Below are 144179 nucleotides of genomic sequence, written 5' to 3' on the forward strand. Positions count from 1 at the left end.
AAGCACACCACTGGACGTGGACCTGCCAACCAGAAATACAATATCCAGCCTCATCGACCAGAACACAGGCACTAGTCCCCTCCACCAGGAAGCCTACAAAACCCACTGAACCAAAGTAGCCACTGGGGACAGACACCAAAAACAACGGGAACTACGAACCTGCAGCCTGCAAAAAGGAGACCTCAAACACAGTAAGCTAAGCAAAACGAGAAGTCAGAGAAATCAACAGCAGATGAAGGAGCAAGGCAAAAACCCACCAGACCTAACAAATGAAGAGGAAATAGGCAGTCTACCTGAAAAAGAATTCAGAGTAATGATAGTAAAGATGAACCAAAATCTTGGAACTAGAATAGACAAAATGCAAGAAACATTTAACAAGGACCTAGAAGAACTAAAGAGGAAACAAGCAACGATGAACAACACAATAAATGAAATTAAAAATACTCTACAAGGGATCAATAGCAGAATAACTGAGGCAGAAGAACGCATAAGTGACCTGGAAGATAAAATAGTGGAAATAACTACTGCAGAGCAGAATAAAGAAAAAAGAATGGGCTTCCCTAGTGGCACAGTGGTTGAGAATCTGCCTGCCAATGCAGGGCACACGGGTTCAAGCCCTGGTCTGGGAAGATCCCACATGCCGCAGAGCAACTAGGCCCGTGAGCCACAACTACTGAGCCTGTGCGTCTGGAGCTTGTGCTCTGCAACAAGAAAGGCCATGATAGTGAGAGGTCCCCGCTTGCCGCAACTAGAGAAAGCCCTCGCACAGAAACGAAGACCCAACACAGCCAAAAATAAATAAATAAATAAATAAATAATTTTTAAAAAAAGAAAAAGAATGAAAAGAACTGAGGACAGTCTCAGAGACCTCTGGGACAACATTAAACGCACCAACATTCAAATTATAGGGGTCCCAGAAGAAGAAGAGAAAAGGAAAGGGACTGAGAAAATATTTGAAGAGATTATAGTTGAAAACTTCCCTAATATGGGAAAGGAAATAGTTAATCAAGTCCTGGAAGCACAGAGAGTCCCATACAAGATAAATCCAAGGAGAAACACACCAAGACAAATATTAATCAAACTATCAAAAATGAAATATAAAGAAAACATATTAAAAGCAGCAAGGGAAAAACAACAAATAACACACAAGGGAATCCCCATAAGGTTAACAACTGATCTTTCAGCAGAAACTCTGCAAGCCAGAAGGGAGTGGCAGGACATATTTAAAGTCATGAAGGAGAAAAACCTACAACCAAGATTACTCTACCCAGCAAGGATCTCATTCAGATTTGAAGGAGAAATTAAAACCTTTACAGACAAGCAAGAGCTGAGAGAGTTCAGCACCACCAAACCAGCTTTACAACAAATGCTAAAGGAACTTCTCTAGGCAAGAAACACAAGAGAAGGAAAACACCTACAATAACAAACCCAAAACATTTAAGAAAATGGGAATAGGAACATACATATCGATAATTGCCTTAAATGTAAATGGATTAAATGCTCCCACCAAAAGACACAGACTGGCTGAATGGATACAAAAACAAGACATGTCTATATGCTGTCTACAAGAGACCCACTTCAGACCTAGGGACACATATAGACTGACAGTGAGGGGATGGAAAAAGATATTCCATGCAAATGGAAATCAAAAGAAAGCTGGAGTAGCAATTCTCATATCAGAAAAAATAGACTTTAAAATAAAGACTATTACAGGAGACAAAGAAGGACACTACATAATGATCAAGGGATCAATCCAAGAAGAAGATATAGCAATTGTAAATATTTATGCACCCAACAGAGGAGCACCTCAATACATAAGGCAAATACTAACAGCCGTAAAAGGGGAAATCGACAATAACACAATCATAGTAGGGGACTTTAACACCCCACTTTCACCAATAGACAGATCATCCAAAATGAAAATAAATAAGGAAACACAAGCTTTAAATGATACATTAAACAAGATGGACTTAATTGATATTTATAGGACATTCCACCCAAAAACAACAGAATACACATTTTTCTCAAGTTCTCACGGAACATTCTCCAGGATAGACCATATCTTGGGTCACAAATCAAGCCATGGTAAATTTAAGAAAATTGAAATCATATCAAGTATCTTTTCCAACCACAATGCTATGAGACTAGATATCAATTACAGGAAAAGATCTGTAAAAAATACAAACACATGGAGGCTAAACAATACACTATTTAATAACCAAGTGATCACTGAAGAAATCAAAGGGGAAATCAAAAAACACCTAGAAACAAATGACAATGGAGACACGACTACCCAAAACCTATGGGATGCAGCAAAAGCAGTTCTAAGAGGGAAGTTTATAGCAATACAATCCTACCTTAAGAAACAGGAAACATCTCAAATAAAAAACGTAACCTTGCACCTAAAGCAATTAGAGAAAGAAGAACAAAAAAACCCCAAAGTTAGCAGAAGGAAAGAAATCATAAAGATCAGATCAGAAATAAATGAAAAAGAAATGGAGGAAATGATAGCAAAGATCAATAAAACTAAAAGCTGGTTCTTTGAGAAGAGAAACAAAATTGATAAACCATTAGCCAGACTCATCAAGAAAAAATGGGAGAAGACTCAAATCAATAGAATTAGAAATGAAAAAGAAGAAGTAACAACAGACACTGCAGAAATACAAACGATAATGAGAGATTACTACAAGCAACTCTATGCCAATAAAATGCACAACCTGGAAGAAATGGACAAATTCTTAGAAATGTACAACCTGCCGAGGCTGAACCAGGATGAAATAGAAAATATGAACTGACTAATCACAAGCACTGAAATTGAAACTGTGATTAAAAATCTTCCAACAAACAAAAGCCCAGGACTAGATGGCTTCAGAAGTGAACTCTACCAAACATGTAGGGAAGAGCTAACACCTATCCTTCTCAAACTCTTCCAAAAAATTGCAGAGGAAGGAACACTCCCAAACTCCTTCTACGAGGCCACCATCACCCTGATACCAAAACCAGACAAAGATGTCACAAAGAAAGAAAGCTACAGGCCAATATCACTGATGAACATAGATGCAAAAATCCTCAACAAAATGCTAGCAAACAGAATCCAACAGCACATTAAAAGGATCATACACCATGATCAAGTGGGGTTTATTCCCGGAATGCAAGCATTCTTCAATATACACGAATCAATCAACGTGATACACCATATTAACAAATTGAAGGAGAAAAACCATATGATCATCTCAATACATGCAGAGAAAGCTTTCAACAAAATTCAACACCCATTTATGATTAAAGCCCTGCAGAAAGTAGGCGTAGAGGGAACTTCCCTCAACATAATAAAGACCATATATGACAAACTCACAGCCAACATCGTCCTCACTGGTGAAAAACTGAAACCATTTCCACTAAGATCAGGAACAAGACAAGGTTGCCAACTCTCACAACTGTTATTCAACATAGTCTTGGAAGTTTTAGCCACAGCAATCAGAGAAGAAAAAGAAATAAAAAGGAATCCAAATAGGAAAAGAAGAAGTAAAGCTGTCACTGTTTGCAGATGACATGATACTATACATAGAGAATCCTAAAGATGCTACCAGAAAACTACTAGAGCAAATCAATGAATTTGGTAAAGTAGCAGGATACAAAATGAATGCACAGAAATCTCTTGCATTCCTATACACTAATGATGAAAAATCTGAAAGTGAAATTAAGAAGACACTCCCATTTACCATTGCAACAAAAAGAATAAAATATCTAGGAATAAACCTACCTAAGGAGACAAAAGACCTTTATGCAGAAAATTATAAGACACTGATGAAAGAAATTAAAGATGATACAAATAGATGGAGAGATATACCATGTTCTTGGATTGGAAGAATCAACATTGTGAAAATGACTCTACTACCCAAAGCAATCTACAGATTCAATGTAATGCCTATCAAATAATCACTGGCATTTTTCACAGAACTAGAACAAAAAATTTCACAATTTGTATGGAAACACAATACACCCCGAATAGCCAAAGCAATCTTGAGAAAGAAAAATGGAGCTGGAGGAATCAGGCTCCCTGACTTCAGACTATACTACAAAGCTACAGTAATCAAGACAGTATGGTACTGGCACAAAAACAGAAATATAGATCAATGGAACAGGATAGAAAGCCCAGAGATAAACCCACGCACATATGGTCACCTTATATTTGATAAAGGAGGCAAGCATATACAGTGGAGAAAAGACAGCCTCTTCAATAAGTGGTCCTGGGAAAACTGGACAGCTAAATGTAAAAGAATGAAATTAGAACACTCCCTAACACCATACACAAAAATAAACTCAAAATGGATTAAAGGCCTAAATGTAAGTCCAGACACTATCAAACTCTTAGAGGAAAACATAGGCAGAACACTCTATGACATAAATCACAACAAGATCCTTTTTGACCCAGCTCCTAGAGAAATGGTAATAAAAACACTAATAAACAAATGGGACCTAATGAAACTTAAAAGCTTTTGCACAGCAAAGGAAACCATAAACAAGACGAAAAGACAACCCTCAGAATGGGAGAAAATATTTGCAAATGAAGCACCTGACGAAGGATTAATCTCCAAAATTTACAAGCAGCTCATGCAGCTCAATAACAAAAAAACAAACAACCCAATCCAAAAATGGGCAGAAGATCTAAATAGACATTTCTCCAAAGAAGATATACACATTGCCAACAGACACATGAAAGAATGCTCAACATCATTAATCATTAGAGAAATGCAAATCAAAACTACAATGAGATATCATCTCACACCGTTCAGAATGGCCATCATCAAAAAATCTAGAAACAATAAATGCTGGAGAGGATGTGGAGAAAAGGGAACCCTCTTGCACTGTTGGTGGGAACGTACATTGATACAGCCACTATGGAGAACAGTATGGAGGTTCCTTAATAAACTAAAAATAGAACTCCCATACGACCCAGCAATACCACTACTGGGCATATACCCTGAGAAAACCATAATTCAAAAAGCGTCATGTACCAAAATGTTCATTGCAGCTCTATTTACAATAGCCAGGACATGGAAGCAACCTAAGTGTCCGTCATCGGATGAATGGATTAAGAAGATGTGGCACATATATACAATGGAATATTACTCAGCCATAAAAAGAAACAAAATTGAGTTATTTGTAGTGAGGTGGATGGAGTTAGAGTCTGTCATACAGAGTGAAGTAAGTCAGAAAGAGAAAAACAAATACAGTATGCTAACACATATATATGGAATCTAAGGGGAAAAAAAAGTGCATGAAGATCCTAGGGGCAGTATGGGAATAAAGACGCAGAGCTACTAGAGAATGGACTTGAGGATATGGGGAGGGGGAATGGTAAGCTGTGCCAAAGTGAGAGAGTGGCATGAGAGAGTGTATACATATATACACTACCAAACGTAAAATAGATAGCTAGCGGGAAGCAACCGCATAGCACAGGGAGATCAGCTCGGTGCTTTGTGACCACCTAGAGGGGTGGGATAGGGAGGGTGAGAGGGAGGGAGATGCAAGAGGGAAGAGATATGGGGACATATGTATATGTATAACGGATTCACTTTGTTATAAAGTAGAAACTAACACACCATTGTAAAGCAATTATACTCCAATAAAGATGTTTTAAAAAAAAACAAATGGAACCGAAAAAAAAAAAAGGATAACCAACAAGGACCTACTGTATAGCACAGGGAGCTCTGCTCAATATTCTGTAACAATCTAATTGGGAAAAGAATTTTAAAAAGAATAGATGCATGTATATGTATAACCGAATCATTTTGTTGTACACCTGAAACTAACACAACATTGTTAATCAACTATACTCCAATATAAAATAAAAAGTTAAAAAATAAAAAAAAAAAATTTAAAAAGATAAACATATAGAACAGTGGGATAGAAGAGAGAGTCCAGGAGCAGATTACACATACCTGGACAACTGATACTTTACAAAGGTGCCAAGGCAATTCTGTGGAGAAAGGTTAGTCTTTTCTACAAATGAGGCTGGAGCAATTGAATATCACATTTTTTTAAAAAATGAACTGGATCTAAAACTCACACTAGGTACAAAAATTGACTTAAAATAGATCATAGAACTAAACTTGAAACCTAAAACTATAAAAAATTTAAAGGAAAACATAGAAGAAAACTTTTGTGACCTTCAGTTAGACAAAGATTACTTAGATATGACATCAAAGTACAATCCATATGAGAAAAAATTGACAAATCAGACTTCATCAAAAATTTTAAATTATGGTCTTTGAAAGACATTACTCTAAGAGAACAAAAAGACAAGTCAGACTGTGAGAAAATATTTGAAAAGAAGATATCCCACAAAGGACTTCCATCCAGAATATATAAAGAGCTCTGAAAAACAAACAATCCAATTAGAAAAGAAAAACAGGCAAAGATTTGAATCAACACTTCACCAAGGAAGGTTTACAGATGGCAAATAAGCATATGAAGGATGCTGAATATCATTAGTAGTTAAGGAAGAATAAATCAAAACCACTGAACATGTAATAGAGTGGCTGAAAAAACGTGTATACCAAATGTTGCTGAAGATGTGAAGGACTGAACTCTCATACACTTCAGATGGGATAGTAAAATGGTACAATCACTTTGGAAAACAGTTTGACAGTTTCCTAAAATGTTAAAATACACCTACCATATAATCTAGCCATTTCACTCCTAAGTATCTACCAAAAAGAAAAAACTAGCATGTGTCCATACAGACTTGTGCAGGAATAGCAGCTTTATTTTTAATAGCCAAAAACTGGAAACAATCCAAATACCTATTAATAGATGAAAAAATAAACAAATTGTTGTACATCCATTCAATGGAATACTAATCAGCAATAAAAATAACAGTAATAAAAAGGAATAAAGTGTTGATACATACAACAAGGATAAATCTCAAAATAATTATTCTGAGTAAAAGACATAAAAAAGATTGCTACTGTATAAGTGCATGTACATAAAATTCTAGAATAAAGCAAACAAACAAGTTTATAGTGACAGAAAGCAGCTCAGTGGCTGACTGCGGACTGAGTGGGAAAGGGGCAGAACAAAGCAGTGCAGGGAAATTTGGGGGGTTGATAGATATATTAATTATATTGATTGTAGTGATAATTTCATTGGTGCATACATACATCAAAACATTAATTATAAAAATTTATATATATGCAGTTTATTATATGTCAGTTATACCTCAATAAAGTTGTATAATAAAAAGCAGGTTATGAAACACTAAGTAAGAGGATCTATACACTAGATACTACAATATGTAATTGCTGAAAAGAATGAGTTGGTATATGTAGTAATATGGAAACATATCATGTTACGTTTAAAAAAAAGTAAGATGCAGAATTGCATGTATTCCATGGCCTCATTTTTAAAGTAATAGAATACATGCGTGTGCATAATATGTAAAAAATCTGGAAATATATGGCAGTAATTAACAGAGTATATCTGGGTAGGCAGGCAGGAGGTGGGGGTGGTAGAGATACAGGACCATATCAACTTCTATATTATACAATTCTGTACTGTTCACATTTTCTTTAAAAACATGCATTATATTTGTTATCAGAAAAATGATATAACATTTTTAAAACATAGGGACTATCTTGTTAAAATTATCTTTTAAATGATGAAAAAATATTTTTGGTATGAAAGTGTTCAAGTATTTTGTCGAATACAATAATCCTAATTTCAAATAGCATTCACAGGCATATGTGTGAAAATTTATGAAAGATAAAACTACAGACATTAACAGTGAGTACCTCTGGTGTGTTATACTAGACAGTATATATATATATATACCTTCTTGTATTTCTGTATTTTTGTATTTTCTATAAGCATGTGTAATTATTTTACAGAAAAATACTGGCAATAGACACTATATTCCTACTGTACCTATTGTACCTTTCCCATCCTTCCATATTATTGGTGATAAAAACCCATTGACTACTTTCCCCAGATCCCATTTCCAGCTTGGTGTCTATTAGGTTCTGTCAATGGGAGGCACTATCAGGAGATTAGAAAGTGGGAGAAAGAGAGAAGCCATTTTTCTTTTTTGTTCTTTTCTTTCTTTCCTTCTTTTCTTTTTCTTTTCTTCTCTTCATTTTTCTTCTCTTTCTTCTCTTTCCTTCCCTTCCCTTTATTCTCTTCACTTTTCTTCTCTTTCTTTTCTTTCCTTCCCTTCCCTTTCTTCCCCTTCCCCTATCTTTCCTTGATTCCTCCTCAGGCAGAAAGGGCCCAGTTGTGCAGGTAAGTCACAGATGCTCTGGCAGCCTAGGCAGCAGTGTGCTCCAGGCTCTGGCTCTAACTGTAGCAGTGGGAGTTCCAGAAGCCTTGTTGACATAGCACTTGTCTGCTCTGATCCGCATAGCTTCAGGGCACTCATGTGCTTTGGCTCTGATGATGAAAGTAGCAGGTGACTTCAAGCATGCAGATTTCTGTAACATCAGTGTTGCTCTCTCTCACACACATGAATACAGACACACATACTTACACCTTAAAATAAAATAACAATGAGAATATGTTGGTCTTGGGGTATTATGATAGTACTCTTATAGTTCTTTTCTTTCAAGTAGATTCCATGCATGAGGCCTCCTCTGTATGATCCCCATTTTTTTCTCTTCATTCTTATATCTCTACTGCATTCTCATTGACAAGATTCCTTCTTTGACATAAGACATTCCTTTGCTGATTTTTCTTCTCTGCCCTGTCCTTAATCCAGTATGTTCAAATATTGCCCATTCAAAACAAGTTTTCAAGCCCCCTTGGAGTTTTAGGAGGAAAAGACAAGGGCCCCAAAGGTGAGAACAATTAGTAATCCTAAAACAAAAGAGTCTGATTAAAACCACTGCTTCAGAAGAGAATCAGGAATTAAACACAGACCAATGCCCCAAGGATTTTTCCAGAGCATAGAGAATCCATGCTATATTTCTCATCCATATTCACCTACATTAATGGACCATGTGTACCTTCAGATACTTTGTGGTTCATTTGGGCTTCTTTTTTCCTTACTCCTATTCTTGCTATGCCTTCTTTAACCTCTTGATACACACCTACATAGGTTAGTACTAAACATTTTTAAACATTATTACTTTGTTTATATGGCTTCATATACCGTGTTGTTAGTCTTCCATACTTAAACTTCTTTTTCACAAGTTTCCTGGAAATTCTCAGATATTTTCATTTCAATTGCACTACAGTATTCTTTTGATTACTTCTATCAACTCTAGAGATAGTTATTAAGATTTCTCTAATTTTATACTTATGCACTCAAAAAACTGAGGTATATAGACATTAAATAATTTACATAAGATCACATGACTAATAAGTGGCAATATGGGGAATAAATTCATATCTATCAGATTGCCTGTCATATTGAGAATATCAAATATATAAAAATCCTGGCATGCACTTCCCTGACAATTTATACAGACTAAACAGTGGACCTTGTGAACAACTATCTATCTATCTATCTATCTACCTATCATTTCTCACTAGAAAATGAGGATAACCTCTATTCAAAGTAAATACAGGAATAATTCTGGTCCAGCCTAATCCTTCTTTTATGGGCCCCCTAGAGAGTAAGATGGCTCCTTCTTGCTTTAGAGTTCTCAAGAAAGACCAGAAAGGGACCTGCTTTATGGTGTTAATCCCAAGAAGAGTTGTGTCACACTGCAACTGTAACCTGTGATCTCAGAGTGTGGCAAGAGCTGGTGTTATTTTTTTAATTACCTGTGTAATGTGATAATGTAGTTGTCAATTCTTCATCACCCTTACTTAATTTTCTTTTAATTTACTGTAGTATCACCCTAAGTGGTCTAACTCATAGTATCATTAGCCATTGGCAGTGTCTAAGTTTTAGTATTGACTCAGGAACACAAAATCTCCAAATGGAGCAAACTCAAATTTGTATTCCAAGAGGTCATAGGTCAGAGGATTCTCTGTGGGACTTCATTTCTCTGCACTGGAAGCACTTTTTCCCTCACTGCCATATTCACACACATTTCACCAGAGATTTCTCAGCCCCCTTTGGCGATGGCAGTGACTTACTGATTAGCTTGCCTTTCTCTGTGTGTGAGCGCTCAACTCCAGTAAATTCTTTTCTCCTGCTCTTGCACTTAAGATGAGCTGACATTTAGCCCGTATGCGTGCTTATGATCATGCTGTTTGTTCATAGCCAGTCTTGTATATTGGTCAAGGCCAATGACTTAGGGATTGTTAACATGCTTTGTATATCATCTGAGAAAAAATCTGCTTTAGATAAATTTATCTCTAAAGTGTCAAAATTTATTAACTCACTAATAAGGGAAGCAGCAAGATAACAAAAACATTTAGAAGAGAATGTGCCAGTTCTGAAAGGACATTGAAATGGAATGGTTACAAAATTGGAGACTATGAATACATACATAAATACAAGTAGTTTTTTATAGTAATTCAAGTTTCCTTTCACAAAGTCTTAAACACATAATGTCCTTGCCAGTTGTTACAAAGCAAGCTTGTAGCAATATGGTACATGCTGACTATCAGTCAGAAGATAAAAAAAAAAGAGCATTTATGCAGCAAATGTTCTGAATATATCTGCCTAAGATTGGGATTAAGTTTTCATCCTCCAGCAATAGTGAGTAATAGGGACATCTATCAGGAAAGCATGAAACAAATTCAACAGAGATTGGAAACAGCATACCAAAAAATAAGTTAGTGCCAGTGGGTTTTTTCTCAAGCTGAAATGAAGATACAGAATATAAAGTTTGCCCATTTCTTAGTTTGGGGATAATTGTTTTTTCTGTGACTATCACTACTTTTGGTTTCCTCCTCCAAAAAGCAATACTCATTCTCATTTTAACTTACTGTTAGATTAATCATTTTTTACAATTTTTGAATTTAGCAAAAATTGAACACAGGTTTACTTTATACACTATTATTACAATCATGATCATCAGTAAGATTTGTACTTACATTGATATTATTGCTTTAATTCAACTTCAACATCTAGGAAGAATTTCCATATAATTCCAAAGTAAATCAATCTTAATGGTAAAAAATTACTTTTTTCTATGAATCTGGGCTTTTAGAGTGTGTTCTTTTTCTATATAACCTGGTATATTTACATAAGTGCACCAAGAATGTTACTGAAACTGAGTCCCCCTAAAGCTGAGTTTATGATTAACGTCTCTATCCAAAACTTTATTTCCTTTCTTCTCCAGAGCCTGTTCCCCTCAAGATTGAGGAGTATCAAAGAAAAGGGGGTATTGAAACAATATACAAGCCCCAGTGTCCCTGTCTTCTGAAGCAAAAGACTTTGGCTTTAGTCTCCCAGGCCTCCCCTGAGTCTGGAAAGGCTGGCTCAAGAGTTAATGATTAGGAAATGTGAAGATGTAGAAACAAAGAATAGCTTTTTGGTTGGGAAACTGGTAACAATTTAGACTATAAATCCACCACATAGCAGAATCACTGAACTCCCAGTTCCCTGAAAGATATAGATACAGGCCTGACACACATTCCTACATTGTTTTTACAAGAAGCAGACCCCCACCAGATGAAAACTGCTGACCACAAGCACATAGACCCCAGACAGGTTGAAAACAGAAGATTGGTGATGCCTGAAACTTAACCTTTATGCCAACCAATCTGAGAATTATGCATGAGCTGATCAAGCACCCTGTAGCCCCCTCCTTAACACTGCCTTTAAACACCCTTCCCTGAATGGCATTGAGGAGTTTGGGTCTTTTGAGTATGAGATGCGCGTTTTCTTTTCTTGGTGCCCTGCAATAAATGCTGTACTTTCCTTAACCACAACCTGGTGTCAGTAGATTGGCTTTACTGTGCCCAGGCAAATGGACCCAAGTCTGGTTTGGTAACATTACTAAACATACACATGCCTCCTAGTTATATAGCTAACAACTTTTATGGAGAGGAACTACCAAGGCCTGATAACTTTTGTTGGAAGATTATGAAAGGAATTCAAAGCTCTGTTTTAAATAGTTCCTATTACTTCAGAAATGCCCTTTCCCATTTTCATGAACTTACGCAAAGTTAGTGAACAAGGACCAAGAAATTCACCTATATTTGTTTGCATACTTATTACTGTGCAGCAACCCCACATTTCCAGAGATCGACCCAAATTTCTAAGGTTGCTGACCTGACAGAAAAGCGATATTATTTACTACCTGTGAGGCAGGGACTCTTTGAGCAACAGAGCAAGTACCAGACAGTTCCCTGGGAGGTCTTTTTAGGCATTGTTATCAAGTATAATCCTTGTTTCTTGGTAGTAGTTTTGTCAATTCTGATTAGGTGATTTTACCTTCAAATGTAATATTTCCAGTGTGGTTACAGTTACAAATTTGATTTGATTTCTGTTGAACTACAGTATTGTTTCAATTAATTTTGTCAACTCTAAAAATAGATATTAAGATTATACACATTTTATAGATAAAGAAATTGAGGCACACAGAAGTTAAGGAATTTATTTAAGATTACACAACTAATAAGTGGCAGAGCTGAGAAATAAATTAATGTCTGTCAGACTGCCATCATATTGAAAATATCAAACATGTAACCATTTTGCCATATGCCTCCCTGGCAATATACAAATGCTAAAGAGCGGGATTTTGAACAGTCTTCTAGGTATCTAGAGTTATCATCTCTAAGTTTTTTTATTCCCCTGAATATTCATATTTACAGTCTGCTTTCACATTAAAATGTCATAATATAAACACATACGAAATTTTATGTGTTTCTGAATTCTAATGGGCTATGCTCTATCCTGTAATATTCTGAAGAAATTAATCTGTTGCATCCTAAAATTTGATGACATGAACTACACCATAATATATTCTCTGTGGATTTTGTTGGCGGGGGGCAGGGGGAATCACTTGAATTGCATGCCACTTGAAGGGTGAGATATTTCTGTTACCCTATGATTTGGGGAGGTAGAATTTAAAAGGAGGAGGAGGAAGAAAAGAAAAAAGAGAAGAAAGAGAAGAAAGAGAGGGACTTCCCTGGTGGTGCAGTGGTTAAGAATCTGCCTGCCAATGTAGGGGACAAGGGTTCAAGCCCTGGTCCAGGAAGATCCCACATGCTGCAGAGCAACTAATCCCATGTGCCACAACTACTGAACCTGTGCTCTAGAGCCCGCGAGCCACAACTACTGAAGCCCACGAGCCTAGAGCCTGTGCTCTGCAACAAGAGAAGCCACCACAATGAGAAGCCCGCACACCGCAACGAAGAGTAACCCCCCGCTCATCGCAACTAGAGAAACCCCATTAGTTAATGTTAAAAAAGAAGAAAGAGAAAAACTTGATGGTATAAAGACTGAATAGAGAATATCAAGCACAATACCTAAAACATCTCAATGCTAACAATCACAAATTTTTCTCATTCATTTCACTTAGTCTTCCCTTAGTCACATATAACTAATTCTTGTTCCATTCATCTTCAATCAGCAGTTTATTGCTTGAAGCCCTTGCATCTGGACTAACATAGTACCAGAAAATTTGAATCTCCAGTCCTTTATACAATCCATTCATTGTGGATCTAAGGCTAACTTTCATGGAACTCTCTTCCATTATACCCAAACATTGACCTGTAGCTTGTGACAGGGACCCTTAAGTTTACATGTGTGTGGAAGGGAGATACAATACTGACAGGCTTTGTTAATTTAGTAGAGCAGTTGAATATATCAGGATAGGAGCATGGATTAACTTACTGGGTAAGATACACAAATGTATGGACCTACCATGACCTTTCCTTAGAGATTTAGGCAATATTTGTCAAAAGTAAGTGTAAGAACATTTTATGGATGGTGATTGACAAATCTCAAGGTCTTGAAAAATCTTCCCATAGCAGACAGCAGGAGCAAGAAGAACTACAATCCTGCAGCTTGTGGGGAAAAACACCACATTCACAGAAAGATAGACAAGATGAAAAGGCAGAGGGCTATGTACCAGATGAAGGAACAAGATAAAACCCCAGGAAAAAAACTAAGTGAAGTGGAGATAGGCAACCTTCCAGAAAAAGAATTCAGAACAATGATAATGAAGATGATCTAGGACCTCGGAAAAAGAATGGAGGCAAAGATTGAGAAGATGCAAGAAATGTTTAACAAAGATCTAGAAGAATTAAAGAACAAACACCTAGAAGAATTAAAGAACAAACAAACAGAGATGAACAATACAATAACTGAAATGAAAAACACACTAGAAGGAATCAATAGCAGAATAACTGAGGCAGAAGAACGGATAAGTGACCTGGAAGACAGAATGGTGGAATTCACTGCTGTGAAACAGAAAAAAGAAGAAAGAAAGAAAATAAATGAAGACAGCCTAAGAGACTTCTGGGACAACATTAAACGCAACAACATTCGCATTATAGGGGTCCCAGAAGGAGAAGAGAGAGAGAAAGGACCAAAGAAAATATTTGAAGAGATTATAGTGGAAAACTTCCCTAACATGGGAAAAGAAATAGCCACCCAAGTCCAGGAAGTGCAGCGAGTCCCATACAGGATAAAGCCAAGGAGAAACATGCTGAGACACATAGTAATCAAATTGGCAAAAATTAAAAACAAAGAAAAATTATTGAAAGCAGCAAGAGAAAATGACAAATAACATACAAGGGAACTCCCATAAGGTTAACAGCTGATTTCTCAGCAGAAACTCTACAAGCCAGAATGGAGTGGCATGACATATTTAAAGTTATGAAAGGGAAGAACCTACAACCAAGATTACTCTACCTGGCAAGGATCTCATTCAGATTTGATAGAGAAATCAAATGTTTTACAGACAAGCAAAAGCTAAGAGAATTCAGCACCACCAAACCAGCTGTACAACAAATGCTAAAGGAACTTCTCTAGGCAGGAAACACAACAGAAGGAAAACACCTACAATAACAACCCCAAAACAATTAAGAAAATGGTCATAGGAACATACATATTGATAATTACCTTAAACATGACTGGATTAAATGCTCCAACCAAAAGACACAGGCTCACTGAATGGACACAAAAATAAGACCCATATGTATGCTGTCTACAAGAGACCCACTTTAGAAGTAGAGACACAAACAGACTGAGAGTGAGGGGATGGAAAAAGATATTCCATGAAAATGGAAATCAAAAGAAAGCTGGAGTAGCAATACTCATATCAGATAAAATAGACTTTAAAATAAAGAATGTTACAAGAGACAAGGAAGGACACTACATAATGATCAAGGGATCAAACGAAGAAGAATATATAACAATTATAAATATATATGCACCCAACATAGGAGCACCTCAATACATAAGGCACCTGCTAACAGCTATAAAACAGGAAATCGACACTAACACAGTAATAGTGGGGGACTTTAACACCTCACTTACACCAATGGACAGATCATCCAAAATGAAAATAAATAAGGAAAGAGAAGCTTTAAATGACACAGTAGACCATATAGATTTAATTGATATTTATAGGACATTCCATCCAAAAACAGCAGATTACACTTTCTTCTCAAGTGCACACAGAACATTCTCCAGGATAGATCACATCTTGGGTCACAAATCAAGCCTCAGTAAATTTAAGAAAATTGATATCATATCAAGCATCTTTTCTGACCACAACGCTATGAGATTAGAAATGAATTACAGGGGAAAAAACGTAAAAAACACAAACACATGCAGGCTAAACAATACGTTACTAAATAACCAAGAGGTCAATGAAGAAATCAAAGAGGAAATCAAACAATACTTAGAGACAAATGACAATGAAATCACGACGATCCAAAACCTATGGGATGCAGCAAAAGCAGTTCTAAGAGGGAAGTTTATAGCTATACAAGCCTACCTCAAGAAACAAGAAAAATCTCAAATAAACAATCTAACCTTACACCTAAAGGAACTAGAAAGAAGAACAAAAAAACCCCAAAGTTAGCAGAAGGAAAGAAATCATAAAGATCAGATGAGAAATAAATGAAAAAGAAATGAAGGAAATGATAGCAAAGATCAATAAAACTAAAAGCTGGTTCTTTGAGAAGATAAACCAAATTGGTAACCCATAAGCCAGACTCATCAAGAAAAAGAGGGAGAGGGCTCAAATCAATAAAATTAGAAATGAAAAAGGAGAAGTTACAACAGACACCGCAGAAATACAAAGCATCCTAAGAGACTACTACAAGCAACTTTATGCCAATAAAATGGACAACCTGGAAGAAATGGACAAATTCTTAGAAAGGTATACCCTTCCAAGACTGAACCAGGATGAAATAGAAAATATGAACAGACCAACTACAAGTAATGAAATTGAAACTGTGATTAAATATCTTCCAACAAACAAAAGTCCAGGACCAGATGGCTTCACAGGTGAATTCTATCAAACATTTAGAGAAGAGCTAACACCCATCCTTTTCAAATTCTTCCAAAAAATTGCAGAGGAAGGAACACTCCCAAACTCATTCTATGAGGCCAGCATCGCCCTGATACCAAAACCAGACAAAGATATTACAAAAAAAGAAAATTACAGACCAATATCACTCATGAATATACATGCAAAAATCCTCAACAAAATACTAGCAAACAGAATCCAACAACACATTAAGAGGATCATACACCATGATCAAGTGGGATTTATCCCAGGGGTGCAAGGATTCTTCAATATATGCAAATCAATCAAGGTGATACACCATGTTAATAAATTGAATAATAAAAACCATATGGTTTTTATTATTTATAAAAACCATATGATCATCTCAATAGATGCAGAAAAAGCTTTTGACAAAATTCAACGCCCATTTATGATAAAAACTCTCCAGAAAGTGGGCATAGAGGGAACCTACCTCAACATAATAAAGGCCATATATGACAAACCCACAGCAAACATCATTCTCAATGGTGAAAAACTGAAAGCATTTCCTCTAAGATCAGGAACAAGACAAGGATGTCCACTCTCACCATTATTATTCAACATAGTTTTGGAAGTCCTAGCCACGGCAATCAGAGAAGAAAAAGAAATAAAAGGAATACAAATTGGAAAAGAAGAAGCAAAACTGTCACTGTTTGCAGATGACATGATACTATACATAGAGAATCCTAAAGATGCCACCAGAAATCTACTAGAGCTAATCAATGAATTTGGTAAAGTTGCAGGATATAAAATTAATGCACAAAAATCTCTTGCATTCCTATACACTAAGGATGAAAAATCTGAAAGAGAAATTAAGGAAACACTCCCATTTACCATTGCAACAAAAAGAATAAAATATCTAGGAATAAACCTACCTAAGGAGACAAAAGACCTGTATGCAGAAAACTATAAGACACTGATGAAAGAAATTAAAGATGATACAAGCAGATGGAGAGATACACCATGTTCTTGGATTGGAAGAATCAATATTGTGAAAATGGCTATACTACCCAAAGCAATCAACAGATTCAATGCAATCCCTATCAAATTACCAATGACATTTTTTACAGAACTAGAACAAAAAGATCTCAAAATTTGTATGGAGACACAAAAGACCCCGAATAGCCAAAGCAGTCTTGAGGGGGAAAAAACGGAGCTGGAGGAATCAGACTCCCTGACTTCAGACTATACTACAAAGCTACAGGAATCAAGACAATATGGTACTGGCACAAAAACAGAAACATAGATCAATGGAACAAGATAGAAAGCCCAGCGATAAACCCACGCACCTATGGTCAACTAATCTATGACAAAGGAGGCAAGGATATACAATGGAGAATAGACAGTCTCTTCAATAAGTGGTGCTGGGAAAACTGGACAGCTACCTGTAAAAGAATGAAATTAGAACACTCCCTAACACCATACACAAAAATAAACTCAAAATGGATTAGACATCTAAATGTAAGACTGGACACTATAAAACTCTTAGAGGAAAACATAGGAAGAACACTCTTTGACATAAATCACAGCAAGATCTTTTTTGATCCACCTTCTAGAGTCATGGAAATAAAAACAAAAATAAACAAATGGGACCTAATGAAACTTCAAAGCTTTTGCACAGCAAAGGAAACCATAAACAAGATGAAAAGACAACCCTCAGAATGGAAGAAAATCTTTGCAAACGAATCAATGGACAAAGGATTAATTTCCAAAATATATAAACAGCTCATGCAGCTCAATATTAAAGAAACAAACAACCCAATCCAAAAATGGGCAGAAGACCTAAATAGACATTTCTCCAAAGAAGACATACAGATGGCCAAGAAGCACATGAAAAGCTGCTCAACATCACCAATTATTAGAGAATTGCAAATCAAAACGACAATGAGGTATCACCTCACACCAGTTAGAATGGGCATCATCAGAAAATCTACAAACAACAAATGCTGGAGAGGGTGTGGAGAAAAGGGAACCCTCTTTCACTGTTGGTGGGAATGTAAATTGATACAGGCACTATGGAGAACAGTATGGAGGTTCCTCAAAAAACTAAAAATAGAATTACCATATGATCCAGCAATCCCACTACTGGGCATGTACCCAGAGAAAACCATATTTCAAAAAGACATGAACCCCAATGTTCATTGCAGCACTATTTACAATAGCCAGGTCATGGAAGCATCCTAAATGCCCATCGACAGACGAATGGATAAAGAAGGTATGGTACATGTATACAACGGAATATTACTCAGCCATAAAAAGGAACGAAATTGGGTCATTTGTTGAGACTTGGATGGATCTAGAGACTGTCATACAGAGTGAAGTAAGTCAGGAAGAGAAAAACAAATATCATATATTAATGCATATATGTGGAACCTAGAAAAATGGTACAGATGAACCGGTTTGCAGGGCAGAAATTGAGACACAGATGTAGAGAACAAATGTATGGACACCAAGGGGGGAATGCCGTGGGGGGATGGGGGTGGTGGTCTGATGAATTGGGCGATTGGTATTGACATGTATACATTGATGTGTATAAAATTGATGACTAATAAGAACCTGCTGTATAAAAAAATAAATTAAATTAAATTTAAAAAAATTTTTTTAAAAAAGGAATCATATTAGACACTACAAGACCAAATACGTAGACTTTAATCTGGGAGAAATCAAAATGCTTTGTATGCTAAAAGAGCCTCAAGAAAAGCTGGCCACACTTTCTCTCACTTCTGTTAGAACTAAACAAAACTATCTTTTTTTTTTTACATCTTTATTGGAGTATAATTGCTTTACAATGTTGTGTTAGTTTCTGCTGTATAACAAAGTGAATCAGCTATACATATACATATATCCCCATATCTCCTCCCTCTTGCGTCTCCCTCCCACCCTCCCTATCCCACCCCTCTAGGTGGTCACAAAGCACCGAGCTGATATCCCTGTTCTATGTGGCTGCTTCCCACTAGCTATCTCTTTTACGTTTGGTAGTGTATATATGTCCATGCCACTCTCTCACTTCGTCCCAGCTTACCCTTCCCCCTCCCGGTGTCCTCAAGTCCATTCTCTACATCTGTGTCTTTATTCCTGCCCTGCCAGTAGGTTCATCAGTACCATTTTTCTAGATTTCATATATATGCGTTAGCATATGGTATTTTAAACAAAATTTTCTTGCTTGCTAAGTGATGTATTTCTATACATTTTTTTTCAGTATTAAACATTTTGAGGTTACTTAGTGGGTACAAAACTTTACAACTGTCATATCTTGAAAATAATGAACAAATTGCAATAAAACAAATGGAATAGCAGATGAAAACAAAATGTCAGCTTTATTAAGAGGGGGAAATAAATTGCAGGATATTGCTCATTATGAGAATAAAATGAGAGTAACAGAAACCCAGATTTAAGCAAACTGTCCATCACCTAGAGGCCTTTCCGGTCTAGAAGAAGCAGAGAGAGCTTACAAGTTGCACTGCTTGAACTTTTGTTATAGGGAAGTAAATATCACAAGTAGGAAAGAACATTGTGAATTGTCTGCTAGTGCCCTTTGTCTGATTCTACTATGTTGTGCATTTCTTTCTTATTGAAATATAACAGCTAGTTTAGGGATATTTTTGTTTACCCAATCATATACATTGAAAAGCATTTCTAAGTTTGTGGTTGATTTTCGACTGTGGCTTATTGTGATATTACGATTGATTTTTTTTTTTCAATTTCGGTTTGGTCAGATTTTGTTGGGGGATTTTTCTCTAGAAATAATCTAAGGAAGGAAGTATTAGGAGACCTGAATGAAAGAAGAGACATACTGTATTGTGTTCCAGGTTCAGATTCAAAACTGTAAAGAATTAATTCTCCCTAAAATAAAGTTATTAATCCACTACAATCGCAATCAAGGCACTTAGCATACATTTTAGTGAAGCTTGACTAACAGGTCTTAAATTTACCAGAGATAAAGTATGAGAGATAGCCTGAAAAAAATATGTAAGGATTATTTTACCTGCATCTTTATTATATGAAAAAGAGATTTGCTACCTCCTTTTCTTCTTTCAGGAAATCACAGACCCTAGGGGTTTAAAAGAAAATTGAACGGACATATGTTTCCATTACACGTTAAAGTTCTTTAAAATGAACATTTCTTTCCTTTAACTGTATTTCGGTTCAACTTGGAGGTTCTCCTCCTTCTAAACGAGGGAAGGACCTCCTGCTTTCCCCATCACAGGGAGGGGGCGGAGCATCCCCTAGAAGCTTGGAAGTGAGCCGGCCCTGGCCAGTCTTGGGGGAGGAGCCGCATTACATACAGACTTCGGAAGCCTCCGCCGAAGAGAGAAGAGAAGAAGCTTGGAGGTAATGGCTGTCGTAAAAAGCTAGTTATTTTCGGAGATTTCTGGGGACTTGGCAGTTAAGGTGAGAAAAGAAGGGACTGCTGCTTTGGAGTCGTGGGAAAGGAGTGTCGTTTTGTGAGAGTCGTTGTTTCTGTGAGGGAATTATATCTGGATTTTGTATTCCTTCCAGATATTTTAAAAGTACACACTTTAAAAGTGGGGGAGGTGATCAGATTACACCTGTGGAAAAAATGCTTCATGAGGTTGCAAAAGCTGACTTTCGAATAGGGCATTTTATCTTTCAGTCAAAAAGCAATGGTAACAGAGATAAATGATGAAACAAAACTTGAAAATTAATCTTCCTTACTTTGACAAAAAAAAGATTGTGATAATGCCAAATGAAAAATGAAGTTATTAGTTTGGAGTGTTGGCTTTTTATATTACTTTGGTTGTTGATTGTGTTTCCAACAAATCTTACTGTTTTGGTGGAGTTTGTGTAGTAATAATCTGAAGTAATGTATAACTGCAAATTTAAGTACTTCTGGCAATAAGAAGTTTAGTTTATTGTCAGGGAATACTCAATGTCTTAAGAGGATCGCTTTTTTATGGATGTGCAAAGGACGATCACTGTCTACATCTCTACCTAGCTATCAAAAGAATGATATAGTCCTATTTGTACTGTAATATGAAAAATATTTGTAAGATCATAAACTGAAGAATAATAGACTTATATTGATGTAATAAAACACAGCAATATATCTAGTAATAAATGTCTAAGGAAAAAAGAGAGGAGATTTTCCACTTCTTTTCCCACATTTCACTTAGCATGAGTAGCTATGTCAGCATAAAAAAAAAACTGAGATGAGAATTTAAAAACATGGGGGAAAAAAACTACCTGCCAAAAAAAAATGTGTAAACATATAGAAACATGGAAACGTGTTCAAATATGTTGGTGAATAAATGTAATTTAAAATAGTGTATTCTAATATGTACATATATATGAATACATTATTTGAAATTACATATATACACACACACATATATATATGATGAGGGAAAAATCAAGGGGATTAGACTCAAATGTAAGCAGTAAACAACTCAGGGGTTGGAGAAAGAATGATGAGTATTTTCTTCTTTAGATTTTATGTACCTTTAGATTTTTTTTGGAAACACATAATGGAGCTGAAAGGGAAAAATCCATTTTGTTACAGACATTTAAATAGATACCCGCACACACTCCATTGTCTTTAGCTGAAGGTGGGTTTTTCTGTGAATCTGAGAAGGCTGGTTATCTGGTTGCTTGTGCGTTTCTTGCAGTTCAAATATTTAGACTATTGTACAGACTTTGGTTCAAGCAGAAGATGCTTATTTATATTTTTATGTACTTTGAGAAATAATTCAAAAAATGTTTAAAGCATATTATGGAATAGTCATGTAGGATAGTACATCCATAATTTTGAATACTATGCAGCTGTAAAAAGAATAAGCTAATGCAATGAGCTAAATGCAAAAATAAGAAAAGATGTAGAAGGTATACTCTAAAAATAAGCATATTGCAGAATGGCCTGTAATAATATTAGTACATTATATGTAAGAAAATTTTAGAGATATACATGCTACTTTATTAATTGGGGATATATAAGTGTAGTTGGAAACAGAACATTTCAAACTTTTATATATTGCATTTCTCCATTTTTAAATCTTATTTTTAAAATAGTAAGCTTGAATAATTTTCATTGTGAGAAAATGAGAAAAAATTTTAGAAATGTAGAATAATCTTGAAAAGTTATTCACAAAAAGATGATGTAGAAAATATTTATTGATGTGGAAAGTTGTTAAAATATATTCTTAGGAGGGATAAAGGTCTGATTTCAAAAAATATGCACATTTATTAATATGTATAAGAAAAATCTGTTAATATATAGAGCAAACCATTATATTTTGAACATTATTGTGGGGATTTGCTTTTTTTCTTGAAACATTGAAAGATGGAGAAAGATATACAATATGCATGAAAGATATTATAATAACAAACGTTAAAATGAGGAAATATGATCCCATTTTTCTATAACACGCACACAACTCTTAAGTTAATGAAAAAGTCTAGAAGCCTGAGAAGGCTACTGTCTAGATGGCTCTAGTTCCCATCCTTCCTGACCAAGGACCTGAGTGTCTGCAGTTCTGGTTCTAGTCACAAGATGGCGCTTGCCAGGTGTTCTAAATTCAGGCAACCATTTTCATGAAGTGGACAAAGCAATGAAACGTATTTTCTATCATGAGACAGATTATGAGACAGTATGTAGAGTGTGACTGAGGTTCGTTGAAAAATTGCACATGTATAAAATAAAAAAACACACAAAGACTGATGTGAGAGTTCAAACAGAAAGCATTAAAAAAAGTAGCTACACAGATTTGGCCTGTAGAAAGGCACAAGGCAATTGTTATTTCCCTTCTTTCCTGTCCCCAAAGCATACTTTTCCCTAGAGGGATGATTTTAGCATGAACCTAATAACATAACTGTGTCACAAAGAACATTTCAAATAACAAAAACAAGAAGGAAAATAAACAAGGCATCTACATCACACATGAGATTTCATCTCATTCCTGTGTTTCAGAATGACATGCCTGCTGAAGTTTTGGTAGGGAAGCTTCTTTACACCTTTTCCATTTAATTGGTTTGATCCCCTTGGACAGCTTAGGTTAATATCAGAGATGCACATGACCTGGGGAATCTGCACGTGATGCCAGTTGAGCCTCAGAAAGTAAGCGCGACCACAAAAGTGCCGAGCAGGGAGAAGGCTCTGCTGGACAAGCAGTTGGAGTGAGAATAAAAACAACCGGATCACAGGGCCAGACCCTGCACGATCCATGTGACATTGGGTAAGGCTCTTCCCATCTCATGAAATATTTCACATTAAAGACATGCTGAGAACTTGGGGTATAATTTATTTGGCTTCCTGCTTTGCAGCCATAGCATTTTAAAAGTCACGTTTCATAGTACAATCATGTTAGGTTGAGAATTTGAGCTACAATTCATTTCGCTCCTGGTTTTGCAGCCGTAACGTTTTGTAATTAAAAGTCATAGCTTCTAGTTTTGGGGTAAATATCTCATGTATTAAAACCACTATGAAGAAATAGTGCAAGAGGCTACTCAGGTGTCTACCAGAGGTTCCAGCCAATGACCTGACTCTACAATCCTTGACACCTTTGCTAGGTTGTCATCACCACATGCTAGATAGCATAGTTACAAGTATTTCTTAAGACCTGCTTAAGGTCTCACAGCCTTCCTTGAATAGACTTCTGCATACTCTCTTGAATAAGGTTGTTGATGCTGAACCTCACTATCTGTGTCCATGAGATCTTCGGTTGCTTTGGACAGACAGGGCAGCACTAGCAGCTTTGGAAACATTAAAGCCCAGCATTCCCTCGTGATAACCCAGTGGGATTTAAAAGGCCCAAATTATCCAGGAACACAAATAATTTTCCTGCCACTTCCAAAGCCCCTCCCACATGCATTCCGTTCTTACAGTACAACAGAAATAAGAAAGATGTGATATTGGGTTTGTGTTATCGTAATTCTTCTCTGTTTTCCTTCCCCTCCCCCAAAAGATGTCCATGTCTCCAACCTCCTCTGTATGATATGCACTACTTATTTTTCTGATTCGTATCTTGCCTCCATCCTCATTGTCCACGTTCTTTCTGCTTAAGAGGGTAAACTTCTTATCTGATCCCTTTTCTTTTTTGCCATATTTCAGTCTAATCCAGTTATCGCCCATTGAAAACACTTTAGTCAAGCTACTTTGTGAAGTTTCAGAGGTTAAGAAGAGGCTTCAGCAGGTGAGAGCCGTTTACTAACCCTAATGCAATAAAGTTAAGGGCTCTTCAAAAACACTGATTTTCTAGAAAACCAGGCAGCTAGAACCAGACCAGGGTCCTGAGGAATGTTCCAGCACAGTGTGTGTCTGTTGATTGAGTTCTTGTCCATATCCCAGTGCACTAACTGAACATGTGCAAATTCAGTTTCTCTGTGGTTAAATTAGGACTTCTTTTCCCCCTTTTCCCTCCTTCTTGTCTCCTCGGTCTCTCACTACACACTTAGACAGCTACTAAACTCTTTTTTTTTTATCATTGTACCATTAAATGTGGTTTAATATTTAGACACCCTAGGTTAATGTCAGAGATGCTTGTGAGTCATGCATGTTTCTTAACTGTGCTATCTAGTATGGGGACATGACAAGTTAGCATAGTTATCAAGGATTTGAAAATTTTCTCTCCACTGAGCTAGTAAAGGTCTCAAACCCACAGCTGTCTGCCTGCCTGCCTGCCTGTTTGAACACGTCAAAAACGTAACTCTGTCATAATGCCTCTGTGACAAAACCCAAGGCTAGACATTGGGTTCTACAGACAGAAATCCATATCGCCTCACCAAAGAAACTTCGATGTCCTTTACTCAGATTGGTTAACGGAATAATTTTGATCCAGCCTGACCCTTCTGTTATATGTGTCTGGAAGAATGATGACTTCTTTCTTTAGAGCCCCTGATGCAGACAGTTTTCTTTCTCTCTGTTTGTTAATCACAGGAAGAGCTGTGTCATACTGCAGCTCTGTTTCTCTAACCTGAATTAGTCAGAGGTGGCAAGAGACAGGAGTTGTGTTTACTTGTTCTCTGTGATGATGGATGGGGTTGTGAGGGCCTCACCAACTTTACCTACACTTTATAATTTTTTGTGTTTGAATTAGCATAACATTATCTTAAGAGAACTAACCCTCAGAATGATCCACTGGCAGTATGTAGGTTTTGGCACTTCCTGGGAAACAACACCCCTAGGTTAAAGGCAATAAAAATCTAAATTTAACTCTTAATTTCTTGAATATTTTGTGAACAAAAAAGCTCAATAAAAGAGGATATTGAATTCGAAATTGCAAACAACAAAAGTACAAGAACAAGAAGTTGCCAATTGTAAATGAGGATAAGATGAAATGGGCATTTCCCTGCATAACAAATGATTTTCAGTCGTTGTACTGCTAGGACCCTGCAACACAAAAGAGACAGATCGTAACTACTCCATGGCTAAGTGAAACTATAATGCAGATATGGTCAGTGCAAGAGCACAGTGCAGAAATATATATATATATATTTTTAAACTTTTTGGGTTTTATTTATTTATTTATTTATTTATTTATTTATGGCTGTGTTGGGTCTTCGTTTCTGTGCGAGGGCTTTCTCCAGTTGCGACAAGTGGGGGCCACTCTTCATCGTGGTGCGCGGGCCTCTCACTGTCCCAGCCTCTCTTGTTGCGGAGCACAGGCTCCAGACACGCAGGCTCAGTAGTTGTGGCTCACGGGCCTAGTTGCTCCGCGGCATGTGGAATCTTCCCAGACCAGGGCTCGAACCCGTGTCGCCTGCATTGGCAGGCAGATTCTCAACCACTGCGCCACCAGGGAAGCCCAGAAATATATTTTTTAATTTGTGTGAGAGGTGGAGAGTTATAGATAAGTACGGTAATTATTGAAAATTGTTGTGGTTCACCAGTGTGTTCACCAGGAAGGACACAGATTGACACTCACTGGAGGTTACATTCACTAATTCCCCTACAATCTGAAGGTGAATGACATCATCCTTGGTTCTACTCAAGAGACAGGATTCCAAGCCCAGGAGGCAGTGAGTACTGGTGGAGAGAGAACACATCTTTCTGTTTGGGATTCTGATAAGACTTTGGCTTTGATTTTGTTTTGCCCTCTTCCCAGCTTTGTGACCTTGCAGATACGTGAGCAAGAGTGCCCATTTCCTCACTCTCTTGTCAACTCTCCATTGTATCATTTTTTGGCCTTATTATAAGTCAAATTAGGTAGAAAAGTGAAATCTCATTGCTGTCTATGTTTGCATCTCTTTATTAGGGGAGGTGAGTATCTTTATGGATTGTTTAGTTTTAATTTTTATTTTGGATGTTTGGGTTTTGAGGAGCCCCACTGAATAGCATCTCCCTTTCTCCACTGAACAAATTGAACAAACTGATATAAAACAAATGAAGTTGCAGATGGAAGCCTAAACGTCAGCTTTAGTACAAGGTGAAGGTAAGTTGCAGGGCATTGATTATTGTGAGTCAAGCGGGCTTTAAAACAACAAATTTAAACAATTTTACCAGACAGCCTGGAGGTTTGCAACTGTACAAGGACAGAGATACCCGTGCAGAGATGTAGTTGCACTGCATGAGCTTGCTCACAGGAAAGTAAATGTTGGGAGTGGGTAAGAATTTTTCCCTCAGAATATTGTGAATTGTCTATTTATGTCCCTTGCTCATTTTTTTACCTCACTTTTTTTCCTTATTGATTTGTAAGAGCTACTTTAGAGCTATTTTTTCAATGGAAAACAGCTTGTCAAGTTTATTCTCACGTTTTCAACTTTGCTTTATAGTGTTTTTTTACCATAAGTAGTTTTTTTTCAGTTTTAGTATATTCAGATACATATCTCTCTTCATTAAGGATTTTGGTTGATGTTTTGTGTTTTAAAAAATGACTTTACTTGAAAAAAACTGAAACTTTCTGAAGGATGAAGGAGACAAACTGAGTAAAAAAGAGACATATCATGTCCCAGGGCCAGAAGAATTAAAATTGTAGAGATTTAATTCTCCACAAAATAATGTATTAATTCACTACAATCACAAACAAGGACTTTTGTGTGGTCTTTTAGTGGACCTTGACCAGCTGAGTCTTAAAATAATTTGTAGAAATGTTACCAGAAAAGGCAAGAAAAATATGTAAGAGATATTTTCAACTGGGTCTTTACTATATGATGAAGGGATTTGCTATTTCTCTTCAGGAAATCATCTACCCCTGTGGTTTGAATGGAAATGAAAGAGACACATGTTGCCATTTCTCTTTCAAGTCCTTTAAAAATGAACGTTTTTCCCCTTTAAGTGAATTTCAGTTAAGTTGGCGATTCTCCTCCCTCTAATTGAGGGAAAGGCCCCCTGCTTTCCCCATCACAGGGAGGGGGGCGGAGCATCCTCTGAGAAGCTTGGATGTGAGCTGTGCCTGGCCACTCTTGGGGGAGGGGCTACATTTCACGAGGCTGCAGCTGACAAGAAGCTTCAAGGTAATGGCTGTCTTAAAGCTAGTTTTTTTCTGGGAATTTCTTCGGGCTTTAGTGTTACGGTGAAAAAAATAGAGACTGTTGCCTGGGAGAGGTGGGAATAGAATATAGTTTGGGGGAAATTCCTGTTACTGTGACAGAATCAGTCCCCTGGAAAATTCAGTTTCTCCCGATATTTTTTGAAGTCCACAGTGTGGGAATGGGCGATCAGATTACAGCATCTAAATTAAGACTTAAGTGAGGCATGCTGTTCATGTTAATTTTTTACATGGCATTCCATGTTTCTATCTTCGTTACAGATTTTATTATGTTTAAACATTTATTATTCTACAAAAAAATAACTGATAGAAAAATGTAACCATAAAAAGTGCTTGGCACATACAACCACAAATATAAATGTACAACGAACGTGGAAGGGGTTCAGATATGCTGTTGAGTGATAACATTTGTAAAAAAATATGTGCATTTTTCTTACAGAGGGAACTAGATTCCCATGTTAATAGTCAGCATCTCTGGAGTGTTCAGATTTCTGGGGATTTCAAAATATATTTTAACCAGTTTCAGCATTTTTAGAACTGTTTTATTCCATGATAATTTTTATAATTAGTAGAGCAAAATGAAGCTGAAACAAATTGTACCCATTTGGTTTTAGACACATAAGCATTCACAGACAAACACAGACATTCAGACATACACACCCCCCCACCCCCGCCAGTCTTTTGCCGATAGTGGAAATTTTCCTGGACCTGATCAAGCGCGTAGCCTGTTTGCTGTGTTGGCTACACCCTGCCTGTGTCCTCCTTGCAACTCATTCTTTCAGACCACAGGTATGGCCATGGTCAGCAATAACCATTTTTCTATATCTTTTAAGTTTAACAGTGAGACAGAGAGAGGATTTGGTTTATTTCTACTAGCAGTTTTAAAAGTATTATGTGACGTGGTGCATCCATACAACTACAATTGAACGTTAAATAGCTGACAAAAGTATGAAAATGTAGCGATCTGAAAAGATGTCTGAGAAGTAGTACTAGCTGAATAATGCAAATTGCAGAATGGCAAACACCATATTAGGTCATTTAAAGCTAGAGGACTGTGTTAATACAATATGTGTAACAACATCAGAAAAAATAGAAGGGTACCTACACTAAATGGGATTATTTGTATAGTGTGAGAGACAGGACAGTCCTTACTTTCTCTATTTTAAAATAATTCTTAACGCATATTTAGTCATTTCTTAACAATATCAGAAAAAAAGTTTGAGGTAAAATGTTACAAATTAGGGGGAAAATTACATTTGAAGTGATTGAAACAAAGTTACATTGAAAATACTTATTAATATGGAAAAACTTTCAAACTGTGCGCTTGAGCACGGTAAAAAGCTGGTTTGAAATTATATATATTCATGTATATATGTAAAGAAAAATATTGAAAGATACTCTGCAAATAATAATATTGATCATTTTTCCAGAATTATACTTTCTTTTTAAAAATCTTATCTTTTCAATTTTCAGTAAGCATGCAAATTTCTGTCAGACCATTGCAACTAAAGACATTAGCATTCCATTTTTTGTGTGATGCATAAAAAAACTCTAAATTTGAGTATGGTATATTCTAGAAGCCTGAGAAAATTGCTGGCTTGCCAGGATGTAAGTTCCCACCCTTCTCCCTTAAGAACGATCTAGTATTAACAGGATGCAGCTCTGGTACTGGTCACAAGATGGCGCTTGTAGGGTTTTCCATGTTTTCTCTAGGCAACTATTTTTATGAAGTAAGGAAACAATGCCATGAAATGTCTTTTATGTTAGCAGACTATCAGACAACATGTAGAATGTGATTGTAGTTCCATTGAAAAAATTGTACATGCCTAGAAGAAAAAGCCCTACACGAGGACTGATGTGGGAACCCAAACAGAAACATTTTGAAAACAAAGCTACACAGATTTGGCCTATAGGAGAAACAAGTCAATTGTTATTTCCCTTCTTTCCTGTCCCCAAAGCATACTTTTCCCTAGAGGGATGATTTTAGCATGAACCTAGTAACATAACTGTGTCACAAAGAACATTTCAAATAACAAGAACAAGAAGGAAAATAAGGCATCTACATCACACATGAGATTTCATCTCATTCCTGTGTTTCAGAATGACATGCCTGCTAAAGTTTTGGTAGGGAAGCTTCTTTACGTCTTTTCCATTTAATCGGTTTGATTCCCTGTCTCCTTTTGGACAGCTTAGGTTAATATCAGAGATGTACACGACCTGGGGAATCTGCATGTGATGCCAGTTGAGCCTCAGAAAGTCAGCGCGACCACAAAAGTGCCGAGCAGGGAGAAGGCTCTGCTGGACAAGCAGTTGGAGTGAGAATAAAAACAACCGGATCACAGGGCCAGACCCTCCACAATCCACGTGACATTGGGTAAGGCTCTTCTCATCTCATGTTAAAACATGGTTAAATTGAGAATATGGAGTGCAATTTGTTTCTTTTTTTTTTTTGAAAAGATGAATTTATTTTTATTTTTTTATTTATTTAACATCTTTATTGGAGTATAATTGCTTTACAATGGTGTGTTAGTTTCTGCTTTATAACAAAGTGAATCAGCTATACATATACATATATCCCCATATCTCCTCCCTCTTGGGAGGGAGATGCAATTTGTTTCGATTCTGGTCCAGTGACCATACTTTTTAAATGAAAACCACGGATTCTAAGCAGGAAATAATTAAATGTGTTAAGCTCCTATGAAGAAATAATACAGAAGACACAGGACGCAGCCCCAGTCCAGGTTGCACTGCCCTTCTGTGCCCCAAGGTCCGCACTGGCCATCTAAGGAGAGCCACTGGCTGTGATCGCTACTAGGTAGTATATTTCTGTGCTTTGAAGATAAAGCAGAAATCTTCTTTAAAAAGAAAAAGAAGTTATGCAAATGAGTATGATGATGTCTACTTATGGAAGACTTGCAGGTCCCAGCCAACTGCCTGACTCTCAATAAATCCTTGAAAACTACCCTATCCAATAAGTAGCCATGACAGCCATTCCAAATATCTGACTCCTAAGCTCATCCTCTTAATGAGGTCATTGTGTTGTTGTCTGAATCCAAGAGACACAAACCCCAGTATCTGTATCTTGCTGCCTAGATAGGGCAGCACTGATAACTTTAAAAGTTTAAAAGATCACCCTAGAATTAACCTCAGGAGGCCCCAAAATACCAAAACACCCAATAACAGCAATGGTGTCCCTGATGCATTTCATTCCTCAACACTCCCCTTTCTGAAGCTCCCACCATACACACACTCATTCGTTCCTTATATTTAATAGCTATAATAGGCCTACATACAGGGACATTATAGAACTATTTCTCTTTTCTTGTATTTTTAAATATATTTCCCCAACCACAGTATGTTTCTTTGGTGCCCAGTATTTATTCATCTTTTTGTCTGTCTTCACCATTTTTATTTTCCACCTTCCTTCTTTGACAGAGAGATCCCTTTGCTTATTCTCTTTTTTCTTTCCTGTTTCTTTGAGTATTGCTCATTCAGAATTGTTTATTCAAGCTTCCTTGCAAGTTTTCAGGAGGATATGTATAAGCACAGAAGGGGGAAACTACTTAGTAGCCCTAAGGCAATAGATGCCTGTAAGATCACTGTGTTTGTGGTTAACCAGTCAGTCATATACAGACCAATGACCTAAGGATTTTTCTAGATGATTTGGAGTTCACTGGTTGATTCCCAGTCTATATCTTGATGTACCAGTCAATCACATGCACATTTATATCTTCAATGGCTCATTTTGAAATCTTTCCTTCTTTTCCCCTTCCTTCTTATGTTCATATCTACTCCTTGCTACACGCTTAGACTGTTATTGAACTTTTAAAAATTATTTTAACCTTGTAGTATATTTTGATATCTGGTAGTTCCAGTGGTCCCTTTAGTGAGCTATTAAAGTTAGAACTCAGTCCGAAACCCATGTCTGAATATCTGTTTGAGAACTTCTAACACATAACAAGCTTGGCGTAAAGCTTGTCTGAGAAATTCTGAAGTTTAGGCAGTATATCTTTAACAGTCTCTCATATCTCCTCACTAAAGAACTGATAAGTACCTTTATTCAGAGTGCTCACAGGAATAATTTTGGTCCAGCGTGGATCTTTCTTTTCCTGTGGGTGTCTCAGAGGCTGGTGGAGGTGGAGGGTGCAGTGAGAAAGGGATTCCCTTTATCTTTAAATTCCCCAAGGCAGATACAATGAAGGTCTTTCTCTTTGCTTGATAATCCTCTGAAGAACACTACAGCCTAGTCTATCTACTTGAATACTCAGTGTAATGAAGTTTTTTTTTTAAGTTTATTCTTTTTTAATAAATTTATTTATTTTACTAATTTATTTTTGGCTGCGTTGGGTCTTTGTTGCTGTGCATGGGCTTTCTCTAGTTGCGGCGAGCAGGGGCTACTCTTCGTTGCAGCGTGCAGGCTTCTCATTGCGGTGGCTTCTCTTGTTGCAGAGCACGGGCTCTAGGCATGCAGGCTTCAGTAGTTGCAGCACACGGGCTCAGTAGTTGTGGCTCGCGGGCTCTAGAGTACAGGCCCAGTAGTTGTGGCACACAGGCTTAGTTGCTCCGTGGCATGTGGGATCTTCCCAGACCAGGGCTCAAACCCGTGTCCCCTGCATTGGCAGGCGGATTCTCAACCACTGCGCCACCAGGGAAGCCCTGTAATAAAGTTTATTTGCTGTGTGCTGTGATGATGACGTTGTGGGGTCCTCATCAACCTTCCTTTCATTTTATTTCTTTTAATGTTTCCCATTCCATCATCCTGACTCTTGAATTCCTAGCAGCTTCATCCATGGGCACTGTGTAGGTTTTAGCATTACTTGGGAAATACAAAAATCTCCAAACATGGCAGGTTTATCTTCTTGTGACCTCTAGGTCACTGGTTGGTGTTTTTTTTTTTTTTTTCTTTTTTCCCAATCATGTTTACATACATTTGACCAGAGATTATTGTGTCCCTTTGGCCCTGGCAGTGATTCACTATCTGGCTTGCCTTTTTCTTACCTGGAATGCTCATCCTTAGTAAGTTTTCTTCTGATACTCTTCTGCTTTAAGTGGGCTGACATTCAGCCAGTGAACATTAATAATAAGATCTTAACTTTGTTTACAGGCAGTTTCAACTGTTTGTGCCTGTGCCTTAGGGGTCATTGAATATTTCGAATATCCATTAAGAATCTAAAATTTCTTTCTTTAACTATGCTTATGGCCCCCTTGTGGTTTTTGGGAGTATTCTAAATGGACCATTTGTACTCTTTTATACGGACCTCACACACTAAAAATATTGACATTTGTTTATTCTATAACCATTCTGTCTCTCTTATGTTATTTGGCTTCTACTTTCTTACTGGAGACATATTCTTAACCAGATCTCCGTCTCCAGATTATAGCGCTTTGACTTCTCCTTCCTGTCCTTCTACTCATAAGGTTGAATGGCACGCATCAAAAGTCAGGTTCTTAGGTGCCCCCCGCAACATTTTTAAAACAAACTCAGAAGTAGAAGTTAATAAAAGTTAGGTAAAACATGGACGCAACCTAAATGTCCATCGCCAGAGGAATGGATAAAGAAGATGTGGTACATATATACAATGGAATACTACTCAGCCATAAAAAAGAAGGAAATAATGCTATTTGCAGCAACATGGATGGACCTAGAGATGGTCATACTGAGTGAAATAAGTCAGACAGAGGAAGACAAGTGTCATATGACATCACTTATATGTAAAATCTAAAAAAAGATACAGATGAACTTATTTACAAAACAGAAACAGACTCACAGACACAGAAAACAAATTTATGGTTACCAAAGGGGAAAGGTGGGGAGAAGGGGTGAATTAGGAGTTTGGGATTAACATATACACACTACTATATATAAAATACATAATCAACAAGGATCTACTGTATAGCACAGGGAACTCTACTCAATATTCTGTAATAACCTATATGGGGAAAGAATCTGAAATAGAATGGATATATGTGTATGTATAACTGAATCACTTTACTATACACCTGAAACTAATACAACATTGTAAATCAACTATACTCCAATATAAAATAAACATTAAAAAAATAAAGATGCTAAGCATAACAAAAAATATATAAAGAAGTTAAACAAATTGAATATCTAATATATTCTTTGTACACTCCAGAGGATATTTTTACACATACCTGTGGAACTCACAACCTCCTTTGGCAATCACTGGCCAAAAGTAGAAACAAAATTCCTGTGTGTATCCCCATTACTCTCACTGTAAAATTCCAACTTCTTAGGTAGGTCATATTCTGATTGGATGCCTGTTTAAGACTTAGGTTTATTTAGGTATAATTTACATAGAGTTAAATTCACTCTTTTAGGTATATAATTTGATGAGTTTTGACAAACATATACAGTCATGTAATAACCAGTACAGTCAAGGTATAGAATATTTCCATAACTCCAAAATGTTCCTTCTTGCCTGACTGTAGTCAGTACTCTCTCTCAACCCCAATTCCTAGCAACCACTGGTCTGATTCCTGTCCCTATAGTTTTTCATTTTCCAGAATGTCATATAAATGGAATCATACAATATCTAGCCTTTTGCACGTGGCTTCTTTTACTTAGCATAACGTTTCTGATATTTACCCATGTTAGTGCATGTATTAGTAGTTTATTCCTTATTATAGCTTACAGGTATTCTGTTATTTTACAATTTCTGTATCCACTCACCAGTAGATTTATAGTTTATGCTGATTACGATTAAAGTTGTTATAAACATTCCAGACAGATCTTTGTACATAAGTTTCATTTCTCTTGGGTAAGTACCCAAGGAATGGGATTTCTGGGTTTTGGGTAAGTGTATGTCTATATTAGAAACTGCCAAACTGTTTTCTAAAGTAGCTGTGATATTTTGTATTTCCACCAATAATGTATAAGTTCCAGTAGCTCTGCATCATTGCAAGCAGTTGATATTGTCAGATTTTTTCTCTTTTTAATATTAGCCATTTTTATAAAGGTGTTAGTGGTGTCTCATTGTAGTTTTACTCACATATCTTTAATTACTAATAGTGTTGAGCATTATTTAATGTGTTCAATTGATGTTTATATATTTTCTTTGATGCAGATCTATTTAAATTAGTTGTCTATTTTTTAAATTGGGCTGTTAATCTTATTATTGAATTGCAAGAGTTCTTTATATATTCTGGATACAATTTTTTTAATCAGATACTTGTTTTGCAAATATATTCTCACACTCCAGATTTTCATTTTATTTTTTGAAGAGCAGAAGTTTTCAAGTCAAATTTATGAAATTTTTTTATGGTCCATGCTTTTTGTGTTCTAATAAATCTTTGCCTAAATGAAACTCTCAAAGATTTTCTGCATTGTTTTCTTCTAGGAATTTCATAGTTTTTGCTTTTATATTTAAGTCAGTAATCATTTTGAGTCAATTTTTGTATATGGTCTTATCTAAGGGTTCAGAGTGAATATTTTTGCCCATAATGTCCAATTTTTCCAGCACTATTTGTTGAAAAGACCATTATTTCTCCATTTAATTACCATTGTCAGAAATCTGTAGACCATATTTGCTGGTCTATTTGTATTTTCTTTATCTATATGTCCATCCTGTGCCAAATAATACACTTTTTTGATTACTATAGTCTTGATATCAGGTAGCGTGAGTCTTCCAACTTTGTATTTCCTTCTCAGAATTGTTCTGGCTGTTCTACTAGTTCCTTTACTTTTCCATATACATTTTAGAGATACCTTCTCAATTTCTACAGAAATCCTGCTGGGATTTTGATTGAGATTGCAATGATTCTATAGATATGTTTGGGGAGAAGTTACATCCTAAAAATAGTTCACCTCTCAGTCAGTGAACTTGATGTATTTCTCCATTTATTCAGCTCTTCCTTAATTTCTCTCACCATTTTTTTTGAAGTCCTCAGCATGCAAATCATGCACATATTTGTTAGATGTATTCTAACAGTATTTCCTGGGTTTTGATGATATAATAAATGGTACTTTGCTAAACTTCAACTTCCACATTTTATTGTATAGAAACAAATTATGTTAGCCTTATATGCAATTATACTGATAAACTTACGTATTAGGTCTAGTAGCTTTTTTTTCTATTGGTAAATTCATTGGGATTTTCTGCATAGATCATCATGTTGTCTGCAATTAAAAACAGTTTTATTTCTTCCTTTCCAATCTGCATGGCTTTAATTTATTTTTCAGGTGTTATTTATTGGTTAGGATCTCCAATATAATGTTGAATAGAAGTGGTGAAAGCAGACACCCATGCCTTGTTCCTGATTTTAGGGGAAAAGTGTTCCATGTTTCAACATTAAGTGTGATTTTAACTTTAGGTTTTTTATAGATAACATTGATCAGGTTGATTGAGATCCCTTTAAATCCTAGTTTGCCAAACATTTTTATCATGAATGTCTGTGGAATTATGTCAAATGCTTTTTCTGCATCAATTGAGATGTTCTCTATTTTTCTTCTTCATTTAGTCTGTGATATGGTGAGTTACATTGATTGATTGGCAAATATATAACCATCCTTACACTTCCAGGATAAACACCATTTATTCATAATATTTTATCCTTTTTCTATACCATTGGATTTTTTCTGTATCATTTTCTGTGTAATTCTATATCATTTCTGTATCTGTATCATTGGATTTGTGTCTTTGTTTCTGAGGCATATTGATCTGTAATTTTCTTTACTTGTTATATTTTTTTCTAGTATGACGTTAATGCTGCTATCATAAAATACGTTGGAGATTGTGTCCTCCTTTTCTCACTTCATTATCATCTGGCTTGCATAACAAACTTTATTTTGCTTAGAGTGCAGCCTGAATGCCAGAGGATTTTTCCCAATGGTCTTTCTCCATCCTAAATTTTCAGCAGTCCCTTTACACCTGTGTCACTGGTTAGGGAGCGTGGTGTCTCTCTTCATGCTCTTGCCTGTTTTGCAGCAGTGGGCCTCTGTTATTAGGTGCTAGGCTCGTGGTGAGGCAAGGGGTGTTCTCTGTTTTTCTGTCTAACCTCAACCTTAGAGAGGCACTATGTACCTAGACCTGGTGGTTGCACTTTCTCAGCATTCTTTCCTCCAAATGTCAGCTAGCCTCTGATTTACATCTGGGGTTGACCTTTGGTGGGAGTTATATTCTTGTCCCTTCCTCAGCAGTAGCTCACCACTGCTTTTTACTCATATAGGATCCTGGACTCAAAGGTTTCCTGCTCCTTCTCAAGGGCAGAGGTTTTTTGCTTTTACTGCTCCCCAGTAGCTATGGATTTCTGCCTTTGTCTTGGGGATGGGAGGGTTTCCTATCTCCCCCTCCCCAGGAAGGTGGCTTCTGCTTTTCCCTTAGTGACTTAAGGCTTTTGCTTCCCATGATTGAAGGGTTTGAATTAGTGTGTGGGGCTACGTGTCTGTCTGCCAGCAACAGCTGATTGCCTCCTGCATACCTGAACACTGACATGGGTTCTTTTTGGTCTTCTGCGTTGTCCCCAGTCATGTTTGTGTGCTTCTGGTTAAGGACTGTGAAAAATAACTTAGCAGTGAGTGTATAGGTGTCTTGGGTGCCACATATTCCAAACTACTGACACACTAGCCCATTAAAAGTTTAAGAATTTAAAAATTCATTAAGCTTTCAGCTGATTTTTTTTTTTTTACCTGCTTGTGTGACAGCTACTTCTGTCTCCATGCTTTGCCAAAGGGGCTGGTTACCCTTTGGAATTCATTTTACCTCAGTTCTGTGATGAGCTCAAGGGATATTATAGTTTTGTAGATTATTTAGATTTTTGTCATTAAGTTATGGGTGACATTCTTTTACAGCTTTTTATATCCTAATTTGAAATGGAACTGATGCTTTCTAATAATATATGTATGGGTGTTATTTTTGTTTTCTTTGTTATTAAATGTGCTTTAGGAAGAAGCAGAATATTTCTAAAGCATACTTACAAGAGTTGATTTTTATATACTAGTTATTAAATTTTTCCATTTAAATTTTTATTTTTTAATTATTATACATTAAATCATACTTTAAAGTATCATACATAATATATGACTTTTTGTATACACTTCTTTGGATTTTACACATGTATAAATTCACATAATCACTATCACAGTCAGGATATGGAAGATTCCATCACCTCAACAACTTCCTGTGCTATCCCTGTATAGTCACACCCTCTCCCTACCTGTAACCCCTAGCAGCCACTGATCATGTCACTACACTTTGCTCTTTTTGAAAATGTCACATAAATGTAATCATACAATATTGTGGTAGACACACCCTAGGTGACCCACTCCCTTGTGTAGTTCCCTCCCCTTAGGTATGGCCAGAACCTGTGACTTGCTTCCAATCAATAGAATTTGGCAAAAGTGATGGGATGTCACTCACTCCCATAATTATGTTATAAAAGACTAATTTATGTTAAAGTAGATACAGGATTCTCTTTTAAGTTGCAGTGACTCCCAGTACATAACTATTTCAAATTCATTAATTAATTCACCCTTCATCCAGCCCACATTTTTAGAGCATTTTTCATTTGTGATGAGGTAGGTTCAGTGTGTTTTAATGATTAAAAGCATGGACTCTGGAGTCAAAGTACCGGATTCAAATCCCATATGCCCAGTAGTCTCTAGATATCCTCGTAAAAGTTAATTAACCTCTCTAATGCCTCATCTACAAAGTGGTAATATTCAGAATACCCACCTAACAAGATTTTGTGAGAATCGAGGGAGATGGTGTATACAGAGCACTTGGCAGAGTGCCTGGAACATGGTAAGAAAACACTTTTGGTTTCTATCATCTTTGTCATTATTATTAATAATATTACTCTTGTCATGCAGAATGAGTTGGGTATGGGACTCTCCTACATGAAATAGCCATCTGGTTATTAAATGAAATAATAGGCCAAGTGCTGGGAACAGTGCCTGGCATATGGAAAACTTTATAGGTATTAGATATTATTATATCTATAATTATTATCTATCTTCATTAAGATAATAGTAGTAGTAGTATTAGCATTAATTATTATTGGATATCATTCCTCTCCCCCTCCTTCTACAGAGCAATGAAATATAAAATGTTGTCCAAGGAATTAATCTTTTACTTTGCATTTTGTTTGGAAAATGATGTGGTGGTGTAGTATTTCCTGATTTATGTGCAATATAGAAAATAGACAAAATAAACACAGCAAAGTATAATTTTAATGTAATGACCATATTTTATGTGCATTTGGTTTTTCCCAAACATGTGAAATAAGAAGACAGAAAGAAATATTATGTTATAAAATATATAATTGAATATATCTCTTCATTTAAATAAATCCATCTTTACACTAGCCTGATAATCCTCTTTAAATTATGTAATAATACTTTGAAAGCTTTGAAAAGATTAATTCTATAATAAGAAAATTATTTTTGTTGGTGATTGTATATAAGATCAACTTTTTTTTCTACAACTAGAAAGAGAGACTGGAAAACACAGTGACCTAGGTAAGCTAGAACCTTATTGTTCCACTGGGTTAAAGTGATTGGAATGGGGTGGACCCATTATTCAGAGGTTCAGGATCTTTCATCCCTAATGAGTTACATCCATTTTCTAAGTCACTTCTTGGTCCAGAATGGCTGTCCAAATTCTGTCATGGTCAAATTCTAGGGGGGAAGTAAGATAAAGAGGGAAAATGAAAAAAAAAGTAAAGCCCAAGAGGACTGTTTACCCCCTTTGGAGGTACCTTCTCTAGAATCTTCACAACTATTTCTGTTTATATTCTTTGGCAAGAACTTCCAGCACATGGCCATGGCTCTTTGTTAGGGAGTCTGGGAAAAGAAATATTTTAAGAGTTTACACTGCCACCCGGAATGCAACTGGGGTTCTGTTAATGAGGAAGAATGCAAAGAGTGAATTTAGGGTGGGCAAATAAAAGTTTCTGCCCCAGTCATTATAAATATGATACATGGTTGTTAAAAAAAAAAAAGTAAACAAATAACAGAAGTCTATGAAAGACCAAAAGGGAAAACTTTCTGTGGCAGAGAGAATGCTACGTGTTCACCAAATTCTGTTTCATTTTCCTTCTGGGCCATGGGGAGACTACCTTCCCCAGCCTCTATAACAGTTTTAGCTAGTTGACTGTGACCAGCAGTGAGCGATGTTTGCCAGACCTGGCCCTGAAACCTTCCACAGGATTCTCCAATGACCCTCTTCATAAGATTGTTAGCCAGGTGCAAAAACTGTGGAGGACTTCAAGGCCAAAGAAGATGGTAGAGCCATAGGATGGAGGAAGTTTGAGTCTCTTAATGACTGCTTAGAACGGAGAATCCTCTCCCTCTCCGGCCGTTTGATGACCTCCATTGAAATTTGACATCAGCATTATAAACTCTTTTGGGGCTGAGCCTCTGAGATTTAGAGGTTGTTTATAGCACAAAACATTACATACTGTAATTATTAGAGCCCTCAATAATATACTGGCCTAGAGATTATATTCATTAGTTTATTAGTATGTATTATTCCAATATTAATGCTTACCTAAAGGTGGATTTTAAAATTTTACATATATATATATATGTTTTTTTTTATTTTCTGTATAAATACATTTAAAACACATATAAAAATAAAATTTATATATAAATATATATTCATATACATTACATAGTATATAATACAGAGGCCAAAAAAACACTTCATTCCCAAATATCTCCATTCCTCAAATTATCACAATGAGATATCACCTCACACCCATCATAATCACTATCATCAGAAAGAACACAAATAACAAATGTTGACGAGGATGTGGAGAAAAGAGAACCCTTGTATACTGTTGGTGGGAATATAAACTGGTGCAGCCACTGTGGAAAACAGTCTGGCGGTTTCTCAAAAAAAACTAAAAATAGAAGTACCATATGACCCAGCAATTCCAGTCCTGCATATATATCCGAAAAAAACACAAAAGCACTAATTTGAAAAGATACATGAACTCCAATGTTCGTAGCAGCATTATTTACAATTGCTAAGATATGGGTGCAACCTAAGTGTCCATAACAGATGAATAGATAAGGAAGATGCCCTATGTATATACAGTGGAATACTACTCAGCCATAAAAAAGAATGAAATTTTCCCATTTGCAGTAACATGGATGGACTTGGAGGGTATTATGCTACTGAAAGACACTTAGCATAATATCACGTATGTGGGATCTGAAAAATATCACAGACTAGTGACTATAACAAAAATGAAGCAGACTCACAGATACAGAGAACAAAGTAACGCTTACCAGTGGAGAGAGGGAAGAGGGGAGGGACAATATAAGGGTAGGGGCTTATGAGGTTCAAACTACTATGTATAAAATAAGCTACAAGGATATATTGTACAACACAGGGAATATAGCCAATATTTCATAATAACTATAAATAGGAGTATAACCTTTAAAAATTGTGAACCACTATATTGTACACCTGTAACAAAAGAAAAGATTATGTATTTTGAGTGCTAATATAGAGTCGTTTCCATAGATACCGAATCAAGACTAATAAAGGTGTTTTCTAAACCAAAAAAAAAAAGAATAAAGTAGACATCAGCCACTGAAAACTAAGGCTTTGGCTGCTCTGGCAGAAGGATGCCCAACATCATCCTGAGTTTGGGAGGACCCTAGAACTGAAGTCTTCACAACCCATAATATCTTGTGTCTCTTTACATCTCCCATTCTGGATTTCAAACTGGATTATACACTGAATGCTGTCAATACAGCAAACATTTGTTAAGCATGTGTATTTCTAGATGTTGAACTGGGTTCTGAATTAATCAGGAGCAGATAGTAATTCTCTTTGACCAATGTATTAGTTTACTTCTTCTGCTATAATAAAAATTTTTACATATATATGTTTATTTTATATATAAATAAGTTTATATATAAAATAAATACATTTATATATAAATAAGATATATAAAAATAAATTTATATATAAATATTTATATATAAATATATATATTACATATTATATAATAGAGACCAAATAAAACACTTCATTCCCAAATATCTTCATTTCCAAAATTATCACTAGCAATATTTTAAATTGAATTTCTAAATTAAATCAGAAATCTAAATTTTAATTTAACACAGGAGAATTTTAACTAACAAAATGTGCAAGATATATTTCAGACATAAAAGCAAATACATGTGAATTTTTGAAAGTTAATTTCCCCCACATTGAATTGTGTGAGTGAAAAATACCAATAAAATATAAGAAGAAGGAATTGCCATTTATTGATGAGGGTGTATGAAATGGGTGCTTTCCTGCCTAATGAGTGATTTTCATCCTCTGATCAGAAATATCCGTGTTCATGAAGACGTCTCTGGAAATTTCTGAAGCATTTAAGAGAAGGACTGAATAAAAGGAGAGACATACCATGGCCTGGAAACAGAAAAAAAAAAAATTATAAAGAAGTCATTTTCCCTAAAATGATGTGCAGTTTCAGTGCAATCCCAGTTAAGATCCTTAGTGAACTATTTTAATGAAGCATGACCAGCTGGGTTTTAAATTTACCTACCAAGGTAAGGTGCAGAGAAGGCAAGGAAAAAATATGATAAAATAGTTTAAATTAGTTTTTTTTTAATAAAGTGATTTGCAACCTCTTTTTTTCAAGACATCACCACCCTAAGGGAAACTAAACGGACACTTGTTGCCAATTCACTTTCAAGTTCTTTAAAAAGGAACATTTCTACCCTTTAACACTTAAGCAGTTTAACTGGGCAATTCTCCCTCCCTTAATTCAGGGAAGGACCGTCTGTCTTCATCACAGGGAGGGGGCGGAGCATTCTCTGAGAAGCTTGGGAGTGAGCTGCGCCTGACCACTCTTGGGGGAGGAGCTGCATTTCACCAGGCTGCAGCTGACAAGAAGCTTCCAGGTAATGGCTGTCTTAAAGCTAGTTATTTTATAGGGATTTCTCAGGACCCTAGAATGAAGATGAGAAAAATAGGGACAGTGGTCTTAGAGTGGTGGGAAAAGTGTGTAGTTTTGAGATAATTGCTGGCATTTTGAAAGAATTAATCCTTTGGAATTTTTGTATCTCCCAGTGCTTTAAAAGTCCACAGTGGGAGAAGGGGTGATCAGATTACAGCCTCTATATTAAGACCTCAGTGCAGCACGGGCGTTCATGCTAATTTATTGACTTGGCATTCGATGTTTATATTGCTAGACATTCTGTTACTGTTTGAATTTTTAAGCATTTATTAATTTACACAGAAAATGATGGATAAAAACATATGGCAGCATGGAGGGAAATACTTCTATAATTTGATTGACACATAGACTATGTATGTGTCACCTGTACATGAGCATGGAAAGGGGAACAAGTATGTATTTGAGTGAAGACACTTGCACACATATATGCATGTATATATGTGTGATTTTTTAAAAAATCTGGGAGAAAATAAGCTCCCATGTTAGCATTTCTGGATGGTCAAGTTACTATTTTAATATTATTTCTTAGCCTATATCACCATCTTTAGAGTAGATTTCCCCATGATTAATTTTATAATCATGAAAGAAAAATGAAGCTGAAACAGCATATCCAATTTGCTTCAAACACATAAGCATTCACAGACACACACAGACATGCAGACATACCCCCCCACCCCAGTCTTTTGCCGATAGTGGAAATTTTCCTGGACCTGATAAGCGCGTAGCCTGTTTGCTGTGTTGGCTACACCCTGCCTGTGTCCTCCTTGCACCTCATTCTTTCAGACCACAGGTATGGCCATGGTCAGCAATAACCACTTTTCTATATCTTTTAAGTTTAAGAGTGAGACAGAGAGAGGATTTGGCTTATTTCTACTAGCAATTTTAAAAATATTATATGGCAAGGTGCATCCATAAGTGGAATACCTATGTATCTGGAAAATAAAAACATAATCCTTTACATGTAGAGATTTGAAATGTCTGAGAAATAAAGTGAAAAAAGCAAATTGTAGCATAGCATTTGTCATATTATCTCACTTAAAAATAAATATGTGTGTTAGTAAAACATATATATGCTACTATATAATTCATGCAACCAAATCTGGGAAAACATATCTGCCACACTATTAACAGGATTGTTTATTTGTGTAGTTGGAGAGACAGGGCTAGCTTTACTGCTCTCTATTTTTAAAATATTTAAAATATTGATATATACTTACTCATTTACGTGTTTTACGTCATCAGGAAAAATATTGAGATAAAATGTTATAAATGTAGGAAAAACCTCATTTAAAGTAATTCATAAATCATGTGGAAAATACTTATGTAGGATGATGTTCAAACTATGCTCTTAATTGAGATCTGATGTTGTTTTGAAATGATATGCATTTATCTATACATGTAAAAAACTCTGGAAAGATAGAAAATATTCAGAGTGATTATTTATATAGAGAGTTGTACTTAGTTTTACATATATCCTTTTGCATCTTTTCAATTTTAATAAGCTTCTGCATGTTTTATAACCAGAAACATTATAGTTGAAGACATTTTAATCCTCCTATCCTACACAATAAACCCCTTGAACTTAGAAAGTTCTAGAAGCCTGGAAAGGCTCCTGGCTGGCTAAATGTAGTTCCCACCCTTCTCATAAATAAGAAAAATCTGATAGTGATTGAGGCTCTGTGTGTAGCGCCTGCGGAGGCTGCAGTTCTGCTTCTGGTCACAAGGTGGCGCTTGACAGGTTTCCTAAATTTTCTCCAGGCAACCATTTTTATGAAGTAGGCCAATAAAGCAATGAAACATATTTTGTATTAGTGGACTGTGAAACAGCATGTAGAGTGTGAATAAAATTCTGTTGAAAAAAATTGTGTGTAAAGGATGAAAAATTCACACGGTGATTGATTTGAGGATTCAAACAAAATCTATAGTCGGGCTCATAGTAGACACAAGGCAATTGTTACTTCCCTTTCTTGTCCTAACCTCACACTTTTCCTGGGAAAGATGATTTAAGCATGAACCAGATATCATAACTATATCACACAGAGAGAATTTAAAATAATAAAACCAAGGAGGACAGTAAATATCTACATCACAGATGAGATTTCATTTCATTCCTGTGTTTCAGAATGACATGCCTGTAAAGTTTTGGTAGAGAAGTTTCTTTATGCCTTGCCCATTTAATTTGTTTGATTCCGTGTCTCCTTTTGGACAGCCTGTCTCCTTTTGGAGTGAGAATCAAGACAGACGGATCACAGGGCCAGACTCTTCCTGATCCACATGACATTGGGTAAGGCTCTTTTCATTTCACAAAATATTTCACATTAAAAATATGTTGAGAACTTGGGGTATAATTTATTTTGTTTCTTTCTCTGCAGCTTTAGCATTTTTAAATTAAAAACTACATTTCATATTAAAATCATGTTAGGTTGAGAATTTGGGGTGTAATTCATTTTGCTCCCTGTTCTATAGCCATAATGTTTTGTAATTAAAAGTAATAGCTTCTACTTTGGGGAAAGAATCTCATGTGTTAAACCACTATGAAGAATTCATGCAAGAGACTATTCAGATTTCTACCTGAGGTCCTATCCAACCACTTGACTCTCAAGAGATCCTTGATAATTATCCTATCCAATATGTGAACCTGGTAGCCATTCTAAATCTTTACCTTCTAAGCTCATGCTATTAACAAGGTCATTGTGTTGTGGTCTGGGTTCAAGAGACAGAGACCCTATTATCTTTGTCTGCCTGCTTTGGGTAGACAAGGAAGCATTTATAGCTTAAAAATTATAAAGCTGTGTGTTCAGCTACAACAGTGCTTCCAAAGAGTTCTTAGACAAGTAGCCTCAGCATCATTTGATAACTTATTAGAAGTGCAAAACATTGGATTCTGTCTAGACCTTCTGAATAAAATTCTCAGGATAGGGCATAGAAATCTAGTTTTAACAATCCTCCAGATGATTCTGATGCACGCTAAGTTCAGAGTCCCGCTGCCCCAGGTATAACATTAGGGGCACAGAAGTCTGAAAATATCTAATAACATAGAGTTCCTGACACACCACCTCTGCCATCATGCACATACAGTCACTCTTTAATAATCATGTGCAATAATGAGGGTAAGTTCTTTAGTTTGAGATATTATAAAAACACTTTTCCAATTCTCATCCCACACCTTATATTATTCTGCATTTTTCTCCTCCGTCTGATGCCCCACTGAGCATTGTCCTTTCTTCTGTCTCTTCTCTATTTGCAGTTGCTCACCTACTTTGGCAAAATAAATTTATTTGCTGATACTTCTCTTCTCTTCCTTTTCGTTATTTCAGTATCTTCCATATTGTCCCATTCAAACAACGTGTTCAAGCATCCTTGGGAAATTCAGCTGGAGGAGAACAGGCCACACAAGCTGTAAACCCTTTGTAATTCTTTGTAGTTTTAAAAGGGGCATTGCTAACAGTATTGTTTGTGGTAGGAGCTTCCTTAGCAGTGACAAGAATAGCCAGACACCTCAATCTCTGCTAGTAAACTCTTGGCACACAAATCTAAATCATAATGGATGCCAAGTATGTCTTATGCAATTGGCAAGACCAATTGTGGCCAGCAAAAGTTTTGTCCAGATCTGAGGCTTCATCAAACAGTAAGAGAAAAAAGACATTTTCCCTAGAAGTTCAGATACTCTCACTAGATGAAACAATTAAAGTGGAAAGCACAGGAACAAAGATCCTCACTAAATCTCAAGTTGAAGCTATTGCCTCCTCACTAGCAGCACAGTCAGAGGCCAGTGACCCACCTAGAGAGGAAACAGCCTATGCAAGGTCACTAAAAATGGCACTGGATATTCTGAATGAGAGAACAAATCTGATTCAAGCAAGCAGTTCAGATGAGGGAGAGACCACGACACTGTCTCAAAATGTACCACAAAAGCTTTCTGACTCACCCCCTCGTAAAAAGTATCGGAAGCACGAAGGAGACTTACCAAAGTGTCTTGAGGGAAATGAAAATTCAACATCCCTGTTAGTATCTTCAGAGAGTGATGATTCCCTGTATGATGATAAATCACGGGTGCATGCAGTCACTGATACTATTCCAAGTGACATGGAAACAAAGTCATCACAAAACTTCAGCTGGCGCCACACTTTCCCTTCACTTTCAGAAGATGAGGATGAAAAGGAGAGCAAGAAAAAGATTGACATCTCAACAATTATGCCTTTGCATTCCACAGTTAAAGAGGAATATGTTAAAGATGAAAAGTTCACTCCAACTTTACCATCAGATAGCTTCACTGTGCCCAAAGCTTTGAAAGAGGAGGCACAGGACATCTGCCCAGAGGCCCCGGCTATTCCCTCTGAATGCTCTACCTTCTCAGAGAATAGTGAAGATCCTGGAGAGGGTCCCTCCAATCCATGCTCAGATACCAGCCAGAATCAACCTACTGTGGAATCAGAGATGGGTGCTGTGGCATCCCCTAGGCCTCCTTCATGGGAACACCAGGTTTCCTTTAGTGCCTCTAACCATGCCATGGATTATTCACTCCTTGCGAATAATGAAAGAAATCTTCAGACACTGGATTTTGAGGAACTTGGGGAAGAACTTCAAGCTTCTGACAAGTCAGTTCATCTAAATTCTATCGATGCTTCCATATTAGATGACAGTGAGGAGGATGAAGAACTTCCACGTTTCATTTTTCATTATGAGCCACGTTCATTTGAAACAGGAATGATAGTCTGGTTTAAATATCAAAAATATCCATTTTGGCCAGCAGTGGTAAAAAGCATCAGGCGAAAAGAGAGAAAAGCAAGTGTGCTTTTTGTTGAGGCAAATATGAATCCTGAAAAGAGAGGCATTAGAGTGCCTTTTAGAAGATTAAAGAAATTTGACTGTAAAGAGAAACAAGCACTAGTGGATAAAGCCAGGGAGGACTACAGTGAAAGTATTGACTGGTGCATCTCGCTGATTTGTGACTACAGAGTTAGACTAGGTTGTGGTTCTTTTGCAGGCTCTTTCCTTGAGTATTATGCTGCTGACATTAGTTATCCACTTAGGAAAGTAATCAAACAGGATACCTTCAGGAACTTATTTCCAAAGCTGCAAAATGAAAATCCTGTGGAATCAATGGTTGTGACTTCCCAGACCAAGAAAATGTCCTTCCAGAAAATTCTTCCAGACCGAATGAAGTCTGCTCGGGACCGAGCCAACAAGAACCTAGTGGACTTCATTGTGAATGCAAAGGGAACAGAGAGCCATCTTTTAGCCATTTTAAAAGGCACGAAAGGGTCCAGGTGGCTGAAATCATTTTTGAATGCAAATAGGTTCACACCCTGTATTGAAACATACTTTGAGGATGAAGATCAGTTGGATGAGGTGGTGAAATATTTACAAGAAATCTACAAACAAATAGATGAAAAAATGCTGACTCTGATAAGAGATGATAAAATTAAATTTATCCTGGAAGTTCTTCTGCCGGAAGCAATCATTTGTTCAATTTCCGCTGTTGATGGATTAGATTACAAGGCAGCGGAAGCAAAGTATCTAAAAGGGCCATCTCTAGGATACAGGGAAAGAGAATTATTTGATGCAAAAATCATATTCGAAAAGAGACGGAAACCATTAACAAATGAAGCTCATTAAATCTTCTGAGAGTCCAAACCGTAACAGGGAACTTCCATAGATGCTAGTTTAAAAAAAAATCTCTGAATGATTCTAACATATAAATATTTTCCAGAAATGGGAGACTTTGGGTGATGAGTTCACTTTTTCTTTGCAATCTCTAGGATCTATGACTATTGCTACATCTTCATTTCCTTTTCCTGTGCTTCTTCAAAGTCAAATTATTAACATATTTCAGCAGTTCTACTTTCCCATACATTTTTAGAATGCATAATTCCTAAATGATTTATAAGGGAAAGTGCTATTTTGTTTCTTGACATTTTTGTGTCTATGCTGTATAGTTAAATACAGTGTGCACAATCATTTTAATATTAAAGTTGCACTGGTATTAGATATTAAGCAAGATAATTAGAAAAAAGTTAAAAAGCATCAATTATATATTTTTGCTTAATTTTTATAAAATATTAGGTTTTCTCTTAAGATAGCTGAATTATTTTTCTTGCCATGCTTATTTATTTTTGGAAAAAAATATCTCTGAGATATAGAACCAAAGATAGAGATGCTTTGCTATATATTATAACTAACTACAATTGCTTTTGCAAGAAAACAATGTGGAATTCAAAAATAAAGTAAATGAATTACCAGCATGCAGTCTTTGTGTGTGTGAATAACATCTCAGCATGCAGAAAATAATTTTGGCAGCCTTGAACAGGATTGTCCATTCTACACTTCCCTGAAATTCCATGTATGGGAGTGTCTATTATTCAATAGCTGAATGGTTTCTTAAAACAGACAGGCTTTCGGCTGTCTTCATAACTAACGTTGGCTGTATCTTAATATAGCCTTCTGACCACACGTGGAAGGCAGCTAGAATCATTGTATTCATGGTCTGGCTACTCTAGATGTATGAGTCCAGACTGACTGCTTAAGAGCCCATCTGGTTTGATATAAACTGTAGAAAATGCAAGCACTTTGTTCTGAGTCTTGTATCTCCAAATATGTAGTCACTTGTTTCAAACCAAGCAATTTTTATCATCTGGCCTATTCATGCAGTATTTCCAGTTGCTTTCAATAATATAAATTCCAACTGGTAAATCATTCCACACTACTAGAAAGAGTAGATGGACCAAAATCTGTGAATTTGGAAATGGGTCACAGAAAAGGTCTCTATTTGGCAAAATATGACAATTATCCCAATGTGTTTAAAAATACACAATTGAAAGTTAAAGCCTGAAGCCAATGAACTGTTTATTCTAACTTGAAACAAGACTTTAGTGAGAATAAATATTAAGAGAGCTATTTTATTTTAAAAGCTTGATGTAAAAATAAATGCTAAAGGCTCTACATGAACCTGTCTGCATTTTTCAGAGTGAGACAGCTGTCACTCTTGGGCTTTAGTTATGTGTTCACATGGCCACGTGTTTATGTAAAAGTTGCAGAAGTTTGATGTTTTGATTTTCCATAAAACTATTATATCTTTCACCTTGGATGTCCACTTCACCATACTTCAGATTGTACAGCTACATAAGTGGTGTTTCTGCATATATATATATATATATATATATATATATATATATATATATATATATATGATTTGTTTGGAATTTTTGCTTATTGTAGTTGTCATGATTTTAATGCTTGTTATACATTATCTTATAATTCTAAATAAATATTCACTTTCATGATTGATTTTGTGTTATTTTAAAAGAAAGCCTTCAAAACTGTGTAAGCTTCAGATTTCACAGAACCTTTTCTGGACCCTGTCTCCTGCCTGACAAAGACCAGACTCCTTGGGCATATAGCCTGTACCAATCCACATAGTTTCCTCATGATCCTCATGATTCTGAGGATCATTTGACAACAGACTATCACCACACTCTGTGTGGACCTTATACCCTGGGAAAACACACTCTGTTTACTCTATAATATTGTGTCTCTTTGATTCTGATGTATTATCCAGCTTCTGTTTTCTCAGTGGAGCTAACTCTATCTCTTGGTTCTAATATTTTATTTACTACCTAATTCATTTATTTGTTCATTTATTCACACAATTGTGGGTCAAGAGAGCAAGCAATGTGTGGGTTAAAGCTCTGCTCTGAGAATTTAAGGTGCCAGATTTAAGGTGAGCCAGATGACAATCTAATTTCTAAAATGACTAAGATGCACTTCTTCATCATAATAATGAGAAATATTTCTTAACCTCATGGACTAACTGTATTTGAAAACCAAAGCCCGAGGATTCCCCATATTTGTGAGTTCCTGGGTGTCTGGTTTGGGGTAAAGGAGGGGCACCTAATTCCTCCTGGGATGTCATTTATATTGTGGCATATTTTGAAGTAAGGAAGATGTGCCTAAACATGCATTTATTCTCCTCTTTAAGTAAGTTGACATTGGGGGTGTGGAAATAGATGAGTTTGGCTTCCAACTCAGTGTGGATTCTGAGATCCCTTTCAGCCTGAGTGGTTGTTAGGGCAGGCTCTAAGATTGCCCTAAACTGGATTTGTAATCTAGGTTTGTGTGTCTAATGGGAATGCACAACCTGTTATCCACCCTAACACATTGGATTAAGAAGACCCTCATCTCCTCCAGTCATAAGGCAGACTGCTGAATATCAGACCCAGATTCTAATTGTAAGGTTGCAGAGCTGCATGGAAACTGCATTCACAACAGTTACAGATCTCTATATCAATATATGTATCCTAATAAAGAAGGAGTAGAACTCTGAGACCTGGAATAGTGATGAGTGTGGGAATCTTGAATACCTATAATCCTCTGTACACTCAGCCTGGTAAAAGCAGCCCCCTAACCCTTACTATTGGAGAGCAACCTCCCTGTTCCTAGAGACAAGGCAATAGCCTCATCTAAGGCAGCTACCCCAAAAAGACATTGCTTGTCTTTCTCAACACCCAACACTGATATTTTTCATTGCTTCCAACTCATGACAAGGGTAAGGTATCACCACAGCACAAGGAACAAAATACAGTCTCTGTTTAGGTGGAAAATCCAGAAAGAACTATAGGAACTGGCTAATGTGTACTAATATGAACAGGGATAATATACATTGGAATGGATTTTGAGGACTCACTGACATGAGTCATAGGAGTACAAACCTATGACTCAGGGTTCAATGACCTGGAGCTGCCTTCATATGCTGCTTGGGTGGCATTTTTAAGCTTGGACAACAGGCTACAGTAAATGAGATGGAGATATTAGAACTTCCTTGCCAGAGTACTGAGGAATTGGTGAGAAGGTCAAAGGGAGTGAAGGTATTAGAAATAATTTATTGCATGAGACGAGGACCTATCTCTAAACTACTTTCCCTAGGAGGGCAGAGAAAACACTACAATAATAAAGACTGTGCTGGTGAGGGGGAACACTTGACATTTTTGAGAAACTCAATGTTGGATCTCCTCTGCAAGCCATGATTGGAACTAAACTATGTTGCAATGGAGATGATAAGATTCCAGAATGTCAGAGCCCAGGTAGCAGCACAAAACCTCAGGAGCAAGTTGGGTATAATTACCATAATGCGAAGCAAGGTCGGAGTGGAGTCCAACTAGTTTGACTGACAGAAATACGTGGCAATGCCTTATAGATAGTATTCCAGGGCTAGAGTATGAACAGCTCACTTCTTTTGTACAAAAAGAAAAACATGAGACTTGGCAAGTCAAAGTCTGATGTTAGCAGCTGCAGTGGAAAATTGTGGTCCCCCACCAAGTTTTCAGATCTGCAGTGCAAGTTGTTCTGCTACTCAGGCCATATGACTCAGCATATCTGATAATGCTTACAGCATCTGTGATGGATAAGGATGCACTATCTAAGTCATTCTAAGCCACAATATGGGAGTTGCAACACAGAATCCTGGGGTTCTGAACAAAAGCCATACCTCCTATGTCAGTAAGCTACTTGCCAATTAAAACATAGCTCCTTATATGCTATTGAGGTTAGTATATATGGAGTGCCTAACCAAGAGTTAACAAGTGACTATACGACAGGAGCTGCCCACCACAAGCTGTACGTTATAAGATTCACCAAGTGATAAAGTCTGGCAGGCTCAGTAGCAGTCCACCCACGATGGAAATGCTCCAGGATCCAGCCTGAGAAAGCACAAATAAACTGACTGATTGCACAAACCCCCGTGCCTTTGACCACTGTTACAATGATGCCCCTCGTGAGGCAGGGGGTGATCTATGACCAACTAATGGAAGAGGAAATTATCAAGACTGGTGCACAGATGTGTGAGCATTAAATTTTTTTTTTCTTGTAAGTCAGCTATACTTTAATTTTTAAAGTGTAAAAATAAATAAATAAATAAATACTAGAGTCAACAGTAATCAAGTGAATAATACTCCACTTGTATTTCATAAAGAATAACCTTTCGCAAAATTAAGTGATGTATACTTCTTTTTTTTTTTTTGGAAATAAATATTTATTGTTTTGGCAAGGTTGGTGAAAAGGGAAGTAACCTGATCAGAACAAAGTTTTAGCAAAATTAACCACAGCATACGTCATGTCAGGAGGGCAGATCAAGAACATATGCCCCATTTTTTTTTTCAGCCCAGATCCCTCTGAGCATTAAATATTAATGGTGGCTATAAACGGACTGCCACCACACTTCAGCTTCAGTTAGAGTAGCCCTAAAGAATAACGTTGAAGGGTAAAACTTCCAGTTGGCAGAGCTGTGAGCATTACACCAGGTTCTTCACTTTGTATGGAGGGAGTAGTAGCTTGAGGTGGTCTCCTGGACTGTGGTGAATGATTTGGCTGGTATGTCAAGAAGAAGAATGATTGGAAATTGAAGATAAGGAAGTCTGGATATGAGGCATGTGGTTAGAACTATGAGAATGGAAACAAAGCATATGTGTCTCTGTGCCTCATATTAATGGCCATCCAAGGAACTGACTGTAGAGAAGGCACTTAACAACCAAGTGGATCTGATGACTCATGTGGATGTCAAACAGCTTCTCTCCTCAGTCATCATGGTTCTGGCACAATGAATCCATGAATTGTCCTGATGGCAGGGATGGAGCCTAAGCTTGTGTTCAACAGCACTGGTTCTCTCTCTCCAGGGATGATCAAGCTACTCCCACTTCTGAATGTATAATTCCCCAAGAGCAACATCTGATGCTGGGCACTCAATTCTGTCCCTTCCTTCAAGGATATCATCCAGCTACCTCATTCTACATTGAATGCACTGCACCCATTCTATCTTAGAGGTGGTAGTTAAAATCACAAAAATGGATGCCGACTTTGGACCCATAGGGTCAAGCACCACTTGCCTGTAGTGATGTGCAGTTTCATAACACATCCTTGTTTGACTTTTCTTCCTTGCTTCACCACACGTTTTTCTTACTCTGACTCACTAGAATCTCTTGCCAAATGAGCTACTCAAATGGAAACTCTTGTATCACACTCTCTTTTGTGGACACTCAAGCTAAGATAACCAGCAATAATTATGTATATATTTTATAAAATATAAGTAGGCATCACCAAATCAAAAATGTATTAAAGATTTTAAACTTATTCATGTATGAAAGCTATTAAAAATCAGTAATTTCCAGTTCTGGATAAGACAGAGTCCAACATTTCCCCCTATCCCTTTTGCCAGAATCAACAACTTAAGTTTTCACCTTAGAAAACCAGAGAAAGAAGAGCACATTAGATCCAAAACAAGTAGAAGAAAGAAAGTAAATATTGGAGCAGAAATGAAAAAAACTGAAAAGAGGGGAACAATAGAGTAAATCAATGAAACCTAACTCTTAGCTAGGATAACCAAGAAAAAGAGAGAAGACACAAATAACCAATATCAGGAATGAAAGAGGGGACATCACTACTGATCCCATGGATGTTAAAAGGATAATAAAATACTATCAATAACTCTATAAACACAAATTAAATAACTTAGATGAAATGGGCCAATTCCTCAAATTTAAAGGAAATTATTTTATTTTATTTCATTTCTTTTAAGTGTACTTAATATTTTAAAATGGAGTTCACATTCTTTTTTTTTTTACATAAAAAGTCACTGGTGTCAGATATTGGGCAATAACAATTTTTAAAATTTAATGTATATTTTTCCAGAAATATAAATCAATTTTTTTTTTGCTTCATTGGTATAAACTGTTGGATTTCCTTTTAAGATAATCCCTGAATTTCCCCTATTATGCCTATTTATTTTTGGAAAAATAGCTTTGAGACATCAAACCAATGACAGATAATATCTTATATATTATCACTAACTTCAATTGGTTTTGCCAGAAAACAACCTGCATTTAAAAAATAAAGTTAATGCAGTCTATTATGTGTGTGAATGAAATCTCAGCATGCAATAAATCATTTTGGCAGCCTTGAGAAAGATTCTTCACTATACACTTCCCTGAAATTTCATTTATGGGAGTATCAATTCTTCAATGGCTGGACGGCTTCTTAAAACAGACAGGTTTTTGGTTGTCTTCCTAACTGATAGTGACTGGATCCTCTTAATATAGCCATCTGACAACATGTAGAAGGCAGCTAGAGTCATTGTATTCATGATCTGGCTAATCTATGAGTATGAGTCCAGGCTGACTGCTTAAGAGCCCATCTAGTTTGGTATAAACTGTAGGAAATGTAAGCACTTTGGTCTGACTCCTGTATCTCTAAATACATAGTCATTTGTCATAAGCCAAGAAAGCTTTATCATCTGGCTTATTCATAGAGTAGCTCATAAGTTTTAGTAATATAAATGCTGACTGGCAAGTCATTCCAGGCTGCTAGAAGGAGTAAATGAGCCAGGATCTAGGAGTTTGGAAATGTATTACATAAAAAGGCCTCCACTTAGGTAAATATGACAATTACCTGAATATGGTTAAATACAGGCATACCTCAGAGATGTTGCGGGTTCAGTGCCAAACCACCTCAATAAAGCAAATATTTCACTAAAGGGAGTCACATGAATTTTTTGGTTTCCCAGGGCATATAAAAGTTATATTTACACTACACTGTAGTCTGTTAAGTGTGCAATAGTATTGTATCTAAAAAAAGTAAATGCCTTAACTTTAAAATATTTTACTGCTATAAAATTCAAACCATCATCTGAGCCTTCAATGAGTCATAGTCTTTTTGCTGGTGGAAGGTCTTGCCTCAATACTGATGGCTTTTGATTGATCAGGGTGGTGGTTACTGAAGGTTGGGGTGACTGTGGCAGTTTCTTAGAATAAGAACAATGAAATTTGCCACACTGATTGACTTCCTTTCAAGAACAATTTCTCACTGCACATCTCCATCAGAGCTCTTGAGTGACCAGGTACATTGTCGTTGGGCAGTAATATTTTGAAAGGAATCTTTTTTTCTGAGCAGTAGGTCCCCAACAATGGACATAACATATTCAGTAAACCATGTTGTAAACAGATGTGCTGTCATTCAGTCTTTGTTGCTCCATTTATAGAGCACAGAGTAGATTTAGCGTAATTCTTAAGGGCCCTAGGATTTTCAGAATGGTAAATGGGCATTGACTTCAACTTAAAGTCACCAGCTGTATTAGCTCCTAACAAGAGAGTCAGCCTGTGCTTTGAAGCTTTGAAGCCAGGTATTGACTTCTCTCTAGCTATGAAAGTCTCAGATGGCATCTTCTTCCAATATGAGACTGTTTCATCTACGTTGAAAATTGTTGTTTTGTGTAGCCACCTTCATTAATTTTCTTAGCTAGATGGTCTGGATAACTTGCTGCAGCTTCTACATCAGCACTTGCTGCTTCACCTTGTGCTTTGATGTTATTAAGATGGTTTCTTTCCTTAAACCTCATGAACCAACCTCTGCTAGCTTTAAACTTTTCTTCTGCAGCTTCCTCACCCCACTCAGCCTTCATAGAATTGAAGAGAGTTAGGGCCTTGCTCTGGATTAGGCTTTGGCTTAAGGGAATGTTGTGGTTGTTTTGATCTTCCACCCAGACCACTGAAACTTTCTCCATACCAGCAATAAGGCTGTTTCCCTTGCTTATCATTCGTGTGTTCACTGGAGCAGCACTTTTAATTTCCTTCAAAAACGTTTCCTTTGCATTCACAACTTGGCTAACTGTTTGGTGCCAGAGGCCTAGCTTTCAGCCTATCTCGGCTTTCAACACACACCTTCCTCACTAAGCTTAATCATTTCTAACTTTTGATTTCAAGTGAGAGACAAGTGACTTTTCACTTGAACACTTAGAGGCCATTGTAGAATTATTGATTAGCCTAATTTCAAATTGTTGTGTCTCAGAGAATAGGGAGGCTTGAGGAGAGGGACAGAGATGGAGGAATGACCAGTTGGTGAAGCAGTGAGAATACACACATTTATTAAGATTGCCATCTTATATGCGTGTAGTTCATGGAGTCCCAAAACAATTACATTAGTAACATCAGAGATCACTGATCACAGATCACCAAAACAAATATAATAATAATGAAAATGTTTGAAATACTGCGAGAATTATCAGAATGTAACACAGAGACACAAAGTGAGCAAATGCTGCTGGAAAAATGGTGCCAATAGACTTGCTTGACTCAGGGTTGCCACAAACCTTCAATTTGTAAAAAACACAATATAATATTCCATTTGCAGCAACATGGATGGACCGAGAGAATATTATTCTTAGTAAAATAAGCCAGACAGAGAAAGACAAATACTATATGGTATGATTTTTATATGCAATCTAAAAAATAATACAAATGAATGTGTATGCAAAACAGAAACAGCCTGTGAGTCTGTTTCTGTCACAGAACACAAACTAGTGGTTATCAAAGGGGAGAGGGAAGGACAAATGAGGGGTATGGGATTAACAGATACAAACTACTATACATAAAATAGATAAGTAACAAGGATTTACTGTACAGCACAGGGAATTATACCCAGTATCTTGTAATAACCTATAATGGGATATAATCTGCAAAAAAAAAAAAAAAAAAAAAAAACTCGAATCACTTTGCTATACACCTGAAACTAACGATATTTTAAATCAACTATACTTCAATTTAAAAAATGCAATATCTGTGAAGCACAATAAAGTGAAATACAATAAAATGAAGTATGCTTCCATACATGATTAAAAGTTAAAATCTGAAGCCAATTAACTGTTTATCTTAACTTGAAACATGACTTTTTAAAAAATAAATGTTAGAAAAACTATTTTATTTTAAGAACTTGATGTGAAAATAAATACTAAGGACTTAACCTAGACCTGACTGCATTTTTAATCCTTATGGTAGGTCAACTGCACCTCACATGTGATGTCATTTACATATTTTTTCACAGTAATTACTATTGTAGCTGAATTTATGGGAAGAATGAGACCCACTTTCTTGATTTCTCTCTAGCTTTACAGAATCTCCTTTAATAAAAATTATATTGCATTTCCTATTCAATGGGTGATTATCCATTTTCCTTCTACTTCATAAGTTAATGTTTTAAGAGGAAGACAGATGTTCAGGTAAAATAGTTGCAAATAAAAATTGTAATATGTTATACACATTTTCATTGTTGATTTCAATGTGTGATGTAGAATTTTTAAAAAATATTTATTAAGTGGCCTGCTGAAATTGTGGAGTAGAGAAGTCCAAGGATCTTTCAATCCACTGAAGCAACAAATAAGCTTCATAAAACTGTCAGAATCAATTTTTTTGAAACTCCGGAATCTAATCAAACACATTCAACAGCAACCAAAATGTCCACTGACGGATGAAGGGATATAATGTCCACTGACAGATGAACGACTAAACAAAGTATGGTATATACATACAATGGGCTATTATTCAGCCTTAAAATGGAAGGAAATCCTATCACACCTTACCACATAGATGAACCTTGAGGATACTATGCTAAGTGAAATAAGCCAGTCACAAAAAGACAAATACTGTATGATTCCACTTCCATTAGGTATTTAAAATAGTCAAATTCATAGAAACATAAGTAGAATGGGAGTTACCAGTAGCTAGGGGAGGATGGAAAGGGGAATCACTATTTAACAGATATAGAGTTTAAGTTCGGCAAGATAAAAAGTTCTGGAGATCTGTTTCACAACGATATGAATATACTTATGCGTGCTGAACTATACAAGTACAGATAGTTATGATGGTAAATTTTATGTTATGTGGCTTTTTTAACCACAGTTTTAAAAACGCAACAGCCTGGGGAGTCCTTAAAGAAGAAAGAAGCTGATAATTGTTGCTAACAGAGTGTCAAGGCATTTTTATTTACCTGCTTATCATCTGCCACTCGCCAGCTCAGAGATGCCCATGTGGATGATAGCCCACATGCCTGGAATGGCTTGTTAGTGCCAGAGGAGCAACATGAACCTTGTTTTCAAAGAAATGTGATTGTGTGTTGTGACCTGTCCGGCAGCTCCCTGAGGAGAGCTGTTCATGGACTTCTCTTTGTTTTGCATCCCTCAAAACGTTCTCAAGGTTTGAGTAGCCTCCCTGGAGGTATATGTCAAAAGCCTGTAAAGGAACATACAAGCCACCACCTGGAGCAAGGAGTAACAGACACGGCAAGAAGCAGACAAACTGAAAAGCCTTGCAAGGAAGAAGCTGGGGAAGGAGACACATGGAGGATTAAGGGTTTTGAAATGCTTTTGTTTATATTGGGGACTCTCAAAGGACACATGCATACCCAAGAATAGATACATAGTTACAAAAGACCTGAGAAGGCCCGAGTTTTAACCTCTGCTGACCTTAAGGTTCAATATAAGCAGGAAGTGAAACCGAAGGCTGAGTTCTTAATGGCCTGGCTAAGCACTGAAAGCGTGCCCCAACTCAGAGTCAATGCACAAAAAACAGGAGAGGTTTTCTTGTTTGTTTGTTTTTGCTCCTTTCCTCCTCCTCCTCCTTTCCCCCCTCCTCTTCCTCCTCCCCACTGTCTTCCTCCTCCTTTACCCCCTCCTCCTCCTCTTCCTTCTTCTTCTTCTTTTACTTTCTCTTTTTCTATTGACTCCAGGCTTTTAAGGAAATCTCTGTCAAATCAGTAGCTGGCCACTAGGCTAACAGAACAGAGACTTCAGTGACTACACACAACAAAGAATACAATCTTTGCAAAAATAGAAAAATTAGAAAAGTAACTAAGCAAAAAACTACAGTATACAACAGCAGAAAAAATAAAATAAACCTGAGGAGAGTAACCAAAGGAGAGCTGGTTGTGTATACTAATATTAGATTTTTAAAAATTAAAAGATACAAAGAAGGACATTATATATTGGTAAAAGGGTCAGGTAATCAAGACTATATAACAATTAAAAACATATAAGAACAGTATGGAGGTTCCTTAAAAAAACTAAAAATAAAACTACCATATGACCCAGCAATCCCACTACTGGGCATATACCCTGAGAAAACCATAATTCAAAAAGAGTCATGTACCACAATGTTCATTGCAGCTCTATTTACAATAGCCAGGACATGGAAGCAACCTAAGTGTCCATCGACAGATGAATGGATAAAGAAGATGTGGTACATATATACAATGGAATATTACTCAGACATAAAAAGGAATGAAATTGGGTCATTTGTAGAGATGTGGATGGACCTAGAGACTGTCATACAGAGTGAAGTAAGTCAGAAAGAGAAAAACAAATATCATATATTAATGCACATATGTGGAATCTTAAAAATGGTATAGATGATCTCATTTGCAAAGCAGAAATAGAGACACAGACATAGAGAACAAACGTATGGATACCAAGGGGGAAGGTGGGGTAGGATGAACTGGGAGATGGGGATTGACAAATATACACTATTGATACTATGTATAAAATAGATAACTAATAAGAACCTACTGTATAGCACAGGGAACTATACTCAGTGCTCTGTGGTGACCTAAATGGGAAGGAAATTGAAAAAAGAGGGGATATATGTATACATATAGCTGATTCACTTTGCTGTACAGTAGAAACTAACACATTGTAAAGCAACTGTACTCCAATAAAATTTTTTTTAAATCACCAACTTATGGAATTACATTTGACTGTTAAAAATAACTTATATTAATTATATTCAGTTAATTATATTAAACTAAATAAAATTAATTATATTTTAAATTTTTTAAAAATAAAAACATATACACAGGCAACAACAAAACCCCAAAATATATGAAGCAAAAATTGATAGAATTTAAGGGAGAAGTATTTTCTGCAATAATAGATGTAGTGTTCTATAACCCACTTACAATAATGGATAGAATTACAGAAATGATCAATAAAGAAATAGAGAACTTGAACAACACTGTAAACCAATTGAACATAAAATATATATACAGAACACTTCACCATACAACAGCAGAACACACATTCATCTCAAGTGCACATGGATCCAGGATAAACCATATGTTAGACAAAACAAGACTCAACAAATGTAAAAAGATTGATTGAAATCATACAAAGTATATTTTCTGACCACAAAAGAATATAACTAGAAATCTATAACATAACTAAAACTTGAAAATTCACAAATATGTGGAAATTATACAACACACACTTAAACAACCACTGGATTAAAGCAGAAAACACAAGAGAAATTTAAAAGTAACTTGAGATGAATGAAAATAAAAGCAAAATATATCAAAATTATGGGATGCAACACATGCAGGACTCAAAGAGAAAATTATGATCATAATTGCCTATTATAAAAAAAGGTATCAAATCAATAATCTAACATCGTATCTTAAAGAACCATAAATAAAAGAGCAAACTAAATGCAAGGCTAGCAAAAGAAAGAAAATAATAAAGCTTACAGCAGAGGTATAAAAATACAGAATAGGAAAACAGTAGAGGGACTTCTCTGGTGGTCCAGTGGCTAAGACCCTGTGCTCCCAATGCAGGGGCCCAGGTTCGATCCCTGGTCAGGGAACTAGATCCCACATGCCACAACTAAGAGTTCGCATGCTGCAACTGAGTTCACACACCGCAACTAAGAGTTCACATGCCGCAACTAAAGATCCTGCATGCCGCAACGAAAAAGATCCCGCGTGCCACAACGAAGATCCCATGTGCTGCAACTAAGACCCAACATAACCAAATAAATAAATAAATATTTTAAAAAAGAAAAACAGTAGAAAGAATCAACAAAACCAAAATTGGTTCTTTGAAAAGATCAACAGAATTGAGAAATTTTTATGTAGACTAAGAAAAACAGAAGATAAAAATTGCTAAAACCAGAAATAAAAGTGAGTACATTACTACTCAACTTACAGAAATCAGAAGGATAATAAGAATGCTATGAATGACAGGATATCAACAAATTGTGTGTTATATGAAATGGACAAATTCCTAGAAATAAACAAACTATCAAAACTGATTCAGGAAAAAATAGAAAATATGAATAGTTCTATAATAAATAAGGATATTAAATAAGTAATCAAAAACTTCTCAAGTAAGAAAAGCCATTGACCAGTCTTCACTGGTGAATTCTACCAAACTTTTAAAGAAGAATGGACATTTATCCTTCTCAGAATCTTTGAAAAAATAGAGGGGGGAGTTCTTCCTTACTCATTTTGTGAGGCCAGCATTACCCTGTTCCTAAAGCCAGACAAAAACAACATGAAAACTACAGACTAATATCCCCCATGAATATAGATGCAAAAATCCTCAACAAAATACTAGCAAACTGAATACAACAGCAAATTTAAAAGATCAGATACTATGACTAAGTGGAATTTGTCCTAGGAATTCAAGGGCAGTTCATCATACAAAAATCAAACAATGTAATACATCATCTTAATAGAATAAAGGAAAAACCCCACATGATCACTTCTACTGATGTAGAAAGAAACATTAACAATTTCCAACACCCTTTCATGATTAAAACCCTCAGCAATCTCAGAATAGTAAAGAACTTCCTCAACCTGATAAAAGGCATCTAAGAAAAATCCACACCCAATATACATACTGATGAAAGACTGAAAACTTTCCCCTGAGACCAGAAGCCAGACAAGAATGCCTGCTTTCACCACTTCTTTGAAATATTATGCTGGAAGTTCTAGCCAGAGTAATTACTCAAGAAAAAGGAAAATAATGGGGGCATTCTCTTAGTTACTCTGGGCCTTTTGCCTCTCCCTATTAATTTTAGAATCAGGGTTTTTTTAATCCATAATATAATTTGCTGGAATTTTGAGTGGGATTGTGTTGAATCTATAGATCAAGTAGGGAAGAACTGACATCTTAACAATATTGTTTTCCTACTCATGTATATGAAATATTTATTTATTTAGATCTTTTATTACTTTTGTAATAAAAAGTAATGAAAGAATTTTGTAACTTCCTCATACAGATCTTGTACATATTTTATAAAATTTCTGCCTAGGTATTTAGGTTTTTGTACTAATGTAAATGGTGTTGTGTTTTTAATTTAAATTTCCAACTGTTCATTGCTGATATACAGGAAAGCAATTGACTTCCGTATATTATCCTTGTATCCTGCAACCTTGCATAAATGTTTACTAGTTCCAGGACATTTTTGTTGACTCTTTTGAGATTTCCTTCATTGATAATGATATATCATCTATGAACAAAGAGAGCTTTATTTCTTCCTTTCCAAACTGTATTCCTTTTATTTCCTTTCATTGTCTAATTGCATTAAATGGGACTCTCAGTACAATACTGAATAGGAGTAGTGAAACTGGCCATCTTGCCTTGTTTCTGAACTTGAGGAAAGCATCTAGTTTCTCACCATTAAGTGTTTTGTTAGTTGTAGGTTTTTTTGTAGATACTGTTTATCAAGTTTTGGAAGTTCCCCTCTATTTCTAGCTTGTTCAGAGTTTTTATCATGAATCTGTGTTGGATTTTATCAAAAGCTTTTTCTGCATCTATTGATATAATCATGTGATTTTTCTTCTTTAGCCTGTTGATGTGATGAATTACATGAATTGATTTTTGAATAATAAACTAGCCCTTGTATACCTGTAATAAATCTCTCTTAGTCATGATGTATTGCTTTTTTTATACATTGCTGGATTCAGTTGGCTAGGATTTTGTTGCAGATTTTTGCATCCATGCTCATGAGAGGTATTGTTCTAGAGTTTTCCCTTTTTTTGTAATGTCTTTATCTGATTTTGGTGTGAAGGAGATGCTGGACTTCTTCAGGAGCAGTTCTACTGTCTTCGTCTAGTGTATGGATGATGCGTTCTTGTGCTTTTGTTTGTCTCTTAATTTTTTTTGTAAACTGAGAATTTTGAATATTACAATTGGGGCACTCAGTAAATAAGATTCTCCTACCTCTCCCAAGTTTATTGTTGTAGTTTTTGTAGTAGTCGTTGTTTGTTTGTTTAGTGACTTCTGTACTAATTTTGTAAAGTCTGAATTCCTTCTCATGTGTAGACATTGAAATCTCTTTTTTCTTCCACTTGCTTAGTGGTCAGCTAGCGATTTGACAAAGATTCCCTTAAAGGCCTGGAATTTTTAAAATCCCAGTTTTTGCAGACAGAGCCTTTGTGTATGTTGAGGCATGTCTTCAACACTGAGCCTGTCAGTTTGTAACTCTGCCTTTTGTCCTTTTTTTGCTTGCAGAGCGTAGAAGTCAGCTAGAGATGAGAGCTTATAGCCTTCTCAGGTCTTTTCTAAGTATACACTCTACCCTGGGCTTGTAAGAGGCTTTCTATATTTTCAGGAATATGTCATAGTTTTCCTAGCCCTCATTTCCCAAATGTCTCATTCCCAGACTTTCCTAGGCATTTTGGTGAGTCTATTAATTGTCCCAACTGTAATCCATTACCCTGGGCAGCAGCAACTGATTTGACTTTAAGTGTTTTCAAAAAATGTACCCAGCAACCACCACAGGGCTGGGAGAGTTAGGTGTGATAAGAGCAAGCCTTTAAACCAGTACTCCAGGGATGCACGAGACAGACCAAAACAATCAACCACCTTTCTTTTACAATAAGGTCCCTATTATCTTTCTAGTGCAGCTACCCATACGGAGAAAGCAGCCTGTTGTCTTCAATGCCACCACCAAACTGGGGAGTGGGGAATGGAACCAGGGTAATTTAAAACGTCACAAAAATCTCTTATCAAGTTTCAGCCTTTTTTCCTTGATTCTTTCCCTGGTTGCTGCAAGCTTTTGGTCAGTGTCCAGAGTTCTTAAAAAGTTGATTCAGATAGGTTTTTCCCCCAGTTTATTCATTGCTTTTGTGGAGGACAGAATTTTCTTGTTATCTACTACGCCATTTTTGTTCAATTCTGTTTTTTAAACTTTTTTAAAAATTACACTCTTGTGAAATAACTGTATATTCACAAGCAGTTATAATAAATTATACAAGAGACCCTTTTTACGTTTTGTTGTCCAATTTGCCTCATTGGTAACACTTTGCAAAAGTATAGCATAATATCACAGCAAAGCTATTTATATTGACACAATCCACCAACCTTACTTAGATTTCCTCAGTTTTACTTGAGCTTCTGTATGTGTATTTAATTATATACATCTTTTTCCCTGAGTAGGTTTGTGTATTCACCACCACAGTCAAAATACTGAACAGTTCCAACACCATGAGGATCTCTTTTGTTGCTCTTTCATAAACTTACTTACCTCCCTCTCCTCCTTCACCCATCCCTAACCAGTGGCAAGCACTAATCTATCCTCCGTTTCTCAAATATTATTTCAAAAATGTTATGTAAATGAAATAATAAGATTTATAACCTTTTGGGTTTGTCTTTTTTCACTCACCATAATTTCCTGGAGTTTCATTCAAGTTGTTGTGTGTATAGCTTATTCATCTTTATTGCTGAGTAGTATTCCACAGTATGACTGTAATATAAAGAAATTATAGTTTCTTTAACCACTTACCCTTTGAAGGATAACTGAGTTGTTTTCATTTTAGACTATTACAAATAAAGCTGCTGTGAACATTTGTGTGAATATTTTTTATAAAAATGAATCTTCATTTCTCTGAGGAAAATCCCTAAGAGTGCAGTTGCTGAGTCCTATGGTAATTGCGTGCTCAGCTTTATAAGAACTTGCCAAACAATTCTCCAGAACAGTGTATATCATTTTAACTTTCCACCAGCAATATATGTGTGATCCCATTTCTCTGCATCCGCACCAATGTTTGGCATTGCCCCTCTCTCTTTATTTTTTTCTTTTTTGGCCACACCATGCTGCTTGTGGGATCTTAGTTCCCTGACCAAAGATTGCACCCGTGCCCTGGCAGTGAGAGCACTGAGTCCTAACCACTGGACTGCCAGGGAATTCCTGCCACTCTCTTTTATTTTAGCCCTTCAAATAAGTATGTAGTGATATCTCATTGTGGTTTTAATTTGCATTTCTCCAATGGTTAAATATATTGAATATCTTTTCATGTGTTTGTTTTCCATCTGTATAGTCTGTTTGGTAAAATGTCTGCTCATGTCTTTGGCCTACTTTCTAGCTTCTATTTACTATTGAGTTTTGAGAGTTCTCTAATATAATCTGAACGCTAGTCCTTTGTAGGATGTGTACTGTGCAAATATTTGTCCAGTTTGTAGCTTTTCTTTTCATCCTCTTCACATGGACTTTCAAGAGCAAAAGCTTTCAATTTCAATGAGGTCTAATTGATCAAGTTTTCCTTTTTTTCATTGTGCTTTTAGTATAAGAACTAAGAACTCTGCTTAGCCTTATTTCCCAAAGATTTTCCCTCATGCTTTATTTTTTTCCAGAAATTTTATAGTTTTATGTTTTACATTTAAAGCTGTGCTCCATTTTGAGTTAAGTTTTTTAACAGGTATGATGTTTAGGTCACAGTTTATTTATTTTTGGATGTCCAATTGCTCCACACCATTTGTTGAAAAGCCTATCCCTCCTCTACTGGATTGTTTTTACAACTTGGTCAAAAATCAATTGAGCATAGTTGTATGAGTCTATTTCTGGATTGTCTATTCTTTTCCCTTGAACTATGTATGTATCTCTGCACCAGTACAACAATATCTTCCTTATGGTATAGATACAGATATAGATACACACAACATTGGATAGAGTGGTGTTATTCTTCTTCTACAAAATTGTTTTGGCTATACTAAATCCTGTGCCTTTATATATACAATTTTGAATAAGGTTGTCTATGTCTACAAAAGACTACTGAGATTTTTATAGGAATTGCAACAAGCCTATAAATAAATTCACATCTTTACTATATTGAGTCATCCAATCCATGAATACAGTATGCCTCTCCACTTATGTAGGTCTTTTATTTCTTTCCTCAGCATTTTGTAATTATCAGCATACAGAACCTATATGTGTTTTGATAAGTGTATACCTAAGTATTTCAACTTATTTGCAATTATAGTAAATTATGTTTTTTTCAATTTTGGTTTCTGCATGTCCATTGTCAGCAAATAGAAATACAATTGATTTTTGCATGTTGATAGTTTATTCTGTGACCTTACTGAACTAACATTTGTTCTAAGCAGATTTCGTAGGCCTATACAATTCCTTTGCATGAATATGTGGTAGCAGCTATTATGGCATATAATAAAAATGTACACTCATGAAAGAATCTGGAAACTATGTCACTAAACAAAACCTACATGTACTAAGTATCATCATATGAGAAACATGGAGTAGAAGTGGAAATTAAGAGGACAGAAATATACTTAATAGTAAAGATAGGCACTTCAGGCAAGAATTTGTCATTGGGGCTGCCAATCATTGCAAATTTCAAAACTTAGAAGATAGCAATGTCTCAAGTGACACTTCTGATAGAGGAGTCAGTATTCATGAGTGGGATTTTCCCCACTCATCCATAGATGTTTAAATAATATGGTTCCATGTTGACCTCTTTTTTTCCATATTGACCTCTTAAAAGGAGATTTCTCTCACTGAATTTAAAATTAGGCTTTCTCATCTAAACAAGTTGCATAAATGATTGGCAATACTGAAGCTAAGATTGTGTCCATGTACCCTCATTTCATCAAATACCATTCAATTGTCGCTATGCTCTTTGGCAACACCATGTACTGTGTTCTGGGAACATAATTTTCCATGGCATAATTGCCTTAAAAATCTGGAAGTTGTTTGTTTTCTACTTGTATTTATGATGAGCTTCTTAGAATGCCAGCTTCAGGACCATCTTCAGAGGGATTTTTTGACTCCTTTATTTCTGCTTCATATCTTAGGGCCTGGCACATAAGAGATACCCTCAAAACATTTGTTAAATAAATTAAATGAAGGAGTGATATGGAAATCAAATCTCTTGATACCTGCTCTTTATTTGTATTTTTTTAAAAAGTGAAGCTCATGAGAAACCGTGATTCAACTCCTGTGATTTCTGAGGCTTAAAAATACTTTACCAACAGAGAGGTATTAGTCAAAGGGTACAAACAGTTATGCAAGATGAATAAGTCCTAGAGACCTACTGTACAGCATAGTGCCTACAGTTAATAATATACTGAATACTTAAAAATTTTCTAAGAGGGTAGATCTTAAGTGTTTTTATCACAAAAATGATAGTAATAAATAAAGAGGACAGGAGAAAACTTTTGGAGGTGATGGATATGTTTATGACATAGATTTTGGTGACGTGACGTTTTCATGGTTGTATACTTACCTCCAAATTCAAGTTGTATACATCTAAAATGTACAGCTTTTTATGTCAATCATACCTCAATAAAGTGATTTTTTAAAAAGCACTATACTCATTCCAATGAAATACATCGGAGGATGTAGCTGTTGACATAAGCTCAGCATTATCCAGGCATCAGGAACGACTTTGGCCAAAATTAAATAGAAAAAATACATGGTGGAGGAGTTTAAGATCTTTGAGTTTTAATTTAATTTGACATAAGAGCAAAATAATTTTTATTAAATTCTTTGCAGTTTATTTATTTATGGGAAGTTCATAAAGGGAAAGGGGAACTTTTTATTCGTTTTCAAATTTGGAGCATCTCTACATTCTGGTCATTTTATTATTGGTATATCTAAATGTGATCTTATATTAGAACTTCTGATGAACTATATTGAACAACATAGACGGATGTAAGGGAAGATGGGAAATAGGAGAGGGAGTGAACTTAGAGTAGGAAACTAGGACTACAGAGAAAGCAAGACTATGTTTGTAAATGAATAATTTGCTGCTACAGGTGTGGGAAATCTTGCTAATGAGATCGTGGTAACCAGGTGGCTAGATGAAATCTACAAGGAATTGATGGTACTACTGACTGTAGTACCAACAGCACAGGGCTCAATTGGCAAGTAAGAAAGTTTCAATATGGTGAGTAAAAAGACACCTCTAATAAAATCTGGTGATGGGATATGCAGCTACACACTTGGCTTACTTAAGTCTAATTAATGGTTAAGACATGTGAGTTAAAAGAACAAAGACCTTATGAAACATTGGGATGAAGGTGGGTCAAAGGTCCTCCATTTCCCTGGCTACTGGTTTCCCTGTTGAAGGACTTCACAGTAACACTCCTGATCTCTCTCCCTAAACTTCCCTCCCTTGGGGAGGATGAATGGTGAGCTTGGGAGAAGAAATTGTATGCCTGGATCAGTCCCTTCTTTTGTCATTGGATCTGACTGTCTACAATGAGGGTTCATTCTGGCTTTCTTTATGCTGTAAGTTAAAATGGACCCTTTCTGTGGTACTAGGAAATGATGAAGGCAGCAATTTTCTAGCAGTAACAGAGATTGGATAAGTAAACTTGTCTAGCTCAAGGGGGAATTATTTGCAAGCGTTTTGGTTAAATATCAGGAATAAAGCTAACATTTTGATGTCCACCTCTCTGTCACCCAAATCTTATTTTTCAATTGATTCTAATCTAGGGAACATAAAGAAGTACTTAACACATCTTCTATATTAACTTCAAAAGAAAAATAAAGCCATTCAAATCTCATGAGTTTTCCAGGATGACTTAATATAAATATAAATAATTAGCAGGAAGAGAAAATATTTCAAAGTTTCAAACTTAAAAATCACTGTACCATATATACACTACCAAATGTAAAATAGATAGCTAGTGGGAAGCAGCCGCATAGCCCAGGGAGATCAGCTCGGTGCTTTGTGTCCACCTCGAGGGGTGGATAGGGAGGGTAGGAGGGAGAGGCAGAGGGAGGATATGGGGATATATGTATATGTATAGCTGATTCACTTTGTTATACAGCAGAAACTAACACACCATTGTAAAGCAATTATACTCCAATAAAGATGTTTTAAAAATCCTAATATTAAAAAACAAGAAGAAAGAAAGAAAAAGAAGAAAGGAAGAAAGAAAGAAAGAAAGAAAAGAAAAAAAATCACTGTACCAGACACTGAGAATATATTCCTTTTTCTGTGAGATTTCTCTTGAAAGGCCTTTGTCACTTCTGTTCTTTGGTGAGCAATACAGAACGTGGGCTATAGTCCGAGATATTCTAATCCCAGAGTGTATTTCAAAAGCCATTATCTTCAGATATATTTATATATCATCTTTATATAAACCTGCCTTTGTATTAAAAGAAAACATTCAAATATATTTGGAATTTTAGGATAAAAGGAAATATTATACTAAATGAGAAGTTGAAAAAAAATCTTCCCTTAGAATTGGGAAGTTTGGGGTAAGTTATTGGCACAGATGGTACACAATGAGAAAACATTTTGTTTATCCAAATTGAGAGTCCAGCTGATAAGTATGTGACTGAACTACTTAGCATAGTAAAATGTAAGGATTTTTAAAAGAAGGGAGAGTTTTCTGGGCACATTTGTGAGAAACAGAATTCTTCCACTGCCTTATTGGGACATTTATGTACACAGGGCTTATTCATTGAACAATGGAGTATATTTTATACAGCTTTACTTTCTGGTGCTTCTGGCATCTAATGTAAGCTTCTGGGTTGATCAACATTTACTTTTAGTCCTCTGAAGAAAAGGGAGTGGTTTGTAGGCTATGTGTGTGTTTGTGAGGTGAAAGTAGTGGTAGAAACATGAAAATGGGAGTGTTGGTTCTGGTTCCAGGTTACACAAAATAAGCACATCACCCATCTCTGCCACTGAATACAAATAAAACTTGAACAGAATGCATGGAGAAGCTATATGAGGACTCTGAAATGTAAATAGCAACGGGTAAGTTGGGAAAGGACAACCAAATTCAAAGTATCATGGAACTGACAGTGGGTTTAACATATTTTTTTCTCTTTGAACTCCCTGCCTTGAATGTAATACACTCTGAAACCCAGAAGCGAGCACTGCAGTGTAGAAAGTGAGGGCTCCAGAGAGCTTAAAGAGTTGGAAAGGAAATGCCTAACATTCATAGAGATCATAGATATGCCCCTTTTTCTTTCTATCTTTGAAATACACTTCATATTACATGCTTTTTTTCCAAAACGCATCATCAAATTAAACATAAAACCAAAAACTATAAAACATCTGAAAGAAAACATAGGAAAAAAATCTTTGTGACCTTTGGGTAGGCAAAGATTTCTCAGATGTGACACCAAAAACATGATTCATAACAAAACTAATTGATAAACTAGACATTATCAAAGCTATTCTCCTTGGAAAACACTGTTAAGAGAGTGAAAAGAGAAGCTACAGAGAGAAAATATTTTCAAACCACACCTTGATAAAGGACACATATCCAGAATATACAAAAAATCTCGGAACTTAGTAAGAAAATAAACAACCCAACATAATATAAAATCACAAAGCTCAATAATAAGATAATAAACAACAGAACATAAGATGGGAAAAGGATTTCAACAGACATATATATGGAATCTAAAAAAAAAAAAAAGGTCATGAAGAACCTAGGGGCAGGACGGGAATAAAGATGCAGACCTACTAGAGAGTGAACCTGAGGACACGGGGAGGGGGAAGGGTAAGTTGGGACAGAGTGAGAGAGTGGCATGGACATATATACACTACCAAATTTAAAATCGATAGCTAGTAAGAAGCAGCCGCATAGCACAGGGAGATCAGCTCGGTGCTTTGTGACCACCTAGAGGGGTAGGATAGGGAGGATGGGAGGGAGACGCAAGAGGGAGGAGATATGGGGATATAGGTATACGTATAGCTGATTCACTTTGTTATAAAGCAGAAACTAACACACCACTGTAAAGCAATTATACTCCAATAAAGATTTTTTTTTTAAAAAAAGGTATAGAAATAGCAAATTAGTACATCAAAAGATGTTTAACATCATTCATTATTAGGAAAATTTAAATTAAAACCAAAATGAGTTAGCACCACACACCTATTAGAATGAATCAAATTTAAAATATTAACCACACTAAGTACTGGAAAGTTGTGGAGAAACTGGAACTATCATACACTGCTGGTGGGAATATAAAATGGTACGGACACATTGAAAAACAGTTTGGTAGACCACAAATAACAAATGTTTCCAAGGATGTGGAGAAAAGAGAACCCTTGTGCACTGTTGGTGGGAATGTAAATTGCTTGTAGCCACTGTGGAAAAACAGTATGGCGGTTTCTCAAAAAACTAAAAATAGAACAGCTAACACAACATTAAAAAACAACCATACTCCAATAAAAATTAATTTTTAAAAAAACTAAAAATAGAACTACCATATGACCCAGCAATTCCAGTCCTGGGTATATATCTGAAAAAAACAAAAACACTAATTCGAAAACATACATGCACCCTAATGTTCATAGCCGCATTATTTTTTTTTTAATTTTTTTTTATAAATTTATTTATTTATTTATTTGTTTATTTATTTATTTATTTATGGCTGTGTTGGGTCTTCGTTTCTGTGCAAGGGCTTTCTCCAGTTGCGGCGAGCGAGGGCTACTCTTCATTGCGGTGCGCGGGCCTCTCACTGTTGCGGCCTCTCCCGTTGCGGAGCACAGGCTCCAGACGCGCAGGCTCAGTAGTTGTGGCTCACGGGCTTAGTTGCTCCGCGGCATGTGGGATCTTCCCAGACCAGGGCTCGAACCCGTGTCCCCTGCATTGGCAGGCACATTCTTAACCACTGCGCCACCAGGGAAGCCCCTGATATAGCAGCATTATTTACAATAGCCAAGATATGGAAGCAACCTAAGTGTTCATCAATAGATGAAGGGGTAAAGAAGATGTGGTATATATATATAATGGAATACTACTCAGCCATAAAAAAGAATGAAATTTTGCCATTTGCAGCAATGTGGATGGACTTGGAGGGGATTATGCTAAGTAAAATAAGTCAGACAAAGACAAATACTGTATAATATCACTTATATGTGGAATCTAAAAAATTACCACAAACTAGTGAATATAACAAAAAGCAAACAGGCTCACAGATATACATAACAAACTAGTGGTTACCAGTGGGGAGAGAGAAGGGGGGAGGGACACGATAGGGGTAAGGGATTAAGAGGTACAAACTATTATGTATAAAATAAATAGCTACAAGGATATATTGTACAGCACAGGGAATATAGCCAATATTTTATAATAACGATAAATGGAGTATAACCTATGAAAATATTGAATCACTATGTTGTACACCTGTAACTTACATAATATCATACATCAACTATATCTCAATAAAAAATAAAAATAAAGAGGAAGAAAGAACTCTAAGGGATTGGTGCTATGGAAAATGGTTGTCAGCTGGCTTTATTGTCCTCTGAGCCAGCTGAGTGGTGGATGGGGCATTTGCTTCCTACCTCCCATTTTTTGTTATTCCTCTATTACTTACAGCATATTTATACAGAAATCTATATGAAATGAATGGTTATGTATAAACACAAATGTTTTATTTTTGCCATAGGTGTTTTTGACATTTTTTTCATATATTTCTTTTCCTTTGATTTCAGCCTCTCCCAAAGGTTTCTAATTAGCCTCCTTTCTGATCACAGGGCTATCAATAAAAATGATTGTCTGAAAAAAAATGGTTTGGCAGTTTCTTAAAAAGTTAAACACATACCTACCATATGATCTAGACATTCCACTCTTAGATATTTACCCCAAAGAAATGAAACTATATGTGCATAGAAAGATTAGTGCACAAATGTTCATAGCAATTTTATTTGAATTAGCCAAAAACCATAAACAGGAAAAATCCACATGTCCATTAAGAAGTAAATGAATATAGCAGCACTATTCACAATAGCTTAGACATGGAAATTACCTAAATGTCCATTGAAGATGAACGGACAAAGAAAATGTGGTACATATATACAATGGAATACTACTCAGCCATAAAAAAGAATGAAATAATGCCATTTGCAGCAACATGGATGCAACTAGAGATTATCACACTAAGTGAAGTAAGTCAGAAAGAGAAAGACAAAACCATATGATATCACTTATATGTGGATTTATGTGAAACAGAAACAGTATCACAGACATAGAGAACAGACTGGTGGTTACCAAGGGTGAGGGGGTTGGGGGAGGGATAGAATGGGAGGTTGGGGTTAGCAGATGTAAGCTTTTATATATAGAATGGATAAACAACAAGGTCCTACTGTACAGCACAGAGAACTATATTCAATATCCTATGATAAACCATAATGTAAAAGAATATTTAAAAATGTATATATGTATAGCTGAAACACTTTGCTGTACAGCAGTAATTAACATAACATTGTAAATCAACTATACTTCAATTTAAAAAAAGAAGTAAATGAATAAACTACAAACTGTAATATATCTATACCTATACCTATACCTATAACTATATCTACATCTATATCTCTATACCTATGTATATATCTCTATAGAAATATATCAGTAATGAAAATGAATTATTGATATATGCTACAACCTAGATGAATCTCAAAATAATTATTGTAGTGAAAGAGGAAAAGCAAAGAGAAAGCACATAGTGCATTATTGCATTAATATGAAATCACAGAAAATGCAAGGCCTATGAGTAACTGTGGAACAGGAGGGAGGCTGCAGGGAGTGGGAACAAGGAAGGATTATCAGAGGAGTGAGGAAGCTTCTAGGAATGAATGAAATGTTGCTATCTTGAGAGTGGTGATAATTTCATGAGCTTATGTATTATACAAAAACTGTGTTGTATAATTTAAAAATGTTAACAGTGTGTTTCATGTCAAATATACCCATGTACAGCCATTTAATAAAGTAAAATAATGGAAAAAGACATACCATGCAAACATTAATCAAAAGAATGCTGGAGTGGATATATTACTATGGTAAAAATTAGATTTCAGAACAAGGAACATTAAAGGGATAAAGAGGGGAATAACAATGATAAAGGATTCAATTGAAGAACTAAAAATCCCAAATGGGTATGTGCCGAACAACTGAGCTTCAAAATAACTGAAACAAAAAAGACAGAAATTAAAGGAGAAATAGAAAATTATGCATTTATTGTTGGTCGTTTTAACATGATTCTCTGAATAATTTATGGAATAAATAGTAAGTAAGTTTGAATAAGATTTAGACAAGACTATGAACTAACCGATCTAATTGATATTTATGGAGCACTCCACACAACAACTAGCATAATAAACATTCTTTTCAAATGCATATGCATCATTTACCAAGATAGACCATATTTTGGACCACTAAAAATCCTCATTAAGGCTAAAATATTAAAATTATGCAAAATACCTTCTCTGATCATAATGGAATTAAACTAGAAATAAATTATAGAAAAATACTTTTAATACCCACTGTTTTAAAATTAAACATCATTCATAAATATCAATAACTCAATATGTCAAAGGGGAAGCCATAAGAAAAATTAGAAACTATTTTGAATGGAATAAAAATGAAACACAACATATCCAAATTATTGTGATGCTTCTAAAGCAATACTTAGAGAGAAATTTATAGCATGAAATCCTCGGAATAAGAAAGAAGAAAGATCCCTAATCAATGATCTAAGCTACCACATTAAGAAATTAGCAGAAGAGCAAATTATACCCACAGCAAGGAGGAAGAGTGAAATGATAAAAATAAGAGTAGGAATCAATGAACTTGAAAGCAGAAAATCAATAAAGAAAATGAATGAAAACACAAAGTGATTCTTTTATAAGGTCAAGAAAATTGATAGCACCCTAGCCTGACTGATCAAGAAAAAACAAAAGAGCAAGAGAAAAGAAATAAATGACCAATTATCAGAAATTAAAGGTAAGATATCACTGCAGAGACTATAAACATTAAAAATATAATAAGGAAATATTATGAATAAGCTTTAATGCATAAATCCAACAACATAAATGATATAAACTAGCTGCCTGAAATAAACTACCGGCAGTCACTCAAAAAGCAATCTGCAGGGGACTTCCCTGGCGGTCCAGTGGTTAAGACTCCACGCTCCCAGTGCAGGGGGCACAGGTTTGATCCCTTGTTGGGGAACTAAGATCCCACATGCCACATGGAGCAGCCAGAAAAAAAAATCTACAGCGTTAATAGTTCTATATCTATTCAAGAAATTATATTCATAGTGAAAATCATTCCAACAATGAAAACTTCAGAACCAAATGTCTTCACGGGGGAATTCCACAAAATATTTAAGGTATAAATATTACCAATTCTACACGAATTTTTCTATAAAATAGAAAATAAAGGATCACTTCACACTCTTTTCATGAAAACAGAATTTTACCGAAGGCATAAACAGATAAAAAGATTACAAAAAATGAAAACTACAGGCCAATAACTCATTAATATATTCAATAGATGCAAGCATCTTTAACAAGCCTATGTCCTTAGCTGTAGACAATTTCTTAATGAATAGTTTCTTTGATCAATATAAAATGTTTTCTATATGTTTTTAAAAGCTATTTCCCTTGAATTCTTTTTTATGTTGTATTAATATTGTCCAATTTTCAATCTTTAAATATATTCTTGACATAATTTTTATATCTCTTCATTGTTTTTCAGAAAGTAATTTTAGGTGCATATATAAAATAGAAATACATTTGCCTAGTTAAATTTTACAATATGACTCTAATATTAGAGTCAACTCTCATCACCTGAGTATCCTCTTTCTCCACTTCTTTCAGATCAAATCTATTTTATCAGTTTTGCATATACCATTCAAGATCTTTTTCCATAGATATGGATATATCTTCATGTCCAAAGAAAATAATACAGAGTATTGTTTACCATCTGTGTGAGATTTTTACATTAATGGTATCATTTTGTCTCTTTGGTGTGTAATATTATTTTCTTTCTATATTAATATATTTAGATTCATCTCATTCTTTCGTTGGATGCATAATATTTCATTTTGGTCTAGACCTTATATTAATTATTCTATCCCCTCTAATGGTACTTTGTTTCCCGTTGTTTTTGTTTTGTTTTATTATGAAGACAATGCAGTGGATAATCATGACAACAGTTCTTTCCTGAAGCACAATAGAGAAATATCAATAGATGTTGAAAGAATCGCACACCCAATTCACATACCTTTCACTTCCAGAAAAAAAGAAACAACATTGGCTTTTAAACCCCAAAACCGATGCCTGAGTCATTTGCAGTTATACGGGCTTTACGAAATCTCCAGCCTTTGACGTTATAGGGAAAAGAAGGAATGAAATATAATATTTAAAGAAAGTTGGCCTATTGAAACGTGGACTAATTGTGAGTTTTATGTAGAACACTATTAAGGGAGTGTTAAATTGAGATGATTCTCTGTGGTGTTAAAAAAAAAAATACTCCCTGCAAATAAAACTAGGAAGAGGAGACGAAGAGACAGAAAGGTTATACTGAAAGTAACAGAGCTAGTGAGTGGCAGAACTAGAATTCAAGCCCACAAATGTCTTTCTGGATATCTCTCTGATTAGGAAGTACAGCTGTGAATGATCCCAATATGAGAGTTGCCAGATAAAATACAGAACACTCAATTAATTTCAATTTCATATAAAGAAATTTTTTTAGTGTAAGCATGACCCATGAAATATTTGTTGTATATATGAAATTCAGGTTTAACTGGGCTTTCTGTTATTTTATTTGCTAAATCTGGCAATCCTACCAATATTTATCCTCTATGTTTAACTATAAAGGTTGTGTATCTTGGTTTCATTTTCCATTCTCTCCTCACACACACACAAAAGTTTTGAAAACCTTCATTTGGTTTATATATAGGTATATTTCTGGACTTGCCTGGGACATACTCTATGGGTCCTAGGAGGTTTGAGGTGGGTTCTTCTTGCTTTTGAGTCCCCCAACTGACCACAGAGGGGTCCCTTCTGTGCTTGTTAATAAGAAGTAGAGCTGCAGTAAGCTCAGTCTCTCTAACCTGAATAAACAGATATTATAGAAACTGTGTATGTTCTTACCTATTCTGTTGATAAGTTCATGTGGTATTCATCAAATGTACCTAAGTTTTATTTTTAAAATTAATCTTAATATAGCATATATGTAAAACACTTACCTATGAATGTATTATCCATGGTAGTCTGTAGGTTTCATCATTGCCTAGGGACCAGCATAATCCCTAAAGTAGCAGCCTCATATTTATCTTCTGTCCTGTGTCCCTGAGCACTATGGTGCAGTGTATCTATCCTCATTCAAGTTGTTCTTCATGGTCCTTGGTATGATGAGTGATTTTTTAACAAGTCCTGGACACTTTGACTATTGTGCTGGGAGATTCTTGATTTTAGGTAAATATTCTATTTCAACAGGTAGACAGTCACCCTTTTTAGGTCTAGCTTGTAGATCCTGGCCAACTTTTGTGACCTTTAGTTCAAACAGCAATTTAATTTTCAGAGCCCAATTCAGTACTATTCTTGTTGGCTTCATTCCAGCTCTACTAGTCTCTCTCTCGATCTCTGCTGGTGCCACCTATGTGCCCAAAGCCATTGGGTGGGAGTTGATGAAACACTGGGTCTTGGTTGCTGATACTGTGGTGGACTGACCCACCACTGCTCCATGCATGGAGTGTGGAACAGGTCCCTGGCTGGGCCTTGATGACTATGCCCCAGCTGTTGATTGGGCCACCACTGTTTCTATTGTTGGGCAGGGTGGATCTCCCCACTAGGTCTTTAATTGGTTGCCTTTTTTCAATTCCTTTGGACAGAAAGATTTTGTTTTCTTATGTTTTTCTTTTATGCCTGTGGGAACTTCCAAGTTGGGGGTTTCTTTGGAGCCCAATCAGGAATATATAAGAGATACAAAGAAAACCCAAGAGACTCACAGTGGTGTCTTTCCTCAAGTTTTGAGTTCTGTGTCCTGTCAGCTTCTTTCCTGCACCTTCAGAGTCCTTTTATGATTGTCTGTTGAATTATTCCCATGGTATTTAGACAAGAGAAAAAAGGAAAGTTAGTCAATGCCATTTTGTTTTGGAACTAGAAGTCAGTTTATCTTTTCTGGAGTCATTTTCTTCATCTTACCATTTTCATAAACATTTCTTCTAAAATTTACCAGTGTCCCTAGCCCAGGCAGCTCCTCAGTGGCTGGCTTTTCTAGTACTGTATCTGGAAGGTTAGTAGTCACTAAATTTTCTCCTCCCCATATTGTCCCAAAAGTACAAAAAATTCTTGGACATGGCCTCAATACATTCCTGGGGATGGTTGTAATCAAGTATCTCCATTATCAACAAGGATCTTGGTGGAGGAGGGAAAATCTCATTCTCACATACTACTCAGGTTCTGCATCCTCATTGGGGTCATCTCGATGTCCAGATTCTAACATTTTCTGTTCTACCTCATTCATTCATTTGGTCATTCATTTAGCTTTAGCATCATGACTAGTAAGTGAACTACTGAGCTGTGGTACAATACTATCGTTTTGAGGATAAATTTAAGGTACAATAGAAAGAACATGATAATCTTGTGAACCAGGTCATCTGGAGCTATTGACTGTTTACCCTGGGTTTGGATCTATATGGATTTTGAAATCCCTTTCAGCACAAGCATCTGTTATTTCAGGTTCTAAGGTGGTCCTGAACAGACATTGAACCCAGTTTTTGTGTGTCTGACAGGAAATCCAGAATGATAAACTATCCTTTTCTTCCACTTTAACTCATTGTTTCAAAATCCTTTTATTTTATGCCAATGGTAAATTTTGGGAGAATTGCTGAAATAATCTCTCCTAATATTTTATTCATTTATTCATTTACTGCATTGATTCTGAGGATGAATTTGTACTTCAGTTTCCTTGGAAAGCTAATGTAAAACTGATTGTTATGCTGATATTCTGGTTTCCATGACAACTGGAATATGCTATCTAATGGTCAGAGGTAGAAATAGTTAGCAAGGATATTCACGGGGAGAAAGAATGGCATACATGCATCTATAACAGGCCTACTGGGGAGTCTACCATCACTATGACTATGTGTCTTTTTACGTGTGTGTGTTTGAGGGAATGAGTTATTTTATTGGAGAAACTGGGTCTCATCCCCCCTGTAATTTGGGAGAAACTGTCAGGTCCTCAAGAGGAGAGTGGTAAATAACTGAGTCACCAGTTATTTATTCAATTTCCTTGTCTCTGTGCTCTAAAATAGCCCGACACCTGTGAGAGGAGAACCTCTTGAGCCTTTGATTCTTTCAAATGGATTCTGTCAGTGGACATAGAATAAAATGTGGATGATCCAAAAGAGGATTAAATTAATTTTATGATTTTAAAAATGTATATAATATTTTTCAATTTTAACATTATGTATTAAAAATTCCCCTGACAACATGGGTATCACTTATCAGGAAAAAAATGAATTTTAGTAATGAGCTAAATTCCCCTTAAACTGTCCTATATATTCAATACCAAAATAATTATCAAAAGTTCCTTTTAGGGCTTCCCTGGTGGCGCAGTGGTTGAGAATCTGCCTGCAAATGCAGGGGACACGGGTTCGAGCCCTGGTCTGGGAAGATCCCACATGTCGCGGAGCAACTGGGCCCGTGAGCCACAACTACTGAGCCTGTGCGTCTGGAGCCTGTGCTCTGCAACGGCAAAGGCCGCGACGGTGAGAGTCCCGCGCACCGCGATGAAGAGTGGCCCCCACACCGCGATGAAGAGTGGCCCCCACTTGCCGCAACTAGAGAAAGCCCTCGCACAGAAACGAAGACCCAACACAGCCAAAAATAAATAAATAAAATAAAAATTTTTAAAAAAAGTTCCTTTTAATTACACAAGGCAATTATAAAATGTATCTAGTGTCAGTAAGGTGCCAGAATAGCTAAAATATTTTTATTATATAGGACCGTTACCACCTGCTCTTTTAGTGTAATAAAGAAATTTCCTTACTCATTATTTTTAGGAAATACTGCATTCAAGTGCCTATAAATTTCCACAGGCAGCATAGGACAAGAAGCTCTAAGGTAATAGCTTGGAATTTTGGTGATGTGGGTTTGGGAGAAAAGTGAAAAAAAATGAATTTCAGTCTATGGGTGTCGGTATTCATGGGAGTCATTTTAAGAAATGTGCACTTACTGAAAGAGAACGCCATACTAGGATTTCTTTTCCTTGAGGTATATGTTAATCAATCACCTGGATAAGTGGTAATCAGAATATTGCTTCCAAAATACTATTTCTATAGAGCATGACTATCAGTTAACTGAAAACTCCTTTTTTTTTTAGTTAATTAATTAATTTATTTTTATTTTTATTTTTTTATTATTTTTGGCTGTGTTGGGTCTTCGTTTCTGTGCGAGGGCTTTCTCTAGTTGCGGCAAGCGGGGGCCACTCTTCATCGCGGTGTGCGGGCCTCTCACTATCGCGGCCTCTCCTGTTGCAGAGCACAGGCTCCAGACGCACAGGCTCAGTAGTTGTGGCTCACGGGCCCAGTTGCTCCGCGACATGTGGGATCTTCCCAGACCAGGGCTCGAACCCGTGTCCCCTGCATTTGCAGGCAGATTCTCAACCACTGCACCACCAGGGAAGCCCCTGAAGACTCCTTTTTGATTAGTGATTTTATTTCAATCTAAGAGCAATTGCAGAAAATGAATCATTTTTGTTAAAAGCATAGGAATTAAAAACTCCTAATTTTTACATTTTATTCCTTTCAATTTTTTTATTTTATCGTGGTGAGAACATTTAACATGAGACCTACCATTTCAACAAAATTTAAAGTGTACAGTACATTATTGTTGACTGTAGGTACAATGTTATATAGAAGATTTCTAGAGCTTATTCATCTTACTTAACTGAAATTTTGTGTCTGTTGACTAGTAACTTGCCATTTACCCCTCCTCCCAGATCCTGGAAACCCATTATTTCACTCTTTGATTCTATGAATTTGACCATTTTAGATATATCATGTAAATGGAAGCATGCAGTATTTATCTTTCTGTGACTGGCTTTTTCCACTTAGCATAATGTCATCAAGGTTCATTCATGTTGTCACATACGGTTGAATTTCCTTCTTTTTAAAAGTAGAATAATATTCCATTGTATGCATACCACACTTTCTCTACTCATCCATCTGCTGATGGATACTTAGGTTGTTTCTACATCTTGTCTATTGTGAATAGTGATGCAATGAACATGGGAATGTTAATACCTCTTCAAGATCTTGATTCAGTTCTTTTGGATAAATACTCAGATGGGATCATATGGCATGTCTACACTTAGTGTTTTGAGGAACATCATATTGCTTTTCATGGTGGCTGCACCATTTTGCGTACCCAGCAACAACGTGCAAGGGTTCCACTTTCTCCATATTGTCGCCAACATTTGTTATCTTTTATTTTTTTAATAATGGCCTACCTGACAGGTGTGAAGTGATATCTCATTGTGGTTTCAACTTGTATTTCACAGATGATTAGTAACATTGAGCTTCTTTTCATATCCCTCTGTCATGTATGTCTTCTTTGGAGAAATGTCTATTCAATTCCTTAGCCCATTTTTAAAGTGAGTTATTACTTTTTTGGCTATTAAATTATAGGGGTTCCTTTTATAATTTGGAGATTAACCTCTTATCAGATATATGGCTTGCAAATGTCCCATTCCACAGATTGCCTTTCCCCTCTGTTGATGGTTTCCTTTGTGGTGCAGAAGATTTTTAATTTGATATAGTTTCACTTTTTAACTTTGGTTTTATTGCCTGTGATTTTGGTGTCAAATCCATGAAATAATTTCCAAGATCAATGTCATGAAGCTCTTCCTGTATGTTTTGTTCTAGGATTTTTAGAGTTTCAAGTCTTATATTTCAGTCCTTAATCCATTTTGAGTTGATTTTTTTGTGTATGATGTAAGATGAGTCCAATTTTATTCTTTTGCATGTGAATACCCAGTTTTCCTGTCACCATTTGTTGAACAGACTATCCTTTCTGCATTGTGTATTCTTGGTAAGCTTGTCAGTTTATTTTTCTTTACAGTTTATTTTAAGTTGACAACAACTTAACTTCAATCACATACAAAAACTCTACATTTTAACTGCCCCCCACACATGCTTCATGTTACTGTTGTCATGGTTTACATGTATTTATATTGTGTATCATTTAACTTACTTTTAAATTATAGTTATTTTTAATGCTTATTTTAATACTTTTGTCCTCTACCTTTAATACTAGAATTAAAAGTGTTTCTTTCCTAACACCATTACAGTAATGCAGGATTCTCTATTTGTTGATATATTTACCTTTCCCAAAGAGTTTCATACTTTCCTATGCTATTGTGTTCCTGTTTAGGGTCCTTTTGGTTCAACTTGAGCAAGTCTCTTCAGCATTTCTTGTGAAGCAGGCAAGTAGTAATGGACTTCCACAGCTTTTCTTTTTATTTATTTTTTGGGTAGGGGGAGTCTCTTTTTCCCCTTAATTTTTAAAGAACAGTGTTGCCAGATGTAATATTCTTGGTTGACATATTTTTTTTAAGCAGTCTGAATATATCATCCCACCCCCTTATGGCTTGCAAGTTTTCTCCTCAAAAATCCACTCATAGTCTTATGCGGTTTCCCTTGTATGTGAAAAGTCACTTGTCTTGGCAACTTGATTATAATGTGTCTCACTGTGGATTTCTTTGTTTACGTATTATTTGGGATCCATTAGGTGCCTTGGATATGTATGTCCATTTCTTTCTCTAAATTTGGGGAGTTTTCAGCCATTATTTCTTTGAATAAGTTTTATGGTCCTATCTCTCTCTTCTCCATCTGGGACTCCCACAATGCATAATCTGTGTGATAGTATCCCATAAGCTTTCCCACTCTTTTTACTTTTTTATTTTTTTACTCCTCTGACTAAATTATTTCCAATTGATTATTTCTGTATTCACTGATCCTTTTTTCTGCTTGATCTAGTCTCATGTGACTCCTTTAGTGGATTTTTCACTTCAGTTATTGTGTTTTTCAGCTCCATGAATTCAGTTTGGTACTTTTTAATATTGTTTATCTCTTTATTGAAATTCTCACTTTGTTTGTGCACCATTCTCTTGATAGTGGTGAGCAACATTATGACACTTAATTTGAATTCTCTGTCAGTCTCTGTAAATCATGTATCTTGATTTCCTTAAGGTTCGATTTTGGAGATTCATTGTACACCTTTAGTTTGGAACATCTTTCCCTGATTCTTCAATTTTTTTGACTCTCTGTGTTGATGTCTGTATATTAGACAAAGTAGTCACCTCTCCCAGTCAGTCTTCATGGACTGGCCTCACACAGGAGAAGAGCCCCATCCATCACCCTGGCTGAAGATTTAAGGGCTCTCCAACAACTGTTTCCCTCCCTAAGGAGAGGCAAGCTGCTGTGTTTTTGTCTGCTCACTTGGTCCTAAGCTGGGAGAATCTAGGGCCTCTACAAGTCCAAACTGCTGTTCTCCCCCAGGTGGCTAGACTGTGCTAGACCCACCAGAACTCCAAGACTGGAAAGTCAGATGCCATTTCTTTGGGCATCCCTGGAATAGATGGAGTGTTAGATGCATGGATCTACTTCTACCCTCACAGGGGAAGGCTGAGAGCTGGGATTTTTCATTCACTCACTCTATGCCTAGCAGAAGGGAAGGAGCTTTGGTATCTAACAGTCCAAACCATCATCTCCATTCTCCCCCAGGTGGCTAGATTGTATCAAACCTATCAGAGCTCCAAGACTGGAAAGACAAAAAACAGTTCTCTGGGGAGCCCCTCAGAAAAAGTTGGAGTGCCGAGCCAATCTCTTCCCTCCCCTGGGAGAAGCTGAGAGTTAAGTGGTTTCTTCCTGATCATATAGCCCTGCACCAGAGGCAGAGACTGAGAAGGTGTCCTGAATCTGCCTGCTGGCTTCAATGAGTCTGGTTTCATGTTCGCCCAGGGTGCAGAAGCATTTCATTTAGTTTCTGGATTTATCACAAAGGGAATTTGTCCATGAATTGTTATTGAATTGGTGTGTTTGTGAGGGGGAGGAGGGTCCAGGACTTCCTACACCACCACCTTGCTGATGGAACTCTTGGATATTTTATTTCTTGATGATCATTTAAAAACTATGAACTGATGGGTCATGGATTGGGCAAGATTAATATTTGTTATTTATATTAATTTGATTTTGTATTTAAACATTACACCAGGTTCTAGAAGATCTGGATCAGAATAAATATTTGGATAAATGTAAACCCGAAAGTTTCTGAGATTTTGGGGGATACTTTAACAGGCTAGGTATTTTTCAGTGCATGTTCCAATGGTCAAAGAGAGCACAGGGAGAAAAAAAGAAAGAAAGAAAAAAAAAAGGAAGGAAGGAAGCAAAGGGAAGGGAAGGAAGGAAGGGGAGGAAGAAAGAGTGAGAGAATGAGATTTCTATGGGTACAGAATATGAAATGAAATTACTGGAAGTTTATATATAAACTTGGTAGTAGAGGATGTATTGAAAAAGGGCCACTGTGTGCTGTGCCAGTTCATTTAGACATTTTTTTATGAAAGAGATTTTCCTATTATTTGTTTATATTAAGCATGCATCATTTTTTATCAGGAAAAACACTGATATTTTTATTTTGAGGGTAGGTAGGAAATACACCATCAACATAACTCACACTTTCTAAGTGACATACAAATATAAACAATAAAGTATGATGAAATCTGGTGTAGAACCAAAAATATAGACTTTCCGTTTTAGAAATTAAAAAAGACAAAAAGAAAAAAATAAACTAAAAGAGACAAAAAAGACTCAAATATTGACAATAATATTTTTACCACTTTTTTAACATTTTCAATAAGCATTTCCACAGTGATGAATACTGGGGAGCGATACCTGTCTACTTTGGTGGTTGATTAACCTGAGTTCTAGGCACTCCACATTCCACCTGTGTGACCTTGGGAAATAGAAGCCCCTGCCCCCAGCCCCCCGGTGTCTGTTTCCTCAAACTTTGGATAATCCAATTTTGCCATTTCTTTGTTGTTGTTGTTTTACCAATCTTAAGAGGCAAAAATATGGGATGCTTTTGCATTTGAAATTCTTTATTAACAAAGAAGGTAACTTTTATTATTCACTGGCCATTGTCTTTTTAATGTTTCCTTAGTATGGAATCGAGGGTGTACAATAAATCTCTTTTTTATTCCTCATGCAGCTTGTTGAAAAATTTAGATTAATATCTAAATATTTACCTATTGGCAATTTAAATGCTGAAAATTGTAGTCCAGCATTTCGAGACTGAAATCTTATGCTCCCATGAACTGTGGGTACCTCCATACTACCAGAAATAACCTTGGACTTTTTTTAAACACTTTTATTCATCCTTGATATTCCAGATGAAGCACAGTGCACATTTGTGACCTCTAATCAGCCCTTGCATTGAAGAGATGTTGATATTTTGTCTATTTGTCAGAAAAGGAGACTGGGACACAGAGCAGCTTAGGAAAATGCTTACAGCTATACACCACTTAAGTAGTAGAGCTGCACTCAAACTTCAGCTAACTTACTGAGTGATTCTCTGGTTAGAAAGCTACCCATGGAACTGCCCTACTATTTTACATCCATGAAAAAATATAACAGCTGGAATGTGGGTTGTGATATCTGACTTGGTTTTTTCCTCACAGAGAAACTGTTGAAAACTTTCCTTCACTTATATACAGGCATGACTCTGTCCCACCTGGCCTCATTCCTGTGTATCCCAGGAAGAATGTGGTGGCTTCTTGATTGAGAGCCCAGGACTAACGACAAAGGGATTTTCTCTTTGCTTTTTAATTCTGAGATTAACTGTAACAGAGAGCAGTTGTGTCTCTCTAAGCTGAAGAGCTGTGTGTGACAGAAACTGTATATATTTGTGTACATTGACAAATCTGCGTGTTCCTTGTCAACCCTCATTCAGTTTCTTTTCAAAATTCTTAATCTATCATATCCGTAAGAGTCATACAATGGAACATCCTTATCCATTGGCATTGTGTAAATTCCAGCATGTCCTGAAGGAAGTAAATCCTAAATGTAACTGGTTGAAATTCATTTCTCAGTGTTTACCAAAGACAGGGCAGTCTGTGGGAGTTCAGTCTCTCGTCAGAACTCTTTTCCTTCTTGCTATTCTCTTCACATATATTTTTCCATATATTGATCTGTCTATTTTGGCCCAGACATTAAATCCATGAGAAGCATGCTTACCTCTGTACCTGGAGGGTTTGATAGCTCTACCTTCACCTATTATGATGTTTATTCAAAGTATCCTGAGAGTTCGTGAGCATTCCACCCACACCAACTGACTTAACCTCATGACAGCCTATTATAACTAGAGTATCTCTGATCACAACTTCTGTATTGTTCAAAGGAAAAAAAACCTTTCCTATATATTGCTTTAGCCCTGTTTTCTGCACAGAGTCATCACAATGGCTGGTTCTGACATCTTCTCTTCTACTTCTTTTATTCTATTGTAACAATGTGAGTCACATCTGAGACTTTGTGGTCTGGGATGATGCTGATGCTCTAATGATAAATCTAATGAGTCACAGAAAGTATATATTCATCTTGTGACTCAAGTGCAAGGGAATTTCTTGTTGACTGGGGGTTGCAGTAACTTACACCTGGAGGTTGAGGTAATAAAGCAGCGTGAGGAGCTGACTGCACCTTCTGTGCATCACAGTCTGCTATCAGGAATTCCCGTGACACAACTTTATTAGAATTGAGTGTGTGCTTCTGTTGGCCAGTGGTGGCAAACAGTCATAGCCCTCTTGGCAGAGAAGTCTGTCCTGAGGCACTCAATGAAGAGCATCTCAGACACGTTCCCAATGCCTCCTCCTTGTTCTTGAGTCCAGGGGGCAACTGTGGCAACTGAGTACTGGAGGTAATTTGGCATCCCTTCAGGAGCAAGCATGCGGTATTGTTGGTTCCAAGTTAATCCTAACAGTGAGTCTGATGAGAAATCTGAGCCTATAAACAATCCAAAAACTTCCCTGTTACCATTGTTTGAAAAGTTTGGACCATGAAATACCTACTATTTAAAGGTTGCTAGTATGCTCCTTAATATGTTTTTGTTCATTCATTAGTTGGAGCGGTATAGATTAGACTGGCTGACCTCTCAATTTTGAATCTGACTCTGAGAGTCAATGTATATACCCCAGTTTCGATACAATGCTACAGTAATGCAGGAAATATGGTAACATTCTGTTTTATATGACAACTGTCTATGCTATTGTTTTCTGGTAGACAGATCTGATAGAATTACATGCGGAAAAGTTGGAAAATCTGTATGGATTACAGGCTTATTCAAAGCCTATCATCATAGGGTGTTTGTATATCTCTGTGCTTGTGGGTTGAGGTATTTATTGGAGTATGAGGGTGCTTGATCCTTCCTGTTTTGTGGGAGACACTGGCAGCTCATGCTAAGAAGATCCTGAAGAGGCCAAGTCACCAGTCAGTGTTTTTCCTTCCTTGATTCTGTCAACTAAGATGACAGCAATTTGATATCTAATTTAATAAAACAAAGGTTTCTGTATTTTTCTAAGCAAGCATGCTTTTTTAAGAAAGCTTTTTTCTAATACTTTAAAGAAGTGTCATACGTCATGATAATATCTACATAGAGTAATAATCTCTTCACACTTCAGGAAACATATGCAAACTTGAAGTTATAAAACAGGAGTTGGCAAATCTTTCAGAAAAATGCCAGATATTGGATAACCTATACTTTGGGGGCCATACAAGTCTCTGTCCCAATTACTCAACTCTGCTGTTGTAGCAGGAGATCAGCCATAGACAGCAAGATAAAAAATGAGGGTAACTGTGTTCCAATAAAATTGATTTTTAAAAAAAGGACAGCAGGCCAGATACAGCCACCAGGCTTTAGTTTGTGACCCTGTTATAAAGGATTAGATTTTAAATGTTTGGAAAAATCTAATATTATCTTTCTGAGCTCCAATTCATCACCATCTTGCTTATAGCTACTCATACAGCTGAGCATCATTTTGGAAATCAATTCTCTAAAGGAATATTTATGTCTTTTCCTACCAGTCATTTAATATGGCTTCCCTTTACCTGTAGCATAAAGCACAAGTTCCTTAACAAAGACTGCTTTATGTCAGCTTGAGTGCCTGCTAGTAGATATTGTTGATGATGCAGTTAGTGATTCATTCTATTAATTATGTTTCAAGAGAGAAGCATAGGCTTTCCAGTATTTATTGCTGCCTTCCTTGTATGAAATACGCTTTAAGAGGAAGAAGACGGTAGGTAAGGGATATCTGAATCTCTCAATCAACATTCCTTAGAGTATGTACAGGTGCTGTGGCCACCTTTACCACCCATCTGGGTCTGATCATTCAGATTGCCACAGGGAGACAGGAGATCAAGAGGAGAGAGAAGCAGGTTGCATTTCCTTTCTCATTCCTTTTGCTGTGTCATCCCAACAAAGGCCCTTCACCCAGCATGGCCATGTGATTCTGTAGGGACAGTAAGGACAGGTTTGCATATTTCTTCTAATTCCAGGGACATTGGATATTGCATCCCTCAGAAAATATGCTCAGTGTCACTAATCATTAGGAAAATTCAATTTAAAGCCACAGTGCCATACTATATCACACCTACTGGGATGGCTATTATCCAAACAACAACAAACAATGAAACAAAAAAACAAAACAGAACGTATCAAGCATTGGTGAGAATGTGGAGAAATTGGAACCCTTGTGCACTGCTGGTGAGAATGTAAACTGGGGCAGCCATTATGGAAAACAATATGGTGAATCATCAAAAATTTGTAAACAGAATTAAAATAGAATTGTATATAAAATTAAAAATAAAATATTTTATTTTTATAAAATTAAATATAATTTTACAAAAATAAAATATTTTATTTTTATAAAATTAAATATAATTTTACAAAAATAAAATATTTTATTTTTATAAAATTAAATATAATTTTACAATGAAAAATAGAATTATGATCCAGCAATTCTACTTTTTAGATCTACAACCAAAACAGTTGAAGTCAGAGACTCAAACAGATTTTTGTATACCCATGTTCACAGCAGCATTATTCATAATAGCCAAAATGTGGAACTAACTCATGTTGATTGTGAGATTATTATAATAAATAGAATGTCATATATTCATACAATGGAAAATTATCCAGCCTTAAAAAGGAAGCAGATTCTGACACATTAACAATGCTGAAAGTGGTAGACATTATGCTAAGTGCAAGTCACAAAAGGACCAATAATATGTGAGTATGAAAGTACCTCAAATTCATAGAGTAATCAAATTCATAGAATCAGAAAGTAGAATGGTGGTTTCCAGGGGCTGGGTGGAGAATGGAATAGGTAGTTATTATTTAATGGGCACAGAGTTTCAGTTTTGGAAGATGAAAAAATTCTGGAGATGGATGGTGGTGATGATTGTATAACAATATGAATGTACTTAGTGCCACTGAAGTGTACACTTAAAATGGTTAAAATGGTAAATTGTATGATATACATATTTTATCACGATTAAAAGTATAAGATTGTTTGAGGTACAAGCCTTCAACTGGGACCTGCATCTCTTCATTCCTATATTGTGCTTTAAAATATTCTGTTGTTTCCCAACACCAAATCTCTGCTATTATAGAATGAAGTAGCTGTAGAGCAAGGAGTACCACAAAATCTCAACATAAAATGATTGCAAAAACATGTTTAGGAAAATGGGAACAATCTTACCCAATATTACACAGATCATGGTAAGTCTGGTTCTGCTAGCTAGATCTCTTGATTCTCACTCCAACTACTGTTCACCAGAGCCTTTACCGTGCTCAGCACTTCTGAAGTACACTGCTTTTCCAGGGCTCAAGTGGCATCAAATGTGGTAATCCAGGTACTGTGCACATCTAACATCAATCCATAAAATACAAGCAGGAAGGAAATCAAACAAATCAAATGCGTTTGATTAATAATTTTCCCCACCCCAGCTCTAGAATATATGTTATGCTGAAAGAGAAGTGATAACTTAATCTCAGCCATATTATAGATGTCATGTTTATTTTCCTCCTTCTTCTACATATCAAAATATTTCCATGTTACATTACTTATATTATGCTAGTCCATTCCTATTTCAGAACAATGCAAACTACTGCTTTCACGATAGCATCCTTTTTGGACACAAATATTTAATAGTACTCTGTGTGTGTGTGTGTGTGTGTGTGTGTGTGTGTGTGTGTAACAATGTGCTTGTGTGTATGAAACCAAATTGGGGACCTTGATGTTAATGTATTTCTATTCTAAAACAACATTAAAAGAGCTTAGAGAAACTATAACATATGTAGAAAGATATACATATTCACTGTTAATATGATGGTGTGTGTGCTTCCAACACATTTCCTATGCATCTGTATACACATACATGCACATATTACATAAAACTATATTTCTTCACTCAACAGCGTATTTGAACACTTTTTCATGTAAATAAATATTTTCAATGTCATTTTTAGTGAACCTCTTATTTTTTTGGCTGTGTTGGGTCTTCGTTGCTGCACGCGGGCCCTCTCTAGTTGCGGCGAGCGGGGGTCACTCTTCGTTGTGGTGTGCCGGCTTCTCGTTGCGGTGGTTTCTCCTGTTGCAGAGCACCGGCTCCATGCGCGCGGGCTTCAGTAGTTGTGGCACGTGGGCTCAGTAGTTGTGACTCACGGGCTCTAGAGCGCAGACTCAGTAGTTGTGGTGCATGGGCTTAGTTGCTCTGCGGCACGTGGGATCTTCACGGACCAGGGCTCGAACCCACGTCCCCTGCTTTGGTAGGCGGATTCTTAACCACTGTGCCACCAGGGAAGTCCCAGTGAACCTCTTTTAAAATGATATCCTCAATGTTTCCAAAATGTATTTTTTTAAAAGTCAATCAATACAGAAATGAATAATGTGAGAGATGAAATCATTCTCTCAATCTCTCTTCCCACCTTCCCACCCAGATATACTGTGTTAAAGGGTTGGCATATATTTTTCCAGTTTTCTGTATACATTGTAGAAATATGTATTATAATTCACTTGTATATTTCAGCTGATGCAGTATTGATTTCAAATTTTATGTTTCATAATGTAAAAATTATTTTCATAATAAATGCATATATATGTATGTTTGTTTACACATAATTTTATATACAATATGTAATATATAACGGTTTTTAAATATACATATTTTGGTGTTAACCTGCACAAGCATTTGGACGGGGTACATGATCATACAGGTTTGGGGGCTTCTGTTTTAGAGAACTCAGAGACAAATCGGCTCTCAAACTACAGGTGTCATCTGAAGACACAGAAAAAAAAAGGGAGAGAGAAAAATGGTGACTCAGTCACTCCAGTCTCCCCTCAGCAGGACTTGTAAGCTTTTTCCATAAAATCAGATTGATCAGCCTCCAAACAAATGCCTCCCCACACTCCAACACATACACACACACACACCCCACATTCACAAGAGGCTTGATATATTGATGCATATATCCCATGCTCACTGCTTGTACACATTCCTGCAAATATTTCTCTTTCCAGTATAAATGTTATTTTCAGCTTCACTTATTTACTTATTATCTAAATACTCATGGAGAAATCTGAAATTGTGTTAACAATTAAACATATATATATATAAAGCATCAGTATTCCAATCACCCAGAAATGTTTTTTATGAAGATTTGAGTCCACATACCACAGAATTTTTATCCAATGTATGTGTGTGTGTGTGTGTATATATATATATATATATATATATATATATATATATATATAATATATGAAAAAACACATTTTAAAAATTGCACAGCCTATTTTAACATTTGTTGATATTCACATTTGCTTTTATTTTTTAAAGTGTGAAACCCTTTTTCAGAATTTTCAACGTGTAATCAAAACATCAGTTATGGTTATTTTCTGATTTCCAAAGCAATGCACACTTGAGAGAAACAATCAGAAGGGAAGTATGTTAAATAAAAATATTAAACTATTCCCTTATCACTTGTTTGGTCCCTTATATATAATCTTACAGATATTTTTCTTTTCATATTTTGTACCAATAAGAATACCTTTCTCTTCTCATCCTCCAGAGGGACAGAAATATATATAAAGAGAAAGAGACAGAAAAATATATAAAGAAAGATATAAATATTGATTCCCATTTGCACACCAGTACCAATACCATAGAATGTTGAAAAACACCATACTAACTTTTAAGTAAATTCGATTTCTCACAGGTCCATGGGAATAAGAGTGTATCTAATATCTGACTTTAGAATTCAGCCAAACACTGTCTGAAAAGTGTGAATACACAATGAGATTAAATCAAAAGGGAAGTACTATAATTGACAGCTCTGAAATCTATAATATCATGGTCAATTTTAGATAATCAAAAAATAAATTTTTCAATTGAATATTTTAATTTTTCAAAGTCCCTGTTTAACTTCTGTTCTATGACATTTGCTCTTTAGTTAAAGAATGGAAAAATTAGATGAAAATTAACTTTATTTCTCCAATCAACAGCCATGGTTTTGGAGGAAATATAAGCTCTATTTTGTTAACTCCTTTCTAAGTGAGGGCTTAAATAATTTCTGAGGAAAAAAGATAACAATCTTAAGCAAGGAATTTTTTCAAAATGGGGTGCTTTTCTTAATAAAAAACCCTACCACGACATTATCTGGAGGCAGTAATTCATTTTCTTTCATCTTTACCCCTGTGCCCCTTGCCTACAATTACTATTTAGTAGAGCTTCTTGTAAGCTGTAGGCTTTATAATTTTAAAGGCTCCAAAAAAAGTTATTTCATAAAATATGAGTCAGAAGATCCCTTTATCATAATAAAGGCATAGTCTATACAATTACATTTAGAAAGAAAATACAGTCTTGCCTGTTATTGTACCTTTCCATCTCCAGATTAATTTTAGCATAAATTTTCACATGTACTTTTTTAAAAGCTTATAAGATTGCATTGGGTTAGCAGTGAATATTCAGCACAATTTTGTAAGAATTTCTACCGTTAAAATTGTTCTCCCATGTTGTTCACCAGTTCATATGTTTCTTCACAGGTGTCATGCCTAAATTTTAGGAGGGTTGTTTTTTGTACGTAGTATTTAAATGGCAACTGTTACAAACTGAGGACTCATTTAATTGCCCTCAGTTTGCTAATTAGGAATAAAAACTTAAACTTATTTGTCATTTTCCAAATTATATTATATGGCCATGAATGTGCATACACATATTCAACTTACCAAACTTTCAGTACTAAATCCCTGACTCCCAATTTTTCTCTAAACAAATAACCAGTCACAAAACCTAGTCTTCAGGTACGCACCTTAGAAGACTATCTCCTACTTAAAAAAAAAAAGAAGACCATCTCCTACTTAGAAAAGGAAAAACATGAGCACTTCAGAAAAGGAACCATTCAACACTCATGGTTTATCTTGAAGGCATTATTTTAAGACAAGTGTGAATATTCTCCCTTTCAAAGCCCATTCCTTTACAAAACTCAGGTTGTTTCTCCAGCCCAGCAGGCCAACTTTCTTCCAAAGGTGCTCTTTTAACCCTTTGGTCCCTTTTACCCTGACACAGGAAAGGTATCTAGTATGCCCTGTAATTGTAATAATATCATGCATAGTGTTTTGAGTTAAAAAGTCAAGTGTAGCTTCTTCTTTTCCTGAAGGTGGGACCTTTACAGTTACTAACATTCAAGTGAGGGAACAAGATGTATCTTTCAGAACCTATTGATCTCCCTGTGTTGTGCACAAGGATAAGGAGTTGCTCATGTATACAAGATAAGTCTTCGCATTGTAGTTCATTATAACAACAACGACAAAATGCTATCTATGAGACAGACTGAAAAACTGAGTCTAAGTCAAGAAGGATATGTTATTTATCCATTACAAAGACATGCAAATCTAAATGCACTGACACAGAAGAAAAATTCCAGTTAATATAATCAGGTTAGAGACCAATGAAGTACAAATCATGCAGGTCATGTAAAACACTACAGGTGGAGAGCAATGCTATATATGTTTATCTTAGGATACAAATTGGATAAAGGTGAGTCTTGAATGGTAAACAGAAATCTGATAGCATAGTTACGCATGAAACAAGAGAGTAACAAGGATGGAAATGGATACTAAAGGAAGACCTGATTTTCCCCTGTAATATTATAAAATATTACATAGAGAATGCAACTTATATGTACATATGTACTTCAACGTAACTTTATAGAGACTTTAAGGAGATATGAGATAAAATATCAGATATAAGTGAGAAAAGAAAGTAACCCTAGCAAAATGGTACCATACAAAGGGAATGTAAGGAAAATATCTTTGAAAAGTTCTTAGACTGTATTTTATATTGATCAAAGGAAATATTTCTTATTAAAATTTAGGTACCTAAACACCTAAGAGATGTGTAAGGAGTCCCAGGAGAGAGCCTGGGAAATTGAGAATATTGGAAGGAATAATAGCTGAGAATTTTCCAAAATAATGAACAATATCAAGCAGAATATTCAAGCTGTGCTTTAAAAAAAAATAAACACAACATTCGCACACATACACACACACACACAAACACACCCCTACACCAGTTATAGTAAAACTCCTAGAAAACAAAGCCAAGGAGAAAAACATAAAAGAGAAGAGACAAAACTAAAAACAATCATAATTAACAAGCAAGGGCCCTCTTTCTTCTTTTCTTTCTTTTTAAAAAAAGTCAGAGTTAACTTAGAATTTTTTTGAGGCTGAAAAAGGCATAAAGGTAACAATGAGGTAACGTGGAGATAGCAATGGTAGAAAGGAGCTGAGGCTCTTAGGTCTGGAAAAACCAAGTGAAGACATAGCAGTTCTGAGAACTCATAAGCTTAGAGGAGGGGTCTTTCAGAGCCAGGACACAGATTCCAAAGAAAGGTGAGGCTCAGCTAAAAGTGGGTTTTAAGGAAGATCAGAGGAGGGACCCCCTAAAACCTAAGACCCCTTACCTCTGATGATGGTGGCCTGATCTCTGCTCATGCCAGAGCATCAGGAGCTCAGAGGAGGACACCCTCAAAGCTGAGATCTAGAACTCAGGAGAGAGAGAGAGTTCACCAGTGTGCTAGTGCTTGTCTTTCTTAGGGGACCTGATGTAGTGAGTCCCTGATGTTTGGACAAAAACTGTATTTTGGATATTCTGGCCCTTCTGAAATCATATGGCCTTATTTTTGTTTAGGGCCTTTATTCAGGTGACATTGAGAAGAATAGGAACAGAGAGGAAGGCACATTCTTCTTCTCTTTCCTGTCTCCCTTTGGTCAACTTGACTGGCAGAGCCTAATAGGGAGCAGGCTGGTAAAGGAAAAATGAGCTTGGCAGACTCCTAGCCCCAGCATCATGAACAGAGTATAGGATATGGAGCCAAGAGACTTAGATATCCTTTACCCAGCACCTACTTCTTCCTAAAGCATATAGCTGACGAAGAATGCAACAGCAAGTCTTTTAGATGCTATGCATTTTTTTGAAACACAATAAATACCGAGATAACTGTAACATTAGCAACATCCATTTTCTAAACTGCAAAACCAAAAATCAGAACATTTGTTAAGGAACTCTTACCTGATGCTTATATAATAAATGGAGATCCATTTATAGATTTCAGTTAATGGTGTTATGGCAGGAAATTTGTTTATTTCCTTTACTGAGAATAAATAAAGAGAACATTTATTGAGAATATTTATCAATTTGTGTGTCAGCTGCACATGATGAGCACAATATCACAAGCGCTACCTGCTGACCAGAGTTGTGACTTTGAACACTTGTGCAGGGAATAAAAAGGAAAAAAAAAAAAAAACACTTCTAGTGAGGAATTCTCTTAAAATGTGAGCCCTTCTCTTAATACCACCCTGCCTGGAAAACATGTCAAAGACTCAGAAATAGGCACAGGAGATTCCTGGGGCCCTACAGTGGAATGTCAGGCATTGGCTAATGGGTCCTGCAGGAATTAGCTCATTCTATAGAGGTGTGGCCTTTTCATTGTCTTTGATTAGACTACTTTAATCTGTAAGAGACAGAAATTGGCATGTAGAAAACTGATAGTAATGCCATTGTTTCTGTTCATGGCAGTGCAAATGATTCCTATCCTTAGCAGTGCATATACAATTTGTCCTATAGAAAAATAATATCAGTATCTCAAATTCCTATTTGAAAAGTGTCCAGTAGTTTACTGGTTCCTTTGTTAATTGTTGAGATAAATAATAACTTGGATAAGAGTTCATTTAACAATAGCATGAGAGTCTCAGCATCACAGAACAGTGTATAAGATTTGGTGCAGAAAGAGGGAGACATAGATATCCTTTACCTAGTACTTACTTCTTTTTAAAGCACATATCCTGATGACAAATGCAACAGTAATTCCTTTAGATGCCATGACTTTCTTTTGAAACATAATAAATACAGAAATAATGATAACATCAGCAACAGCTACTTCCTAAACCACAAAAACAAAAATCAGAACTTTTGTTGAGGAACTTGTACCTCATGCTTATGTGATAAATGGGGAGCCCTTTACAGATTTTAATTAGTGGTGTGATGACAGCAAATTTGTCTTTTAAAGAGAAGATCTTTCTTATTCTATGTGTCAGCTGTTCAAGGTGAGCACCTTTCAACCCCGAAGTTCCACATAGTTACATTAGAGCTTCCAAATCCTACTCATTTATCTCATCATATCTTGACTTCAAATTTTCTCTCCCATAACATACACATAATAATTTCTTAATAGAAGTAGATATAAAATGAGCAAAGTACATCTTTAAGAGTTCAAGCACAAATCTTTTTTAAACAGAGGTGTAAGATCACACATATTTGGAGATCTCTGCTTTAAAGAACTCAGATCACAATGCCCTCACACAACAGGTGTCATCTTAGGACACAGAAAAACACAGAAAGGTGACTCGTCACCTCAGATTCTCTTTAGTGGGAATTTCCAGCTTCTTCAATAAAACAGGAGGGCTTATAGCCCCTAATCCCCAACTAAATACCTCACCTTCCCAAAGCACACATACACAAACATGCACACACACACTACCTCACAGTGATAGTAATCACATACTAGGCTGCTAGTCCATCCAGCCTGTAACATCCTTGTAATAATGTTCCTACCTCCAGCATAAAATGGCATATCCCCGTTGTCATAGAAACCAGAATGTCATCAAAATGTTCTTGTTGATGTTAGCTTTCTAAGGAAACCAGGAAATGGTTTCACGTACAACCACAGAACCAGAGCATTGCACTTGATCTTAGTCAGTTATACCATGCCCGATCTAATGAAGGAAATATTGGAGACAACACTAGCCATGGCATAGGCATTTAAAGAAAGGAAGCTTTTTACACAAGGCATTATCAAGGAAGTAAAGAGGGGTTAAGCAGTATGGTTCCCCTGTTAGAGACACAGACTCATGTTCCAGTTTCTGTTACAAACCACCTTTCAGCCTGCCATAACACGAGAGTCCAGGTGCACTTGTGCAGGTGGAAACCTGTGGATTGTTGGTCACTTTTAAATGACCTGCAGAGCATAAAGTATCTGGATGTCAGAGGAAGACAAACTAGAAAATCAGGTTTTGCCAGGGTCAAAGGAAGCTGTGCCTACATTTGGACAAATGTGTTATTAGGGTTGCGAGGAGAAAATGGTTCCTGAGAAGAGAAACAACTCCCACAAAGTTGCCTGTGCTCTAGGGCAGAAGGGAGATAAAGCTAAGTATCTCGCATTTGGGAATCTGCTCTGCCCACGAAATGCTGAAAACACACTGCCAGTGAATAATTTGCTTAGAGGTAGGTTTCTTACAACCACGTTCACATTTTTTTTAATTTAGTAATGTTGATAATGACTGCACAAAGTCATCAGGGTACACAAGCACACACAAGTTCTGTCACACAGTCATTCACATTAGACAGAGCTGCCCGATTATGCAACACTTTCTCCTATAATAAGCCTGTGTGGTCGGCCCTGAGCAGTAATGTGCATGAAACAGGCCCCCAGGGGAGAAGGCAGTGCAGTCTGGTTTCCAGCAGTTCCAGGTTCCCTGATTTAAAGGCCCCCCCCACACCAATACACACACTGTGGCCTGATATTTTTAGCCACCAAGATGATGTCGATGAAAGCTGCGTTAGCAAATGACGCAGAGAGTCAGAGTCAGAATCAGCTCTCGTGAGCTGGTCTGAGCCAGCTCCAGCACACAACTGGATCTGCGCACTCCAGAGCAAAACAAGATCATCCCACTCTATGTGGGATGGACAGGAGAAGTGCCATGCTGAATTAGAGATACACCAGTATGCAAACTACATAAAGGATTTCAAAAGGTTCTCAAGGCACAGGAAATGGAGATAGTCATCAAACCCATGATGTAGCCTATCTAGTTTCTCAGGAAGGGCAAATAGTGGGATGTTTTCATGGTCACTTGTTTTAAATCAGAGACTTCAGAAAAAATAGAGGAGGGTTTGACTCTCAGCTCTGCCATTCATCAACAGTGTGACTTTGCCAGTGCCGCTTAACCACTCTGTTCCTTAGTCTCCATTTTGGTGAAATAAAGTGATAATGCCTCTTATCTTTAAAAGGTTGATCACAGGTCACTAAAGAAAATAGAACCTTTTTGTTTTCAAAAATATAGTTATTTTTCAAAAAGCATATGCTTTTTATTCAAGCATGAAATGAGTTTAACATTGTTACTTTAAATGAATAAATCATTTAAAAGTGCTTAGCATTATTTTTTAATTTTCAAATACTGGCACACATAAGCCACCTAAGCAAAGCTTTCTGGGGCCTTCAGAACAAAAAGTTTGAGAACAACTGTTTTAGTAGAATTCAGGAAGGCAGACATAAATTCGCTTCATACAGTGTCATGAGCTGACTTTCAAAACATCAAACTCTCTCTCACCATTTGTCTCCAAAAAGTACAACACAATAATGAGTCAGAATGCAAAATGTCACCTGCATTGCAAAGTGGTGAGATCAGGTCTATTATATCCCTCACGTCTGTGCGTAGCCTACATGAAGGCTCAGAGGATCCATCCTCCTCAGTTAATGATAAGGAGGCATGAGAGTGTGTATACACTATTTCAGTGGCATTTTCCCCTCAAATTTTTTCACTCAATGATGCCATTCTAGAATTTTCATTTGTCATGCAACTTATCATCCCATATCACTGCATAGTGTTCTACCTTGCTTTGTAAAGTGGCATTATTATTCCATTGCATGTATGGATATATGTATGTTTGTATTTTGCCCCATGTTGTATCATAAGCATCCTTTTCAAAAAGTAAATGTAATACCTCTCTGTTCTGAGGAATCACAGGAATGTGTCACCTGCTGACCAGAGCTGGTATTCTGCACGATGAGAATGAAAAAGAAACACACCCAGGACACTAGGGCAACTAAAGACAAGGTTCACAGGCAAGACTCTCCAGCCCATGGAATATTTCACCATCACCTAATGACAAGGCTAGCCTCTATGTCTAACTGTCTCCCTCTCAAAACAGTATGCTGTGTATAACACAATGGCATATATTATTTCTGTCTCTTTTTTCCCCCCTCATCATAGGAAAGCTGATTGAAAATTCTAAGAATTGGTTGAGCATTTCAGTGTAAACACGAGTGTCTATTTCTCCAAGTTTTTATTCTATCCATACATATATTTTTATTATTTTTTATTGAAGTATAGTTGACCTGCAATGTAATATTAGTTTCAGGTGTACAATATAGTGATTCAATATTCTTAGAGAAAGTTATTATAAAATATTGGTTATATTCCCTGTGCTATACATTACTTCCTTGTAGCTTATTTATTTTATACATAGTAGTTTATACCTCTTAACCCCCTTCCCCTATCTTGCCCCTCCCCACCCCTCTCCCTAATGGTCATCACTAGTTTGTTCTCTGTATCTATGAGTCTGGTTCTGTTTTGTTATATTCATTCATTTGTTTTATTTTTCAGATTCCGCATATAAGAGAAAACATACAGTATTTAGTAAAGGAGCTGTGGTATATATTTACAATGGAATATTACTCAGCCATAAAAAATAATTTTAATTTTGCCATTTACAACAACATGGAAAGACCTGGCAGTTATTATGTTTAGTGTAATCATACCAAGAAAGACAAATATGATATCCATACATATATTTTTATAAACTCTATGAATAGCTTTTTAAAACAATTCCATAGCATATTTTCACATCCCTTGGAAGTCTCACTTGTCTACATCTTAATATGAATCACTTTGATGGGGCACATTCCACAAACCCCAGAAATAATAACTTGAGGTTTTTTTTACCAAAAGAGTAACATATTCTTAAGATAAACAATTGATATGAAAATCTCTTCAGTAAAACAATTAAACTGCCCTGTTGCTACTGAACTCAGCTTCTGCTGCTCATCACTTGAAAGGCAATACTCAAGAGACAGTGTTGGTTGGAAAGGAAAGGTTGCTTTATTCAGGAGGCCGGCAACCTGGGGAGAAAGCAGACTCATGTCCAAAAATCAACTCCAAAGATTCTGATTGACCATGAAAGTTTTTAAAGGGAGAAAGGGAAGTTAATCATTTGGGGAGGGGGTTCATTATCTTCCACTGTGTGCAGGCTTTCTTCTGATTGGTTGGTGGTGAGGTAACAAGGTGGTATTCTAGGATTCTTGTGCTCAGCCAAAGTTACCATCTTCCACCTGGGTGGGGGCCTTAGTTCCTGCAGAAGAACTCAAAGATATTGATATGTGTATCCCTTGAGGAGGAACCAGGACCCTGCCCTATTGCTGCACTACTGTTTCTTGACTGTTCCTCCTTGTTTCTGCATTCCCTCCCTTCTGTCCCAAATCAAAGGGAGAATCTGGAAGCCCAGTCCCCCTCCTGCAAATTGCTGAAATCAGGAATCTACTATATAACAGATTAGACACAGTGAAGGAAGAAATAATGAAACGTATGTTAGTTAAGATTTAAAAGTACAGATGAAGCAAGAGAGAAAATGCAAAAAAACAATATAAAAGACAGGAGACCAAATGTGACTTCAAAGAGAAATGTAACTGGATTTGGAGAAGCATACGGAGACAGATATGGGAAGAAGCAATATTTGAAGAGAAAAATGACAGAGAATTCCCCCCCACCCAAATTATGGGAGATACTCAAACAGCAGATCCAAGAAGTAGTCATGAAAAGCAAAGGCAGGATCCAGTCAGAAACACACGTTTATCAGGCAGGCTGAGGTCGGATTTCTGTTTAGAAACCACACATTTATAAGAATAAGAATTCAACAGAGGAAATTCCTTAAATAGGCTAGTGATATCTAAATAGACAAATAGGAAGACTAATGTTATACACAGATAGGAAGAATAGCGAGGAATTTCCACTCCTAGGTCAGGGCAAACCAAGGGGATATGAGGTGCCTGAGAATCAAAAAAGGAGGAAGACAGGTCCCTAACTGCTGGGACCCAGACTTCTGAGGAAAGGGGGATGCGCAGCTAATGGTGGCTCTTAAAGGGGCTCTGAGAAGTGACCGCACAAGCCTGAGAACTTATCTCTGAGGAAGGAGAGATGCTTGGCTGGTGCTGAGCCTTAGGATCTCAGAGGAGGCTTCATGAGTGCTAGAACTCAGTTGTAAAGGGGAAAGCAGTGACTAGCTTCCTGATGCTGCTAAATTTTCTGAGGGGGTGTAATGTCCAATGTCCTTGGAATTAGAAGAATATGCAAACCTGTCCTTACTGCCCCTACTGAAACCACTGCTGGGTGAAGGGACTTTGTTGGGTGACACTGATAGCAAAAGGAAGCAGAAAGGAAATGCAACCTGCTTCTCTCTCCCCTCAATTTCCTGTCTCCCTGTGGTATTCTCAAATATCAGATCGAAATGGGAGGCAGGTGGTAAAGGACAAACAGGGCTGTCAGAATCCTGGTCACAGCACCTGTGCACACTCTAAGGAATGCTGATTAAGAGACTCAGATCTCCCTCACCTACCATATGCTTCCGCTTAAAGCACCTTTCATGCAAGGAAGGCAACAATACGTACTGAAAAGAAAATGCTTCTCCCTCAAAGCATAATTAATAGAATGAATTACTAACTGCATCATCAACAATATCTACCAGCAGGCACTCAAGCTGACATAAAACAGTCTTTGTTAAGGGACTTGTGCTTTATGCTATAGGTAAAGGGAAGCCATATTGAGATTTAAAGGACTGGTGGGAAAAGATATAAATATTCTTTAGAGAACTGGTTTCTGAAATGATGTCCGGCTATGTGAGTAGCTGTAAGCAAGATGATCATGAATTGGAGCCCAGAAAGATAATATTAGATTTTTCCAAACATTTAAAATCCAATCCTTTATAACAGGGGTCAGCAAATTAAAGCCTGGTGGCTGTATCTGGCCTGCTGCCTTTTTTTAAAAATCAATTTTATTGGAACATAGCTACCCTCATTTTTTATCTTGCTATCTACAGCTGTTTTCCTGTTACAATGGCAGAGTTGAGTAATTCAGACAGAGATTTGTATGACCACCAAAGTACAGCATATCTATTATCTGACATTTCACTGAAAAAAAATTGCCAACTCCTGTCTTGTAACCTCATTTGTGTGTTTCTTAAAGTGCAAAAATGATTATTATTCTATGCAGATATATAATGGCATATGACACATCTTTAAAGCACTAAAAAAAGCTTTCTAAAACAAGTATGCTTGCTTAGAAAAGTACAGAGACCTCTGTTTTTTATGAAATAGATATCAAATTGTCCCATCTAGCATAAGGGCCCTATCATCTTAGTTGATAGAATCAAGGAAGGAAAAACATTGGCTAGTGACTCAGCCTCTTCAGGATTCTCTTAGCAAGAGCTGCCAGTATGTCTTCCACAAAAAGGAATGGATAAAGCACCCTCAACCCCAAATATATACCTCAATCCACAAACACAGACACATACAAACACGCTATGATGCTAGACTTTGAATAGGCCTGTAAATGATGCAGATTTTCCACCTTTTCTGCCTGTTATTCTATATGATCAATCTACCAGAAAATAATAGCATAGACAGTTGCCATAAAACCAAAATGTTACCATACCTCCTGCATTAGTGTAGTATTGTATGGAAACTAGGATACGTATGTTCACTCTGAGAGTCAGATTCATAGTTGAGAGGTCAGCCACTCTAACCTCTACCACTCCAACAAATGAATGAACAAAATCACGTTAAGGAACATACTGAACTTGGTTTATTTATCTTGACTTAAATTTTCTACCACTTGGTCCATGTTTAAATATACAAGCTATTTCACACTCATGCTCACTCATTTGCTCTAAGGACTCAAGGAAATAAAAAAGCTGTTATGCCCACAGTTACAGTTTATTACAGTGAAAATTCAGGTCAAATAGATCAAACTATGAAAGGGAAAAGGTACATGGGCTGAAGTCCAGGAGAAACCAGTCTCAAGCTTCCAGGTGTCCCCTCCCAGTGGATTTACACAGAGATATGCTTAAATTTCCCCAGAAACAATGTGTTGACAACTCATGTGAAGCATTGCCAACAAAGGAAACTCACCTTAGCCTTAGTGGCCAGAGATTCTGGGGCAGTCAGTCATACAGGCATGTGACTGACCTCATCTACTCAGACCCTTGCCCCTTGCCCCATTCCCAAACCAACATGGGCCTTCAGCATAAATTATAAACTTACCTGACATACAAAAACAAACTGGACAGGTAGAATATTCCAGCATACAGAGATTATTTCCCAGGAGTTAGTCAAAGGCTGGTTCTGAAGACAGTATTTTCTTTAGACAATGCAGGGATTGAGGAATCCAAGCCAGCTTAGTTAATCCTTTCCTGCCCAATCAGTTTCCCTGATCCTTGATGTAAACCCTCTTAGAGAAAAACTATCATATTTTTCTGTGCATCTACATTCGGTATAGCATTTACATAACAGATACAGCAATAGTATCATCATGAATGTGCCCAACAGTTGGAGAAGCCACTGTAGAAAAGGGATATATTTAATGAAATGACTAATCTATCCTATAAAGGAAAATATTTCCATATTCTTATACTAAATTAATTACTCATTTCCCTTCTTAATCTACCATTATTTGTACCTTGTGATAAATTTGTGCAGAACTATTTAATATAGTATATAGCTGATGGTTAGCTAAATCCAGCCCTTCTTAGGTCAGTCATTTTCTATCAGTATTATATACTGAGAAGGTTTTTGCTCAATCTACCAATACATTGGCTCATCAGTATCAGTATTGTCATATGATTATTTACCTAAGGCAGGTGCTCAAGTTGGGATCATTCCCTAGGGGAATTAGAATTTATCATGTGATGTCCACTGCTTTATTCCCATTAGGAATCTTTTTTTTTCTATTCTATTTAACAGCTTTCCATCCACAAAAACAAGGGTAATATATTTCTGTGCACAATACACTGTGGCATGCTGGGAAGGCTGCTGCTACCTTTCATCCATTATAACCAGGGACCTTTCTAATTATTTATCACCACGGTTTATAGTTACACAGTAATTAGTCTGCCAGGAGCTATACATTCCATGGACCAGTGGCTCAGTAGGGAGTAGTTCTTGGAAATGCCTTCCCAAATGATACCTTTTGTAATAGATGTAACTGAAAAATAAGAGTCAAAAGATACTGGAACATTACTAGAGTTCCACTCAGTTATTAACTATAAGACTAGCTTCATCATATTGAGTGACCAAAATGTGTCCAAAAGTAATGCCACTCAGGTTTCCAGCTTTCTATTTGACCTTGTCAAGTCCAAAAAGCAGGGGTGGAAAATATGTGGCTTCACCCTTTTGAGCATTAGGGTATAATTGTGCTAAGAGACAATATCCTTTTATTGTTCTGAGCCTCTCTTGAGACACCAATATTGAATTTCCATTATTCCATAACCCATTCAGTCATTCCTTTAACCTCAACTGCTATTGCTCCTTCTTTCCATTTTTCATTAATTTTTACCCAGACTTTTCCATCTTTGGAAGGATGATAGGTTTAGCCATTGTGTTGGTCCAGATCATCGGCACCAATACCAATCTAGCAAGTGCTTACCTTCAACAGTTTTCAACAGTTTCTGTGTAAGGAGAAACTCAATCCATTCTTATCCATATAAGACAAGGTTACATAAGTACAGAACTAGTGGGCCTTCTTAACCATTAGGCAAGATAGTTGCATTTACTGTCAACCCCAATTTTGCCAGGTAGAAGGTACAGGCCATCCCATCAGACACTTAGGAATACTGGCATAAAGGTTTAAAGGTATAGTTACAGTTTCTTGCTTAGGGATCATTCCTACATCTGGCACCTGCCCTGATTCCAGGATCACTGAATCAGATAGGAAAAAAGAAACTTGCAGTAATTTGTGGAAGAATTGTATAGTTGTTCCAGGATCTTCCTCTATCCCCCTTTCCCCCAATTCCTCCAGAAAAACGTAAGACTCTAACAAATGGGGATCACGTCTTGTCCCCTTCTCATATTGAATGTAAGCTCACATTCATGAAGGTATGTAAACTAAGCTTTCATGCCTTTATCTCCACTCATTTTAGACAACTAGTGTTTTAACTGACTGTTCAAATTTTCTAGCAAATCACTACTCTGAGGATGATATGCAGTATGATATGTCCACTTGATATGATATCTCTTTGACCATTGTTGAACCCTATGGACTATAAAATATGATTCTTGGCTGAAGAAATGTAATTCGACGGTCTGAATTGGTACAATATCTTCTGTTCCAATCCTTTATAGAGTTTTGAGAATTTGCATCTACCACAGCATATGCAAAGCTTCATCTGCAGTAAATATCTATTCCTGTAAGGACCTATTTATAGCGTCCTAAGGCTACCGGTAGTAGTCTGATGTAGTTGAGATGCCAGTTACGCATGGGGCCTTTCCCCTCAGGGAATCTACTCCATTTTCTTTCTTTTTTTAAAAGAATATTTATTTGTTTGTTTGTTTGTTTATCTGGCTGCGCCGGATCTTAGTTGTGGCACGCAGGATCTTCATTGCCGCATGCGGGAATCTTTAGTTGCAGGCATGCAGGATCTTTTAGTTGTGGCATGCAGGATCTTTTAGTTGTGGCATGCGGGATCTTTTTTAGTTGCGGCATGTGATCTACTTCCCTGACCAGGGATCAAACAGGGCCCCCTGCATTGGCAGTGAGGAGTCTTAACCACTGGACCACGAGGGAAGTCCCTCCATTTTCATCTGTAGTTTTTGCCTCTCTGGTTGGAAGACAAGATAGTTCTTGCTGGCATTTTGTACCTCAGAATGTGCAAGTAGGATGTATTAATGATCAGTATCCCTGCATTGCTGCAGCTACCCCATGTCCACTCATTTTATGGATCCAAGTGGCCACCTCAAACATGTGCACCAGGATGTGCATTTGCTGATTACAATCACCTTATGATTTGAGAAGGAAGTTCTTCAATGTGCCTCTTAAATTCCTATAATGATTTCCATAGGGCTGTGACACATATAGGAATCATTTAAGAATCCAGTTTTCCACTGCCCATCTGCCTGACCATATGGCCAGGCCATTGGCCACCTCCCTATTCCATCTATCTCACCACTGTGTCAGAATAAACCCAGAATTTTAAAATTTTATTGCTGTTCAATTCTTCCATCACTGCAAAGAAAAGAGCATGGATTCTGCCCATTGAGCTGATTTATTCTTATCTTCTTAAATCAGAGTTTTTCCATCAGAACATTATAGAGCAGCAGCCTTCCAAACAAGGTACTTCCCATCCACCTTGTAACTGACAACCATAAACCAAGCAGCTATTTGTTGATCAATTGAGAGCTATGCGTAGGGTACCACCCATGTAGTAATAGGATAAGTACCCAGTAGTAAATCAATAATTGTCTCTCAAACAGTGTGCAGTGTACTTCCATGTCTGGAAACTTTCTGGTCCAAAATTCCAGTGGTCACTGCTGGGCAGCTCTAATGGGCTTTGCCATAACCTTTAATCTGCATAAGTGCAAGTTGCAGATATTTCTAAAATCATATCTGAGTGTGTATTATAAGGGTTCAAAGTCACTGATTGAGCTTCTTTGCATTTCAGACATAGCCTGATGTTTTTAAGGTCCCCATTCAAATACGACCTTCCTGCAGATGGCTTTATGGATTGGAGCTAGCAGTATTCCCAAAGGTGGAATATGCATCTTCCAAAATTCAAAAAACCCAACCAGGTGCTGTGTATCTTGCTTATTTCCAGAGGAAGACAATGAGAGCATTTTATCTTTAGTTACCTATGGAATGTCTCAGTGGCTCCCGCCCATGTTATTCCTATGAATTTCACCATTTGGAAAGGCCCTTGGATCTTTGCTGGATTTATCAACCAGGCTTTGTTAGTCATATGTGTTACCATTGTATTTAAGTGAGCTGTATCTTGCTCTTCAATTTCTGATATTATCATGACATCCTCAATGCAATGTGTTATTGCACTCAATACCTCCATCAAGTCCAAATCCCTCCTAATCAAATTATGACAGTAAGCTGGTGATTTCAAATAATCCTGTGGCAATACAGTAAACTGTAAATTGAGATCCTTTTCACATAAAGAAAAATTGTAATTGACTCGTTTCCATGATTACCATCAAGAAAAAAAAGTATTTTCAAAATCAATCACTGAGTAGTCACCTTTTTAACTTGCTTTTTTTTTCACTTTTTTGGACTGATGATGCTAAATGAGATACATTATTCAAGCCTTAATAGTCTAATATTTGTCTCCAGGTGCCACCTGCCTGTTCACTGGCTACACAGGGCTATTTACAGAGAATTTGTTGGTCATAGCACTCCAGATTCTAACATGTAATTAATTAAAGCAGTAGTCTGTTTTTCTCCACCAAATATTCTACACTGTTTCAAATTAACAACATGTGTGGGCTTAGGAAATTCTGTAGGTTCTCATTTAGCACGTCCAATTAATACTGGCCAAGGGGTGAACTTACATTCCTTCTGTTTTCCCATACAAGACAGATAAAGTGTTCCCCAACAGACATATATCCTTCTCAATAATATAATACATGCAGGAAAAGGAAATGCAGCCACTTCACATAAAGTCCATTCAAACATTTAATTTTCATCCAAACATTGACCTTAATCCCATCAACCATTGTATCCTCATATCCTCCCATTATAATAGTGTCAACCTCATCAGTGCTACTTTATTCATCCCATTCCTTAACAACTATTTTAAAGATTTCCACTTTGCTGGAGTGAGTCCCTGGTCTATCCCCTTTTCTTTCTCTGTTCTCTTGTGAAACACTAATTTTCTTAGCATCTGTGAGACCCATAGGGGGAAGCTGAGATAACAAATCTGATACAGCTTCTTGGATCATTGCTTGATTTTGCAACAACAATGTTACATGAGGTAAAAATGCAAAAGAGTCTTCCTCAATCAAAGCATCTACCATGACCTGGGTAAGAGGTATATTAAATGGTTGAACCTCCTGATCATTGTAAAGCCAATCCAGCATAGATTGCATATGTATCATATCAACTGCTTCATCTTGAGAGCTCCACTTGGCTTTTAAAGGAGGGGAAAAGGCATTCCCCTTCTCAGGGTAAACAAACTTTATAGTGGCTTTTATCCAGTCCATAGGGCTAGCTGTCCCCTCAGGAAGAAATTGCTGTGTGTTTGGATCATGTAGAGCCATCTGTTCAATAGTAAGCAATGAGTCCTGCATTAATCCAAATATACTCACCAGTTCTGCAACATTCAACACCAAGGAGACTGTTCCTAGGTTAGTAACTATCACGGTCCATTTTTCAGGAAGCTGATGATATTCATCCTCAGAAGGAGAAAACTCTTTAACACCATACCCACTTGTTTCAGTAGTTTCTCATGTTTGCTCCTCTCTGCTACGTGTAATATCTTCTTTGTGACTAGGGGTCAAAGAGGTGCTATCTGTCGTTTCAGCACAATTTTTCCCTCTGGTAGCAGCTCTAGGGCTAGTAATTGTAGCTCAGACTGGCTGGTATCTGAGCTTGGTGCAGTGTTAGGATCCACCCCAACACTCTCCTTTACTTTCATTTTATCCATTACAGATAAAAATAACCAAAAGGTTCTATATTTAGCTTGTTTCTCATTATTTTTCATTTCCTTATGTATTCAGGGGCTGACCGAAACACAGCTGCTGTCTCATACAATGGGTGACTCAGTAGCCCTTCAAGCATCAAAGATTTGTCATCCATCACCGCCTCATTCTTCCTTTTCCCAAATAATGTGATTACCATGTTTCAGTGAGTTAGGGTCATATGATTTACCATCAAAATCATAGCCTTGCATCACAACTAAGTGGTTCACACTTGACTCACAATTCTAAAACTGAATGAATGAATGATTGAGATAGAGCAGAGAATATGTTAGGATGTGAACACTGAGATGACTTTAATAAGGAAGCAGAGTCTGAGTAATATGGAAAAGTGAAATTTTCCTTCCACTAAGGTTTCCAATTGACTCTTATAGACTACTTCTTCCAAAAAACAGCATAAAAAAGCACCATTGGTAAAGAGATGATTTTAACATATTAATTGAGGTATAATTAATACAGCATAACATTAACTGATTTTACATTTATAATTCAATGATTTTGTATCAGAGTTACATATTTATGCAACCATCACCACAATCTATACATTCTATTTGGTTTTAGAACATTTCTGATACCTAAAAAAATCCTCTGGTCCCATTTGAGGCAATTCCCAATCCCAACCCCCGACCAAGACCCAGGCAACCACTAATATGTTTTCTGTCTCCATGGATTTGCTTTTTCAGGATACATCATATAAATTGAAACATACAATACACGACATTTTGTAACTAGTGTCTTTCACTTAGAATAATGTTTCCAAAGTTCATGCACATTGTAGCATTCATTTATCACTACTACCTTCTTTTTCTTTTTTTTTTTAATTTATTTTTATTTATTTATTTTTGGCTGTGTTGAGTCTTCGTTTCTGTGCGAGGGCTTTCTCTAGTTGCAGCAAGTGGGGGCCACTCTTCATCGTGGTGCGCAGGCCTCTCACTATCGTGGCCTCTCTTGTTGTGGAGCACAGGCTCCAGACGCGCAGGCTCAGTAGTTGTGGCTCATGGGCCTAGTTGCTCTGCGGCATGTGGTATCTTCCCAGACCAGGGCTCGAACCCGTGTCCCCTGCATTAGCAGGCAGATTCTCAACCACTGCGCCACCAGGGAAGCCCCACTACTACCTTCTTTTCATCACTGAATAATATTCCACTATACAAATATACCACATTTTCTTTACCCATCCATCGGTTGATGGACATGGGTTTTTAACTTTACTCCTAAGTAACTTATCTTACCGGACATATAATGTATCTTTTAATTGCATTACTGTATTGTTCATTGCTAACGTAAAGAAACACAGGTGATTTTTATATATTGATCTTATATCCTGCAACCTTGCTGAACCAATTTATTAGCTCTTTTTTAAATTTTATTTTGTATTGGAATAGAGTTGATTAACAATGTTGTGTTAGTTTCAGGTGTACAGCAAAGTGATTCAGTTATATATATACATGTATCTATTCTTTTTCAGGTTCTTTTCCCATTTAGGTTATTACAGAATATTGAGCAGGGTTCCCTGTGCTATACAGTAGGTCCTTGTTTGTTATCTATTTTAAATATAGCAGTGTGTACATACCAATCCCAAACCCCCAATCTATCCCTCCCCTCACACTTCCCCCCGGTAACCATAAGTTTCTTCTGTAAGTCTGTGAATCTGTTTCTGTTTTGTAAATAAGTTCATTTGTATCATTTTTTTTAGATTCCGCATATAAGTGATATCATATGATATTTGTCGTTCTCTATCTGAATTTACCAAATTCATTGATGAGCTCTAGTAGTCTTCTGGTAGCATCTTTAGGATTTTCTATGTATAGTATCATGTCTTTGTATTTTTCTACGTATAGTATCAAAAAGAAGTATCAGTTTTACTTCTTTTCCAATTTGGATTCCCTTTATTTTTTTTCTTCTCTGATTGCCATGGCTAGGACTTCCAAAACTATGTTGAATAAAAGTGGTGAGAGTGGACATCCTTGTCCTAATCTTAAAGGAAATGCTTTCAGCTTTTCACCATTGAGTATGATGTTAGCTCTAGTTTTGTCATATGTGACCTTTATTATGTTGAGGTATGTTTCCTCTGTGCCCACTTTCTGGAGAGTTTTTATCATAATGGGTGTTGAATTTTGTGAAAAGGTTTTTCTGCATCTATTGAGATGAGCATATGGTTTTTATTCTTCAGTTTGTTGATGTGGTGTATCACACTGATTGATTTGCGGATATTGAAAAATCCTTGCATCCCTGGGATAAATCCCACTTGATCATGGTGTATGATCCTTTTAATGTATTGTTGGATTCAGTTTGCTAGTATTTTGTTGAGGATTTTTGCTTCTATGTTCACCAGTGATATTGGCCTGTAATTTTCTTTTTTTGTGGTATCTTTGTCTGGTTTTGGTATCAGGATGATGGTGGCCTCGTAGAATGAGTTTGGAAGTGTTCCTTCCTCTGAGATTTTATAGAAGAATTTCAGAAAGATAGGGGTTAACTATTCTCTAAATATTTGATAGAATTAGCCTGTAAAGCCATCTGGTCCTGGACTTTTGTTTGTTGGAAAATTTTTAATCACAGTTTCAATTTCAGTACTTGTGATTGGTCTGTTCATATTTTCTATTTCTTCCTGGTTCAGTCTTGGGAGATTGTAACTTTCTAAGAATTTGTCCGTTTCTTTTGGGTTGTCCATTTTATTGGCATATAGTTGCTTGTAGTAGTGTCTTATGATCCTTTGTATTTCTGTGGTGTCCATTGTAACATCTCTTTTTTCATTTCTAATTTTATTGATTTGAGCCTTCTCCCTCTTTTTCTTGTTGAGTTTATCATTTTTGTTTATCTTTTCAAAGAACCAGGTTTTAGTTTCATCGATCTTTTCTATTGTTTTGTTCATCTCTATTTCATTTATTTCTGCTCTGATCTTTATGATTTCTTTCCTTCTACTAACTTTGATTTTGTTTGTTCTTCTTCCTCTAGTTGCTTTAGGTGTAAAGTTAGGTTGTTTATTTGAGATATTTCTTATTTCTTGAGGTAGGATTTTATTGCTATAAACTTCCCTCTTAGAACTGCTTTTGCTTAGTCCCATAGGTTTTGGATTGTCATGCTTTTGTTTTCATTTGTCTCTATGTATTTTTTGATTTCTTCTTTGATATCTTCAGTGATCCATTGGTTGTTTAGTAGCATATTGTTTATCCTCTATGTCTTTGTGTTTTTTACAGTTTTTTTTCTTGTAGTTGATTTCTAATCTCATAGCATTGTGATCAGAAAAGATGCTTGATATAATTTCAATTTTCTTAAATTTACCGAGGCTCACTTTGTGGCCCAGCATGTGATCAGTCCTGGAGAATGTTCCATGTGCACTTGAGAAGAATGTGTATTCTGCTGCTTTTGGATGGAATGCTCTATAAATATTAATTAAGTCCATCTGGTCTAATGTGTCATTTAAGGCCTGTGTTTCCTTATTGCTTTTTGTCTGGATTATCTGTCCATTGATGAAAGTGGGGTGTTGAAGTCCCCCACTATTATTGTGTTACCATCAATTTCTCCTTTTTTGGTTGTTTGTATTTGCCTTATAAATTGAGGTGCTTCTATGTTGGGTGCGTATGTATTTACAATTGCTATATCTTCTTGGATTGATCCCTTGATCATTATGTAGTGTCCTTCTTTGTCTCTTGTAACAGTCTTTATTTTAAAGTCTATTTTGTCTGATATGAGCATTGCTACTCCAGCTTTCTTTTGATTTCCATTTGCATAGAATACATTTTTCCATGCCCTCACTTTCAGTCTGTATGTGTCCCTTGATCTGAAGTGGGTCTCATGTAGACAGCATATATACAGGCCTTGTTTTTGTATCCATTCAGCCAGTCTATGTCTTTTGGTTGGAGCATTTAATCCATTTATGTTAAAGGTAATTATCAATATGAATGTTCTTATTGCCATTTTGTTAATTGTTTTGGATTTGTTTTTGTAGGTGTTTTTTTCTTCTCTTCCTCTTTTGCTCTCTTTTCTTGTGATTTGATGACTAACCTTAGTGTTTTGTTTGGATTCCTTTTTCTTTTGTGTGTGTGTATCTATTGTAGATTTTTGGTTTGCAGCTACTATGAGGTTTTGATATAGCAGTCTATATATAAACAAGATTGTTTTAAGTTGCTGGTGTTTTAATTTCATGCATTTCCAGTACCCTGCATTAGTGCTCTCCGCTTCTCACAATTGTTGGTTTTGATATCATATTTGTGTGTGGATGATTTCCTACATTTACTATATGTTTGCCTTTACTGGTGAGCTTTTCCATTCGTAATTTTCGTGTTTCTAGTTGTGGCCTTTCTTTTCTAGAGAAGTTCCTTTAGCATTTGTTGCAAAGCTGGTCTGGGGGTGGTAAATTCTCTTAGCTTTTGCTTGTCTGTACAGCTTTTGATTTCTCCATTGAATCTGAATGAGAGCCTTGCTGGGTAGAGTACTCTTGGTTGTAGGTTCTTCCCTTTCATCACTTTAAGCATATCATGCCACTCCCTTCTGCAGAGTTTCTGCTGAGAAATCAGCTGATAACCTTATGGGAGTTCCCTTGTACATTATTTGTTGCTTTTCCCTTGTTGCTTTTAATATTTTTCTTTGTCTTTAATTTTTGTCAATTTGATTACTATGTGTTTCAATGTGTTCCTCCTTGGGTTTATCCTGCCTCGGACTCTGTGCAATTCCTGGACTTAAATGACTGTTTCCCATGTTAGGGAAGTTTTCAGCTATTATGTCTTTGAATATTTTCTCAGGTCCTTTCTCTATCTCTTCTCCTTCTGGGATGCCTATAATGCAAATGTTGTTGCATTTAATGTTGTCCCAGAGGTCTCTTAGACTGTCCTCATTTCTTTTCATTCTTTTATCTTTATTCTGTTCCACAGCAGTGGTTTCCACCATTCTGTCTTCCAGGTCACTTATCTGTTCTTCTGTCTCAGTTATTGTGCTATTGATTCCTTCTAGTGTATTTCTCATTTCAGTTATTGTACTGTTCATCTCTGTTTGTTCTTTAGCTCTTCTAGGTCTTTGTTAAGCATTTACTGTATCTTCTCAATTTGTGCCTCCATTCTTTTTCTGAGATCGTGGATCATCTTTACTATCATTACTCTGAATTCTTTTTCAGGTAGATTGCCTTTCTCCACTTCACTTAGTTGTTCTTCTGGGGTTTTATCTTGTTCCTTCACCTGGGACATATTCCTCTGCCATCGCATTTTGTCTAACTTTCTGTGACTGTGGTTTCCATTCCGCAGGCTGCAGGGTTGTAGTTCTTCTTGTTTCTGATGTCTGCTCCCTCGTGGATGTGGCTGTCCAAGAGGCTTGTGCAGGCTTCCTGGTGAGAGGGACTGGTACCCACCCACTGGTGGGTGGAGATGGGTCTTGTCCCTCTGGTAGGCAGGGCCGTGTATGGGGGTGTTTATTATCAGGCAGCTGTTTATTCAGGAATACTTTATTTAATTATTTATTTATTATAAATGTATTTATTTATTTTTGGCTGCATTGGGTCTTCGTTGTTGTGTGTGGGTTTTCTCTAGTTGCAGTGAGCGGGGGCTACTCTTTGTTGCAGTGCATGGGCTTCTCATTGCAGTGGCTTCTCTTGTTGCGGAACACAGGCTCTAGGCACACGGGCTTCAGGAGTTGTGGCACGCAGCCTCAATAGTTGTGGCTCGCAGGCTCTAGAGCACAGGCTCAGTAGTTGTGGTGCATGGGCTTAGTTGCTCCTCAGCATGTGGGATCTTCCCAGGCCAGGGATCGAATCCATGTCCTCTGCATTGGCAGGTGGATTCTTAACCATTGCACCACCAGGGAAGTCCTATTCAGGAAGACTTAAGCAGCCTGTCTGCTGATGAGTGGCACTGTGTTCCCTCCCTGTTGGTTGTTTGGCCTGAGGCGTCCCAGCACTGGAGCCTACAGGATTTTGGGTGGGGCCAGGTCTTGGTGAGAAAATGGCAGCCTCCTAGAGGGCTCACACCAATGAGCAATCTCCAGAGATGCTGCTGCCAGTGTCCCTGTCCCCATAGTGAGCCACAGCTGCCCATGCCTCCGCAGGAGACCCTCCAGTACTAGGCAGGTAGGCCTGTCCCAGTCACTTATGAGGTCACTGCTTTTATCCCCTGGGTCCTGGTGCACACAAGACACCGTGTGAGCCCTCCAAGAGTGGAGTTTCTGTTTCCCCCAGTCCTGTGAAATTCATGTGTTCATACCCTACTGGCCTTCAAAGCCAGACTCTCTGGGGGCTCCTTCTCCCATTGCCAGACCCCTAGGCTGGGGAGCCAAATGTGGGGCTCAGAACTTTCACCCCTGTGGGAGAACTTCTGTTGTATAATTATTTTCCAGTTTGTGGGCCACTACCCAGTGTGTATAGGAATTGATTTTATTGAGATTGTGCCCCCTCCTACCATCTCACTGTGGCTTCTTCTTTGTCTTTGGATGTAGGTTCCAGTGGTTTTTTTGTTGGTGGTTGTTCAGCAGTTAGTTGTGATCTTGGTGTTTCTGTAAGAATGGGTGAGGTCATCATCCTTTTACTCTGCCATCTTGCCTCCTCCCAACATCACACTTAATAGTGAGGAACTAGAAGCTTCCCCAGTAAGATCAGGTACAAGACAAGGATGTCGCCTTTTACACTCCTTTTCAATATTATACTGAAGTAGTAGCTCGCACACTTTTCTGAATCAGTTTCTTAGTACAGCTCTCCTTCCTTTTTCTCTCTCCAGGTCACGGGTTCAGGTCCTCGAATATGTCGCTATGCCTCAGAGCAGAGCGAAGAGACTCAGCTGTCCTTGTCATGGTCCAGCAGCTACGGCTTCAACTACAGCTCCAGCCTCATTCAATGACACCAAGAGAGATGATTTATTAGCTCTTATAATATTTTTGTGTGGATTCTTTGGGGAATGCTATATATAAGATTATGACTTTGGCAAATCAAAATAATTTTACTCCTTCTTTTCGGATTTTAAATTGTCTTTTTTTTTTCTTTTTCTTGCCTAATTGCCTTAGCTAGAATATCCAGTACAATGCTGATTTAAAGTGCTAAGAGCAGACATCATGTCTGTTCCTGAACTTAGGGGGAAAGCTTTCAGTCTATCACCTTTAAGTATGATAATAGCTGTGGGGTTTTCATAGATGCCTTTAACAGATGAGGAAGTTCACTTTTATTTTTTTTAACATCTTTATTGGAGTATAATTTCTTTACAATGACATGTTCGTTTCTACTTTATAACAAAGTGAATCAGCTATACATATACATACATCCCCATATCTCCTCTCTCTTGTGTCTCCCTCCCACCCTCCCTATCTCACCCCTCTAGGTGGTCACAAAGCACCAAGCTGATCTCCCTGTGCTATGCGGCTGCTTCCCACTAGCTATCTATTTTACATTTGGTAGTGTATATATGTCCATGACACTCTCTCACCCTGTCACATCTCACCCCTCCCCCTCCCCATATCCTCAAGTTCATTCTCTAGTAGGTCTGTGTCTTTATTCCCATCTTGCCACTAGGTTCCTCATGACTTTTTTTTTTTCCTTAGATTCCATATATATGTGTTAGCATACTGTATTTGTTTTTCTCTTTCTGACTTACTTCACTCTGTATGACAGACTCTAACTCCATCCACTTCACTACAAATAATTCCATTTTGTTTCTTTTTATGGCTGAGTAATATTGCATTGTATATATATGCCACATCTTCTTTATCCATTCATCCGTTGATGGACACTTAGGTTGCTTCCATGTCCTGGCTATTGTAAATAGAGCTGCAATGAACATTTTGGTACATGACTCTTTTTGAATTATGGTTTTCTCAGGGTATATGCCCAGTATTGGGATTGCTGGGTCATATGGTAGTTCTATTTTTAGTTTTTTAAGGAACCTCCATACTGTTCTCCATAGTGGCTGTATCAATTTACATTCCCACCAACAGTGCAAGAGGGTTCCCTTTTCTCCACACCCTCTCCAGCATTTATTGTTTCTAGATTTTTTGATGATGGCCATTCTGACCAGTGTGAGATGATATCTCATTGTAGTTTTGATTTGCATTTCTCTAATAGGAAGTTCCCTTTTATTCTTAGTTTGTTGAGTGTGTTTATTATAAAAAGATGTTGGATTTTATCAAATATTTTTTTCCATCTGTTGAGATAATTATGCAATTTTTATCTTTTATCAATATGGTAAATTACCACTTTATTTTTCACTGGGTGGTCAGGTTGTTGTTGCAGAATAGAACATGAGTGTGACTAAGGTTAAAAGGCAGATAAGTGTCATCTAGGGAAGAAACCAGTGCATGATTAAAGGTCACTGAGAACAGATAGCATGCATACCAGGCTCATGCAGTATAGTGTTTGCTTACAGCAAGAGGAGAGAGATAGTGTACAGAAGATCCAGTTCCTTGTAATATGTTGGTCCCCCATGGCCGGTGGAGCTGTTTTGCAGCCAACATGGGCAGTGTGACTGTATGCACCTCACTTTGTGCTATAGTGGAATGAATGCCTCCGTTGTGGGGTCTGAAATACAGAAAGCTGGGCCCTGACTGAGGGCCATTGACACAGTGCATAAGCAGAACAAAGGAGTATACATCAAGCCCAGAACAGGGAAAAATATTTCTTCACAAGGTGATAAGCTAGCACATGCTGTGTGGGCCCTTTATCTCCCAACAAGGAAATGTTCCATGCCCAAGGCCCATTCTTATACAGCAGATCAGGAGTCAACAGACTGTGCACAGTTGCTTTTCCCAGCAAGTATATTGATTGATTTTCAAGTTTTAATTTATGTTTCATCCCTGGAGTAAGTTCCACATGGTCCTGGTAAACAGTCATTTGCATATGTTGCTGGATCAATATTGCTAATATTTTGCTGATAATTTTTGTAGGGGATTTTGATTCTTATTATAAACTTTGTCTTTAGTGTCAGGGTAATACTAGCCTCAGAGTATGAGTTAGGAAGTGTTTCTTCCTTATATAGTTTTTGGAAGTGTTTTTAAAAGGTCAGTGTTAAGTCTTCCTTAAATATAGGGTAGACCGGTGAAGACATCTGATTCTGGGCTTTTCCTTGTGATAAGTTTTTTGATTAGTAAGTCAATCTCTTGTTATAAGTCTATTCAGGTTTTCTATTGATTTTTGAGTCAATTCTGTTGTTTTGTATCTTTCCAGTAATTTTTACATTTCATGTAACTTATTTAATTTGTTGGCATATACTTGTTCATAGTACTCCCTTATAATCCCTTTTAATTTTGTAGCATCGGTAGTGTTAAAAAACAAAATTCAACTGAGTAAATTTTAAAGATCTTATTGGCTTTATTTAATGATTCATGAACCAGGCAACATCCAATCTAGCAGATAGAAAGGAGCTCCAAAGAGCTGTACAAAGTGAAAGACTTTTATAGGCAGAAGGGAGCAGGAATTAGGAGGTTATGCTAGCAAAATGTGGAAAGGTTGTGGCAAGGTCACTTTCCCTTAGAGGATGGCATGGGTCTATTAAGAAGATTACTTAACTAGTGCTGATCAGGTGATTCCTGACTGACTGGCTTAAGTTTACACTTCTGGGAGAGTCAAAACTGTAATTAAGTTAAGTCTCAGTTTGATGACCTGGAGCTTAGCATAAGTGATTCCATTTTGGACCTATTGTCTTGTTTTAACAATTGTAATGTCACCTCACTCATTCCTGATATTTTTAATTTAAATCTTCTCAGTTTTTCCCTTGGTCAATCTAGATAAATGTTTGTAGTATTTTTTTTATTTTTTTAAAGAAAAAAACGTTTGGTCATTGATTCACTCTATTATTTTTCTTTACTTTTTATTGAAGTATAGTTGTATCCTGCAACTTTGTTGAATTCATTTATTAGTTCTAATAGTTTTTTGGTGGAGATGTTGGTGGGAACAGAGTCGAAGTTGGTTCTGTTCCATTTAACTGTGTGTTTTTCCCTCTTTCTGCACTGGAACCCTTGCTCCAGAGGGGTTTAGTGTTCAAGCAACTGGGGCCTTTGCGCAGACAAAGGTCTGATGCACTGCCTGTGCAGGTTCCCCTGATTCTACTCAGACACAGCCTTGGGCGCAAGTCCCCTCCCTTTTTCCTTCATAGCCAACTACTGCTCCCAGCCTCTGCCCCAACCCACACCGCCACCCTGTGGTGAAACCACTGGTCAGGGCAGGCAGTGCCTGCATGGACTCAGCATGTATCAGGGGCGACCTGTGGTGGAGTGGCTGCTGTCAGAGATCTGGGCTGCTTCTGAGGCGCTGTTTGAGTAACGGCTAACAATAGCCACTACCGCCCAACTCAGGCTCTGCCCAGGGACCAGGTCGCCTCTGCATCCCACAGTAGAGTCTTGTCCCCAGTCATGGCTGCCCCAAATCCAGTGCCATGCTGTGATGTGGAGTGAGCAGAGCGTTTGCTTGCTTAGGCTGGGGCTTGTGGCGAGGTGGTCACAAGACAGCTGGCAGCAGCTAGGGCAGAACACTCTGCACCCTGCCTGGGGGTAAGCCGGTGCACATGCACTCTTCACCAGCAGAGTCCAGGCTTCCCACAACCTTCTATCTGTCGCAGCAGTCTTCCAACCAGTCAAGGGGGTTTGTCTCCTCCGTGTAGAAATCCAGGACTGGGGTGCCCAGTTTTTGGCTCAAGCCACTCACTTCCTAGGGTGCGTGTCTGCCCATGTAATCATCCTTTTCCTCTGAGTCCCTTCCCAGGGGCATACGTTCCGACGCAATCACTTCTCTTCTTTTTCTACTTGATTATGTGTGTATCTTTCTTACAGCCTTGGTTGTACAAGAGTGTTTCTGCCAGTTTCCAGTTAGTTTTCAGTGAGAATTGTTCCACCTGTAGATGTATTTTTGGTATGTTCATGGGGAGAGATGACCTCCACATCCTCTTACTCCACCATCTTGCTGAATGTCTCTCATATTATTATGAATTCCTACTTTCATACCCTCCTATGGGCAAGAATTTCCAAATCCCTATTACTGTAAGGAATTACTAAATGATATTTTTGATTAAAAACACATAGCTCATTTCATACTATGTGTCAAGACCTCCATTATGACTTCCAGGTGAGTGAAGCAGGTGTGTAATTGTCTCATCTCCTATTGAGAGTCCTCACTGGTGCTCAATACACACAGTGTCCCTTTATCATAAGGAGATATTTATAGGGTTATTTACTGCATTTTCTTCTGAAATAACAAGAAAATATCCCTTCATAAAATGTAGGTGTCTATCAAAGTGTGAAAGAACAAATAATCTATGGTCTACCCAGAAAATGGAATATTATGCATCAATTAGAAAGAATGAGGCTGATACAAATACAATAAATAGAAAGAAAAATCAAATAAAAATTAGTTTACAAACCAATAAGTATTAAATTGTATCCTTTGCTCAAAACTGAAAAATATATTTTTCCTTGTAATATGCAAGGACATGTATTAATAAATGCACATAATAAAGGTTATCAAATATATCCCATAGTCTGATGATAGAGTAACATATGAAATTAAGAAGAATGAAGATGGTGACAGGTCGTGAAACAGGACTGTAGTATTCTTATAACATTTGAAATTTTTAAAAGAAGAGTGTCTTTATGATTCAGATATGCAGCTGAATATTTCCTTTTAAAAGCCTCTAAAGAGAAGGAAAATATAGAAAGAAAGCACATGTGAACAACCACAAAGCAAATATAATAAAGCCTATACAAGAAATAGTAGAATTCATGATAAATAGCTTTCAAAGGAAGGCATATTTTACTCTAATGAAAGTAACTAGTCATTATAAACATTTAAGCGCATGACAACATAATTTTGGAATTTATAAATAAAAGTAGGGTAGAACTATATGGGAAATAAACAAATCCAAATGGAAATTCCACAAGTAAAAGGAGCACTTACTGAAATTAAGAAATGAGTTAGAGAATTACTTCTGGAATGGTGGAGTAAGGACCTCTGAAAATCTGATCCTTCATAAATGCAATGAGAAGACTGGAAAAAAATTGTCAAAATCAACTTTCCAGAACTCGAGAAATTAATGAAAATCTTTCAGTCATCCAAGGAGTATTTTTTTTTTAAATGACCACCTTCTTCTATGAACAATAAGCTTTGTGGCATTTTAATTTGGCTTATTCTGAACCCCTTTACCCTAGGTCTGTCATAGTATTGAAAACCAACAGTTTTGTAATTATGTAACCTGTGAAACCTGCATCCTGGCAGCCAGTGGAGAGGCAGAAAAGATTTAGAGCTCCCCAACAATCTCATTCTCAGAGGTCTGTCAATATTTGACCTGTCTGGCAGCTCTCTAAAAACCTCAATTCTCAGACATGACTTCATTTGTTCTCACTTAGAGTCTGTTTTGGGTGAACTGGCATATCCTCAGGGCATTTGAAAAAATATTTAGCAACAACTGTTTAACACTTCAGCTTCCAGATGTGGTGCTACTGTTTAGAACTAACAAGAAGCTATTCAAAAACTTAAAATGAAAAACTGGGAAGGAAATGTCCATAGGATGCTTTGAAAAGCTGCAACATATAACTGAGATCTAGAAGACCATGAGCATGTGTAAAACTGTGTGCATGCTCAGAATATACTTGAGAAGGCCTAAGTCTCACCTCTGGCTGACAATGAGGCTCTGCACAAGCAGAAACTGAAGGGGTAGGCAAAGTTGTATACTGCCTACCTGAACATTGAAAGCATCCCAAAACATACATCCAAAGCACCTAGATAAAGGTTGGAAGATTTATAGGTTCAAGGTATTTAATAAAAATATCTTTCCAGTCATTAGCTGATCACTAAGCTATTAGAGAAGTGAATTCAGTGGCCACAGATGACAAAGTACCCAGGCTTTAATGAATTATTTGGGCAAAGTGACTATATAATCAAACAAAAATAACAATAGGAACAAACAGCAATCAATCTGGGGAAGGAGGCATAATATGATTTCTGGAGTTGCCACAATGTATTATTTTAAAGGTCTATCTTAAAGAAAAAAGTAACAATAAAAACAACAAAACTATATAAAACATGCAAAGAACCAAGAAAGTATGGCTCATGAAAAAAGAAAACAACAGTCAATAGAAACCATTCTTGATGAAGCCTTGACATTGGACTTAACAAATAAAGACTTTAAATCAACTGTTATAAATATATTCAAATAACTAAAGGAAAACATGTCTACATAATTAAAATTAAATATGAGAAAAGTATCTCACCAAATATAGACTATCAATGAAGAGATATTATTTTTTAAAAAAGAATAAGAAGAAAATAGAAATTCTGAAGTTGAAAGTACAGTAATTGAAATAAAAATTTCCCATTGGAGCTCAATAGATGATTTGAACTAACAAAATAATCAGTTAATATGAAGGTAGGTCAATTAAGATTATCCAAACTGAGGAACAGAAAAGAAAAAAATGAAGAAAATTGAACAGAGTCAGAGACCTATGGAAGAAGAATCAAGCATATCAACATAAACATAATGGGAGCCTCAGAAATAAAGGAAATGGAGGAATGGGCAGAAAGAATATATGAAGAAATTATCACTAAAACTTCCCAAAATAGTTGAAAAAATTAATCTACACATTCAAGAAATTCAATAGCATCCAAGTAGGATGCACTCAGAGAAAGACACAGCTAGGCACAGTATAATCAAACTTTCAAAGCCCAAGACAAAGAGAAAATCTTGAAAGCAACTCATCACATATAAGAGATATTTCCAGGACTTCCCTGGTGGCACAGTGGTTAAGAATCCACCTGCCAATGCAGGGGACATGGGTTTGAGTCCTGGTCCAGGAAGATCCCACATGCTGCAGAGCAACTAAGCCTGTGAGCCACAACAACTGAGCCTGTGTGCCACAACTACTGAAGCCCGCGTGCCTAGAGCCCATGCTCTGCAACAAGAGAAGACACCACAATAAGAAGCTCACGCACCGCAACAAAGAGTAGCCTCTGCTCGCCGCAACTAGAGAAAGCCCATGCACAGCAATGAAGATCCAATGCAGCCAAAATTTAATTAATTAATTAATTATTTTAAAAAAGAGAGATAATTCCTTCTCATCAGCAACCAGGAAGACCCAGAGGCAGTGTGATGATGTATTGAAAGAAAAGGACTGTCAATGAAGAATGATATACCTACAAAAACTACCCTTCAAAATTGAAAAAGAATTAAGACTTTCACAGATAAACAAAAACTTAGAGAGTCTGTCACTAGCAGACCTGTCCCACAAGCAATATTAAAGGGAATCTTTCAAGCTGAAATGAGAGGACACTAAACAATAATACTAATTATTGAGTTAAAAAGCACCAATAAATGTAACTAGATAAGTAAATATAAAGACAGGGGATATGGAGATTTTTGTTTGTTTCTCTTTTTTTTCTCATATGATTCAACGGACACCTATAGAAAAAAATAATGAAAGTGCATTGATGAGTTAATAATATGTACAGACATAATTTGTATGACAATAATAGTCTTAAGAAAGAAGGAGGAAATGCTAATAGTTACAAAGCTTTTGTTTACTATTGGAATTAACTTGGTATTACTCCATCTTAGAATGTTTTAGCTAAAATGTTAATTATGATCCCTAAGGCAGCCATTAAGATAGTAAATGAAAAATACAGTAAAATTGGCAATAAGGCAATTAAATTGTATAATAAAAATATCTGTTTACCAAACAAGGAAACAATAAATGAATAAAGAAACAAAAGACATAAAACATAAGGAAAAAAAATAACCAAATGGTAAACATATCCTGTCTTATCATTAATTACATTTAATATAAATGGACTAAATGTTCCAACGAAAAGTTAGATATTTGCAGAGTAGATGTAAAAAGCCATAATCCAGTGATATGCTACCTACAAGGTATGTCCTTTAGATTCAAAATAAGTTAAAAGTAAAAGGATTGAAAAATATATAATCATTAATAATGATTAAAGGGCCAATTCAGAGAAAAGACTTAACAAGTATAAATATAAATGCACCTAACAAGAGAGTGCCAAAATCCATGAAACAATAACTGACACAACTTAAAGGCGAAATACACACTACAACAATAATAGTTGGAGACTACAACAACCCATTTTCAAAAATGAATAGAACAGGTGGGCAGAAGAGCAACCAGAAAATAGGAGACTTGAACAACACTATAAACCAGTTAGATCTAACAGACATCTATAAAACACTCTACTCAACAGCAGAATACGTATTTCCTCAAATGGACATGGAATATTCTCCAGGATAGACCTTATATTAGGCCATAAAATAAGCCTTAAAAAACTTTAAAGTTTTTCATTCATACAAAATATGTTTTCTGAACAACAGTACGCTAATACAGATGTTAAGAAAATGAGGTTGATCCCGAATAGCCAAAGCAATCTTGAGAAAGAACACTGGAGCTGGAGGAATTAGGCTCCCTGACTTCAGACTATATTATAAAGCTACAGTAATAAGACAGTATGGTACTGGCACAAAACAAAAATATATGTCAATGGAACAGGATAAAAAGCCCAGAGATAAACCCACGCACCTATGATCACCTAATCTACGACAAAGGAGACAAGAACATACAATGGAGAAAAGACAGTCTCTTCAATGAGTGGTGCTGGGAAAACTGGACAGCTTCATGTAAAAGAATGAAATTAGAACACTCCTTAACACCATACACAAAAATAAACTCAAAATGGATTAAAGACCTAAATGTAAGGCTGGACACTATAAAACTTAGAGGAAAACATAGGCAGAACACTCTTTGACATAAATCGCAGCAAGATCTTTCTTGATCCACCTCCTAGAGTAATGAAAATAAAAACGAAAATTAAAAAATGGGATCTAATTAAACTTAAAAGCTTTTGCACTAAAGGATACCATGAACAAGATGAAAAGACAACCCTCAGAATGGGAGAAAATATTTGCAAACAAAGCAACCGACCAGGGATTAATCTCCAAAATATACAAACAGCTCATGCAGCTCAATATCAAAAAAACAAATAACCCAATCAAAAAATGGGCAGAAGATCTAAATAGACATTTCTCCAAAGAAGACATACAAATGGCCAACAAACACATGAAAAGATTCTCAACATCACTAATTATTAGAGAAATGTAAATCAAAACTACAATGAGGTATCACCTCACACAAGTCAGAATGGCCATCATCAAAAAATCCACAAACAATAAATGCTGGAGAGGGTGTGGAGAAAAGGAGAGCCTCGTACACTGCTGGTGGGAATGTAAATTGGTACAGCCACTATGGAGAACAGTATGGACGTTCCTTAAAAAACTAAAAATTAGAACTACCATATGACCCAGCAATCCCACTCCTGGGCATATACCCAGAGAAAACCATAATTCAAAAACATACATACACCCCAGTGTTCATTGCAGCACTATTTACAATAGCCAGAACATGGAAGCAACCTAAATGTCCATCAACAGAGGAATGGAAAAAGAAGATGTAGTACATATATACAATGGAATATTTCTCAGCCATAAAAAAAGAACAAAATAATACCATTTGCAGCAACATGGTTGGACCTGGAGATTGTCATATTGAGTGAAGGAAGAAGACACAGAAAGACAAATATCATATGATATCGCTTATATGTGGAACCTTAAAAAAAGGGTGCAAATGAACTTATTTACAAAACAGAAGTAGAGTCACAGATGTACAAACAAACTTATAGATACCAGGGGATAAGGGGGGCAGGGAGGGATAAATTGGGAGACTGGGACTGACATATACACACTACTATATACAAAATAGATGATTAATAAAAACCTGCTGTATAGCACAGGGAACTCTACTCAATACTCTGTAATGGCCTATATGGAAAAAGAATCTAAAAAAAGAGTGGATATATGTATATGTATAACTGATTCACTTTGCTGTACACCTGAAACTAACACAACATTGTAAATCAAATATACTCCAATAAAAATTTTTAAAAAGAAAATGAGGTTGAAGGGAGTATAAGTATTCATTCATATCCCTTTATAGAGAAGGAGTGTAAGATGATATCAAGTTGTATGATAAAGGCAAATTATAGAATGGCCTGTATTTAACAATCCCATTTTGAGGAAAAAAAAAAACACAGTGGAACTGATTTTAAAATGACAACACTCGTATATGTCCTCTCTACTTGTCTCTACTAAGTTTGGTGGAACTTTCTGGGTACTCAGAAAAGCTGAATACATATATTGTGGCTGAATTTGACGGATGACGAGTTCAATGCCACACTGAAATGCATGCTGAAGTTTTCACTTTGATACTTATCTCTAGTACGTGTGTGTGTGTGTGTGTGTGTGTGTGTGTGTGTGTGTGTGTGTGTGGTATGTGTGCTGTGCATGTGTATCTATATTTATATATACCTCTGTGTGTATATATACAGATATATATGTGTATAACTCTATCTCTTTATATATATGTGTATATATTCACGTGTGTGTTTACATGGATTTATACACATACAATTGTATTTACATATATACATGCCTATGTTTGTGTGCGTGTATGTATGTTTGTATAGAGACTGAGAGATCAGAGAATGGTATTTCATTTCTGGGCTTTTTTTGTTTTTTTGTTTTTAACATCTTTATTGGAGTATAATTGCTTTACAATGTTGTGTTAGTTCTGCTTTATAACAAAGTGAATCAGTTATACATATACATATGTCCCCATATCACTTCCCTCTTGCGTCTCCCTGCCTCCCATCCTCCCTATCCCACCCCTCTAGGTGGTCACAAAGCACCGAGCTGATCTCCCTGTGCAATGCGGCTGCTTCCCACTAGCTATCTATTTTACATTTGCTAGTGTATATATGGCCATGCCACTCTCTCACTTTGTCCCAGCTTACCCTTCCCCCTCCCCGTATCCTCAAGTCCATTCTCTAGTAGGTCTGCATCTTTATTCCAATCTTTCCCCTGGTTCTTCATGACCAATTTTTTTTTTATATTCCATATATATGTGTTAGCATATGGTATTTGTTTTTCTCTTTCTGACTGTTTTCCTCTAAGAGTTTGATGGTGTCTGACCTTACATTTAGGTCTTTAATCCATTTTGAGTTTATTTTTGTGTATGGTGTTAGGGAGTGTTCTAATTTCATTCTTTTACATGTAGCTGTCCAGTTTTCCCAGCACCACTTATTGAAGAGGCTGTCTTTTCTCCACTGTATACTCTTACCTCCTTTATCAAAGATAAGGTGACCATATATGCGTGGGTTTATCTCTGGACTTTCTATCCTGTTCCATTAATCTATATTTCTGTTTTTGTGCCAGTACCATACTGTCTTGATTACTGTAGCTTTGTAGTATAGTCTGAAGTCACAGAGCATGATTCTTCCAGCTCCGTTTTTCTTTCTCAAGATTGCTTTGGCTATTCGGGGTCTTTTGTGTTTCCATACAAATTGTGAAATTTTTGTTCTACTTCTGTGTAAAATGCTAGTGGTAGTTTGATAGGGATTGCATTGAATCTGTAGATTGCTTTGGGTAGTAGAGTCATTTTCACAATGTTGATTCTTCCAATCCAAGAACATGGTATATCTCCCCATCTATTTGTATCATCTTTAATTTCTTTCTTATAATTTTCTGCATACAGGTCTTTTGTCTCCTCAGGTAGGTTTATTCCTAGATATTTTATTCTTTTTGTTGCAATGGTAAATGGGAGTGTTTTCTTAATTTCACTTTCAGATTTTTCATCAATAGTGTATAGGAATGCAAGAGATTTCTGTGCATTAATTTTGTATCCTGTTACTTTACCAAATTCATTGATTAGCTCTAGTAGTTTTCTGGTAGCATCTTTAGGATTCTCTAAGTACAGTATCATGTCGTCTGCAAACAATGACAGCTTTACTTCTTCTTTTCCAATTTGGATTCCTTTTATTTCTTTTTCTTCTCTGATTGTTGTGGCTAAAACTTCCAAAACTATGTTGAATAATAGTGGTGAGAGTGGGCAACCTTGTCTTTTCCTATATTAGTGGAAATGGTTTCAGTTTTTCACCATTGAGGATGATGTTGGCTGTGGTTTGTCATATATGGCTTTTATTATGTTGAGGAAAGTTCCCTCTATGCCTACTTTCTGGAGGGTTTTTATCATAAATGGGTGTTGAATTTTGTCAAAAGCTTTCTCTGCATCTATTAAGATGATCATATGGTTTTTCTCCTTCAATTTGTTAATATGGTGTATCACATTGATTGATTTGCGTATATTAAAGAATCCTTGCATTCCTGGTATAAACCCCACTGGATCATGGTGTATGATCCTTTTAATGTGCTGTTGGATTCTGTTTGCTAGGATTTTGTTGAGGATTTTTGCATCTATGTTGATCAGTGATATTGGCCTGTAGTTTTCTTTCTTTGTGACATCTTTGCCTGGTTTTGGTATCAGAGTGATGGTGGCCTTGTAGAATCAGTTTAGGAGTGTTCCTCCCTCTGCTATATTTTGGAAGAGTTTGAGAAGGATAGGTGTTAGCTCTTCTTTAAATGTTTGATAGAATTCACCTGTGAAGCCATCTGGTCCTGGGCTTTTGTTTGTTGGAAGGTTTTTAATCACAGTTTCCATTTCAGTGCTTGTGATTGGTCTCTTCATATTTTCTATTTCTTCCTGGTTCAGTCTCGGCAGGTTGTGCATTTCTAAGAATCTGTCCATTTCTTTCAGGTTGTCCATTTTATTGGCATATAGTTGCTTGTAGTAATCTCTCATGATCCTTTGTATTTCTGCAGTGTCAGTTGTTACTTCTCCTTTTTCATTTCTAATTCTATTGATTTGAGTCTTCTCCCTTTTTCTCTTGATAAGTCTGGCTAATGGTTTATCAATTTTCTTTATCTTCTCAAAGAACCAGCTTTTAGTTTTATTGATCTTTGCTATCGTTTCCTTCATTTCTTTTTCATTTATCTCTGATCTGATCTTTATGGTTTCTTTCCTTCTGCTAACTTTGGGGATTTTTTGTTCTTCTTTCTCTAATTGCTTTAGGTGTAAGGTTAGGTTGTTTATTTGAGATGTTTCTTGTTTCTAAAGGTAGGATTGTATTGCTATAAACTTCCCTCTTAGAACTGCTTTTGCTGCATCCCATAGCTTTTGGGTCGTTGTGTTTTCATTGTCATTTGTTTCTAGGTATTTTCTTATTTCCTCTGTGATTTCTTCAGTGATCTCTTGGTTATTAAGTACTATGTTGTTTAGCCTCCATGTGTTTGTATTTCTTACAGATTTTTTTCCTGTAATTTATATCTACTCTCATAGCACTGTGGTCGGAAAAGATACTTGATACAATTTCAATTTTCTTAAATTTACCAAGGCTTGATTTGTGACCCAAGATATGATCTATCCTGGAGAATGTTCCATGAGCACTTGAGAAGAATGTGTATTCTGTTGTTTTTGGATGGAATGTCCTATAAATATCAATTAAGTCCATCTTGTTTAATGTATCATTTAAAGCTTGTGTATCATTTAAAGCTTGTGTATCAATGTATCATTTAAAGCTTGAGTTTCCTTATTTATTTTCATTTTGGATCATCTGTCCATTGGTGAAAGTGGGGTGTTAAAGCCCCCTAGTATGATTATGTTACTGTCGCTTCCCTTCTTATGGCTGTTAGTATTTGCCTTATGTATTGAGGTGCTCCTATGTTGGGTGCATAAATATTTACAATTGTTATATCTTCTTCATGGATCGATCCCTTCCCATAATCGACCATTATGTAGTGTCCTTCTTTGTCTCTTGTAATAGTCTTTGTTTTAAGGCCTATTTTGTCTGATATGAGAATTGCTACTCCAGCTTTCTTTTGATTTCCATTTGCATGGAATATCTTTTTCCATCCCCTCACTTTCAGTCTGTATGTGTCCCTAGGTCCGAAGTGGGTCTCTTGTAGACAGCATATATATAGGTCTTGTTTTTGTATCCATTCAGCCAGTCTATGTCTTTTGGTGGGAGCATTTAATCCATTTACATTTAAGGTAATTATCAATATGTATGTTCCTATTACCATTTTCTTAATTGTTTTGGGTTTATTATTGTAGGCCTTTTCCTTCTCTTCTGTTTCCTGCCTAGAGAAGTTCCTTTAGCATTTGCTCTAAAGCTGGTTTGGTGGTGCTGAATTCTCTTAGCTTTTGCTTGTCTGTAAAGGTTTTAATTTCTCCATCAAATCTTTTTTTTTTTTAAACATCTTTATTGAAGTATAATTGCCTTACAATGGTGTGTTAGCTTCTGCTTTATAACAAAGTGAATCAGTTATACATATACAGTATGTTCCCATTTCTCTTCCCTCTTGCATCTCCCTCCCTCCCACCCTCCCCATCCCACCCCTCTAGGTGGTCACAAAGCACCGAGCTGATCTCCCTGTGCTATGCGGCTGCTTCCCACTAGTTATCTATTTTACATTTGGTAGTGTATATATGTCCATGACACTCTCTTACCCTGTCACATCTCACCCCACCACCTCCCCATATCCTCAAGTCCATTCTCTAGTAGGTCTGTGTCTTTATTCCCGTCTTGCCACTAGGTTCTTCATGGCCTTTTTTTTTTTCCCTTAGATTCCGTATATATGTGTTAGCATACTGTATTTGTTTTTCTCTTTCTGACTTACTTCACTCTGTATGACAGACTCTAACTCCATCCACCTCATTACAAATACCTCCATTTCATTTCTTTTTATGGCTGAGTAATATTCCATTGTATATATATGCCACATCTTCTTTATCCATTCATCTGTCGATGGACATTTAGGTTGCTTCCATGTCCTGGCTATTGTAAATAGAGCTGCAATGAACATTTTGGTACATGACTCTTTTTGACCTATGGTTTTCTCAGGGTATATGCCCAGTATTGGGATTGCTGGGTCATATGGTAGTTCTATTTGTAGTTTTTTAAGGAACCTCCATACTGTTCTCCATAGTGGCTGTATCAATTTACATTCCCACCAAAAGTGCAAGAGTGTTCCCTTTCCTCCACACCCTCTCCAGCATTTATTGTTTCTAGATTTTTTGATGATGGCCATTCTGACCGGTGTGAGATGATATCTCATTGTAGTCTTGATTTGCATTTCTCTAATGATTAATGATGTTGAGCATTCTTTCATGTGTCTGTAGGCCATCTGTATATCTTCTTTGGAGAAATGTCTATTTAGGTCTTCTGCCCATTTTTGGATTGGGTTGTTCGTTTTTTTGTTATTGAGCTGCATGAGCTGCTTGTAAATCTTGGAGATTAATCCTTTGTCAGTTGCTTCATTTGCAAATATTTTCTCCCATTCTGAGGGTTGTCTTTTGGTCTTGTTTATGGTTTCCTTTGCTGTGCAAAAGCTTTGAAGTTTCATTAGGTCCCATTTGTTTATTTGTGTTCTTATTTCCATTTCTCTGGGAGCTGGGTCAAAAAGAATCTTGCTGTGATGTATGTCATAGAGTGTTCTGCCTATGTTTTCCTCTAAGAGTTTGATAGTGTCTGCCCTTACACTTAGGTCTTTAATCCATTTTGAGTTTAGTTTTGTGCATGGTGTCAGGGAGTGTTCTAATTTCATACTTTTACATGTACCTGTCCAATTTTCCCAGCACCACTTATTGAAGAGGCTGTCTTTTCTCCACTGTATATGCTTGCCTCCTTTATCAAAGATAAGGTGACCATATGTGCGTGGGTTTATCTCTGGGCTTTCTATCCTGTTCCATTGATCTATATTTCTGTTTTTGTGCCAGTACCAAACTGTCTTGATTACTGAAGCTTTGTAATATAGTCTGAAGTCAGGGAGCCTGATTCCCCCAGCTCCATTTTTCGTTCTCAAGATTGCTTTGGCTATTCGGGGTCTTTTGTGTTTCCATACAAATTGTGAAATTTTTTGTTCTAGTTCTGTGAAAAATGCCAGTGGTAGTTTGATAGGGATTGCATTGAATCTGTAGATTGCTTTGGGTAGTAGAGTCATTTTCACAATGTTGATTCTTCCAATCCAGGAACATGGTATATCTCTCCATCTATTTGTATCATCTTTAATTTCTTTCATCAGTGTCTTATAATTTTCTGCATACAGGTCTTTTGTCTCCTTAGGTAGGTTTATTCCTAGATATTTTATTCTTTTTGTTGCAGTGGTAAATGGGAGTGTTTTCTTAATTTCACTTTCAGATTTTTCGTCATTAGTGTATAGAAATGCAAGAGATTTCTGTGCATTAATTTTGTATCCTGCCACTTTACCAAATTCATTGATTAGCTCTAGGAGTTTTCTGGTAGCATCTTTAGGATTCTCTATGTATAGTATCATGTCATCTGCAAATAGTGACAGCTTTACTTCTTCTTTTCCGATTTGGATTCCTTTTATTTCTTTGTCTTCTCTGATTGCTGTGGCTAACACTTCCAAAACTATGTTGAATAATAGTGGTGAGAGTGGGCAACCTTGTCTTGTTCATGATCTTAGTGGAAATGGTTTCAGTTTTTCACCATTGAGGACAATGTTGGCTGTGGGTTTGTCATATATGGCCTTTATTATGTTGAGGAAAGTTCCCTCTATGCCTACTTTCTGCAGGGCTTTTTTCATAAATGGGTGTTGAATTTTGTCGAAAGCTTTCTCTGCATCTATTGAGATGATCATATGGTTTTTCTCCTTCAATTTGTTAATATGGTGTATCACATTAATTGATTTGCGTATATTGAAGAATCCTTGCATTCCTGGGATAAACCCCACTTGGTCATAATGTATGATCCTTTTAATGTGCTGTTGGATTCTGTTTGCTAGGATTTTGTTGAGGATTTTTGCATCTATGTTGATCAGTGATATTGACCTGTAGTTTTCTTTCTTTGTGACATCTTTGTCTGGTTTTGGTATCAGGGTGATGGTAGCCTCGTAGAATGAGTTTGGGAGTGTTCCTCCCTCTGCAATATTTTGGAAGAGTTTGAGAAGGATAGGTGTTAGCTCTTCTCTAAATGTTTGATAGAATTCACCTGTGAAGCCATCTGGTCCTGGGCTTTTGTTTGTTGGAAGGTTTTTAATCACAGTTTCAATTTCAGGGCTTGTGATTGATCTGTTCATATTTTCTATTTCTTCCTGGTTCAGTCTCGGCAGTTTGTGCATTTCTAAGAATCTGTCCATTTCTTCCAGGTTGTCCATTTTTTTGGCATAGAGTTGCTTGTAGTAATCTCTCATGATCTTTTGTATTTCTGCAGTGTCAGTGGTTACTTCTCCTTTTTCATTTCTAATTCTATTGATCTGAGTCTTCTCCCTTTTTCTCTCTCCATCAAATCTTAATGAGATCCTTGCTGGGTAGAGTAATCTTGGTTGTAGGCTTTTCTCCTTCATCACTTTAAATATGTCCTGCGACTCCCTTCTGGCTTGCAGAGTTTCTGCTGAAAGATCAGATGTTAACCTTATGGGGATTCCCTTATGTGTTATTTGTTCTTTTTCCCTTGCTGCTTTTAATATTTTTTCTTTGTTTTTAATTTTTGATAGTTTAATTAATATGTGTCTTGGCGTGTTTCTCCTTGGATTTATCCTGTATGGGACTCTCTGTGCTTCCTGGACTTGATTAACTATTTCCTTTCCCATATTAGGGAAGTTTTCAACTATAATCTCTTCAAATATATTCTCACTCCCTTTCTTTTCCTCTTCTTCTTCTGGGACCCCTATAATTCGAATGTTGGTGCGTTTAATGTTGTCCCAGAGATCTCTGAGATTGTCCTCAGTTCTTTTCATTCTTTTTTCTTTATTCTGCTCTGCAGTAGTTATTTCCACTATTTTATCTTCCAGGTCACTTATCCGTTCTTCTGCCTCAGTTATTCTGCTATTGATCCTTTCTAGAGAATATTTAATTTCATTTATTGTGTTGTTCCTCACTGTTTGTTTGCTCTTTAGTTCTTCTACCTCCTTGTTACACATTTCTTGTATTTTTTCCATTCTATTTCTAAGATTTTGTATCACCTTTACTATCATTACTCTGAATTCTTTTTCAGGTAGACTGCCTATTTCCTCTTCATTTGTTAGGTCTGGTGGGTTTTTGCCTTGCACCTTCATCTGCTGTGTGTTTCTCTGTCTTCTCATTTTGCTTAACTTACTGTGTTTGGGGTCTCCTTTTCGCTGGCTACAGGTTCGTAGTTTCCGTTGTTTTTGGTGTCTGTCCCCAGTGGCTAAGGTTGGTTCAGTGGGTTGTGTAGGCTTCCTAGTGGAGGGGACTAGTGCCTGTGTTCTGGTGGAGGAGGCTGGATCTTGTCTTTGGTGGGCAGGTCCACGTCTGGTGGTGTGTTTTGTGGTGTTTGTGGCCAAATTATGATTTTAGACAGCCTCTGTGCTAATGGATGGGGTTGTGTTCCTGTCTTGCTAGTTGTTTGGCATAGGGTGTCCTGCACTGTAGCTTGCTGGTCGTTGAGTGGAGCTGGGTCTTGGCATTGAGACGGAGATCTCTGGGAGATTTTCGCCATTTGATATTACGTGGAGCTGGGAGGTCTCTTGTGGACCAGTGTCCTGAACTTGGTTCTCCCACATCAGTGGCACAGCCCTGATGCCTGGCTGGAGCACCAAGAGCCTGTCCTCCACACAGCTCAGAATAAAAGGGAGAAAAAAAAGAAAGAAAGAAAGAAGAAGATAAAATAAAATAAAGTAAAATACAATAAAATAAAGCTATTAAAATAAAAAATAATTATTAAGAAAAAAAAATTTTTTTTGTAATAAAAAAAAACGGACAGACAGAACCCTAGGACAAATGGTCAAAGCAAAGCTATACAGACAAAATCACACACAGAACCATACACATACACACTCATAAAAAGAGAAAAAGGGGAAAATATATATATATATATCGTTGCTCCCAAAGTCCACCTCCTCAATTTGGGATGATTCGTTGTCTATTCAGGTATTCCACAGATGCAGGGTACATCAAGTTGATTGTGAAGATTTAATCCACTGCTCCTGAGGCTGCTGGGAGAAAGTTCCCTTTCTCTTCTTTGTTGGCACAGCTCCCAGGGTTCAGCTTTGGATTTGGACCCGCCTCTGCATGTAGGTCGCCTGAGGGCGTCTGTTCTTCGCTTAGACAGGACGGGGTTAAAGGAGCAGCTGATTCGGGGGCTCTGGCTCACTCAGGCCGGCGGGAGGGAGGGGTATGGATGCGGGGCGAGCCTGCGGCGGCAGAGGCCAGCATGACGTTGCACCAGCCTGATGCGCGCCCTGCGTTCTCCCGGGGAAGTTGTCCCTGGATCACGGGACCCTGGCAGTGGCGGGCTGCACAGGCTCCCAGGAGGGCAGGTGTGGAGAGTGACCTGTGCTCACACACAGGCTTCTTGGTGGCGGCAGCAGCAGCCTTAGCGTCTCATGCCCATCTCTGGGGTCCGCGCTGATAGCCGCGGCTCGCGCCCATCTCTGGAGCTCCTTTAAGCAGCGCTCTGAATCCCCTCCCCTCACACACCAGGAAACAAAGAGGCAAGAAAAAGTCTCTTGTCTCTTCGGCAGCTCCAGACTATTTCCCGGACTCCCTCCTGGCCAGCTGTGGTACACTAGCCCCCTTCAGGCTGTGTTCACGCTGCCAACCCCAGTCCTCTCCCTGGGATCTGACCGAAGCCCGAGCCTCAGCTCCCAGCCCCCGCCCGCCCCGGCGGGTGAGCAGACAAGCCTGTCGGGCTGGTGAGTGCTGGTTGGCACCGCTCCTCTGTGCGGGAATCTCTCCGCTTTGCCCTCCACACCCCTGTTGCTGCGCTCTCCTCTGTGGCTCCGAAGATCTCCCCTCCGCCACCCGCAGTCTCTGCCCACGAAGGGGCTTCCTAGTGTGTGGAAACCTTTCCTCCTTCACAGCTCCCTCCCACTGGTGCAGGTCCAGTCCCTATTCTTTTGTCTCTGTTTTTTCTTTGCCCTACCCAGGTACGTGGGGAGTTTCTTGCCTTTTGGGAGGTCTGAGGTCTTCTGCCAGCGTTCAGTAGGTGTTCTGGAGGAGTTGTTCCACATGTAGATGTATTTCTGATGCATTTTTGGAGAGGAAGGTGATCTCCGTGTCTCACTCTTCCGCCATCTTGAAGCTCCTCTCAGTTTTGTTTTAGTTTGTAACTAACAGCCATTACTTCACATAGTATGGTTATAATAGCTGCTTTAATATATTTTTTCTGCTGATTCCAATACTTGCATCGTCCTAGCATTTGCCTCTGTTGTTTGAATTTTCCCTTGGCATTTTTTGACATTTTCCTGGTTCTTCTTATTCCAAGTATTTTTAAGTATATCCTGCACATTTTAGTATTATATTGTTGGACATTGTATCTGACTTAATACTATGAAGCATGTTTATTTTGTTTTTTGTTTTTTGTTTAGTTCACTTTTGTTTTGTTTTAGGTTCAGACCACAAATTCTTATCCTAGTTTTATTGTCTGTAGTTGCACTCTCAGTTCAAATTTCAAAGGCTTTGCAGTGCTATTCACATCTGGCCCATATACGTGCCACCCAGTGAGGAATGTGGGATTTGGACAGTAGTTTACTTGTTTGATCAGTTCTCAAATCAAATCTTGAGCTATTGTTTTAGCTCAAGATCCACGCATGTGCAGTCTGTTCATGAACTCAGAACTTTATACACAATTTTACATGGTTAGGTTAGGCTCTGGTTAAATAATTTATCCTGAGGTCAAACACTGCTAAGAAGAACAGAGTGCTCTGGCACATTTCAAAATGATTACTTTTCCCCTCTCCTGCTGGAAGCATAAGGAGTTTTTACTATGACATATTTACTGTGAGAACCTAGCTGAGCTCCTAGAGGTAAAACTCACAAAAGTGTGGGGAACCCCTATGACTGGGTCCCCCTGGCATTTTTAACTCACAGACTTGTTCACAGTGAGCCTCCGGCAATACATCAATTAGAGTTCAGTTCAATTAGATTTCCTGCCCCAGCACTTGTTCCTGCAGAGGTTTCTGATCTTGAGTTTTTGCTTTGGTAAGTTAGGATTCTCTGTATTCTCCTGTCTCCCCAGTGTTCAGGCAGTGGTTTGGCCTGTGACCTCTCTTTGCTATGAATATAAGAAGAGTTGTTGAGGACTTCCCTGGTGGTGCAGTGGTTAAGAATCCGCCTGCCAATGCAGGGGACACGGTTTTGAGCACTGGTTTGGGAAGATCCCACATGCCACGGAGCAGCTAAGCCCTTGCACCACAACTACTGAGCCTGCGCTCTAGGACCTATGAGCCACAACTACTGAGCCCGCATCCTACAACTACTGAAGCCCGCATGTCTAGAGCCCGCACTCCACAACAAGAGAAGCCACCACGATGAGAAGCCTGCGCACCGCAACGAAGAGTAGCCCCCACTCATTATAACTACAGAAAGCCCACATGCAGCAACGAAGACTCAACACAGCCAAAAATAAATAAATAAATTTATTTTTAAAACAAAGAAGAGTTGTTGACTTTTCAGTGTGTTCAGCTTTTTACTTGTTGTTAGGATGGAGTGGCAACCTCTAATCTCCTCACATGTGGAACTGGGACTGGAAGTCTGCCATTGGTTGATTTCTTAAAAACATTAAACCAATCTTGCAGTCTTGGGATAATCTTTGCTTTGTCGTAATGTACTATCTTTTTATGTATCACTGAGTTGATTTTTGTGACTCTATTCAAGAAGGAAATTCAACTGTAATTTTCAGATTTTAAAAAATGCCCTTTTCAGATGTTGATAAACCTCATAAACAACTTGGGTAATAATCACCCACCACGCTGGCCTCATTTTCTGAAAATTTCTGAACAATGGATGTTATTTTTTCCTTGAACATGTGATAGGATTCACCTGTGTAAGTATCTGGAACTAGAGTTGTTTTTTTTAGAGGTTTGTGAAGAGTTATTCAAAATGTTTAACAAGTAAGAGGCTATTCAGGCTTTTTATTTCAGCTCTGAATGGATAAAGAAGATGTGGCACATATATAAAGTGGAATATTATTCAGCCATAAAAAGAAACGAAGTTGAGTTATTTGTAGTGAGGTGGATGGACCTAGAGTCTGTCACACAGAGTGAAGTAAGTCAGAAAGAGAAAAACAAATACTGTATGCTAACACATATATATGGAATCTAAAAAAAAAAAAAAGGTCATGAAGAACCTAGGGACAAGACTGGAATAAAGACCCAGACCTACTAGAGAATGGACTTGAGGACACGGGGAGGGAGAATGGTAAGCTGGGACAAAGTGACAGAGTAGTAGTGTATATATGGACATATATACACTAGCAAATGTAAAATAGATAGCTACTGGGAAGCAGTCGCATAGCACAGGGAGATCAGCTCGGTGCTTTGTGACCACCTAGAAGGGTGGGATAGGGAGGATGAGAGGGAGACGAAAGGGGGAGGAGATATGGGGATATATGTATATGTATAACTGATTCACTTTGTTATAAAGCAGAAACTAACACACCATTGTAAAGCAATTATACTCCAATAAAAATGTTAAAAAAAAAGATAGGGGTAGGGTTAGGGTTGCATTTTTCTTAGGTTTAGGATTTTTTCATCTACCTAAATTGTCAAATTTATTGGTATTAAATGGATCATTGTGTTGTCTCAATAACATTTTTATAAGAATTTATTGAGAAATAATTACTGTACCATAATGTATACTATTTAAAGTGTACAATTCAATGGTTTTTAGAATACCATTAGAGTTGTGCAATCAAGATTTCATTAGGATTTGAATTTGGAAAGACAAAATATCACAAGTTGTTAGAAATGTCAAAAGATCTGTACACTTGGTTAACTAGAATCATGGGTCACTAAGAAACTATTTCGCCACCTATTTAACCAGAATACTAATAAAAGATTTCAGAAGTAAATATTGGAGGTAATGTGATTAAAAACAGCCTTCTCTCTTTTAGAAGTAAGAAGACTCAGTTACCTTACAAATAAAGGACATGATAAACCAACAAGAAGCACAGGAAATTATTCTGATAAGACACAGAATCTCTGCTTTCTAGGGAGATTACTTAGAAGGTAAGGAAAAACCTATTATAATCTCTTCTTAAGAGCAAACCTAAGAGGGTTTTGTCTTAGCAACTTTCAAATATACAATATAGTATTATTAACTATAGTCATCATGCTGTACATTACATCCCCATGATTTATTTATTTTATAACTAAGAGTTTGTACCTTTTTAATGGCTTCATAACTATGTTTCATTTTTTAATATATTTTTATTGAAGTGTAGTTGATTTACAATGTTATGTTAGTTTCTGGTGTACAGCAAAGTGATTCAGTTATATATATAAATATATACATATATATATATATATATATACACACACATTCTTTTTCATATTCTTTCCCATTATGGTTAACTACAGGATACTGAATATAGTTTCCTGTGCTATACAGTAGGACCTTGTTGTTTATATACTTTATATATAGTAGTTTATATCTGCTAATCCCAAACTCCTAATTTATCCCTTCCCCACCCCCTTTCCCTTTTGGTAACCATAAGTTTGTTTTCTATGTCTGTAAGTCTGTTTCTGTTTTGTAAATATCAATAAGTTCATTTGTATCATTTTTTATTAGATTCCACATGTAAGTGATATCATATGATATTTGTCTTTCTCTGTCTGACTTACTTCACTTAGTATAATAATCTCTAGGTCCATCCATGTTGCTGCAAATGGCATTATTTCATTTTTTTTATGGCTGAGTAGTATTCCATTGTATATATGTACCACATCTTCTTTATCCATTCATCTGTCAATAGACATTTAGGTTGCTTCCATGTCTTGGCTATCGTAAATAGTGCTGCTGTGAACATTGGGGTGCATGTATCTTTTTGAATTAGAGTTTTCTCCAGATATATGCCCAGGAGTGGAATTGCTGGATCATATGGCAACTCTATTTTTTGGTTTTGAAGGAACCTCCACACTGTTTTCCATAGTGGCTGCACCAATTTAAATTCCCACCAACAATGTAGGAGGATTCCTTTTGCTCCACACCCTCTCCAGCATTTAGTGTTTGTAAACTCTTTTTATAAATTTATTTTATTTTATTTATTTATTTGGCTGTGCTGGTTCTTAGTTGTGGAACGCGGGATCTTTGATGCCACATGCAGGACCTTCGTTGCACTTGGGATCTTTTAGTTGTGGCATGCAGGATCTTTTAGTTGTGGTATGCAGGATCTTTAATTGTGGCATGTGGGATCATCTTTTAGTTGTGGCATGTGGGCTCTTACTTACAGCATGCGGGATCTAGTTCCTCAACCACAGTTCGAACCTGGGCTCCTTGCATTGGGAGTGCAGAGTCTTAACCATTGGACCACCAAGGGAAGTCCCTGTTTGTAAACTTTTTGATGATGGTCATCCTGACCCGTGTGAGGTGATGCCTCACTGTAGTTTTGATTTGCATTTCTCTAATAATCAGCGATGTTGAGCATTGAAGAAGATATCTTCTAATCCTAGTTTGTTGAGAGTTTTTATCATGGAAGTGTGTTGAATTATGCTAAAGGCTTTGTAAATGTCTCTTAAGATGATCATGAGGTTTTGTCTGGTATACTGTTAGATGTATTACACTGTGATTTCTTTTTTTAATATAAATTTATTTATTTATTTTTATTTTTGTCCATGTTTGGTCTTCGTTGCTGCTTGCGGGCTTCCTCTAGTTGCGACGGGCAGGGGCTACTCTTCGTTGCAGTACGTGGGCTTCTCATTGCAGTGGCTTCTCTTGTTGTGGCACACAGGCTCTAGGCATGCGGGCTTCAGTAGCTGTGGCACGCAGGCTCAGTAGTTGTGGCTCGAGGGCTCTAGAGCACAGGCTCAGTTGTTGTGGTGCAGGGGCTTAGTTGCTCTGCACTATGTGGGATCTTCCCGGATCAGGGCTCGGACCCGTGTCCCCTGCATTGGCAGGCGGATTCTTAACCACTGCTGCTCCAGAGAAGTCCCTACTCTGTGATTTCTTCATGTTAAACCAACATTATATTCCTGGGATAAAAATCCTTTGGTCATGGCATACAATCTTTGTGTATGTTATTGGACTGGTACAGGCATTATGCCCAAGGAGTCTTGGTCTTTTGCAGGGAGAGTCCAAAACAGGTTCAGTCAGGCAAGAAACTCATACAATATGGAAGACTCTCTTCTATCATTATGCAAAATCATGCATGAAGTGAATCTTTTTTAAGAATGAGGAGAAAGTTCATAATGAAAAACGATAACAACTACCATGAACAAAAATTACAAAATATCACACACGCACACACACAATGCCACATATATCATGATTCCATTTATATGAAATGTCCAGATTAGGCAAATCCATAGTGGCAGAAAGGAGATTAGTGGTTGCCAGTGTTTGAGGATAGCAGAGAATGGGGTGTGAGTGCTTACTGGGTATAGGGTTTCTTTTTGAGTTGATGAAAATGCTCTGAAACTAGATAGGGGTGATGGTTGCACAGCATCGTGAATGTACTAAAATAACTGATTTGTACGTTTTATTTTATTTTTAAAACTTTTATTTAATTTGTACATTTTAAAGTGACTAAAATCATTAATTTTATGTTATTTTATTTTCACTTTAGTTTAAAAATAAGAAAGAAAGAAACGTGCAACCCGGTCAACAGAGAAGAGGCTTCTTGTAAAAAAAATGCCTGACTTGGGACGGAAAGGATGATTAGGGCTTAGAAAGTCAATGGGGGCCGAAGCTGTGCATGAGATCTAGTTAGGCGAATGTCCATTAGAAGAAAGAGAACATAGCATATTAGAAGGATTGAAAGATGATCTGTGCAGCTACAGCAGTGAGCATGGAATGTGTTCATTTTGTGATGTATCCAGACATTAATTTGCACTTACTCTGTGCCAAGCTCTACATCAAGTAGGCCCTTGTAAAGTATTAGCTCATTAAATCTGTACAGCAATCCGATGAGGTTGGGACTATTTTTCACCTCATTTACAGAGGGAGAAATAATTGAGAATTATTATATAAGACAGGACTTGAGATATTAAGTCTTGAGCCCAAGATCTCACAGCCTGTAAGTGAGCTGGAACTTTTATCCAGGGAGTGTGGTTTGAGAGCTCACACTCTTAACGGCCACAGCTGCCCAAAGACACCACGTCCTGCCTCTGCAGGGCAGCTCATCTCATGAGTTTAAAGACACAGGGGATTGGAAAGTGTTTCTGTGTAGAGTTTATGTTTACAGTTTGCCTAAAGTTCAACCGAAATAATCTTTACCCATCCACTCACACACACCCACTCAGCCCTCCAGATATGTTTCTGAGTCATAGAAGGTTTTTGCCTCTACACAGTGTTTACACAGATTTTACCTTTAGATCTCCCAATTCTTCCAAAATCTTAAGGTGATTTTGAAATCCTTCAGGTAGAAAAACTGCCTCACCTAAGAGTGATGTTCCCTCTGGGGCTCGGGCAGAGGGGTTGAGTGTGCCTGAGGCTGAAATATTAAACAAACATATGGGGAAGGAAGCTTTTTTCCTAATCTCTGAGTTTCCTAGGTGGCCATGTGAGAAAGAAGAGAAGTCATTATGTACATGAACTTTTCTACATCAAAATGAATGATATATGTAAATTTCATTAAAATCTGTCAGTGGTTCACTATTTACTATATAAACATAAGTACACCTCCTAACAAAGGTCTTAAATTTTCTTCTTGTGTTTTTGGAAGTGGGTGTTGCTGATGTTATAGTCACTTGTGTGTTTACTTTGTCTCAGAAGGCATACTGTTTGCATTCTTTGTCAGGATATATGTGCTATAAGAGGAAGTAGATGCGAGGTAAGTAAAAGTTGTTTAATATCTGAGCTCAAAATTCTATTACCTGTTCTAAGTTTCTGGGTCTCTGCCAACCCTGTTTTGCCTTTCCAGCTGGCTCACTATTAAGCTGTGCCTGTAGAGATTTCCTGAGAGAGACAGGAAGTCTGAAGGAAGGAGAATCTACTATGTCTTGTCTCAGTTCCTTTTCCTCTCTGTATCACCCCCCTAAAGGCAAGAATACTCTTTCAAGTGAATTTTTTTTAATTTATTTATTTTGTTATTATTTATTTATTATTTTTGGCTGTGTTGGGTCTTCGTTGCTGTGTGCAGTCTTTCTCTAGTTGCGGTGAGCGGGGACTACTCTTCATTGTAGTGCGCAGGCTTCTCATTGCGGTGGCTTCCCTTGTTGCGGAGCACGGGCTCTAGATGCACGGGCTTCAGTAGTTGTAGCATGTGTGCTCAGTAGTTGTGGCTCACAGACTCTAGAGCGCAGGCTCAGTAGTTGTGGCACATGGGCTTAGTTGCTCTGCAGCATGTGGGATCTTTCCGGACCAGGGCTAGAACCCGTGTCCCCTGCATTGGCAGGTGGATTCTTAACCACTGCACCATCAGGGAAGCCCTCAGATAAATTTTTAAGAAGGCTTCTTTTATATGTCTTTTATATGAATATATGATATTTTCTTTATCCTTTCATCTTCCCACAAACACATAGGTTGTCTCCATTCCTCGGCTATTGTGAATACTGCTGCAATGAGGATAAGAGAGCAGAGCAGAAATCACGTCCTTTGGATCAGTTTTCAGGAGTGGGATTGCTGGCTGATCTGATACTTCTATTTTCAATTTTTTGAGGAAACTCCATACAGTTGTCCATAGTGGCCGCACCATTTTACATTCCCACCAACAGGGCACGAGGGTTCCCTTTTTACCACACACTTGCCAACACTTGCTATCTCTTGTCCTTTTGGTAATAGCCATTCTACTCGGTGTGATGTCTTAACTACAGCTTTGATTTGCATTTCTCTGATGGTTAGTGATGTT

General features: G+C 36.9%; 1 protein-coding gene and 1 long non-coding RNA gene across 12 annotated transcripts; one reads left to right on the forward strand and one right to left on the reverse strand.

The window, feature by feature from the left end:
- The first annotated feature begins 14888 nt into the window (after positions 1–14888).
- PWWP3B (PWWP domain containing 3B) lies at positions 14889–58500 on the forward strand. Of its 11 annotated transcripts, none has more exons than XM_082377182.1 (6): positions 14889–20798; positions 23411–23596; positions 30036–30221; positions 42606–42737; positions 45003–45077; positions 46111–58500. In XM_082377182.1, the coding sequence occupies exon 6, from the start codon at positions 46337–46339 to the stop codon at positions 48410–48412; it is 2076 nt and encodes a 691-aa protein (XP_082233308.1). In that variant the 5' UTR covers positions 14889–20798; positions 23411–23596; positions 30036–30221; positions 42606–42737; positions 45003–45077; positions 46111–46336; the 3' UTR covers positions 48413–58500. The 11 variants fall into 11 exon arrangements, with proteins under 11 accessions (XP_082233308.1, XP_082233307.1, XP_082233309.1 ...); XM_082377184.1 differs by lacking the exons at positions 14889–20798; positions 23411–23596 and adding exons at positions 24567–27812; positions 28525–28636; XM_082377181.1 differs by lacking the exon at positions 23411–23596.
- Positions 58501–59183: 683 nt separating this feature from the next.
- Positions 59184–82807, reverse strand: LOC309620818. The gene is made up of 2 exons (XR_014239666.1): positions 78388–82807; positions 59184–65127 (listed from the first exon to the last, which is right to left on the reverse strand). It is a non-coding gene; the product is annotated as an uncharacterized lncRNA (long non-coding RNA).
- Positions 82808–144179: the final 61372 nt, after the last annotated feature.

Source organism: Balaenoptera borealis, assembly GCF_965194805.1.
Source record: "Balaenoptera borealis genome assembly, chromosome: X".
NCBI classification, from domain to species: Eukaryota; Metazoa; Chordata; class Mammalia; order Artiodactyla; family Balaenopteridae; genus Balaenoptera; species Balaenoptera borealis.

Excerpts from the sequence above, each read along its gene's own strand:
- PWWP3B (XM_082377182.1), top strand. The coding sequence starts at position 46,337 with ATGGATGCCAAGTATGTCTTATGCAATTGGCAAGACCAATTGTGGCCA.